The 144,179-nt window shown below is 37.0% G+C and overlaps 2 protein-coding genes and 2 non-coding genes across 4 annotated transcripts; 2 read left to right on the top strand and 2 right to left on the bottom strand.

Moving 5' to 3' along the window:
- Window positions 1–29,554: 29,554 nt before the first annotated feature.
- Window positions 29,555–96,841, bottom strand: dnah2 (dynein, axonemal, heavy chain 2). Its single transcript, XM_030159786.1, is given in 89 exon segments — window positions 29,555–29,958; window positions 31,391–31,541; window positions 32,651–32,725; window positions 33,248–33,424; window positions 37,067–37,181; window positions 37,639–37,790; window positions 38,026–38,260; window positions 39,316–39,500; window positions 39,920–40,111; window positions 40,284–40,474; window positions 41,108–41,291; window positions 41,468–41,616; window positions 41,754–41,940; window positions 43,124–43,250; window positions 44,964–45,163; window positions 45,484–45,628; window positions 45,943–46,076; window positions 47,648–47,796; window positions 47,916–48,066; window positions 48,760–48,826; window positions 49,044–49,192; window positions 49,833–49,955; window positions 50,105–50,269; window positions 50,397–50,513; window positions 51,416–51,585; window positions 51,884–52,025; window positions 53,227–53,328; window positions 53,477–53,702; window positions 53,832–53,971; window positions 54,064–54,196; window positions 55,098–55,216; window positions 55,603–55,623; window positions 55,973–56,133; window positions 56,375–56,530; window positions 57,309–57,458; window positions 58,512–58,642; window positions 60,423–60,508; window positions 60,631–60,819; window positions 61,076–61,180; window positions 61,698–61,922; window positions 62,342–62,540; window positions 62,692–62,783; window positions 63,110–63,262; window positions 64,462–64,620; window positions 64,831–64,982; window positions 65,718–65,825; window positions 65,828–65,854; window positions 66,352–66,469; window positions 68,833–69,051; window positions 69,248–69,373; window positions 69,485–69,640; window positions 70,313–70,440; window positions 70,585–70,764; window positions 71,324–71,393; window positions 71,396–71,522; window positions 73,258–73,361; window positions 74,164–74,336; window positions 74,339–74,351; window positions 74,574–74,684; window positions 74,839–74,964; window positions 75,061–75,138; window positions 75,794–76,044; window positions 76,405–76,543; window positions 76,944–76,975; window positions 76,978–77,108; window positions 77,457–77,548; window positions 77,672–77,819; window positions 78,437–78,540; window positions 80,389–80,550; window positions 81,426–81,589; window positions 81,896–82,070; window positions 83,164–83,320; window positions 84,098–84,298; window positions 84,522–84,714; window positions 84,898–85,042; window positions 85,504–85,692; window positions 85,980–86,109; window positions 86,695–86,804; window positions 86,994–87,150; window positions 88,408–88,554; window positions 88,731–88,945; window positions 89,066–89,242; window positions 90,581–90,710; window positions 90,859–91,061; window positions 92,046–92,237; window positions 92,443–92,681; window positions 92,995–93,105; window positions 94,961–95,189; window positions 96,743–96,841. Coding segments are annotated over 88 exon segments (12,864 nt in total). The 5' UTR covers window positions 96,743–96,841; the 3' UTR covers window positions 29,555–29,812.
- On the top strand, window positions 36,117–36,189 carry trnav-uac (transfer RNA valine (anticodon UAC)). Its single transcript has one exon. It is a non-coding gene; the product is annotated as a tRNA-Val (tRNA).
- trnae-uuc (transfer RNA glutamic acid (anticodon UUC)) lies at window positions 72,714–72,785 on the top strand. The gene has a single exon. It is a non-coding gene; the product is annotated as a tRNA-Glu (tRNA).
- Window positions 96,842–111,927: 15,086 nt separating the features above from the next.
- LOC115437675 (N-acetyllactosaminide alpha-1,3-galactosyltransferase-like) lies at window positions 111,928–119,380 on the bottom strand. Its single transcript, XM_030160990.1, has 6 exons — window positions 118,930–119,380; window positions 116,577–116,630; window positions 116,300–116,392; window positions 116,105–116,197; window positions 113,916–114,053; window positions 111,928–112,750 (listed from the first exon to the last, which is right to left on the bottom strand). Exons 2-6 carry the CDS (start codon window positions 116,579–116,581, stop codon window positions 112,069–112,071), a joined length of 1,011 nt encoding a protein of 336 aa, XP_030016850.1. The 5' UTR covers window positions 116,582–116,630; window positions 118,930–119,380; the 3' UTR covers window positions 111,928–112,068.
- Window positions 119,381–144,179: the final 24,799 nt, after the last annotated feature.

Below are 144,179 nucleotides of genomic sequence, written 5' to 3'. Positions count from 1 at the left end.
GATTCGGATTATTTGGATGGGTGAGCCAATACTTTTGGCAATATAGTGTATCTGTAAATCAACGCGATATAAACGTTTGTTGCCATAGTTATGGAATGACTGCTCATGTCATCTTGTGTTAATAAATAAACAAATCACCGCATTGGTGATTTAATGGAAAAAACAATATTATGCACTTCTGTTTTTTCGAGATTTAGTAAATATCGGTAAAGTTTTGCACAGATGTTCAATGCAAAAGCCACTAATGTTGTTGTTTTCCATTTTGCTCTTGTTTTGCTGTGTTTCAACTGAAACCCATTTGGTGGCCAAAGGTCAAAGGTCAAGCTTTGTACCTCATGTCTGTCCATTCTTATAAACACAATATTTCTGAACTGCCTTGAGGGAAATTAGTATAAATATTGATTTGGACTCAAGCTTGAACTGAAAACATTCTGATGGCCAAAGGTCACAGGTCAAGCAAGGTCACTGTGACCTCATGTCTGAATGCCATAACTCAGTGATGCCTTCAGGTTTTTTCCCCCAATAACTTAACACAAACTTTTACTTGGACAGATGAAATGATTTGGTTGTGGCCATAGTTTCATGAACAGGTAAACAATACAAGAAAAGTGGATGCATCAGAAATGATGATTTGTGTTACCTGTGAACATACTGCACACTAAAATTGCAGCTGTTTTTCTGCTTTAAAAACCAGATCCTTTCTGTACTGTTCTTGCCTTGTGGTTTCCTTCACCATTAAAAAGAGGCACATATAGGTCAAAGTTCCTGTCGGTGTCCCTGACCACAGTGCTGAAGAAGATCTGGAGTGGGTCCCGGAGCACCTTCAATGGCAGCTCACTGCTCCTAACAGTAGCGGTTCGTCAGGGCCAGCAGGGTCTTCTCTGCGAGCTTAAATACCATCAGAAACACCGACCTACATTTACAACCTAAACTGTAATATTTGTTCCACGAAATTATATTAATTTATTCTTAATAGACTATTCTCTTCATTTCTTAGCATTTTTCTTTGCATTTCACTGCTTTCAGTACATACTGTATATGTGGATGTAAGATATTTTGTCCAATCAGATTTCATTGTTGCCAGGGTTAATCTAATCTGGGCCTTCAAAATCAGTTGCGCTAGCACATGTAACTTAAACTGTATAGCATCGGGACTGTTTCTTGAACCAATCAGATTTCAGTTTGACCTAACAGGGCCCCAATGTCATCAGCATTTATCCTTCCTCTGATTGGATGGTAAGAGCAAAACTATTATTTGATAAAGCGTTGGCAATATTCTTTTTGATTCATGCCAATAAAGCTCATTTAATTAATTGAACTGAATTATTAATATATTTGAGGTAGAACTTTTTATGCCAACACTGACTGAAGGAGGAAAGGAAAATTATTTGGTCTCAGACATACTTAATAATCCATTTTCAAGGTGGACTTTTCCAGAAAAGCTGGACAACGTGAGGAGAGGTCGGCTAACCCAGTCACTAGCTAGCTGTTTGAACGAACATTCTCTGCCCTCAAGAGAACAGAAACTTGAACCAGGAATACAACTGGACAGAGGAGACTCTCAGCTTTGGCCTCCATGGACATAAAAAAGGACATAATGATGGAACTGAAACACACAGATCACCTCTATGATAGAGTCATTGAAGTTTTCCTGCGCAAAGAAAGGAGGATGGATTTTGTATAAAAATAATGAGCATCTCCGGTGAGTAGGCCATGATGTTTTTTTTTTTTTTTTATCATGTTATTAGATAAATATTGATTCTGAACTGCTCCAGATAATGTACAGTGGGGCAAAAAAGTATTTAGTCAGTCACTGATTTTGCAAGTTCTCCTACTTAGAAAGATGAGAGGGGTCTGTAATTTTCATCAGTGGTACACTTCAACTATGAGAGACAAAATGAGAAAAAAAATCCTGGAAATCACATTGTAGGATTTTTAAAGAATTTATTTGTAAATTATGGTGGAAAATAAGTATTTGGTCACCCACAAACAAGCAAGATTTGTGTCTCTCACAGACCTGTAACTTCTTCTTTAAGAAGCTCTTCTGTCCTCCACTCGTTACCTGTATTAATGGCACCTGTTTGAACTGGTTCTCTGTATAAAAGACACCTGTCCACAGCCTCAAACAGTCAGACTCCAAACTCAACCATGGCCAAGACCAAAGAGCTGTCAAAGGACACCAGGAAGAAAACTGTAGACCTGCACCAGGCTGGGAAGAGTGAATCTACAGGGTGTCCCATAAGTCTCCATACATAGGAAAAATAAACGTTTCTTGACATAAACCATTTTTATTTATATAATATGCTCTATATGACTGCCATTTTGTCAGGAACACATTTCAATGCGTGTCCTCCACTGCTGAAGAACTATAAAGAAGAAATTTAAAGAAATACATGTTAGAACCATATGTATTATGTCTCCTATGTATGGAGACTTATGGGACACCCTGTCTAATAGGCAAGCAGGTTGGTGTGAATAAATCAACTGTGGGAGCAATTGTAAGAAAATGGAAGACATACAAGACCATTGATAATCTCCCTTGATCTGGGGCCCCACGGAAGATCTCATCCCATGGGGTCAGAATGATCATGAGAACGGTGAGCAAAAACACTACGCGGAGGGACCTGATGAATGACCTGCAGAGAGCTGGGACCAAAGTAACAAAGGCTATCATCAGTAACACACTACGCCCAGAGGGACTCAAATCCTGCAGCGCCAGGCGTGTCCCCCTGCTTAAGCCAATACATGTCCAGTCCCGTCTGAAGTTTGCCAGGGAGCATATGGATGATCCAGAAGAGGACTGACAGAATATCATGTGGTCAGATGAAACCAAAGTAGAACATTTTGGTAAAAACTCAACTCGTCATGTTTGGAGGAAGAAGAATGCTGAGTTGCATCCCAAGAACACCATACCTACTGTGAAGCATGGGGGTGGAAACCTCATGCTTTAGGCTGTTTTTCTGCAAAGGGGACAGGACGACTGATCCGTGTTAAGGGAAGGGCCATGTATCGTGAGATTTTAAGCCAAAACTTCCTTCCATCAGTGAGAACATTGAAGATGGAACGTGGCTGGGTCTTCCAGCGTGACAATGATCCCAAACACACCAATCGGGCAACGAAGGAGTGGCTCCGTAAAAAGCATTTCAAGGTCCTGGAGTGGCCTAGCCAGTCTCCAGACCTCAACCCCATAGAAAATTTGTGGAGGGAGTTGAAAGTCTGTGTTGCCCAGCGACAGCCCCAAAACATCGCTGCTCTAGAGGAGATCTGCATGGAGGAATGGGCCAAAATACCAGCTACAGTGTGTGCAAACCTGCTGAAGACTTACAGGAAACCTTTGACCTCTGTCATTGCCAACAAAGGTTATGTTACAAAGTATTGAGTTGAACTTTTGTTATTGACCAAATACTTATTTTCCACCATAATTTACAAATAAATTCTTTAAAAATCCTACAATGTGATTTCCTGGATTTTTTTTCTCATTTTGTCTCTCATAGTTGAAGTGTACCTCTGATGAAAATTACAGACCTCTCTCATCTTTTTCAGCAGGAGAACTTGCAAAATCAGTGGCTGACTAAATACTTTTTTGCCCCACTGTATTGATGGAACTGAAACACACAGATCACCTCTATGATAGTCATTGAAGTTTTCCTGCGCAAAGAAAGAAGGATGGATTTTGTATAAAAATAATGAGCATCTCCGGTGAGTAGGCCATGATGTTTATTTAATTTTTTTATGTTTTTATCATGTTATTAGATAAATATTGATTCTGAACTGCTCCAGATGATGTACATGGCACAGTTGCGGTTGTAGTGTAGAGGTTTGGAGTTGTCTTAACTGAGTTTCTTGCTTTAGTAATAATAGTATTCACACTCAATACGCAAAATCCCTCTCTCTCTGTAATGCTAAGTTTTGTTATTTTGCGTTTTTTTTGTGTAGTATTAATGGTTTCTATAATTGTGACATCATAGTGGTGCTATAAAGAGGTGGATTAAGTCCAGTAAGTCTCCACTGAAGACCCAGGTAACAAATGCCCCTTAAACAAATGTCCTGCCCCCTCAAATGAAAGTCTGCGAAGTTTCAGGAGGTATGGAAAAGGTAAATGAGCTTCTCAACAGCGGGAGATGTAGTAACGCAGAGAAATTAGTAATGCATGTTAAGTTTGACTTTGCACATGGCACAGACCGCACCACCCCACACTTATTAAATAAATAGGAAGGAAACCGGCCGACTGGCGCATGTACCCCCTGGCCAACCCCACCACCCCCCATCACCCAATACTAGGTGCTGTTTGTGTATTAGGATGGGTAAAATGCAGAGACCAGATTTCCCTACAGGGATGATAAAGTGAGTTAACCTTAACCTTAAATAGAACCAGAAAGACTTGTCTTGTGAAATTGTTTGTAATAATAATAATAATAATAATAATAATAATAATAATAATAATAATAATAATAATAATAATGGATTGGATTTATATAGCGCTTTTCTAGACACCCAAAGCGCTTTACATTATTGACCCATTATTCATTCGCTCTCACATTCACACTCTTGTCACTATCCTTCCACTGCAGCTTAAAAGGGAAAAACTCCGGAGGAAAATGAGAATCTTTTGCTTGAAAAACAAAATACACTGACTTAATTTGTCTAACTCAAACAGTTAATCATCTGCATCTCACCCAGATAAACTCTAAATACACATTATGTTATGCACTGGAAGAGCACTGTTTGTTTTGTCCTTGATCTTGGAGTTTGTTTGTCTTTTAATGTCCAGAATGAACAGGAGGAATGATTACAGCGACTATTTAAGACTGTAGAATCGGTGGAGCTGTCCTTTAATAACAGTGCAATGTCTGTGCCTGTGTGTTTGTATATGTGCATCATGACTGGTGGTTTGTGGACTTTCCAGCTGTGGCCTTCTGAAGCCCAGCTGACTCTATAAATACAGAGCTTTACATAAGTGTGGTTGTCATTAATGTGGCCGGGATGCTAACTCTGCAGCGCTAACACTCACTCAGTGTTCCACACAAATAGCTGCTTCTCCAGTTACAGCCTGTGGACCATCAGCGCTGCTCACCACTCACATTCTACTGTATTTAAAAAGCGAGAGGGCACGAAAATGTTACTCACGATAAAATGCAGGCACGCGTGATTTATTCGAGTGGTTCTGTATAAAGTTTATTAGTTTTCAAGACAAGTTTAGTCTGTAGCTTTATGAATGAGTCACAACTGGAGGGGCTGCCCACAGAAACAGACACAAAAATAATCTGTCCAGACAGGTTTTATGATCAGTTTTTACCTAAGGAGCTTTCTACTACAGGTGTTATAAATTTTAAAAACAGATGATTTAGTAATCGAATATCAGTCCAGACAAAACAGACAGAATACTGCATCAGTTCAATCATTAAAAGAGATAAATGTCATTATAATTGTCATATTAAAAACTGGAAAATCTGAAGTTGAAACCTGGATTTAAGGTGTTTTTTTTTTTTTTTTTTTGTAATTTGTGGTTTTTCTGTCTGATATAACCCTTTGTGAGTATTTGATGGATTAGTTTCCCCTACATGCACCAGAGGAAATTAATGGAGTTTAATTAGCTTCAGTATTTGTGCAACAGGCTTCACCTTCCCTCTGTGGTGGTCTATAAAAACATGGATATTTGCTTTTTACAGCCAATACTTGGTTTGTTCATTTTATACTTTATGGTTACAGAGATGTTAGCCCTAGTCCACAAACATACAACACATGTTTATTATAACAGCATTCAGTCATTTTCACTCGCTCCTAGAACTACACATTATATACACACAAAATCTATGGACACAAATGCAGGTACTATTAGATCATATTCCACCTCTGCTGAGGTTCCATATGAGTCAAAGCAAAACTAAATGACATCCAGATTCATTGACTTGTCACACTGTTTCCCTGTTATTTTCAAGTACTTTCTTTCTGGATCAACCACAGATTTTAGTCTACAGAAATATAATCTCTCTTGATATAATGCTAATCCACTGTTATTTTGGACATTAAATAACATACATTTAGGTTAATTTCAGTCTTCTCCATCGTTATCTTGTTCATAGCCACAGTTACGGTTAAAATGACATTACAATATTTTACTCTGCATTGTCTCGTTGTCAACCAGCAGCATGAAGGGACAACTACACTATATTGCCAAAAGTATTTGCTCACCTGCCTTGACTCGCATATGAATTTCAGTGACATCCCATTCCTAGTCTATGGGGTTCAATATGACGTGGGTCCACCCTTTGCAGCTATAACAGCTTCAACTCTTCTGGGAAGGCTGTCCACAAGGTTTAGGAGTGTGTTCATGGGAATTTTGGACCATTCTTCCAGAAGCGCATTTGTGAGGTCACACACTGATGTTGGACAGAAGGCCTGGCTCTCAGTCTCCGCTCTAATTCATCCCAAAGGTGTTCTATGGGGTTGAGGTCAGGACTCTGTGCAGGCCAGTCCAGTTCATCCACACCAGACTCTGTCATCCATGTCTTTATGGACCTTGCTTTGTGCACTGGTGCACAGTCATGTTGGAAGAGGAAGGGGCCAGCTCCAAACTGTTCCCACAAAGTTGGGAGTATGGAATTGTCCAAAATGTCTTGGTCTGCTGAAGCATTCCCAGTTCCTTTCACTGGAACTAAGGGGCCAAGCCCAGCTCCTGAAAAACAACCCCACACCATAATCCCCCCTCCACCAAACTTTACACTTGGCACAATGCGGTCCCACAAGTATCGTTCTCCTGGCGACCGCCAAACCCAGACCCGTCCATCAGATTGCCAGATGGAGAAGCACGATTGGTCACTCCAGAGAAGGCGCCTCCACTGCTCTAGAGTCCAGTGGCGGCGTGCTTTACACCACTGCATCCGGCGCTTTGCATTGCACTTGGTGATGTATGGCTTGGATGCAGCTGCTCGGCCATGGAAACCCATTCCATGAAGCTCTCTGCGCACTGTTCTGGAGCTAATCTGAAGGCCACATGAAGTTTGGAGGTCTGTAGCGATTGACTCTGCAGAAAGTTGGCGACCTCTTCGCACTATGCGCCTCAGCATCCGCTGACCCAGCTCCGTCAGTTTACATGGCCTACCACTTCGTGGCTGAGTTGCTGTCGTTCCCAAACACTTCCACTTTCTTATAATACAGCTGACAGTTGACTGTGGAATATTTAGGAGCCAGGAAATTTCATGACTGGATTTGTTGCACAGGTGGCATCGTATCACAGTTCCACGCTGGAATTCACTGAGCTCCTGAGAGTGACCCATTCTGTCACAAATGTTTGTAAAAGCAGTCTGCATGCCTAGGTGCTGGATTTTATACGCCTGTGGCCATGGAAGTGATTGGAACACCTGATTCTGATTATTTGGACGGGTGAGTGAATACTTTTGGCAATATAGTGTATGTCTGCAGTGGAAATGCACTGGGCTAGAGTCAAAACTGAGCCAAATGAAGTCACACTGAGCTGAAATCATCCATGGAAAAAGCCAAAAGGTATCAGTCCACACAAAACTGATTAGTGCATTTATTAGTGATAGCTTACTTTGTTTGAGTTGGACTATTGTGCGGTAGTTGCACCAATGTGAATAACTTATGATTAGCTTACTGGAAAAATGATGAGATGGTCTTGCTCCAGAAATAGCATGAATGTTATGAATGAACACAAACACAAAATAGCATATGGCACTGCTACAACCAACAGAGGTTTTTTGAAAAAAATGCAGCCTAGTTTTCCAGTGATGTCTCCAGAAACTTAAAATGAGGAATTGACAGATATATCAGCTAATATCAGTACCAGTATAAAATGCCTTTACACTGATGGCAGCAGCAGATATTTATCTGTCACGTTATATTGAAGGATTTCTTTGTATGTCTGAATCTGTGACCATTCATAGATGGACTACGTCAGTTAAAAAGGAACTATATTTACATGGATATAATGAGGACTTCTTCATTTATGAAGCTCTGGAGTTGGTCCCTGGGCACCTTGTTGAGCCGCATTATGTAAAAAATTCCTATTTTGTAATAAAAGTTCAAAATGTAATAAGAATGTCACGTCATCTTGTAATAAAGCCGCATGATGTAATAAGCTGACGCATTTTGTAATAAACTACGTCAACGCATTACATAGTAAATTTTTTCACATTATGTAGTAAGTTATTACAGTTTGAGAAATGTATTAAAAATGCACTTGACACATTTTTATTAATAAAAAAAAAAATGTAATAACATGGTTCATTATGTAATAACAATCCAAATTAATATAATTTCAGAGCAATTTAGAAGAAATTAGTCACAGGAGCTACAGGTAATGTAATCAGAACTTTAACCACACAGTTTAAAGATTAATTTAGCACATTACATTTTCCTGAAAATAAAAATGTTTCAAGTACATTTTGTAATAAATTTATCAAATTGTAATAACTTACTACATAATGCAAAAAAATTTACTACGTAATGCATTGAGGTAGTTTATTACAAAATGTGTCAGTTTATTACATAATGCGGCTTTATTACAAGATGATGTGACATTCTTATTACATTTTGAACTTTTATTACATAATGGGAATTTATTACATAATGCAGCTCAACACACTTTCAATGGCAGCTCACAACTCCTTATGTGTTATGTGCTAATGATGATGCTAATGCTAGGTGCTGTGTGTGTATTAGTATAGAAAAAATGCAGAGACAGAACTTTACTACAGGAATAATAAAACAAGGTGACTTTCAACTCTCTAACCTTTACTTAAAATACATACTTCATCATTCTAGCGCAGTGTTTTTCAAACTTGGGGTTGGGACCCTACGTGGGCTCGCCTGGAATTCAAATGGGGTCAACTGAAATTTCTAATAAGTGATTAAAAAAAAAAAAAAAGCTTACTAATAAAAAATATATGGTGAGTTGAGAGAGACACTCATAATACATAAAAGACATGACAAACTGTGAAGCTGAAACTGAAGCACTGTGGTTCTGTTTATCTGTCAAATGTTCATTGTGGTCGGTTTCAGATGCTGCAGCTCTTTCATAATCCATAGTTTGAGTTCTTGTTTGTTCAGTATTAATTGTTAGCCTTGTAAATCCAAGCTGGACTGACTGTACATATCCTGACCGAGAAAAAATAATTTCACTTTGTGCAGTAATCTACACCTGGCTTTTCTGCCTCAGTCCATAATACAGTCTACTCTCGTTATACCGCCAACTTCCGTTCACAGCCAAATTGGCGGTATAGCGAAAATGGCGTTACAACGGGTTGCATCCATAATGTGCATGTCTTTACTATATGATGTCTATGCTGCCTCCGTTAACCTGTTCTAATTGCGTTTCTAAATAAATCTTGATTCTGTTATGTTGTAAGGGATCATTTAAAGTGGGGAAACATTTTAAGCATTATTATACCGTGTCGGGAAATGACACCCCATCATCTTGAGGCTTTGGCTTAATCCCACGTCCTCTTCCCGACATCCTGACCTACTGAGTGTTCTGCGATAAATGAACGGTGGCCGTTCCCGTAGACCTACTCGTAGCTTGTCGCGATCAGCGTCTGGCGCGTTTGTTTCAGTGCATTGTTAAAATTTATGTGTACTCGATGGCAATCATGCTGGCGGTATAACGGTCGGGAAATCAATGGTATAAGTGTTGTTTGCGCATGGAACTGGGCTGGCGGATGGCGATAGGCGGAAATGGCGGTAGCTAATGGAATAATGCATTGGGGATTTTTGTGCAATGGTTTTGGTCGGCGGTGAGCGAAAATGGCGGTATAACGGCGGGCGGTTTAACGAGAGTAGACTGTAATATACATTATATAGACTAAATGTCATCTAAAATTAACATTTATTGCAACATAGTATAGCAAACTATTACATGCTCAAAAACAAATTAATTTTAGAAAAAAAAAAAAGTCTCTGTTTTGAATGTCTGGGGTCACCAGAAATTTGTGATGTTAAAATGGGGTCAGGAGACAAAAAAGATTGGGAACCACTGTTCTAGCGCCTCCATGTGGTTTACAGGTTGATTAATATGAAACAGCACCATGCAAAACACATAACAATAAACTATAGCAGGGAATTATGAGGACCAGAACAGAACCATGACTACTAAAAACACAAATTAATGAAAACTACATCAACACAGTATAAGGCTTATTGTTTACACACATATACATTAGAGTAGCATCAGGTTACCTCTTTTTATAAACACTGTAAAAATCACTTTAAATATCTTAAAGTCAAAGTGCTACATATAGTTCCTATAAGCTGTGGAATAGGGTGAGTGAGTAAAAAATCTGCGTATTTCTTCCACCACCTTTCCATGTTGGCTTAGTGTCAGCTCTGACTTGGCGTGCACACACTCACTTTATGATCCATTTAACGGTGGAAAAGACCAAAAAGCAGAGAAGAATAAAAGGACGCTGATCGCAGCAGGCGGTGGAGAGAAAAGAGGACAGAGAGAGAAAAGAGAAAGGGAAACATCAAAAGGAGAAGAGGACATGATGGAGCAGGCCCGGGGGAGAGGCAATCAAACACCTCCTTCACACTCAAACACACACTGCATGTCACTCATATGTCAGGGAGGAGGGCAAACCCCTGCTGGAGATTAATTACTCAGTGCCATTCACAGGGGGAATTTGGGGATTTTTTCTCTCTTGTCCCATTTAGCGGACATACATCTCTGCCCCGCGGACATTCAGCTCTGTGGGTGCAGTGCTCCCAAAAAACCTGCCTACTTTTTTTTTTTTTTTTTTTTTTTTTTTACAGTGACTGTGGGGCAAACGCTCACCGAGGCTGTTTAAGCCTTAATGGGATGGGGAGAAAATAACAGGCTGCATTCTGCTGGCTTTCTCTGGCTCACTTTGAAGTTCAACGGAAAAAAGAAAAACCACTTGTTGTGCTGTTGACTTCAGGACATCAGTGTGTCATCTTATGTGCAAATATATATTCATGTACATTAGGAGCTGCTTTTTCTTGCTGCATGATTTATTTTGTCTTTTACTACTCAACAACAGCTGTGTTTATGGATTCTAATGTTCCCCAAACAATGGAAGCAATCCAGTTAGAATAAAAATAAAATATCTATCTATCTATCTATCTATCTATCTATCTATCTATCTATCTATCTATCTATCTATCTATCTATCTATCTATCTATCTATCTATCTATCTATCTATCTATCTATCTATCTATCTACAGGGTGGGGAAGCAAAATTTACAATATTTTGAGGCAGGGATTGAAAGACAGTGTATGACCAATTAGTTTATTGAAAGTCATGAGAATTTGTTTGCCACAAGAAAATGTACATAATAGAAAATGTTTTTATTCTATGTGTCCTCCTTCTTTCTCAATAACTGCCTTCACACGCTTCCTGAAACTTGCGCAAGTGTTCCTCAAATATTCGGGTGACAACTTCTCCCATTCTTCTTTAATAGTATCTTCCAGACTTTCTCGTAATAGTTTTGAAAGTCATGAGAATTTAAATCTTCAAATCATATTTTACTAACGGTCTTGTTGTCTATCTCAAGTTCAATTGCCATTTTTCTCATGGATTTGGTTGGATCCTTTAGGATTTTGGATTTGAGAGCTTTGATAAAAGCTTTGGTACGTTTTTTGTCGCTTCCTCCACTTCCAGACTTTCTCGTAATAGTTTTGCTCATAGTCATTCTCTTCTTTCCATTATAAACAGTCTTTATGGACACTCCAACTATTTTTGAAATCTCCTTTGGTGTGACGAGTGCATTCAGCAAATCACACACTCTTTGACGTTTGCTTTCCTGATTACTCAAATGGGCAAAAGTTTCTGAAAAGGTATGGATAATAGTGTTAGGTATGATTATGACATCAATATATGTTTGTTTTCAAAACAATTGACGTAGTGCCTGCTGAGAAAAAACAACTAAATAGTCATTGTAAATTTTGCTTCCCCACCCTCTATCTATCTATCTATCTATCTATCTGTCTGTCTGTCTGTCTGTCTGTCTGTCTGTCTATCTATCTGGAACATTTGTTTCTAGTCAGAATCATTTCAATGTAACACAAAACAATGAATTAACTAGTAGCAGAAGCTTCATCCATATATATGATTAGAAAATGGCAAAAGTAAGACAAAATTCATAATAATTGCTTCATAATTTTATTTTCGCTCTTCTTTGTCTCATTCAGTAAATTTTATCAGTAGAGAAAGACTGCTTGTACTGTTGAATCTGTTTAGTGTTAACTTAGTGCTGCAAAGTCTGTTTCATTGGTCGGTTGTTTTATTAAATTATTCATGACATACGCTAGTTTTAGACTGTTAGCTTGGTTTAAATATTGGACCATTTACTTGTTGTTTGAGTTCTGTTGGTTTTGTTGAGCTTTCAGCTGATCTTCTGGTTATGTGGATGTATATAATTTGTATATTGCTACATGTGTTGCGTAGGATTACCATGGCAATACAGACGGAACTGCCGTAACAGCAGTCCAGTCCGTCTCCCAAAGGTATCCGTGCTGACTTCGATCTACTGCAGGTCAAACACTGATTTATAGACCTGGATTTGATGTTTCAGGTGCGTGATTGAGCATGATTTTAATATGTTATACTTAAAAGCAGTCCTTTACTAATAATGGCACTGCATAAATTAGGTCTGTTTTTATGTAACAAAACAACAAACTACAAACAGGTCCAGGCCCGGAAAAAACTGCCAATTTTTCCAGTCAAGGTTTTCTCATTTGATTCTAGTACTTTGAGAGATGCTCTTCAATATAAGCTCTGGGATCATCTTGAATTTTGCTTCAAATTCAATATGGCCACCAAAATTCCAATACCTAAAATGTTATCTGGAAGAAGCTTATTAGGTGACATGCTTTTGACTAATTTGTAATGATAATAGCTAGTAAACATGACCCAATTTGTTGGATGCCTCAGCAGTACACCACTGGTGGTTAAATCCAATATGACCACCGGGCCCACCATGCTTTTTGGAAAATAACTATATCTCCCAGTCTAGTGGAGATATGGCTATAAATTTCATGTCCATCCCTAGGTTTTCAGGAGTGAGATATCCAAATATGCCATCAGATTCAAACTTAGGTCAGTAGCTCATGATGTAAATTCAAGATGGCCATCAGCGGCAATGTCCATGATCTGTTTGTTGGTGTTTCTCATGTTCTACACTGATGCATCCAACAAATTGGGCCACGTTTACTGGCTATTATCATTACTAATTAGTGAAAAGCATTTCACCCAATAGGCTTCTTCCAGATAACATTTTAAGTATATTGGAATTATGACGGCCATATTGAATTTGAGGCAAAATTCAGGCTGGCCCAAGAGCTTATTTTGAAGAGCATGTTTCAAAGTACCAGAATCCAATGAGAAAACCTTGACTGGAAAAATTGGCAGTTTTTTCCTGGCCTGGACCTGTCTAAGACGTTCATAGAGTCCAAATAACTCCAAATGAAGTCATTCTCATTCCGAATCTATTCTAAAGTGAAGTCCTGCTCATAACTAATTAGATAACTTTAGACGAGAGAAACCATGCGGGTTAATAAGTGTCAAACATTGAGTGAATTAATTATGAGCAAGACTTCACTTCAGAATTGGGATGATAGGTAAGAAATATGTCTAGGAGTTGAATTTTCTACCTACATTTGCATATTCAGAGAAACTGGGTTTTAATTGAGAGGTGTGGTTGAGATGCTGCTTTTAACCAGGTCACTGAACATTTATGTTGGGAGAAACCACATCCGACATAAATTATACGAGTATTTATTATTACTTCTCAAGAAATGTCTAGTGGGGTATATCACATCAAGCCTACCATTCATCAACTTTTGTTCTTGTCAGGCGATAGCATGTCTTCTTTGTGGTCTCACACCAGTCTTTGTTGAGGTTAATCAGGACAGAGGGCGTTTATGCAATACTTTTTGGTTTGCTCAGTGATTTGTCCTCGTTGAGGTCTGGTTTTGTACCGAAAAACAATAACTTCTAAAGATTTCCAGAGCAGGAACCTACAGAAGACATTCCTGCGGTTTATCCTTCTGGTATATTCTGCTTGAGTTCTAGTAAAAAGACAAGAATACAAGAGCAGAGCTTTGTTGGGTGAAATGACGGGCACATTTTCGAGGTTTAGGGGTTTAACCCCCCTGACTCTCACACCGATCTCTGACTTTGATGAACGTGGCCTTCACAGAGCCTAAACACAATAGATCCCCCCACCTCTGCATGCCCTTGTGAGAGGATATATGTCAAAGCTGTAACATCATACTCCAGAGTATCACTTTGACTGTGTTCGGGTCACATTCCTTGGTAATGGTGGAGGACGTGTCAACGATAGGCAGAGGGGAGACCAGTTAAAGCAAAAAAAGGAAGAGGAAGATGAAGAGGGGCAGGGAAAAAATAAGAGGCACGAAAGACGAGAAGCGAGTTAATGAGAGCGAAGTCCGTCGACACGAAGCGGCATCTGGCTCGGCTCATCCTTCCCTTCATACACATTCCTGTCTGACACGCTCACAAAGCACCATTGTACTGAACTGGATCTGACTTATATCCTCTCTGCTACCAACCCTATAAGCCAACACACACACACACTGCTGGCCTTGAGTCACCTCCATTGTGCAGAGTTATGAGCTGACAGTTTTAATACCACCTGTAAATGATTCTCTACTGTACAGCGAGGAGGTGTGAACTTCAAAAGATAGGAGGAGAGCAGGAGGAGGAGGATGGATGGAGGAGCCGTGATATAGTGTTGCCCTGTTGTCACATGACCAGTCCTTTGTAGGAGATACAGTGTGAAGCGAGCTTATTGCTATATGTAGATGAGCGCATTATGGACAACAATCTACAGTACGGTCATTTGTGGAGGTTATCTTAAGGTTACAAAGAGATGAAGCCAGTGTGGTAGGACTACTGCAGTTCTTTAAATGCCCACGTGAAGCATCCTCTATAGCGAGCCAATCCCCTGCTAGCTTGGCTGCTAATAAAATCTTGTATTTTCCCTGAGTGACAGCTCTGTTGTAGTTGTAGGAGGGGAGGATTCATGAAGTGTATTCATATTTAATTACAATGCCCAGCCAGATTGTGTTACTTAGCTCCATTAGCTAATGTTAGCATTAATTCATACAAGGTTATGTTCCAACTGTAAGTATTAAAAAACAGTGTTGAGTAACAGCTTCGTTGGTTAGTTTGTGTGGTTGGTGTTTTCAGTAAGTTAGCATTTGTCAGGTTCAGACCACCGAAATTCAAGGAAAGACACAAGAACACACAGGAGTCAAGTATCTCTTGCTCGCGAGGAGAGTAGTTGACAGAACACTGCTCAGTCACAATGTCCCAACTCACTCTGAGGGTCCTGCCCTTGCTCTCCTCATTTATTTCATTTGGGTGTTCCCTAGTTACATGGGTGTGTTTAGTCTGAGGGTTTACGTATTGATCACATTGTTAGTACATGGGTGCATGATTATTTTCCTCTTATTAAATGTCAAAACTGAATCGTCTAGACACATCTGTGTAGCCTTTGTGTGAACTTCTGCTTTCGATCAGACGACATGGGTCAACTGGTCTCCAAGGCATGGTCCCCATCCTTTGAGGTGCTTTCACTTCTGTAAAACCTGTAAAAGAACTCTAAGAGCACTTTGCCCTCATTCTACACAGCATATAATAACATCATAAGACTGGCATGAATGTGATAACTTATGTACAATTATTCTAACAGCATTTGATTCATGAGTTTCAGCCATAGGATCGCCCCTAAAAATGGTGCATGTTTTCTTATTCAGAATGGTGCTACTTGGTACAACAGCCAAAAAAGTTTTGTCTCCACTTTTATATTATGTCACCCATTGTACAGTGTGCAGACCAGGCCCTATGGCTTCTGATTACTTTTACTGCTGCAACATCACAGACTTTAAAATCTATTTTGGGGTGTTTAGATGATCTAAAATCTCTAAAATGTTCATGTGGTAGGGTGGCATGATGATGCAGTGTTGAAATTGCCTTAAAATACCAAATGTCAGACCACTTAGTGGAATAATGACAATTTTACTGAAATCCTATAAATCATACCCAAACAACAAGCTAATATCAAGACTGTACACCGAATTACAAAACATTAGGGCCGAAAATACAGTTTATATCAAAGAAAAGTGGGAAAAGGAGGGCAATTTTGAATTGACTATGGAAGAATGGACTAAAATACAAGAAAATATATAGAAAAGTACATCTTCACTCAGTTGGAGAGAATTTGCATGGAAAAGTGTGATTCGCTTTTTTAGAACACCTGCACAAAAAGGTTTAAATGTAGATACATCATGCTGGAGACAGTGTGGGGTGAAAAAAGCTCATCACCATCATATTTTTTGGAGCTGTCCCAAATTATCTCCCTTTTGGGAAAAAATCAGGAACAGTATTGACAAAGTCATGAAAATAAAAACGCCTTTAAATTTTGAGAATATGTTCTTAGGTAAACGACCAAGTGGTATAAAAGGATTTTGTAAAACATATCTGTGGAATATCTTGTTGATTGGCAGCAAAAAAAGTGATCACTTGGAAATGGTTGACAGACAAGACACCCTCGCTGGATGAATGGAAGGACCTTGTTAAAGAAATCGGTCAAATGGAAGAACTCACCTTTACACTAAGACTGGACCATGACAAATTCAAGGAATGCTGGAGACCGTGGATAGACTTTATAAATACTTAAAAAGAACATACTTGACCCCCATTGTTCAATTGCTACTCAATTGTTCTCTTTGTTTTTTTTTTTTTGTTTGTTTGTTTTTTGTCTTGTTTTATAAAAAAACAAAACTATCAATGTATAAAATATGTAAATCTTGCATTGTAAACCAAATAAAAAATTGAATTAAAAAAAAACAACAACAAATGTCTATGTATAATTCTTAGATAAAATGCCAAACAAAGACATTTGAGACACTTCTATATTTTGCAAACTACACTTGGGGTGAAACGATTCCTGGAGTTATTCGAGTACCTCGATTATGCAAAATGATCGAGGAATTTTGCCTGCCTCGAGGAATTGCTTATTTAATTGTAAAGCTCATAGCATGGCATTTCGCATGGACTACTTTATGAGGCACAACATGCTTACGTTACTCACGCAAAGGAAGACGACAGAGGATGCGGAGGGGTTCGAATGAAGCAGCGGGAAGATGGAAGAGGTGAGTGAATACAACAATGATGACGAAAGACAAAAAAACACAATAAAAAAGACAGAAAATGTCAGAAGTGTGGAAGCATTTCAGACTGAACAGCAAGGTGAACATGGTGACATGTATCCATTGTAACACGACCCTTCCATACCACAACAGCACATCTGCCATGGAGCATCCTCCCATAACACACCCAGAATGGAGCGGAGGACCCGAGATAAAATAAAATTAACGTAGCGCAAATCCATGAGATTAACATTAACGTACGTTACTAACATAACATTAGCCCTGCGGAGGGCTAGGTTTCTGTTAATTATGGCTACTGTTAAATGTGTGGTTAGTTTATTACGATTGTGACAAGCAGAGATTTAGGCAGCGAGCTGTGCACCCATGATTTGGACGGGTAATCTCCCAAAAGCACGGCCAAAATGATGCACAGGTTGGTGAAAGTTTTCTTTTACCTTGTCACGGCCTGATTTTGGCAAAATCCAACTACTTTTTACAAAAATGAAGCAAATCATCAATTACCTGGACATGTGTGAGTGTGTGTGTGTGTGTGTGTGTGTGGGGGGGGGGTTATAAGTTATGAGACAGACAGATAAGGAAGGGGGGGGCTGTTGCCTTGATTCTCCTGAATAAAGCAGAAATGTGTAAAACTGTTCATGCATGGACTCGTTCCAAGTTCCCGGTCAAATGTTCTTGCCACCTATATGCCACAACACATTCCTGTTAGCTCTAAATTGTAAATTCTTAAACTTATAGCTGCCAAAGTTAAGTTGAACAACAAAAAGGCAATGTTTATGCCTTTTTTAAATTTATTAATGCCTTCTTTTTGTGATACTTACAAGAAATACTCAGTTGAAAGTAATTATTATTATTATTATTATTATTATTTTTTATTTGTGTTTTATTTATTTTTATTTGTGTTTGCAGTTGCCTCTCTGGAAATGTTTCTAGTCAAGAAAATACATTTTGTTGCGTATGCAAATTATGAATGTAAGAAATAAAACTGTTAATTATCAAAAAAAAAAAGAAAAGAAAAAAGAAACCAATTGGTCCTTCATTACTAAGTGAAATACCTTAATTCTTCTTGTGTATTTATAATTGCTCTTTAACCAAGCAAAAATAAGTTTTATCCGATTACTCTATTAAGCGAAGGAATTTTCAGTAGAATACTCGAATACTAAAATATTCGATAGAAGCAGCCCTAAAATACACCCCCCTTCTCTTTTATATCTTCAGAAATCTGTGAGAATGTTCAAGTCCACTGCGTGGTGCAGTGGTGTTTTGGTCAGCTGGGGTAACCTCCTCCATCACCACGACCCTCCAGAGGGTTAAGCAGAACCAAAAATAAATAAAAACCTCCGTGTGATAAAAAGAAAACTGAAAACTCAAATTGAGTAATGTTCACTCTGTTTTTGCAGTTAGTTATAGCTGTCCTGGCAGTATTTTTATAAACATCTCATCTATCATTGCAGTGTAGGGATTTTTTCATTGCAGTACCATGAGTGGCCACTGGGGGAATTGGATTCAGTTCTGAGTATAAGTACCACATCCAGTTCTCTAAATCCATAGATGTTTTCACTCCCCGTCCTCCCTCAGATCCATTCTCATACCCAAATATGGGCATTTCTAGCATCAGAAAGCCAAGACAGTAGCGGAGGCTTTGACACAGCAGTCCGCAAACCAACAGGAGACGTCACAGAGGCTTCATCCATGTTTTATACACATTCTATGGTCATTCTGGATTTGGGGACAATCCACCGAGACCTTATGGTTCTTCAGGTTGGAGGACTGGTTAAACTGTTTTCTTTCTTCCTGAAAAAAATTCGACATGGAGCTGGTGTGAAGGTTCTCAGGCCGACGCAGGTGTGTTCTTACGCCAGTGGGTTGTGATTCTAGTTCACCTCCTTATTTTCATAGCTGTGTTTCAACGTTAACGTCACCTCTCATAAAACACGAGCATGAGATGACGTACACGTGAAACTGCTGCCTTGAAAAACACAGCTCGTCCAGACCTGAATGGCCTTTTTTGGGTGAAACACTTGAGGGTATTGATTCAGGGGAGGCTTTGGTAAACAGGTGGCAGGTCTTTCACCTGTAAGTGACCTCTGTAACAGGTAGCTGGTTTTTGTTCTTGGAAGTGTTTTTTCAGCTTTCTAACACCTACCCTGCACCCTACGTGACTGCTGGAGGAGGTTATTCCTCATTTTTCTCCAGTCGATGAGTTGAATGTACATACAGCTCTGGAAAAAATGAGACCGGTCGAACTCTCTGAAACCCACTGAAAACCTCTGGAATGTGATCCAGAGGGAGATGGATGGTCACAAACAATCAATCAGGCTAAGCTGCAGGCATTTTAGTTCCAAGAGTGGCATAAAGCTGCCAACAGCGAAGTAAAAGACTGATAGAGGACACGACAAGACGCGTGAACACTGGAAATCAGGATTATTCTGCCAAAAACTGACCTGCAATCATCAGATCAATGCATTATTTGAGCCCAGACAGTACTGTACTTCTGATATAACTGTAATTTTGACTATTTGTTATGTTCTACAAATTGTCTTAAAGGCTTCTGATGTGGAATTTGGGAGAAATCTTATCAGTAGTTAGGATTTGGTTTAGTGTTTTAGTGTTGGTTTAAGAATGGTTTAATAGTTATTTAATCGTATGAATGATAGTCGACCACAACCAGGCAAAGAATGAATGAAAGGAAAAACTACATTATCACAGATTCAGTATCGGAGATTGTGTGTTTATGTTGAAGTCTTTCTTCATGCTGAGAGTTGGATGTTTCTAAGAACCTACATCGATGAAAACAGCATGTACACAGGTAGTTTTTGGTAAAAATCCTAATACTTGTTCATGATCCTCTGCTCCTTTACGGCCCACACTACACACCATCTTAGAAACTGATTCAACTAATGTGGACAAACAACATAAACTCCAACATAAATATACTGAACCTAAAAATAGGACCACTGGCCCTGTAGCTTACCGGCCAAATTAAAAGCTTTGGGAAATGTATCCAGATGCCATTTATTATCACCCAGTTCTGTGTATTTATTATATTACAGAAATAGCCCATGTTTTGGTCATATTCCAATCAGATCTGTAAAAAATTCAAATTCCAACTTGATATCATTGATACTTACTGACTTATTGGATCGATCCACTTCCTATCTGTTATAATGGGGACATATTTCAAAGTGGCACCAAATCCAGAATCAGATGGAAATAATTTCAATACCTTGTGTTGACATCATTATACGGAAGCTGTATACCAAGTTTGAAGTCGATCAGAACTGGAGTTTGGGAGAAGAAGACGATTGAAATTTTTTCCCCATAAGAGCCCATGTTAAATTTTCCGTAAGTTCCCGGATCCAGAAGAAGATCCTGATCAGCATGTGGACATTATGTTTTGGTCATCTCCCCATCAGGGCTGGACTGTAGAAATTTACACTGGATATCATATATATTTACTGAGTTATTGCATCGATCCACTTCTTATCTCTTATAATGGGGAAATTTTTCAAAGTGGCACCAAATCCAGAATCAGATCCGGATCCAAATAATTTCACAAACTTTTTTTGATGTCACCATAAAGAAGCTGTATACCAAGTTTGAAGTCAATCGGTATTGTAGTTTCGGAGAAGAAGACGATTGAAACTTTTGTAACGGACGACGACAGACACCGCCGGACGCCACATGATGACAATAGCCAGTAAGCTAATAAAAACTAAATAAGAGCGAACTGGTTTTGCACTAATGAAACAATACTGCTTTTTTTCTTGTTAATAAATGCAAAGAACTGAACATCCTGCTGATACGTATTTACATTGTTGTTTTTGATGCAGGATGTTGAACTTTATTTTTTTGTCGATGTAAAACCTACAGTATTTTGATAGTGAATTCTGTTTCCCAAAGACCTGTTGAACTACAGAACACCATTTTAATTGTAGATTACAATTTTTTATTGAGAGCAAATGTTTTCAGCAATGTTTCTGCCCACGTACTGTATATTCTAAGCCTGAAAAAGTGTTGAAAGTGTAAATAAAATAGTGAATGGCATACGTATTGTTCACCCTCTCTTAGTTGGACAGGTTTTCTTGGTTTGGGTAGAAAGGAAATGCTTTCAACGATGGCACGACAAATGGACTAAAGGGCTGATCGAATCAAATTGTCTTAATTATTCGATTTGTAAAAGTAATTTAAAATACCCATCCCTGTTACAAATATTGTTTTTCCATGCTTAACCGTTGTATACGCAGTGTAACCCATTGTTTGTGTACTGCATTTGTGAGGCCAGGAGGTCACATTTCTTGGGTGTTTGGATCCAGATGTGACCATATTTGGACAAGAAGGTGGATGGGTGAGCTAATGCTAATGCTAACTTACTGACACATTGTGAAATACTTATTAATCATATTTAGAGCTGTAAGACAGAAAAAAAAACATCTCCAGAAGTCCAACGAAACAATGGAGTGAGCTGTCAACCACACCTGTCAATCAAAACCTATAGACTTCTATAAGCCCTAACATTGTATTAATACAGTAAGAATTTACAAAAGGCCTGAACACTTATTATAGGGTCCAAATAAATGAATAAATCCTAACTGATATTAGAATTATTATTTTTACTGTGAGATATTACCATGAAAATTGCCTCTGCTTGTAAAAGTTCTAAAAACAACACATTAAATTATTGTACTTACACAGAAAAAACATATCAAGAGTCCAGACTGTTGTCAGGAAGAGGCTAAGCTGTTTCATTTAGATCTGGAATGGAGCTGGACGGCATAAATAGAGGAGGGTCGAGAGGTAGTATCTCCGACTTCAGGCCCAGCTGGAGCGCTCAGACTGGAAATTACACTTTCAGATTCAGCGTAAGGTCAGGAAAGGAAGAGGGAACAGGTTTAAAGAGATGAAGTCAAGGATAATATCCAACTGTGTTCCATTTCGCTTTCCACTTTTTCCGCTTTATAAATGCACTTTGTTATTGAGCTGAGATGATGCAGCATTCCAGAAAAGTACACCCTCTTATGGCATCCATTTTTCATGAGGTTTTCTCATCCTGAATCTGATATTAAACTGGTGCTCTGCCATCACTACCACCAAATACACTTCTTTTAGAAATGTAGTTCAAAAAACATGGGGAAAAAAAAATAGAAAATGGAACTGTTGGAATTGAATACACCAGTAAACCAGAACCATACAGCTCTGCAGTACAACACGTTCTCGTCCCTGACAGATGACATCGGCCGATTTCCACTCACTTCTCAAATAATATATACTTATCATCATTAAAAACGCACGGTCCAAACATGTGGTGTAATTTCCAGAAAATGATTTGCTCAGGGGCCTATTTTGTACATGTTGCTCACGAGATGAGTAACACAGTTAACAGCCGATAATGAATGAGGACACTTTCAATTTCGGAGTACCTGTATTCAGTAACTAAATAAACGTGTTAAGTTAAATTTGTCCACAATTCATTCTCTAATGACCACCAATGCTTCCCTCTTTAATATGAGGGTAACCCCAAACCAATTAATTTAATATATCTCCAAATATACATATTATTCTGACCCGTGCATTTTTAATGGTGCTAAGTACATATGAAAATACCACTGACAGCAGAAACACCACTGTGTAACTGGAGCACATGTGCACATTTTCATTTAGCTGATATTATTTGTTCAATTTGCAAATAAAATATCCATGTGGAAGTGCCAAAGATAAAAAAAAAAAAAAAAGAAAATCAAATATCACAACAGACTTTATGACTTTATACGACTGGGAAAGCAGGAAAAAGTTTGAGGCTAATTAAAGTGCATCTCCAGCATGTGTCTCCATTTGAGGACGAATAGGGATTCACTGATTGCATCTTTTCTGTGTCCTGACTGGTGGAGTTTGGGCAACTTTTTTTTTTTTATATATACTATTTTGTTATGTCTTTACACTTTCTATGAAGTCACATGCTGTACTGTTTTGTTGTTTGGTGAAGTCAACATCTCCATCCATCCATCCATCCATCCATCCATCCATTATCTTCCGGTTCTTCAGGGGCCGGGTCGCGGGGGTAACATTCTAAGCAGGGATGCCCAGACTTCCCTCTCCCCAGACACCTCCTCCAGCTCTTCCGGGGGGACCCCGAGGCGTTCCCAGGCCAGCTGAGAGACATAGTCTCTCCAACGTATCCTGGGTCTTCCCCGAGGTCTCCTCCTGGTGGGACATGCCCGGAACACCTCCCCAGGGAGGCGTCCAGGAGGCATCCGAAACAGATGCCCGAGCCACCTCAGCTAGCCCCTCTCGACGCGGAGGAGCAGCGGTTCTACTCCGAGCTCCTCCCTGGTGACTGAGCTCCTCACCCTATCCCTAAGGGCCAGCCACCCTGTGGAGGAAACTCATTTCGACCGCTTGTATCCGGGATCTTGTTCTTTCGGTCATGACCCAAAGCTCATGACCATAGGTGAGGGTAGGAACGTAGACTGACCGGTAAATCGAGAGCTCCGCCTCTCGGCTCAGCTCCTTCTTCACCACAACCGACCGGTACAGCGACTGCATCACTGCAGACGCTGCACCGATCCGTCTGTCAATCTCACGCGCCATCCTTCCCTCACTCGTGAACAAGACCCCAAGATACTTAAACTCCTCCACTTAGGGCAAAGACTCCCCACCGACCTGGAGAGGGCAGACCACCTTTTTCCAGTCAAGAACCATGGCCTCAGATTTGGAGGTGATGATCTTCATCCCAGTCGCTTCACACTCGGCTGCAAACCGCCCTAGTGCACGCTGAAGGTCCAGGTTCGATGAGGCCAACAGGACAACGTCATCTGCAAAAAGCAGAGATGAAATCCTGTGGTCCCCAAACCGGACCCCCTCTGGCCCCTGGCTGCGCCTAGAAATTCTGTCCATAAAAATAATGAACAGAACCGGTGACAAAGGGCAGCCCTGCCGGAGTCCAACATGCACCTGGAACAGGTCTGACTTACTGCCGGCAATGCGAACCAGGCTCCTGCTTCGGTCATACAAGGACCGGACTGCCCTTAACAAAGGGCACATCTCCATCTTCCTGCAAAAAAAAAAAAATCTGCTTACAAGAAGGAAGTAACTTGACTTGTGTTTGGAGTTCCTAAAAATAAAACAAACACACTATCCATAGGAGATTGGTATCATACCCTATATGTAATCATCATAATGGAAAGAATTACTTTATCCATGTGGCAGACGAATCTGAGAAATTATACGATAAGTGGAAAGCTTATATTTCCCTGAAACGCCCACTGTTTCCTTCTGCTGTAGTAAATGGAAACAGCGCATGTTCCTAGAGTTGTGTTTTGTTGTTTTCTTCTCTTCCTATTTCAAATATATGACTATATATTATGTATATGGTTATATCGTATATGATACACTTGATGTAAAGTCTGTACACATGTGTAACCTAACAGAAGTTAATGAGATCAGATCCAAATAAAGACAGTACAGAATCCACAGGAGAAATTCCTCCAACTCTCCATGCCGTCTTTGATACTGCACACATAATCCAGTTTTTCAGTCATAAAATCCAGTGTGAATCCACCACACAGGATTCAGCAGCCAAGAATCATAATCCAACAGACAATATCAACATGTAAATACATGATTTACAGCCGTGACTACAACAACATCAACACATGAAGGGCTGTGACTCAGATTCTTCTGTAAATCATCAACATACAATGAATACTTCCTTCTGTCCTGTATATGTAAACATATCTGAGCCTGTAATTCACATCATACAGGATCTCCACATCCTGATAGAGAGACACAGTGAAAAAAACAGCCTCATGTTTCCCAAAAATAATCAATATCAAAAGAACTTCACTGTAGAAACACAACAAGCAGGACTATACATAAAGAGTTAAATCTGGAGGAAACGCCTGATCATGGATGAATGGAATTTATATCTGCATTTTTGTACCAGATGAAAACACTCAACACCAGACCGGTTGGTTTTTGTACCGGTCTTTCTGAGGCTGTTTCATGGTTAAATTAATTCACTTTACTTTTTTACTAAATCCTGGTCCTATCGGGTCTCTGGTGGATCTGAGGGTGGGGCAGGTGAACAGGTGTCCTCTAGTGATGTGACATTCACGAACGAATCAAATCTTTTGAACGGCTCTTTGAAATGTACGATGGGAACCGAGTCTTTGTAATTCTTTTTGTTTTTTTTAAGGAGGGAGTGTCTGATTGCCTGTCAATTTAGCATTACTGGGGAGGCATTGGGCAGGAGGAGAATGTTCGAACAGAAAAAAAAGACTGCTTCCGCACTGCGCACGTCTCATGGCAAGAAGTTAGCAAAAAAAACAACAGTTTGAAGTGTGAGGTGAGCGTACTGGAGGAGGCGGAGCTGGAAGACTGGAGGAGGCGGAGCTGGAAGACTGGTTGAAACTGGAGAAAAGTTTGAGAGTGAGTGAGTGACCACCTGTGAGTAATGAGCCAAAGAAAAATGTTATTTCATAAGAAAATGTTTTATTTTCTTCGTCATTTTTAGCCTACAGACTAGTCCACATAATGTACCGTGATGTTTTTGGTCAAATTCCAGAATTTGCCTAATGTCACCTCTCATGTCATGTATTTAGCCCACACATTTGAACTAACTATTCTTTTTTACGGTAAGATAATATTTACTGCTGCACCAATTAAACGCCTTTAAAATGTAATGTCAATCATCACATGTACCCTATTTAGTCATTAAAACACTGGTGTTTCGAAATAATGCAAAAAATGTAAAGGAGCGAGTCTTTTGAACGGCTCTTTTCAGTGAACGGCTCCCTTCAAAAAGCCAAAAGTCCCATCACTAGTGTCCGCAAGTGTTCTGGTCCTCTAGGATGCTGGTCTGGGTCTTCTTCTTTGGTTTTGATTGGCAGTTAGCACTCAACTCAAAATGCACATTACCGCCACCTACTGGACTGGAGTGTGGTACAGAAAATAAGCAAGAAAAAAAAATACTAATAAAATAAGTAAAATAAATAAATTTGCTCATCTGGGTCACAGAGGAAGTAGTTAATACTGTTCACTAGGTTACTACTGTCCTCAGAACAGGTTCTCTGCTAGCTAGACGATTTTTTTTTTTGGGGGGGGGGGGGGGGGGCGGGGGGCAGAATCCAATTGTTCCATGATATTTTTGTTAGTTTGCAGTTCACTATAGTAACTTTATTACCTATTCAGCTTGTTACGTCAAGTTTTTAACATTCCAACAGCTAAGCTAACAGTACTTTTTTTTTTTTTTTTTTTAACTTTATTAACATTTGAGTATACAGTACAAAATTTTAAACAAGATGTCAAAAGGGAAAAACATTTGAACATATAAGTTTAAGAAAATAATGCATAGATTTAAAAACACTAAGCATAATATACAAATAATAGTAAAAAAAAAAAAAAAAACTAGAAGCACTCGGAGAGCGCAGACCTCCGCCAAGGCTGATCAGTGGCCCCCCCCATGGGCCCCCCACCCCCGATCACCACCAAAATTTAATAATTTCTTCCTTATCCCATTTCCAACAAACCCTGAAAATTTCATCCAAATCTGTCCATAACTTTTTGAGTTATGTTGCACACTAACGGACAGACAAACAAACAAACAAACAAACAGACAAACAAACAAACAAACAAACCCTGGCAAAAACATAACCTCCTTGGCGGAGGTAATAAATAAATAAGTAAATAAATAAAAAATAATAAATCTGACAAATATAAATAAATAAATGCAACAGAGAGTTCAGTCAGTATTAAAGAATTGTTTATAAATACCAAAGGTGTTAGTGGTTGTTTTTTTTATTATTATAAATGAATTCTAAAGATTTAATATAGTTTTCAAATTCTAATAGGAAGATTTTAAAATTTGGGTGTGTTTTATTTTATTTGTTTTTATATATATGAAATTTTCCAAATAATATGAACAAATTTACAGTAATTTCTAGATTGTTATTATCATGTTTAAAATAAGTAATTACATTTTGGGATGTTATATTTATTTTATTGTTACTTTTATATATGATATAATTTTCAATTTTGGACCAAAAATTAGAAGAATGTTCACATAAAAAGAATAAGTGTAGTTTCAGATTCAAATTAACAAAAGTTGCATATTTCTTCCTCATCATAAAATTGATACAAAATAGTGTTGGAAGGATATATGTTACATAAAATTTTGAGATGTAAAATTCTAATTTTGTTTGTAATACAGTATTTATACAGTAATGTCCATGCTTTTGACCACTCAATTTTAGAAAAAGTTGAATTCCATACTGCTTTACCTCTGGGGGAAATTTTCCTCTTTTCATTCAATGCATTGCGTATGTCTGTTATTACAGCTTGAACTAAAAATATTAATGCCATTAATCAATAAACAAGGTTTATTTGTCTGTGATGATTAGATAACAAAGATGATTTTTCATAAGTAAGACAATGCCATTAGGGATTGCTTTGAATACGTAGTTATATTCTTTATTTGGAATTGGAAACGAATTTATTGTCATGAACTGTTCTTATCTTAATAAGTTCCCATCTTTGTCAGAGGTAGCTCACAGTACAAATGTCCCTCGTTATGTTACGTGTTTTACGATGTTACATCGGTCATGTGTGACGTATGGACGCAAAATTTAATTTTTTTTTTTTAAATTTTAAAATAAAAACAAAACACATAAAAATAAAACAAAAATAAGTAAAAATTGTAAATTAAAAATAAAAACATTCAAAATTAAATACATGAATAAATATAATCAAATGTATTAAAATCCAAGTAACAACCATTTTTGAAAACGTATGGAGAAGACAGTACTGAGAATAAATTCAATTAAACTGTCTTGACTTGCTCTTATAAATCAATAAAACTCAACTGAACACTTAACAAAACTGAACAATGAGACACTGGAACTTGTTCTCCATGAACAGGCTGATTTACACTGAGAAGAATATTATTCCTGTGCTGCACTGCATTTACTGCATTTAGAAAATAGAACATCCAGAGGTCAGTCATGAACAAAAAGCGACTGAATACTGATTCAGTGTATAGACGTAATCACACAATTACCACTCATGAACACTAGAGGGCAGTCAAAGCCCACGGAGTCTGAACATGACAGAAAACAAATAGGCTCCCACACAAAAATCTAACACAGTAACAGGAAAAACGACAAAAAATAAGCAAAAGAAACTGAATGTTTTACCTACAATGGGTTTTCTCCCTTTTATAAACAAAACTATAATAGAAATTATCAACAAAAAATAGATACAATAGATATATGCATAAAAAGTATAATACAGCATTCCCACATCCCTCTTCAGAATAAAGTGGTTCAGAAAATGAATGAATGCATATTTGTTATTTTAATGTCGTGTATTTCAATGTTATTTTAATTGCTCTATTTAGGTTTTATGCCACTGCACTTTTATTGTAAAGCACTTTGTGATTTTATTTGTGGAAACTGTTATAGAAATAAAGTTCTTCACACATTTTCAGATTATTCATTATCATTCATAGTACTATAACTAGAAAAGCTCACACCATTTGGTTTCACATGACTGTTAAAAACAGTGTGGACTCTCATTTTGTGACAAAACTACAACCATCAGAGGAAATAGCACACTGACAGGGCTGGTTTAATTTTGTGGAGGGAGTAAAAAATCAAATCAAATCAAACCAAATCAAACCCTATTATGAAGTGAAGACCCCTTAAACTAGAAAGAATGTGCATGTGAATGTTCAAGAATGTTCAAGTTTCATTGGTTTGAAGCCTGAAGTTTGGAGATTTTTCCGATAAAAAATAAGTAAATCACAAAAACCACTTAGTTTTTTTTTTTATGTTTTGTTTTCTTTGTTTTGTTTTTTTTTTCCCTCAAACCTAGGAGACCATGAGAATATGTGAAGTGATTCTTGATCCTTCAGCCTTTAAGACCACACTGTAATACCACTGATGACCACTAGATGCTGCTCCAGAGACACTCAGACTGAACTTCCCTCTATAAAAATAACAGTAATAACAATAACAACACATTTTTTTTGGGACTCATTCCTGTTTTACTTGTTTTATTTGGACGTTGTAGTTTGTACCGTAGCCCATTTGTAAATTATTGTTTGCTGATAAGATTTTAGGAAGTTACACTAACAACAACAAATGATTATGCCACACAAGTGAAAAAATGGTAGGTGTTTAACTGGGTTAAAAAAAACAAAAACAAAAAACCCCCCAGAAAATGTAAATAATAAGTAGTACAGAAAAACAAAAGTCAGAAAAAAGTCTGAAACACTCTGATACAAACATAAAAGTCAATTATTACTTAAGTGTCTTTTTTTTGTTTGTTTTATGCCCTAACAAAGACTGTAGTTGAAAGCTGTTCCCACAGGTAATAAATGACAGTGAAGTTAAATTTAGTTAATGTTTTTTGCCCAACTCTAGTCACTTCTTTTGAGCCACAACACTAAACTCCTAGCTCAAGAGAACCCAAATTAAACACGTGGAAATAAGTGATGTAAATCTACAGGAAGAAGTAAATAATCTGTGACTATGAAGAAGAGAATGAAAAGAGACTCCAAGTCTTTATTTGAACAAAAATACACAAATACCAGCAGTAACAACACAAACTGCTGTGTCAAACATCTGAGAGTGTGTCTGCAGGCCTTAACTGTCCAGACTCAGGAGCAGAGCAGTGCCTCTCTTGATCCAGTGCTCTGGAGTTGCAGATCCAGAACTGAGTTTGACACCGATCACAAAAGATGCTCGACCTGAACGCACCGGGAAGTAGTAACACGGACACATGTATGTATCTGTGGACATACAACACACAAACACAGAGTTCAGCCAATGAAACCACATGACTACATCACAGATGACATTCAGGAAGATGAAGAAAACAGAATAAATTTGATTTCTATCTGTGCATCTCACGTGCATATTCAGAGATGCACGAATTCAAGACTGTATGGCCTGTATTTACAGAAAAAAGCGGATTTTACTTACCAATATTTTTGACATTTCTGAGGCGTAGTTGATTATTAAGGCATTAAAATGTTCATATAATAACTGGTTGGTGACTGTCTAACATGCAGGTTTCATTACTGAGGAAAAGGGGCTTTTTCAGCTTTTTTTTTTTTAAGTTGTGAACGTTAGCTCTGGCAAATGGTTCACTCAGTTATATCAAGCTTAATTTCCTTCTGATTTTAGGATCTTAATTTAATAATTAAGTAATTTCACTGGAATTCCACCACTTTCAAAGAAACACCACACTGATGTAAACAGTTCATCGCAGACTCAACCAGAAACAAAGAAGTTTCAGTGTAAAAGGTAAGAACCAAGCAACATCTTCAGGTGTTCCTCTGAGAACCAGACCAATGAAGTCATGTACAGTCTACTCTCGTTAAACCGCCCGCCGTTATACCGCCATTTTCGCTCACCGCTGACCAAAACCATTGCACAAAAATCCCCAATGCATTATTCCATTAGCTACCGCCATTTCCGCCTATCGCCATCCGCCAGCCCAGTTCCATGCACAAACAACACTTATACCATTGATTTCCCGACCGTTATACCGCCAGCGTGATTGCCATCGAGTACACATAAATTTTAACAATGCACTGAAACAAACGCGCCAGACGCTGATCGCAACAAGCTACGAGTAGGTCTACGGAACGGCCACCGTTCATTTATCGCAGAACACTCAGTAGGTCAGGATGTCGGGAAGAGGACGTGGGATTAAGCCAAAGCCTCAAGATGATGGGGTGTCATTTCCCGACACGGTATAATAATACTTAAAATGTTTCCCCACTTTAAATGATCCCTTACAACATAACAGAATCAAGATTTATTTAGAAACGCAATTAGAACAGGTTAACGGAGGCAGCATAGACATCATATAGTAAAGACATGCACATTATGGACGCAACCCGTTGTAACGCCATTTTCGCTATACCGCCAATTTGGCCGTGAACGGAAGTTGGCGGTATAATGAGAGTAGACTGTATATCCCTACACATACTATGGTTCTGATTCTCTCTGGGAGAAGAATCTCCCATCAGCCTCATTTCCCCAAGTCCAGGGAAGTGTGTAATGTTCTGTATCACACTGTACCACATCCTTGCACTATATTCTAAAAAAAAAAATTAAACAATTACCCTGCAAAAAAACAATAATGTTAGATAAACAAGGATGTAGACATGAGTCAGTAGGATCCATTTGGAGAAAACGTTCTAAATGACTCACTTTTTGCCATCTTTTTACGGGTGGTCACAGGTTTGAAGTGGATGACAGGCATAGGACAAACCATGTGCATGGGTTCAGCCTCCACCAGACAGGAGTTCTTCTTGTCCCAACTGGCCCCCTCCAGGTACAGACCTCGGATAAACACTCCATCCTCAAGAATGCAATGGAACAGAAAAAGGATGGAAAGAGAGAAAGAAGCCAGGAGAGTTAAACAGTTGTTTGGAGGTGACATTTTCCATACTGATAAAAACAGTCTTTATGACCTTCAGACCATTTATAAACAGTGAGGAGGAAGCTGGACAGGAACAGATGTAGGGAGGAAGATGAAGATATAAAGAAGGAGGAAGGAAAGACAACAGCTGGAAGGAAAAGGCTCCTCCATCTATTTTGAGGGATGGATGGAGGTTCCTTTTCTACCAAATAACTTCTGGTTCTTAAACTGGCTCTGTTTTAGTGATTCTTGGAGCCAGCCCATGTTTCTCACAGGTTTTGAAAGGAACTGTTCTATGGAGGGTGGTGACTTTGCACAATACAGGAACATCTTAGTATATTTTTAACATTTTTCTAGGTAATGGATTTTTAGTTTGTTTCTTATTTGTTACGACGTTTAACTGAAACCAGTCTGATTATTTTCCTCATCTCCTCATTTCTAGCTTTTCTTGAAATTAAAATAGATGATTTAATCACCACTAAACACCGACTTTAATCAGTAGTTCCTGTATACTGTCTCCACATTAGTCCATTCAGTTCACTGTACTCAGGTGATCTGCAGTTTACTAGAAGCAAATGAACCTCTGTGAAATCAGCTCAGTCACTGGAAAGGAGGTGAATATTTATCTAGTCTGTTTTTATACTCTATATTTTTACTTAATTGACAATACTTTATAGGAATGCTAAATTATAAATTATTCCATTTATGAAAGCAATAAAAAGAGGAAAAGTTTGAAGGGGGTGAATGGGGATACTGTATATTGTTGTCATCTCATTTTCTCTTTCAAACTTGTAGAATATGACATGATCTCATCTGACAAGGAAAACCCAATATTTTTCAATTATGAATTTATGGTTCCAAATTATATTCACTAACCAGAATGACGGAAAGGAAAGGAAAGGAAAGGAAGTAGACAGAAGCTTTTAATAAGAGGGTATGTTGAATTAAGAATTAGTCCATCTTTTATCAGAAGTGAAAATGTGCAGCAAGTCATGACTACTAAAAGTTAATGGTTAGCTAATAGGAACACAAAACACGAAGGAGGTCACCTTGGCTGGGGAAAGGATGCTGCCCTCATCTGCAAATGATACTAGAAATTCCCAAGACAGTGTGTCCACTGAGACCTACAATAACAGTAAACAGGGTTAATGGGGACAGCACTGATGAGTGATTAAATGAGAACCACAAATCAGTAAGTGCAAATTTACCATTTAATCTGTTCTTTCACACTAGGGATGACAAACATAACAAAATAAAAATGTGTAGTGAGATGAAAATGACGCAACGAGACAAAAAATCATACAAAAACAAAACACGATGAAAAGTTCAAGCTCAAGATAAGAGACATAACATAAAATAAGATGAAAATGTCATAAAAGATAAATGATGTAAGATGAAAATAGATGATGTTAAAAAGACAAAAGTAACATGACAGACCAATATGTACAAAGACGTAACGTAAAGGTAGAAGATAAGGTAAAACATGCAGCAATATAAAACAGACATGAAAAAGACAAATTTTAAGTTGACACTGAAAACTGACGTGCACATTGGAGTTAATACTCATTTCAATGTCAAAATGCTTTGAATGTGAGGTTCAGTTTGGTAAAGGTGGTGTTCACTTTGTACTGTCTGTGTGAACACACATTGTGTTGCCGAGCAAAGGACTGCAGTACGGTGGTGAGAAAGCTGTTTGGGAAGGTGAAGGCGGAGAGCCAGAACACGTTGGGCGGTTGAGTCGTCTTTGCCCACTGGGTGAACTCATCCACTCGCTGACAAAGATCCCGGGTCCACAAGGCCAAAGGCTTCACAGAGGGATACACCTAGTGGACACAGAGACACACAGAGGGACGGACTGAGTGAGACACGAAGACACACATGACTAATCTAGATTTTTTTGTTTTTTCAGCTTTTAGCAGCTACTCTTAACAGGCCTAATGCACAGTTGAATGAATGAATGAATGAATGAATAAATAAATGTATTTTTGGTTTTACATCAGTCATTGTACTCAGTACATCAATTGTAATAAACATAAAAACCAAAAACAGAAGAGGCTAGAAGCAAAAGCTTATTTTTTGCCTATCCTTTTCAACTAATACACTGCTTACGTCAACTTAAAGCTATACCGTATGATGTGGCATTTTTACACTTTTCTTTTGTCATCTTAAAATGCTCCTAATAAGTGTGTGTCAAACTAAAATGTAAAAGAAATCCACCAGGTATTGAAACTCAAAAATGTTTAATTCTCATATATTTCTGATAAAAGTCTGACCAATCATTTTAGTCGGTCCGAATGAAATAATTGGCCGAACCTGACTGAGCCTCCTGTCAATCATCCATTACGGCCGTCCAGCATCCGATCCATTATCACCGTCTCACATCTGATATGTGTACCACTGAATCTGACGCTTCACTCACGCTGCTCCTCCTGTTACTGACCACAGTCTACTGTCTAGGATGTGTTTGGATAGAACTGACATGCACATGTGGAAGGGAAAAAACGGATTTATGAACAGAAACGACAACTGAGGGGCACAAACGGGAGTCTGATGAATGAAGGATGGAGATAAAAGTCCGGAAGTCAGCTGTACTGGACTGAACAGGTCTGCATAAAGCTCAGCTTTTCTGACGGTGGGACTCATACAGGTACATGTACATGGTGTCACACATGTAAGATGATGTAGGATGATAATTGTATGGACTATGAAACTTCAAATGTCCACGGAAAATTCGCGGAGGCCGCGCGTTCACAGTTCGCGCGCCCATCCCCTGGGCACTGCAGTGAAAACACTGACCCAGTACTGCACAGACCAGGTCTACTGATGGAACAGGAGCCGCGGGCCCGCGGCAGGTGGATGATGCATCTGATTACTGAGGGAGGGGTCCGCGGACACGCCAAAACGGACCGGACCTTCGCCTCTGCTTCCTCTGTTTTCATCGCGCATCAGATGAGAGGAGGAGAGAGGAGGAGGAGCCTCAGAACTCAGGCAGAGGGAAGTGGGCGGGGCTTTGGAGGGAGGCGGGTTGTTCATGTTCAAACTTTTACTAAGTGCTGTGAGAAATGCCACATCGGTAGGTATAGCTTTAAATGTGTACAGCATCGAGCATTTACACCATAATAATAAATAAAAAAAAAGTCAACAACAAAAACACATCTACCATGTCAATTCAATATTTCTAAATAATTTAAACTTAAAGTACTTTTTTTTTTTTTTTAAACTTTGCCAAAGGAGTGAATAACTTAAATGCATCATAAGGTCCATTCCATAATTTCACACCCACAATCCCCATTCATGTAGACTTCACATGTGCCCCTACTCTAATCCACTCACACATATCAGAAACTCTGAAATTTGAATTACTCGCTCTTAATTCCAAGAAACCACACCTGACCTTTGCAACAATACTATTTTCATCCTTCATGTTCCCTGTACCTATTTAGAAACAATTCTTTATACCTCTTTTTAAATGCATTTATGTTTGTACTTTCCTTTATCTTCTGTTCTAGATTGTTCCACACAGTCACTCCACAGCTTGTTATGCACATACTTTTCATTGTAGTTCTTACTTTATGCTTTTTAAAATTTAGCTCCCCCTTAGATTGTAGCCTCCTTCTCTTTCAGTGAGCATTCCCCAAATATTTTTTGGCAGTAAATTATTTCTTGCTCTGTACATTATCTGCGCTGTTTTAAATTTAACCAAATCCATGAATTTCAATGTGTGTGATTTTATCAATAGTGGGTTTGTGTGTTCTCTGTATCCTGCTTTGTTTATTATCCTTATTGCTCTTTTCTGTAGTCTGCATATGGGCTGTAGAGTGCTTTTGTAGATGTTTCCCCAAACCTCCACACAATATGACAGATACGGTAAGAATAATGAAGAATATAGAATGTGCAATGATTTATGATCCAGTATGTGACTTATTTTACTCAGAATTGCAGTGCATTTTGCCATCTTTGTTCTTATATGACCAATATGAGGTTTCCAGCAGATTTTTTGATCCAAGATTACACCAAGAAATTTTATTTATTTATTTTATTCCATTTACTCTTTCTATTTGTGTGTCATCAATTATTAGTTCTAGTGTGGTGGATGATGAGGTTAAGTGTATTTTAACTGATGACTCACTCTTCTTCACTCCTCATACTGAGCACTTGGTAAAATTATGGATTAAGAATGGATTAAGATTAAGAAATATTAACTGCAAAAGTGCTTTGTGATAAAGCCCCTGATCTAACATGCAAACATTACAAGTGCAAGTATGTTCCTTAAAATTCACTTGATGGCAAATAAGTTATCCTTAAAAAACACAAAAGAATGTGCAGGTTCTGTGCTATTGCTGTGATTTAATGGCTTGAATATATGATAATATTTTTCCATACAATGTACATATTGATTTTTAAATTCATAACAATTTTGTACAAATGTGGAGTATATCAATGATAATAGACATTGTTAATTTACCAAATTTATTATGAATGTATTTGCCTGTCTATACACTGTCTCTCTCACATGGTTCCATGGTGTAGTGGTTATCACGTCTGCTTTACACGCAGAAGGTCCTGGGTTCAATCCCCAGTGGAACCATGTCTATACACCTGAGTTTTTGGAATACTATAGAAGTCTCTTGTGACTGAAGAGCTGCTGATTCCCTGATCTGGTAGAGGAAAGATCTGTTCTTGAGCAAGGCACTTAACCCCTAGCTACCAGGGCACCTGACATGGCTCTAAGCTCTGACAGGATCAGTTAGTGACCAGTTAAAAGCAGAGGGTCAGTTTCGGCGTGTGTTGCATGTACAATACACTGATGAATAAAGATTCTTCTTCTCACCACACATTTGAACAGGCTGATAATGACACTCTAAAGGCCCATTTATGCTCAATGTTAATACGTACATCTATACAGACGGAGTGTTCTGTCTGTCCTCTGTGTTCATTACGTTTGTATTTTTGTATGTCCTCTGGGAGTTAGCAGATGCGTACCTAAATGAGGGAAATGAAGCAGTACAGCTGGATATTGCAGGGGCTGTGTTAAGATTTGAAGAGAATCATTTCTAGAAATATTGGAACTTTTTGCAAAGCGACTGTGTGAGCTGGTGAGAAACTATTTACAACCACTAACATTCTCAATATCAACATTAGTAATATCTCCTCTGTCATTACCATGTTTGTAATTAATGATTTCCTTCTTTTTCTTCTTCTCTCAAAGACCCTTCTCCTCCTCTTGGTATTTGGTCAGTATGTTAATTCAGAGTGGTGCCCTCTGGTGGATTGATCGCCAAACGTTCATTTTGATGCAGAGGATGCATAGAAGTATAAAGGCAGTGACGCTTGAATACTTTTGTAACAGATGTACCTATTTATGTACATAAAGTGAGCATAAATGGGCCTTTAGCATCCGTCACTGAAGAAGACTCATGTTGAATAGTGAGTGTGTTACAGTGTTCTGAATATGTATATGTTACCTTCTCCCACAGCGGCGGTACACGGGCATCATAGATACAGCTGAACATTTCCTCCAAGCTGGGTGACATTAACTCTAAGCCCCTGATTCCTTTCTCCAGCTCAGTGAGGGACGAACTAACACAAACACACAGCATATTAATAAGATAAGAACAACATCACTGAAAACTTAACGTCCTTAGTGTTCTGTCCTCATAAGAACTCTAGGATCTCAGATCAAATGAGAACATTTCAATCAGATATATGTGCAAGTTCTCATTCATCCGGGTCATTGTTCATCCTTTGTTGTTTTCAAAGTTCAACAAGGACTGGTTTTGTTCTTGAAAACATTTTGAGAGATGAAATGTTTTCAAGAAAAAAAAAACAGTGCAGTTGAACTTCAAAAACAACTAAGGATTTCAATCAGATCAATACTTAGTCCAGTAAATGTTGGTAATATCTGAATTAGATTGACAAGGTCGGAACTAATGATTAATTTCACACTAAAAACACAGGTATGTAGTTTGTTTCCATGCTAGTAAAAGTAATCGTACGAATTATGTTTCACAGACAGAAATACACAAACAGTTCATACATAATGGTGTCCAGCAGGGCGTTATATCTTTCCATCTCTTGCAGCAGAACCACATTAAGAGGCAAAGGGTTTTCCTGTAGGACGGTCCTGGTCGCCTCATGGTCGATTAGTCCTGGGATATTCCGTCGAACATCTGCCGACATTTCTAATACCTGACAGCACCAAAAACACACGAAAATTAAAAACTAACGCAATTACAACTAAGGCTAAAGATTTATTGTAAAATCTTTGTTGTAACAAATGCAAGTCTTTACATCTGTCCTGAAAAAGGCCAACAGATAATTTATCAATCTACAGACTAAAACATAGTACAAGCATTTCATGGCTTGGCTTAAAAGGGAGGTCATGTGATCAGTCAACTCCCTCGCTTCTGTTATTAACTCTCACCTTTTCCTCTTGACTCAGTCCCGATCCCGGTACTGAGGGGCTGGTGACCTGGGGCTGCAGAGAGAGCAATGAGTCCAACAAAGTCCTGGTCTCAACAATCCGACTGGTGACATCAGCGTTAGGGTGGAGGCCAAACACCTCAGGCTGCTCTGTGGGAGGCAGGGTGGTGATGTGTTCAATGTATGAAGACCAGGAGCCATCAGCAGGGATGTAGTAATAGGTTAAGGACGACAATCTGAAAGAGGGTAAAGAAAAAATATAGGTCTCTGTTACAAACAAAAACAGGAACGAAAAAGGCCATCTGATCATCTGACACCAGATCAGCCAATAGGAACATTCAACTGTAATAACCTGGTTTCAGCCCGTAGAGGGCGGTCGATGTGTGTATTTAGTATTGACAGCCGGATGAGGGTTTCTTGAAGCATTGAAGCTTTTCATCAAATTGGTTCACTATGGACAACACTTAATTTGTTTTACTAAGCCATCTACTGGACAAAAAGTATCCAACAGGCAAACCTTTTACTATTTCATAAACATACAGTCCTATAAAATTGGCAATGGTCATGAGGGAAAATGGAAATAATAAAACTGGGGTGACTGCAGGGAATGTGTTTGTGTTACTTTTATCCATTTTTATTTAGAGATAGCAACTTTTCAACAGTGTGGCTCCATGTCAAAATGAAGATAAGCTCAGATAAATCACAGTAACAATCAACAATCTGAAAACCCTAAATGTGAGGGACATGAACCTCCACTGAGTCTCACTGCTTCATTTAATTCACACTGTGTGTCAAATCTCAAACCAATATATAATATATATAATATATAGTATAACCGGCCAGGATTTGGACATCATCATGTACATCATCAATACAAGCCTCGACACGTGCTTCGCAAAATATATCCTGGATTACACTGCACATGCTCTGAAGCTCCAGTGCAGCAAATCCCATCACTAGCATTTAGAACAGAGCATAAGTGTGTTCCGACATTGCACAAAGCTAACACTACTTCAATCAAAGTTACGGAAATGATTTTGTGTTGTATAACGTAGCAGTGTTAGATAGAGTGAGTGAAGTCAAGTTGATGTTACACTGGAAACTCATGCTCTGTCCTCTTTTCCAAATATGGACAGATTCAAACCGTCAAAATGCATAAACCCAAATCAATGTGTGACTGAGGTTTTGTTCACTTTCTAACGATAGAACCATTCTATATTTACAAAAGGATTGCATTATGTGATGGACTATTAACAACCTGTGGCAGAATAAACATTTTCCAGTGTCTTACTTGAAGCGAGGCTGCTCCACAGCAGCGTCACAGAAGTAGTCATTGATGTACGTGGTCAGAAGACGTCTGTCCCATTCATCTGTCACATGACCTCCATAGTTAACCCCTCCAATGAGATACCTGAGAGCCCCCCAGGGAACCTCCTCAGACTTATTCAGGTACAGACTCAGTAGATTCTCACTCATCTAGAAGGACATGAAGGAGATGTTTTAACTGAATCGACACAACACTGAAAACAATGGGCCAGTGAAAATGTTCTTTCTTTAACAAACTACATTAAAACACTACAATAGTAAGTGTACAGAACTGATTTGAACAAAAGCAACAAGAACAGCTTAATCCCAAGACTGTAAATCAAACTATTTTCTGTTAGTTTAACATCGTCCTGCTATGCAGTCTTTTTATATTTGGGATACAGTGCAGAGTACTGAGAATAAAATCCTCCCCCCCTTGCCCACATACCAGCTAATCATTATCAAACCTTAGTATATTTACCAAAGCATAGGCCAATTTGTTGACAGTACTTTACTAGACTTGTGTTTGTGCCCTGTTAATGCTAATTTCTGGAATGCTAATTTGTTTTCTTTGGTGTCAAAGCTCTGACCTCAAAGTCAGAATCACTGAAGTCGTAGATTTTATTCCAGCCCAGCTGAAGAAATTTCTTCCTTTCCTTCAGGATACAATGAAGAAAACACAGGGAGAAGAGCAGCCTCCTGTAGTTGGCAGGTTTGGAACATTGGTTGAATCGCTCCTCCGTCACCAGCTTATACAAACGCTTCATGTTGGCTTTCACACCCTAAGGGCAACAAAGAGTAGTGTTAAAGCCAGGTAGGGTTGTTTGGGGGAAGTATAGTATTAATATGTGGAGGCAAATAACACTATGAAGACAACAAAAATTGCCAAACCATTAAGTGGACATGAATGTACAATGTGTCTTCATCTTCATGGCTCCATGTGAGTGCACATACCTTGGGGGTTTCAGTGGCTATCTTGATGCCAGCCTGCAGGATGGTTATAGGAAACTCAGGATGTGGTAAAGAACTGAGCCAAAGTCTGAAATTTGAGTGTGGTTTCTCAACTTCCAGCTGCTCCACCAGCTTCTCCAGCTCAGGCATCCAGGACAGAGACAGGTGGCAGTTGGCAAGGAATACCCAGTGACCTGGAGAGAAAGAAGAGAAGCTGGATAAGTTGATGAAATTTAATAAAGCCTACTTTATGTCAGGTTTGTTTGTATTTCTACAGTCAAATGCAGGGTATTCCATAGGTCACTTGGAGAAATTTCAGGTTTTGGCACACAGTTTTAGATGAAAGATTAACCTTTTTCAATAAAAAAAAAAGTACATTATCTTATATCATTTTGGATGAATATTATTGTAAAAGCAGATATCAATGAACATCCAAACAAAATTAAAAAGTAATAGCACTGAAAACCCTGAGTTGCTCAGATTACATACAGCAAACACTGACAAACTTAATTAGCTTTTTTGGTAAGAGAGCAATAACGGCTTCAGTTCCTCATCTTATTCAAATTACATAAATCGGTTAATACGTCAAAATACGTTTTAGTGTTTAGTATTAAAAAATCAACTAGTTAAATAATGTCAGCAGCACATATTGTTTTGATTTGGTGTGACATGGCAGAACATAGTGTTATCACTATTGAAAGCTGCAAAACAGGTCTCCCTCGAAAAAGAGATTTTATCTCAAGGGACTTCATGGTTGAATAAAACTAAAACTAAAACAATATATAACCAGTGGAGCAGCCAGGCAGGCAGAGGAAAGGGTGGAGTACCATTCTTGACACCATTCTTGATCAGGTTTTTGGCAATGGGGGCCTGTCCTTGACCCATAGACAGTGCATGGAAGTCCCTGCTCATGCCAGAGGCTTCAGCCAGCTGCCGTAACGCTGCCGTGGGGTCGACGCCAGGAGACAGAACAAAGATCAGTGGAGTTGTGCAAGTGGACTCCTCAACAACCTGGAGAGAGGGTAAAGGAAGTAAGGTGAGTAAAGGCTAATCCACTGGACACTGACAGAATGGGTCCACATAAGCCAAACTCAAAGTGAATTGGAGCACTAACTCAAGGATGATACATACTGATAAAACCCAGGAAAAAAGTAATCTGAACTGGGTCACAAGCAGGTGAAACTTACAGCTTTCATATCAAGATCAGGTGATTCCACAAATCGAGGGCCCAGGTTTTTAGAAATGAAGGACGTGACGCAGAAGGGGACTCGGTCTTCACGCAAAGACCGCACCACCAGCATCTTCTGGAACTCATTAAGGTGATTCTCCCAGTTTCCTACGATGAAGATCAACAGAGGGAAGTGGAATGCAGGCTTTTATGGCATTAAGTTGGACAACAAAACTGGTAGCAATAAAAAAAAGCCAAAAAGAAAAAGATAGAAACAGCTGAAAGGTTCCATAACAAACACAAACCTGGTAATGTGGCGTTGTCTGGTTCTGCACTGGTAAACCAAAGATTCCAGTCTTTCGGTCGGTTCTCGAAAGACGCCGTGATACCATGAAAGCTCAGCAACTTCTCCAGGGTTAGGATGTTGTCCCAGCTGGATTCAGGGAGCCAACTGGTACACGGATTATCCATCTGTTTCTCTTTATCAAGTACCTATAGAAGGGAACAAATCAAAGGAAACAGCTGATGGGACTGGTGTCTTGAAGGATGGCAAAACTGAGAGAGATCAATGAATATGTAAGACAGAGTTTTCCAAAACCACTACCAAAACACTAAATAGGGGAAAATCTTTTGGAAGGAATATGTTTATCCCTCCAGTACAATCACAGATGTAGAAACTCATTAACAAAGTCGCACAACAGCTCATCTGACAGCACATAAGAATCTAGTGCCTCACAAAAAGACGCCATGTTATATTTTCTTTAAAGGAGTGATATTTTGCTTTTTTAAAAATGGAATTATGCATTTTCAAACATTTCCTTGTAATCTACATAAACTGTAAATGCTCTGCTTGGGTCTGAATTCTTCATTAATTCAACTCCACAGGTCCATCTTCAACTCTATTTCTGAGTAATGACACCAGAAAGGTGGTTTTGAGTGCTGGCCCTTTAAATCCAAATGAGCCACTTCACGCCCCGCCCCCTCCAGGTTGTTGACTGTGCGTTCTGTCCCGTTCAGCCATTTGTGTTTGTTCATACAACCAACAACTGAACATTTTAGGTAATCGGCTCGAAGTTTGGACATACTGTCTTTTCAGAGAAATGTTCGTCGGAAGTCTTGACCTTATATGTGCAAATGTTGTGACGTAACTAGTTGTATATGTAACAAATTAAGCAGGAATTAAAACGGGTTGTAGAAATCCACTCGATTTTTGTCGGAATGAATATAAAGATAGCTTTGCAGCACCTGGAGGGTTCAAATTCCAAATTTTTGAACTATTAGGGTCCAAATACACACATAAAGGTACCAAAGACTAATAAAAGTGTGTTTAACAAAATATGACCCCTTTGATTTGTCACCTATCTGTTGATTCAAACATATGTATTTATCAGTTTACTAGAAATTCATTCATGATCTACCAGAGCAGTCAACTCATCAAGATACAGATTCAGTCCTGATTGAGGGACGTGGAAAAGTAAAATTCATGTAAAGAAAGAGTGTGGAAATCCCAGACTGAATTCATGCTGTTTTTGAGAAGAAATATAGTGTTTCCATAGATTTACATTCACAGTCAAGTGTCTTTTTAAGCATGGTCCCAGACTTAGAAGACAAAAACAGTTACTAAATTATCTTCAATCACCCTAGACGTGTTTGTGTGTGTGTTCTCTTTTCTTACAAGTCCTCCCCGGAGGAAGAAGCCATACTCATCCATGTTCAGTTTGCCAGACTCCTCCAGGATTTTGACACATATCTGAAAGCTGAAAAGCAGTTTGTGTGCCTCAAACAGACTACGGCAAGTGAACCTGTGGAGAAATGAAACGCATGCTGAATTAGTTAATTAACTTACACTGATCCCTGTTTAACTGTTTAACAGATACATGATACATGCCACTGAGGTAAAACATGTTCATCAAAGTGAAGACAGATTCATTCAATAATTCTCTCTGTGATTATGTGTCAGCCTTGACCATGTTCAAAGGCATTTCTACAGACTCTCAGAATGTTTTGATTACATAAATAGGACACCTGACAGATCTGAACATATTGACTTTTTTTGGGTCCAAAACAGGATTTCATTAAGATGTTTGCTCTGTGTACAACAAATATCAGATGAAGTCAGTCCTACTGTTTTTATCCTCTTTTAACTTTAATATTTCCTTAATGAGCAGGATAGGCTTTGTATATTCAAAATAAATCATGAAGCTGTGTACTAAGACTCACCATCAGCATCAGTTTAATCACTAACACCTGACAACGATGCACAAGGAATTTGGATTCTTCTGTGAAGGAACTTGATTGTAATACATTAACAGTGAAATAGGCCTAGTTTGATTTTTGAAAGAAAATGACCTAAATCTTCTTATGATAGTTCTATTAGTTAGTATTTTAATGGCTAATTTCAAAACAAAACAAAACAAAACAAAAATATGAAACCGCTTAAATATGCCAAGTGTTCTCAAAAATTTTGGCCACAACTGTCCAGTTGGACTGTAGTTGATGAGATATTTGCTCTTAAAAATTTTACATCAGACAATATTCTGACATTGTTCCACAATTTGCAGACTGCAGACTGGTGAACCTCTGCCCATCTTTAATCCTTTTACACCTTGTCATGTTGCTGACAAGTTGCCAGTTGGCCTAAGTACTTCCAAAATGTTTCTCCAGATTCTTGTTTCTTTCCAGTTCCACTTACTTTTCTAGCCTTTTGTTGGAGACATGTTGCTGCTATCAAATTCAAAATCACCTTTTTTTCTTGAAATGGTTCATTTTCTGACTTTAAACATTTGAATTCTTTTTTATTTATAGGCAAGGCAAGGCAAGTTTATTTGTATAGCACATTTCAGCAACAAGGCAATTCAAGGTGCTTCACACAGGACATTGAAATAAAAGAAACAAAAAGAAACGCATTTAAAACATTATAAAAGAAACATGTAAAAGGTGATTAAAAACAGCAAGTAAGAAAACAACACATAAAATCAAAAAACATAAAATAAAAATAAAAACACACACATATTAAAGTAAGAGTTGCAGTGCAGAGTTTCAAAGAGAATATAAAATTTAAAAAGTCAAAAGCCTTTTAGTCAAAGGCAGCAGTGAACAGGTGAGTCTTTAACACGGACTTAAAAGAACTCAGACTCTCAGCAGACTTGATATTTTCTGGTAGTTTGTTCCAGATATACGGAGCATAGAAACTGAACGCTGATTCTCCATGTTTAGTTCTGACTTTGGGAACACAGAGCAGACCTGCACCAGATGACCTGAGTGGTCTGGATGGTTCATACTGGACTAGAAGGTCTCTGATGTATTTTGGGCCTAAACCATTCAGTGCTTTATATGCTAGCAAGAGAATTTTAAAGTCTATTCTCTGAGAGACAGGGAGCCAGTGTAGAGACCTCAGAACTGGACTGATGTGGTGCGGTATAGGTGCATATACACACTGTACAAATAGAATATACAAAAATGTAGATTCTTTATTGATTTATGAGTAAACAACTCAGTGGTGGGAACAGGCTTACCTGTAGACAGCATCTGTATGGAAGTCATTGAGGATGGCAATTCTTTTGTTTAGGTTGTTGTTGCGCTTGCTACTTTTGATACTGTGAATATAGAGGTTGATGTAAGCATCCAATGAGAACTGATAGACCGGATCAATGTGGGCCATGTCATTCAGAATGCAGAAGAGGACAGAGGCCCGTTGGGCACATGGGCGATAAGCCTGTGAAGGAGGCATTTGTTATTAAAAACATAAACTGTACACACAAACTTACGAAGGGAAATGTTGGGGAATTAACACAAATGTATTTTCTTTATGTAAATACAGAGGATGGCAATTACACAGTTATTCACTAATTAAACAGTCCAAGCTTAAAAACAAATGAAAACCTTTACTGAACTAATGGTTGTCTAATCATATAAAAATGTACGATTCATCATCATACTGTATGTGATGGCTTACAATTGTGTATTTGTCATAAGGTATTCAATTTACAACCCAACCCTCTCTCCCTAAAATGTCCCTTCTTCCTCACAACTAACCTCTCTAGCTGCGTCAATCTCATTCTCTGTCTGTTCGCTGCTTTCCAGTTGTTGTGAGACCTCGGTAGATGTTTCTTTGGAGGTCTGAAGGGTGTTGACTAACTGCTCATCATCTAGTAGTGAACCAGTGGACTCATTCAGCAGCCTAGTAGAGCAGTATGGATGGAATATACGGAATATTCAACAGAGACAGATAATGAAATGCATAAACAGTCTATATACTGTATATACTGTACATATGTGTGAATTTAGATATTTTTCTATATTCATTCAACTTCATTTTTACTCATTAATGTTGCTGGTAATATTTTTTTCCATATCCTACAGACTGCATTTATACAGTATATTTTCTGTTTGAAACCAAATTACATATATATACATGTATATTGGGGGACAAAAGTGGTTGGTCTAAATGGTGGGAAGTGACATCTCAGTGTTAAATAGTCAAACAGATATAACCTCAAGATTTCATCCTCTAGCTCCTGCAGGCTTCTTTTGCCAGAAGAAATGCTGTTCACCAAAGAGTCCTTCTGTTCTTCCAGTTCTGGACGCTCCTTTCGAACCACAATACCAAGCAGTTGGGCTTCCAGACCCTGCATGTGCACACACAACCACCGGATCGCAGAGTAGTGCTTAAAAACTACTCAAACAGAAGCAGAGAGACTTATAAATTGTGACTTTTAACTGTTGTAAAGGTGGAAGTAATGACAGAAGTTCTTTACTGCAGTAAAAGTGTAAAAGTACAGGCTCTGATCTGTAAAGAAAAAGTCAATGTTTGGAGCAGATCACACTCTCACTAAGGCTTCAGAAAGCCCCTTTACTAACAGATGGGAACCTATGTTACCTTTATTGCTACAATAATAATATTTATTAGTGATGCAAAAGCTCCTGTATATTAAAATGCTGTCATCTTGCTTCTGACTGGGAATTATACCTATAACCTTGTATTCTGGAGTGGATATTATTTATTTATTTGCTGTAATTGTCATTATTTTCTTCAATTTCCATCCTATATCACCTGTGGAGGTTTGCAAAAATATACATACAGCTGAGAAAAAGAAACTTATTGAACTGTATTTAAATGTATACATTGTATTGTACTGATAAAAAAGAAAATCGAATAAAAACTAGTTCAAATAAAAGAGTCAGTGTTTGGTCTTTTAACAACATTCTGGAGCACAGGGGTCAAACTCCGGTCCTCGAGGGCCGGTATCCTGCATGTTTTAGATGTTTCCCTCTTCCAGCACACCTGACGGTCGTTATCAGGCGTCTGCAGAGTTGGATGATAGGCTTATCATTTGAATCAGGTGTGTTGGAAGAGGGAAACATCTAAAACATGCAGGATACTGGCCCTTGAGGATCTGAGTTTGACACCCCTGTTCTAGAGGCTGTTTGTGTCTAAAAGCAAACTAAACCTCATACAACATTAATATAAAGTGAAGATTATTAAACCACTCTAATTTCTTATCAAACTAGAAGCACTCGGAGAGCGCAGACCTCCGCCAAGGCTGATCAGTGGCCCCCCCCGTGGGCCCCCCCACGCCAAGGAGGTTATGTTTTTGCCAGGGTTTGTTTGTCTGTCTGTTTGTTTGTTTGTCTGTCCGTTAGTGTGCAACATAACTCAAAAAGTTATGGACAGATTTTGATGAAATTTTCTGGTCTGCGCCCCCCCCGGGGCCCCCCCACCCCCGATCACCACCAAAATGTAATCATTTCTTCCTTATCCCATTTCCAACAAACCCTGAAAATTTTCATCCAAATCTGTCCATAACTTTTTGAGTTATGTTGCACACTAACGGACAGACAAACAAACAAACAAACAAACAGACAAACAAACAAACCCTGGCAAAAACTTAACCTCCTTGGCGGAGGTAATAAAAGGTTTATTTTTGTTACATCTAGTTCAATAAGACCTCAGACTGCACTCATTAGTATCATTAAATCACAATATATAAAATGAACAAAAAAATAGGTACTAAATTACTGAATCAGATTGTTTTTGTTTTGCTTTTCCATCTTTTGCGTTACATTATTTTCACTTGTTATGCTATGTGATGTGTTGTATTGATGTTGTGAAGGCATACAATGACACAAAATAAAAAATACTGACTCAACACAAGTACAGTAAAAGAGCTTGGACTTTGTTACTTCTGCACACACTGACCTGCTTGTTGACAGCAAAGTTGACTATAGTAGTCTTTGTAGAAATCTCAGCCGTGTAGTGGGGGTTGGATAGTTTTGTGGTGATGTAGAAACGAAACTCTGGCCTGTACTCGATCTCCTTATTACCTAACTTCAACAGCAACGTGCCATCTGGACAATGTAAATACACATAGGGTCATATATTCTACACTCTGACTGTGACAGAGGATATATCAGAAGGTTTAAATGGTTTATGCCGTAGGCCTATAGTGAGGCTGTGTGTATCTCACCTGTCTTTGTCAGTGACTTGTTAAGAACCGGGTTAAGGGAGGGATCCAAATGTTCCTGAACATTTTGCAACAAAACTGGATTCCCCAATTGGATGGCATTTTCCAGAATCTGGAGGTAGTCTGGCATCTGAAAGTCTATTATTTTCAGCCCCTGCTCAACACAGATAGATGTCATCAGAATTAATAACTATATACAAATTGCCAAATATACAGTCTTTGGTGTCTGTTTTTGCTGGTTAATCATGTACAAACTTTCTCAACAAAACTAACTAGAAGCACTCGGAGAGCGCAGACCTCCGCCAAGGCTGATCAGTGGCCCCCCCCGTGGGCCCCCCCACCCCCGATCACCACCAAAATTTAATCCTTTCTTCCTTATCCCATTTCCAACAAACCCTGAAAATTTCATCCAAATCTGTCCATAACTTTTTGAGTTATGTTGCACACTAACGATCAGTGGCCCCCCCCCCTGTGGGCCCCCCCACCCCCGATCACCACCAAAATTTATCATTTCTTCCTCATCCCAGTTCCAACAAACCCTGAAAATTTCATCCAATCGTCCATAACTTTTTGAGTTATGTTGCACAATAACCGATCAGTGGCCCCCCCCGTGGGCCCCCCCACCCCCGATCACCACCAAAATTTAATCATTTCTTCCTTATCCCATTTCCACACAACCCTGAAAATTTCATCCAAATCTGGTCCATAACTTTTGAGTTATGTTGCACACTAACGGACAGACAAACAAACAAACAGACAGACAAACAAACAAACAAACCCTGGCAAAAACATAACCCTCCTTGGCGGAGGTAATAAATGTGTGAGTGTTGACTGTTGATAGACTTACACTTTTTAGTTCAATATTCTTGATCCACTTCAGTGCTTGACCTTGAGGATCAACCATCAGCGGCCATCTGGGAATAATGTGTAGTAACAAAATCAATAAAATTACAAAGTATTTGATGTTTTCAGTGTTCCACTGTGACTAAATATGGATTTGTGAAACCTGCAAATCATTGCATTCTGTTTTTATTTCCATTTTGTACAGCATCCCAACGTTTTTGGAATGGTGTAAAAATATTGACTGTTTACCACCTCTGTTATTAACAAATCATGTCGATGTGTACTGACCGACTTCCACGGGTAACAATGACTCCATTCTCAGTGGAAAAACCATCAGCAGGTAAGCCGTGAACATTCCATTCCCTCACTGCTATGGGCTTGGAGAGAAAATCTGCAAAATTGAACTCTGGTGAACAGGGGATCTCCAAGTCTTGTAGCTGAGGAGAGAACAGACGGATCAGGAAGGAATGAGTGGGATCATTATTATTAAAAATATTATTATTTACATAGAGTTGTATACTATGTATGTTGATTTTGGTTCAGTTTTCCTATCTTATCTCATTATCTCATAATGATGTAGTCTTTCCTTCCTGAATATTTTGTTCCTTCACAGAAGAATCTAAATTCATTAGAAAAAAAGTGGTGCCAGGCACAACAAACCCCAACCCTCACATGCAATGTAGCTTATTTTGGCATTGATCCATCTGAAGTCATCATGCCTAGGCGTGTGCTGATGTCAGCACAGACATAAACAGCACAGACAAATTTCACCCATTATAAGTAAATGGGGGAAAAAAAGATTTTATAAATTCATAAAAAATTTGAACTTTGACCTACTTTTCCCAAAATGTAACCACATCTATTCTGGGTGACTGGCAATCTATAAACCCTATTTGGTATGAATTCAACCAATAGTTTTGCTGCTCAAGTGTTAACAAACGAACAAAGAAACAAACCAAACCAAAACAATACCCCTTGTCTCCCCTTCAGGGGGTGGGGTAATAATAGTAAGTCCAAGTCTTTTACTGCATGAATCGGTGTATAGGTCAATGTCATGTGTGCTTATGTGTGTCCCACCTCCTTCATCCAGATGGTTAGAAGTTCATCTCTATAGTTAGATGGGAACGGACCCATGTAGGACAGAAAAGACGCTGCAAGCAAACAGTCTCCTACGATGCATTTCATGTTTTCCTCAAGGCCCTTTAGAATACACACACAAGGTATACATGTAAGATATGTTTATTTCCACATTAATATATAAACCATGAATGATTGTTGCGTCAACAGGCCAATTTTCAGGCCTGAGCTGTAAAATGATAATTATTTGCGTGTGCGTATGTTTGCCCTACATTCACTCTTTCCTCCCAGCGGACTTTCTCTCCGGCAAGTCCAGACACCAGTTTGTCAGCGAGGTCTAGTTTCACCGCCATCTCTTCGGACTTCTGTTTCAAACTGTCCCTCATTCTGTTCTTCTCGGCGAGTTGCTTTTCCAGCTGCTCCTTCTTCTCTCCTACCTGTTAAAACACACCAGCATCATGAGGTGGATATACCAATACCGGCTAGTGCTTATTATTTCATTCACAGGGACTTGAGAGTAACATCTATGAGCGCTGTTGCTGCTTTAGATGAGGGGATGTTTACTTCTCTTAGTTTGTTCTCATCTTCAGCGAGTGCTGCCTGTTTCTCACTCAGCTGGGTCCTGGCGGCGTTCAGCTGAGCCCGCTTCGGCTCCATGACCCTGTAGACCCGCCCATAAACCTAGAGAAACAGAGTATGCATCCATGTAGAGCTGGGCAGTAGAGTAGCTGTTACTGTTATTGTGACATATTTTTATACTGTGACAGTTACATTTGTTGTGAAATCAGTTTTTCTTTTGTTTTGCATGTTTATTTTGTTCACAATAGCCGCTAAATCCCTTTATGTATCAATGTTTTTGTCTTGTCCTCTTAGGTTTTACTTATTTTATATACAGTCACGGAAAAAATAATTAGACCATCAAAAGTCATCAAAAACAATGGTTATGCAATCAACTACTAACTCCTGTGTGTATCATGTGACTAAAACAGACAGAAAAGAAAACATGGACTGCCTAAAAGCACTGTTTTTGTCAGTACAATGCCATAGCTATTGATGTAAGAACTTAAGTGATTTTGGTTATTATCAAGAAAACTTGGCTTGATATCAGCTCTGAAATTCAACTCTTATGAGATATTTCTGTTGTTATCATTATATTTGTCCAAACAAATGTACCCTTCGTTGTACCAGGCATTAAAATGAACAAGAAATTGAAGAAAATAAGGGGTAGTCTAATAATTTTTTCCGCGACTATAGTTCTCATGCTGGATTTTTTTACCATTAAATCAAATGTTATGTTTTTGTTTCATAACTTTTTAATATATGTTTTAGACCATTTCCATCGTTTTGCCTTGTGTCTTTTAGGTCAGTTTCATCTTCCTCTATGTTGTTTCCATCAATTTGCTGATTCTAAATAAGTTTGAGTCTGTATCTGAATGGTTCATCTCAACTAATTTGTGACTGCCCTTTTGTTTTGCTTTTCTCAAAAGACTGCACTTGCTCAACATACGTTAATAAAACTGTTGTTCTTAATTTATTCAGATATCGGTGAATCTTACCATACCTTACCAGCTGACAATTCTTACCTCCATGGCTCTGACCCACATGCATAGGGATTTGGCAGCGAGCGACACTTTGCCGATGATATCTGGCTGGAAGTCCTCCTGGTTGCAGTATCGACTGATCTTCTTCAGCACACGGTCTGATATACTGTCCTTGTCAAAGTTTACTAGAGTTTTAATGAAGTTGGCCTCACCTGTCAGAAGCATGTAACAATCATCAAAAATTCAGTGTACTCTCCTTTAGATCATAGATTGATTTTCTTCACATCAGTCTTAGAGGAAAAAATTATCTTTCTGTAGAGTATTTCAAAAAAATAGATAGAAAATGTCTGTGACAACTACTGTCATACACTTTCAAAATTTTGCAAATTGAAAACAACAGTATATACTATTTCCATTTCAAAAATTCTAAATGCAGTGATGCATTAGAGGTTGCCTTTGCCATCCACTCCTTGGTCAGACCCTTAATTGTGCACTTTTGTGGTCACTCACCCAGCTGTCTCTTGGCTTCAGTCCATGTCGGCTCCTTGTTCAGAAGAATCATAACAGCGTACATCACAGTCTCCACTGGTCCGGGGGGACGATCATATGTCTTGATCTCTGTCATATCCTTTTTATTCAAAGACTCCAGAGCCTAGATGCAAACGAGTGAAGAAAAAAAAAGTATAGGGCTGGATCCAGAAAGAATGGCTTGCATCCACAACTTGCTCTGTTTCTCATACCTATTCACAAGAGTTTAAGCACTAATTGTAAACTGGTGCAAACACATTCATGAAGTTTTGTACCTGAATGCAAACATAATAACCCCCCACAAACGTAAATAAACACAACGTGATAAAAAATTTGCAGCTTTTTAATGTAATAATCCCAAAAATGTAATAACCTTTCCCACAAATGTAGTAATAGTTGCCTACCACAAATGTAACACCTCATTTCCGACAATGTAATAATTATTACTTTTTGTGGGGATTTATTACGTTTGTGGGATGGTAAAAATGTTCAGTTTCCAAAATTGTAATAACTTCCCACAAATGTAATAAATTAGTACCTGTGACAAACAGCCATTTGTCACTTAAGTATGAATACAGGCATCTTTTTTCACTGAAGCATACCTCACATACATTTAAGTAATGCATGTATGAATATTCATTCATCTTTCTTTTTCTTCCCATTCATTCTTGTCCTTTGGATACTTGCCTTTTTAGAATGATCAAATGTTGCAGTTACACCACATGGTACTAACTGCAGATTAACAGGCGTTTAATTACAAATACAAGTGGAGAAAGAAAACCAAATGGGCAAAAATGTTGTAGAGGTTTTATTATAAAAGCTTCAGTATGAACCGGATAGTATTTATTCTCATTAAGTATAATAGAAGCCTATGTTTGAACCATGTAAAGAAAATGTCTGGATATGATTATAATAACAATGGAGAGGATAGGAGCACACTGTGAGAAAATGAGGTATTACATTTGTGGTAGGCCACTGTTATTACATTTGTGGGATTATTTACATTAAAAGATACAAATTTTTATTATGTTTGTGGTTTATTATGTTTGTGGGAGTTATAACATTTGTGGTGTTAACAGGAGGGTCCATAATGAAAACAGCCAAAACCTTCAGACTGCATGTGTTGCATGAGCAGATACAGACACACAGAGCTCTGCACAATGTTCATGCTTCTGTAGTATTTCACATCTCCTCACACAAACCGACTGAAATGATCATCAAAATAGGCCCCAATTGATGTAATTCATACAGGTCTGAAATGTGTCTGACTGACAATAAGTTGTGTTAGGTGTCACAGATGGGTGTGTTCAGAGCAGAAAATGTACCTTCATAGCAGCTTCCAGGGCAGGAAGGGCCTGATCCAGGTCTCTCTGTGCATTGTCAGCCATTTGCTATAAACTCTATCTCCTCTTTTGCAATTTTTTTCCCTGTTATCACTCACCGCCTCAACACAGACAAGAAATATAATTAATTAACACTTCAATAACCTTTCCTCCCTCAAAACATTTCATCTTAGTGCATATTTATAGTAATAAATAAATGTATGGTGTAAATACCAAATGAATAATGTTCAACTGTTGTGGGACTTACTTTCTTTTGTGCGTCAGCTTCTAGTTTTTGCTGGATAATGTCAGACAAACGTGTATCACACTGCTGCTGGAACTGAGCCACCTGCTTCTTGGCCTCCTCCATTTCTGCTGTCATAGTCTCCACCTTCTCCCGTGTATCATTGATGTTGAAGAGGCCGTTTCGTAGCTTGCTGATCTGCTCTCCCAGCTCGTTGCGTTTCTCCGCCAACAGCCTACATTGACACAGCACATGAAGTACTCAGAGGGGAACTGAAAAAAAGTACCTTTTGATGACTAATAAACATAGTAAGCATGAGTAAGGATATATAAGTAAGGATATATATATTTTTTAAACTGCATACTTCTCGAATCCTGAAACCAGCTCCAGGTAATTGATAGGAGTCACGTAGTTATGTCTTCGTAGCTCTAACTTCATCCTTTGGGAGACTTGCTCAACTGACTGATGTGTAGTAACAAATATATTGGCCACTTTCATCTGGTTCTATCAGTAAAAGAGAATGGAATCATTTAATAACCTTTTTTAAGAACAGACTCATAAGTGAAAGAGTGTTTATGTTTGCATGAGTGCCTCACCCCCTCCGTGGAGCCCAGTTCAAGTCCATTTAAGCAGCTTTCAGCCACCTCCAGCAGGGCATCTCTGGGCCACTCATAGAACCAGTCAATAGTAGTGTAACTGACAAGTGCTGGGTACCGGAGGATGTGTTTTCTGTTGACATTTATGATTACCATTTAGGTGTGATTTGTTAATGTGATGACAGGTATATTTGGTAGATGGTTAATAAAGCAATAAGCCCCACTAGGCTGTGGTTTACAGTGATTTTATCCCAAAATAACTATAAATTATGGTACTGAGTGGCTTATTGCTTTCAGAAAACAATGAATACTCACTTCGAGCAAGGTTTCAGAAAACAAAATCCACAACAACAAAAATTATACCGATGGCAAAGCAGCTGATCAGATCTGACTTCCTATACATGACATGATATAAAATGACAATATGATCGCTTAGCCATTCTATTAGTTTTATTAGTTTTAAGTATTTCAAACATGCTTTCTAATTTCTACTAGATTATGTGATCTGTGGTTTGACAGTTGGATATTTTCCTTATCTTATATTTCCCTTATCTCATTTGATTCACAATAGACAGGAAAAAAACATACAATTTTAAACAAGAGAAAATGCAGCATTTTGAGGTAAAAATAAGATAATTTCTAATTTAACAGCAGCAGGACAAGGCTAGAGAAGGAAGTGGTACAAAAAAATCAACAACCAGAGGAACATTTTATAACTAATTAGAGTTAACTGGCAACAGGTCAATAAAAGGATGGTATTCATATCATCTACAGTACATAATATAATCAAAATATGCTAAGAATCTCGAGTAACGTCTGTCCACAAGGGACAAGGCCATCTCCAGATTGAGGGGTCAGTGTCATAATGTGGAACTTCAAAGGGCAATTGTTACAGAAGTGATGTCCTTTTTCTTTGAATTTGCTCCACGGACATGATTTTGTACATCGCATCAGAACAGCTTTGTAAATGCCAGAGACAAATACATATTATAGGCTTCTGTGTTCTGCCAAAATTAGATGAGCAAACTGTCTACCTGAAGGTTTCTCCCACGGGGCTCATACAGAGAATGATGTGCAGATTGTTCCTGACTCTCTCTGTCAAGTAGCTGAACAAGGACTCATGAGTCTCTGTCACATTGTCTTTCCTGGCAGACTCTGACAGAGCTTTACATACCTAAAGGTAGACGGTCACACGTTAGGTAAAAATAATACTTTTTTCTGTTCTTCATAAACATATCAATAGCTTGTTACAGTTGGTGATTCTGGTAGAAGTTGGCGCTTTGTGGTACACAGCTGCATCCTGTTGAACAATTTTATAGTATCACTGTGAGCAAGAAGCCGCACAATTAGAAACATCTGACATGTGTTGAATGAAACCTGGTATAAAACATCAGAAATTAAACCCCATAAATCTCATATTGTCTGAACAAAAGGGTTAAAGACATGTTAAGGGTAAAGGGAGGTCACACTAAATATGACCACTTTGGCTTATAGGAGCTGTTTTTAACCTGAAACTTTAGTTTTTCCTGCTGTTCATACTTCAAATATATCAGACTGGATCTAAATACAGAGACAAATGCGCATGTGTGGACATTAGAACTTTACTAAACCAGCAAACACAATGTTGGAATGGGACTTTTACACAGTACTTTATATATGAGGATATAAAAGAGAGGATAGACATATTTTGCAAAATGTAAAACAATGTTTCCAATGTCTCCATTTGATAGGCATATAATTTTTTTTTTTTTTTTACTATTATATGATTGAATTCACAGGTATTTAAAGAATGTGCTCCTTAAATCTCATTAAATAAATGTGTATGTACATAAACAAAAACACAAAAGGACCGATAGACAGTCTTACACAGACAAACTGGACAAAGTAAAGATTTTATGATCACACAGACCTCAACAAACTCATCCTGCTTGTAAAGGTTAGGCACCTCCCCCAAGCTCAGAATGTTATTGATGTCCTCTAAGAAGGATTCATCTACGATCTGTGTGTCACTGAGCAGGAAGACTGTGGGCTTGTTGTCCACACCAGTCATGCGGAACAGTTTTTTTATGTCTGAAAGCAAGATAAGAAAAAAGAATCACTTATTTTAATGTAACCAACTGAAAAGGAACTGAAATGAGTGACAACAGCAATATTTCGTGAGTCAAGATAATACTTTGTAACAACATGGAAATAGTGGAGAAATAGTTTGTTAATACACAGTAGTAACACCATGCTATCAGATATAAATATACTCTTCTTCAAAGAACACTTCAATGAATGAGATTGCAGTGTGTGTCTTGTGTGATCTTACCTTCTCTGAAGTCCTGCTTGGTGACTTCCACCTGGAAAACCTCATAGTGACAGATAAACGCAGCCATCTTAGACAGACTCCGCCTACCTGAACCCCCAACGCCAACCAGCAGCATATGACCCCTGAGTTGACTGATAACACGGACCACACGTGTTACTGTAAAACAAACATATGTTTCATCCAAACAATAAATGGAACCTTGAAAGGAGACAGCTGTAATATTTACAGGGTGGGGAAGCAAAATTTACAATGAACATTTAGTTGTTTTTTCTCAGCAGGCACTACGTTAATTGTTTTGAAACCAAACATATATTGATGTCATAATCATACCTAACACTATTATCCATACCTTTTCAGAAACTTTTGCCCGTATGAGTAATCAGGAAAGCAAACGTCAAAGAGTGTGTGATTTGCTGAATGCACTCGTCACACCAAAGGAGATTTCAAAAATAGTTGGAGTGTCCATAAAGACTGTTTATAATGGAAAGAAGAGAATGACTATGTGCAAAACTATTACGAGAAAGTCTGGAAGATACTATTAAAGAAGAATGGGAGAAGTTGTCACCCGAATATTTGAGGAACACTTTCGCAAGTTTCAGGAAGCGTGTGAAGGCAGTTATTGAGAAAGAAGGAGGACACATAGAATAAAAACATTTTCTATTATGTCAATTTTCTTGTGGCCAATAAATTCTCATGACTTTCAATAAACTAATTGGTCATACACTGTCTTTCAATCCCTGCCTCAAAATATTGTAAATTTTGCTTCCCCACCCTGTATATTTTAAATTATGATCAAATTATTATCAACTATCAACTACCAAGTGCCACAAAATTATCAGAACGACCAAAAGACTTGAGACGTGACTTGTACTTTGATTTGTAAAGTCTGCTTCAACACGTTTAGAAAGTGTCTGCATTATATTGTCACACTCACCGTGTTCAATAGCATCACGAAAGAGTACCAGGCTCATGGGTACCACTCTAGGTGTCGAATTGTAGTTTTCCAATTGTGTCTCCATGAAATGTTTTAGACTCTTCATATCCAGTAGGTCTTCGTACACATGAGACTCACTTAGAAAATCCCCTACGGCAAACACAGAAGTTAACACATCCATAAAATGCTGCAGTGAAGAGTACAACCTCAATTTCAGAAAGCTGGGATGCTGTTTAAAAAGTACATAGAACACAATGTAATGATTCTGGGAAACTCAAATACCAGACAAGAATGGGTAAATAGTTCAGGAGCTGGTTGCCTCAGTTCCAGACATTTACAGAGTGTTGTTAAAAGAAGGGAGATGGGAGTGAAACCCCTTTGTGATCGTTGTGGCCAGAGCTTAGCTTTACTGTAACACACATTTTGGACATGCCCCAACATCACTATCAATTGGCCTGAAACTTTAGAGACTTTGTCTAAGATTTTTAAGAGACCGCTCCCTCCAGACCAAATAACAATAATGTTTGGTGTGGAACCAGAAGGAGTGGACCTTAGTACTAAACAATGTTATTTTGATGTTTGTGACACTACTGGCCAGACGTCCTATTTTGTTAAACTGGAGGAACAGAAATCCTCCGACTCATCAGCCTCTGTAGAAAGACATTGCGCAACACTTACATTTGGAGAAAGTCAAATTTTCACTAAAAGATCATGAAGTTATTTTACTCAATTTGGCACCCCTTTATAGATTACTTTAATATTAAGTAAGAAGGAGCAGACCCCCCCCCTCCCCCTTTTTATGTGTGTGTTTGTGTGAGTACATGTGAGTGCAAAAGTAGTGTTCTTGTTCTGACATCACATATACTGGATACTGTATATGACCTTTTTATACTGTCATCCTTGTTCTAATTTCAATTTTAAAAAAAGAAGGGGGATGATAGATACACTGTGGGAAACAGGACCCCGTCCCAACTTTTTCTACCATCAAATTAAAAATGTATTTTGTTCTTAAAATGGAAGATTTTCTCAGTTGAAACCTTTGATCTGTTTTCTACGTTCTACGGTGAATAAATTATGGGTCTGTGAGATTTGTGATGAATTTATTCTGTTTTTATTTACATTTTACTCGGCATCCCAACACATTTTAAATCAGGTTGTATTATTCAGTAATGACGCCTCCGTAGTGTGTTAGTATAAATGTACCAAAGACTGGGGGCTGCTTGTTGGGGCAGATGCTGTGGAACGTGAGGTCAAAGATCGGGCCCAGTTTTTGTGATAGCAAATTGACAAAGGCCTCCCTGTCACTGTGGTCGGTGAGTCGGTCCGAGAAAACCCTGAAATCAACAGCAGAAAAAGAAAATCAAATGCAACACAAGTATAATTATATGTAAAATATTTGCCATTTGTACTGTTGATTGTAAATGTAGCGAAAATAGGTGAAAAATAACATTGTCATGAGGAGAACAGGACTATAGTAAGTAATAGGGACGGAAAGAGCCGTTGTACTAAGTCATTGCTCATTGCACCGACTTAAAACTGTGAATCTGATACAACTTAAGATGAAAGAACGATTTATCACTTCTAATGTATTTGCGTCAGTGAATCATTTTGTAGCAGATGCAATATTCCTTTATGCAAAAATGTGATCACAAATTTGAAACCAATTTTGAACATCTACAATTTTGGCAGATAGAAATAATAACAGTAACATAGCATTTGCTGCCTGATTGGATGTATTAATGCCACTATCACATAAACCATGAAATAAAAATCGTCACTGGTCATTTTGATTTGAAGCGTATTAAAATACAATAGGGGTGAATGGTTCGTCATATATGTCAGCTCTGTGATGAACTGGTGATACATCCGACATACATCGACCATCGGTAGCTGGGATATCACATGCCACTCAAGGACTGAGCAGTCTAGAAAATGAATGTGTTTACATGGTGTGTGTGGAGGATGATACATATTTTGCCTTTTAAATATATGTTTTTATGGAGTGTGGTGCAACGTTTCGAGATATAAACTGCTTCAGCAATTAACATCCCTAGTAGGGTGGTCCAACAATCACAGTAAAAAATAAAGTTTCAGATAACCTCAATTACAACCCTGCATTAGGTTTTAGCATTCAAAAGATGATTTAGGAAAAAAATTGGAAGAAAAAGGAGATGTTTTAGAGATTGCACAAGTTGCTGCAAGTTTCCTGGAAATTGACTAATTTTGCATTTTTTAGCATAGCCAAGCTGACCTGCTAAGAGAGGCAGCAGTACTATCAAAACCAAGGTTTTAGTGCTTCATCTAGCAATATATATATTAAGTAAGGCATATACCAGGTTAATTTACTGGAATTTTTACTAATGCTTATTTTTGACTGTTAACAGATAAATACATATCAGTGTGATACAAGAGCAGAAGCAGCTGATGGTTCACAACATTATGGAAAATGAAGGTTCAGAGGTTCCACTAAAGCGTTGTAATACCCTTAATCAAGCAGATTATGAAGGGAAGCAGATCAGTGATTTTGTCACCACCAGCACGATGCGTTTGTTTGAAACTTTGGATCTGCCACAAACATTCTTAAGAATTCCTCCAGAAAACTGGGCTGATGATGAAGACTTTCAGAAGGCTGCTAAAACTGTGCATTCCAGAAAAGTCAATGATGTTGCTGAAAGAGGGGTGAAGCTTATTCAAGACTTCAACTGTAGCCGAACAAAAAATGAAGATCAGAAACAGTATTTGCTCCAAGTTGTCAAAGAACACAGGAACATTTTTTGTAATTTCAATAAAGCAACAGTGGTTGTTGGACTTTCTAAGGAACATTTTTATGCGAGTTGCAGTTTGATTTTGAGAATAAAATTACAAATTATTCTAGTATGCCTTATTCATTTGGCTAGTTATGTTATAGTATATAGAGCAATCTTCACGTGTCTTGTGCAACCTCTAAATATTAATTAATTTGCATAAAATTTGGACCGAAGTCATTTGACCAGATATGGAACCAAATGCAGGGTTCTAATCCAAAGAATCTTAAAAAAAAAAATTTGGACCACCCTAATCCCTTGTAAATATACTGTGTAACTGGAAGAAAAGTGAAGAAATAGACTTGGTTACCTGAAACACTCATGGATCCACAGTCTAATGAGGCTGTTTTTGGTGTCATGGTAGTCTGGATGAGCTCTAAGCAAACCCTGAAAAACCTAAAAGGGGCAAAGAAAAAAGTGTCATCAAACATTTCACTTTGGATTTTCCTTTCAGTGGTATCTTGTTTCTTGTATTTGAATTCATACATGTACCCATCTGCATATCTTTTTGTGCACACCTTTGATATGTCCCTGAGATTAAAGAGGTAGTGTGTCTTGGCTGGTGTTGGGAGAAAATGAGCAGTAACTGCATGATATATTTCTAAAGTGGCCTCGGTGAGAACCTCCCCGATGGGTTTCACCTCATCCTTAAACTCCTCCAGCTTCTGCTTGATGATGATGCTAAAAATCCGTGTGATCTGGGATTCCTGTGCACAGAGGAAACAACATCTAACCAAATTTGGTACATTTAGTAAATTATATGAGTCATTCCAACTCATATTTCAGTAAGGAACTGGACAGTAATAAAGTCCAAAAATAGAGATCGAAAGGTGTCATCAAGGTCATTTCTGTACAGTGGGAAAAAAAAGAACAAATGACAAACGGATAACATATTGTCAAAGTAGTGATGAGAAGAGTCAGAAGAAGAACAGACTAGAGGAGGAGAGGGGAGGTGCAGCTCACATTAGGGATGGTCATGTTGATGAGGTTGAATCGACTCAGTAAACGGCTGGAGATGTGAGTCCTCCCACCACCAGGAGGCCCCATCGATGCCAACAAAAACATATTCTAACAATTCAGAGAAGCACACACATCACAGAACATTCTGGGGTTATTTAACTGTCAGGTTAATTTTAACAACAATTAAGCTGAAATCATAAGTTTAAATGTCATTTCTGTAATATCTGTCTATATGACTTTATGTAAATCAGACAAAACAAAGCAATTAAGTCCATATTTATTTTACACTACTATTAAAGTTTAACTTCATCTCCGCTGTATCATTCTGAAAAGTACTACAAAGCTGGTTAGAGGCTGAGAAGAGAATGAGGAGAGCCAGAATGATTCATCAAATTTACATCTTATAATTAAATTTTCATCTCAAAAACAAGTTTTGGTTTAGTATGACTTTAATTAAATGACATCCACAATTTCGTCCTACAGCTTAGTTCATATATTCTTCATTTTGTAAATGTGGTTCTGGAAAATAAACTGTAAAATAAACTAAATCTTGGAAAACAGATAGAATGACAGGTGTGATTAGAGAAGACCCAATGAGTCCAATTAAACAGATACTGTCTCTCACCTTGACAAACTTCGGGGTCTGTTTCTGAAGGTCGTACCAGAAGCCGTAGTTGATCCAGTGGCGCAGCAGCTCCAGCGGCGGCTGTGAACCACAGGGGTCATGGGACGGCAGGTTGAAGTCGTCCAGGAAGCACAACATGCGCTTTCCTCCCACTGGCACAAACTCACTTTTTGTTCTCTTCTCTACGTGACTCTCGACAATCGCCTGGATGTTATTGGAGGACATCTGGAGTGGTAACGCAACAGAAACAAAATAAAACAAAGAAAGGTTTATTTGACACTGGGATGCTCTTTGAAAAAGGAAACACTCAGGATATGTACAGTCAGTCCAGCTTGTATTTACCAGGCTGCAAATACTGAAAAAACAATAACTCAAACTATGAATTATGAAAGAGCTGCAGCATCTGAAACCGACCACAATGAACATTTGAGAGATAAACAGCACCACAGTGCTTCAGTTTCAGACTCACAGTTTGTCATGTCTTTCAGTATTGTGATTGTCTCTCTCAACTCACTATATATTTTTTATTAGCAATTATTTTTTACATTTTTTATCAATTTCTAGAAATTTCACGTGACCCCATTTGAATTTCTCTCAACCCCAAGGTTGAAAAACACTGGTATAGACCGTACAGATGCACTGACCTGTGAAAACATGTTGATTGTGAGGGCAGTCCACTTGTCATGATCCAGTCCTTGCAGGATGCTCTGGGCTACTGATGTTTTTCCAGTGCCCACTGACCCAGTGAGCAACACCGGGTACTGAGCCATCACCAGAGCCTTGACAAGAAGGTTGTAGCGAACGGTGTCGACAGTAGGAACCATAATCTTATAAAAAGGAGCACTGCAGAGGGAGAAATAGTCTCACTACTGTTAAGAAATCAAGCTTTCATCATAGATTAACTGTTCAACTTTGAAAATAAAATAAGGAAACCATACTCTTCTTACAGCAGCTGTGTTCAAATACAAAGCAGCTGTGTTCACTGTTTACTTACTTGGTGTTGTAACGCCAGCCCTTTGGCAGCTTTTCTTCAAAAGAAGCCCATGTTCTTTTCTTGGTGTCCACGTAGTACTCATAAACTGTGTCCTGACAAAGTTCACAATAGAGGAGTTCAGTTAGAAGAGAATGTTAATATGAACAGATGAGACAAACCCTATGACGGTGGTGCATTTAACATTCTAGTATTATTTCATCTAATGCTTGCAATTTTCTGGTGGCAACAATTATATCTGTAATTATTTTTGTATTCTGGTACAAAACTGAACCAGGTTGTAAACAACTCTTTTTTTGTCACCCAAGATTTACAGACATAAATACATTTGTCCAGTCCCATTGTATCAACCTAATATATTCAATATAAAGTAAGCAATGCAACAAAGAAATAAATACAGCAAAACAACTGTGTATCAGACCTTGATGGGGAAGGTGCCCCCCATGTCTCTTAGGAAGAAATCCATCTTCTTACGTCCGTCTTCATTGACTGAGGCGCCGATGGACCAGATGAGGCAGAAGATGAACCAAAGTTCAACCATTCGACCCAGGTTTTCTGTGTCAGAAATGTTAATCTGGAAACGGGGACACACAAAGAATGACACTGTCTTTTACTATTGAAGACTCTATGGTGCAGGTCAGGAGTTGCTGACACCTGGACCTTTTAGATGATCAGCATCTGCAAAATCTGGGGCTGATTCTGGCCAACAACTGATAGTAGGCATCTAAACTGGAAATTCAAAGGAAAATGATAGTATAAAGGAAAATAAATGAAAAGGCTCCACCCAGGTTTATTGTGCTTAATTTGATGCAAAGTGAATCAGATAAAGTATATTTATGAGAGTATTTTGTACTTTAACTTAGATCATTTCATTTCATGACTACTTATAGTACAAGCTCATGTCTAAATATTCTGACTGTATTTTTTCAGTTATAAAAAATTAAAAGCATAAAAATATGCCACATATATACAAATGAGAGGCTCATTATCCAATGGGATTATGAGACATACCAACAATGCTAAAAAAAATATAAATGTATGTTTGACATCACAATACCAAGTTTAACCCAATATCATCCCTATATAAAAACACAAAAGTAAAAAATAAATAAATTAAATAAATAAATAAATAAAAATAATAATAATAATATTGATCATTTTATAACCTGGTGAGGGCAAGATGACTTTTTATTATGTCCTAACACATTAAACCATAACACTCAAAGAGGGCGTACTTTCTTTTTCTCATGTACACACTAAAATTAGCATTGTATTGTTGTGTAAATACAATATGACATAAGACTTCTAGACTTAGACTTCATTTGTCATTACAGATTTTACATAAAAAATGAAATTTCAATGCAGGTGGCTCAGTAGGCAGCAGCAATAAATACAAATAGGTATTATATATACACAGGATAATATATACAAGATAGAATACATATGCATATGAAAACTATAGAATATGGAAGATAGAATAAATATGCATATAAAAAACTATGTGTGAGTACAAAAAACTATGGTTCTCTGATAAAAAAGCCAATTTTTAGTACTGAATATTACACAGTTAAATTGCACGTTGGAACAGTCCTGTGTAGGTGAGGCTGGGTGTGTGAAGGAGGAGGGGGGATATTATGTTGAGTTCAATATGTATGGTATTTCTTTATATTTCTCCGATATATCCCTGTTAGTATATTGATGAATACAATGTATGGGTCTGTCTTCAGTCTGGAGAAATACAAGTGGAACAGATGTCACAGGTATATTTCTTACCCCATTTTCTGATGTGGCCAAAGAGTCGTAGAGTTGGCAGAGGGAGACGACTCCACTGAGTTCAGTGACAGGGGTCGGGTCCTTGCAGTTGTTTCTTTTAAAGGTCAATGTGCTCTCTACATATTTCTCAAACAAAAGTTTCAGATGATCCGCTTCAGCCTGTGAACACATTCATTAATTTACTGATGTTCATTTGTATAAATGTGCATTCACTTTGACGTTAAAGATTTTGGGGTGTAAATTTAAAACAGCCAAACTGACTAACAACAGCAACAGATTTTTATTAAACATTTTATATCAGTAGATGCTTTTGGTCAAAGGCAGATGTTTAGGTCATTATGGGTCAAGGAACATGCGAGTGTGTTGCACCTTTTGTCGTTTGTCAAGCCAGGACTGAACGAAAGGTTTCCATCCTAGGTCAGAGTAGTCGCTGTAGACCACCCCACAGCGAGACACTGCAGCTGGAGAGGCCATCGCCAGGTTCTCCACTTCGAAAAGCAGAGACACCTGTGACAAAACAACTTATCATTGGTTTGTTTTATTATACAAGAACAATGATATATGGAAATAGTGCATGTATAAAAATGAGGACAATGGGTTGTTGAACAATTGTAAGCCTCTTTAGTGAGTTACATTTTAGGGTTAGGAGTTAATGTTACTATTGCTGTTTTTTTTTATGCACACAAATGGCTAATATATTTTATGTAATGAGCAATGTAACACTTTCTCATTAGCATATCCACTGTTTTGGTTTTGGAATATACAAACACCATAACACAACAAGTGGTGCCAGGCACAACAAACCCCGCCCCTCGCACGTATTGTATCTTATTTTGACATGGATCCAGCTGATGTCATCATGTCTATGCATGTGCTGCTGTCAGCATATCAACTGCCTCTATATATGTACCAAGTTTGAAGCAAATTGAAACAAATTGGATGATTTTATAGACATTTGAAATTCTGTCCATTATAAGCAAATGGGAAAAAAAATTTTTTTAGAAATTTCTAAAAAAATCTTAACTTTGACCTACTGTTCCCAAAATGTAATCAGAATCTGTTCTGGGTCCTGGCAATCTATAAACCCAGTTTGGTATGAATTCAACTAACAGTTTTGCTGCTGGAAGTGTTAACAAAAACAAAAACAAAAAAAAAAAAAAAAAAAAAGAACAAGAAACAAATCAAACCAAAACAATACCCCTCGCCTCCCCTTTGGGGTAATAACACATAATGTTCATACAACACATCAGGCTCACCTGGTTCAGGCAGGGAGATCTCTTCACCATTGACGAGTGTGAGCACCTTGTTGTCGTCCATAACGGAGTTCATACTCTCTATCCACAACGTGTCAACAGGTCCATCAATACAATCCACTTTTCATCTGGCTTCTCATCTAAAAAAGAGAGTATTAGTTGAAGGAGAGATTATTCATACCACAGAACAAGCAATGATATCAAGATGTACTTTAATCAATCAATTTTATTTATATAGCACTACATTATGACAAAAATTATCTCATGACACTTTACATCTAGAGTGGGTCTAAACCAGACTCTTAATCAGAATCAAAAAACAAACCCCTGATGCAAATTTGTCCTTAACAAACCCCATGTCTTATTTTTGGTGATACTGATTTCAGCATCCTTTACTAAATATTATAATTCTGCTTTTGCCCAATAAACACCAACATATTTATAGTTTCATCCCTGTGGCAAAGTAAACAAAAAAACCTTGACAAGTATCTCAGTGTAGACAGTATGAACACAAGGCATTTCAAGTTTTGTCCAGTCCATTTCATTTCTTCACACATCAATCATATCCACATCTGAAACACCTTTTCAAACACAGTCACATAACAGGGCTTCATGCATTGTGTTTTGGTTTCTGTACCTGCACAGGTTGATCTGATGAGTGAAGAAAGCACTCCATCAGTCCACTCATTGGTGAACAGATCTTTTCCACCATACAGTTCTCCCAGACTCATGGCCTTAGGATTCAGAGGATATACCTGTTGTATCACAAAAAGCAAAGGATGGGAGAGAAGATGACAGATATGAAGAATAAAACAGTGTGCAACAGGAAACAGCGCATTCACACGATTCCCTAGTACTTTTTCTTTATTACTAAAAGTGTGTATATTATATATTCTTTGCTCTGTTTCCAGCTTCATCCACTTGAAATCTTACAGTCATACCTTTATCTCTCATACTTGTACCAAGTGTTCAGTGATAGAACAGTCATTTCCTCCACAACATAATTTATATTGGAGTAATTATCATTTTCATTTCCAATCATCATTATCATATTGGTGTTTACAGCTATTGACAGTAATTAATTTTACACTCATTTCAATAATTAACAAATATTTTAGAACTACAGTTTTCTGAACACTTTACCTCAGAATTTGTGAAATGTCTTTTAACTGGAAACAAACAACAATTTGACAGTAATAATTTGATAAATAGATATCAAGAGATGACAGTTTTCCCCCATTTTACATACAATGAAATACAAGTCAAAGTTAATTTTAATATCACTGTATTGTTTTTTTCATTTGCATTTTTCAACAGTTCCAAATATTTCTTGGGGACAGAAATCAACCACTAAAATATATTCCTAGGATATGGATTCCTAAGCATTGTAGCAGTTGTTTTAAAGTTTTAAGTTACTTGATTTTAGTGTCACTATGATCAGTTCTCTTTTCAGAGTACAGACAGGTTTGATATGGAAAAGAAATGTATGAATGTAAATATTGAATCTAAAATTACTACACTGAACAAAAATATAAACGCACCACTTTTGTTTTTGCTCCCATTTTTCATGAGCTGAACTCAAAGATCTAAAACTTTTTCTATGTACACAGAAGGCCTATTTCTCTCAAATATTGTTCATAAATTTGTCTAAATCTGTGTTAGTGAGCACTTCTCCTTTGTCCTTTGCTGAGATAATCCATCCACCTCACAGGTGTGGCATATCAAGATGCTGATTAGACAGCAGGATTATTGCACAGGTGTGACTTAGGCTGGCCACAATAAAAGGCCACTCTAAAATGTGCACTTTTACTGTATTGGGTGGTCCAGGGGGGTCAGAAAACCAGTCAGTATTTGGTGTGACCACCATTTTCCTCGCACAGTCTTCTTCATGAATTCTCTGAAACAGCTTTGGAGATGGCTTATGGTAGAGAAATGAACATTCATTCACAGGCAAAAGCTCTGGTGGAGATTCCTGAAGTCAGCATGCCAATTGCATATTCCCTCAAAACTTGTGACATCTGTGGTATTGTGCTGTGTGATAAAACTGCACATTTTGGAGTGGCCTTTTATTGTGGCCAGCCTAAGGCACACCTGTGCAAAAATCATGCTGTCTAATCAGCATCTTGATATGCCACACCTGTGAGGTGGATGGATTATCTCAGCAAAGAAGAAGTGTTCACTAACACAAATTTAGACAGATTTATGAACAATATTTGAGAGAAATAAACCTTGTGTGTACACAGAAAAAGTTTTAGATCTTTGAGTTCAGCTCATGAAAAATGGGAGCAAAAACAAAAGTGGTGCGTTTATATTTTTGTTCAGTGTATATTCAAAACAGTGGTCTGGAATGACCATAGAATATGGTAGGTTTAGATATGAAATGATATGAAAATCTGCTCTTAGGTCTGGTCTTCTGGATCAACAAGAAAAAGGTCCTGTTGATAGAAACTGTTAAGCAGCATTTTTTTTTATTTTACCTTTATTTAACCACAAAAAAAGACATATTGAGATTAAAAGTCTCTTTTGCAAGAGTCAAGACATAAAGTAAGAAATTAATTAAATCCTTGAGTTAAAAGTGATGATGGAAGAAATAGAATTATGTCTAACCTTGTCACCTCTTTACTGTAATAAAAGTGAAAGAATACTGGTTGTGAAAAGAATTCAAAATCTGAAACCTGCTGACTCATAATACAGTAAGAAAAATTAACATCAGTCTCACTTCAATATGCAAATCAGTTTTCAAAGCATTTTTTTTTTTATTTTACCCTTATTTAACCAGGAAAAAAGACATATTGAAAAAAAAGACATATTGACATATGAGATTAAAGTCTCTTTTGCAAGAGTCAAGACAGCAGCAGCAGAGTTACTTTGTTGTTGTGAAGTATTATTTCACAACAACTGACTTCACCTCTGAAAAATCACAACATTTGAATGCAGATCTGGAACCATTTCTAGGTGAATCAAGATATGGAACAGACAATACGTTGTGTAAAAATTTTCATGTTGAAATGTGCTGTAGTTTCTGAGGTACAGGTACAGATAGACAGACAGACAGTGGGACTGACGGTATAATTTCACTTTCAATAACAGTTATTACAATTATTCTGTTCTCTTGTACCTGGACCAGTTGGAAGCCAGGCTCATCTTTGTGGTGGAGGGCACTCAGTGCACTCTGCAGGGTCTTCCAGGTAACAGTCTTGCCACTGCCTGTCTTTCCCACCAGAATGGACGAGTGGGCGAGAATTTTTGGTTCATAAAGTTGAATAACCTTTGTCACAGTAAAAGGTGTCACCTGCAAACCACTTTGATGAAGCTCTGCCTCGATGGCCTCTTTAAGCTGCATGAAAATAAAAAGACATGTCCAAAACCAACAGCTTTATTCTACACAGTACACTATTCAGAATTTGCAGGTCACACTTACCTAAGTCTGAACTTAAACTTGAATATTCTCTTGTGTAATCCTGCTGCCAGTATAGATATATGCAGTATATACTTATGAATTAACTCTCCTGTCAATCGTCATGGTACCTTACCTTTCCATAGTCCATTTCAGGACATTCCACAGCAGGAAACAAATCCTGGATGATCCCGGTGAACAGTGACAGGTCTACAGAGGTGAGCTTAGCAATGTTCATGTCTTTCATAGCCAGAACCAGGATCTGAGGACAGAGATGTTTGAGTGTCTCATGATTACATTTCCTACTAGCTTAGTTTATCTCACAGGGCATAACATGAGTGACAATGAAAGGAGGAGTCATATATATACTAACTTCTTCTTCATCAGGAACATTGCGGCAAGAGCGACGTTTCTTTCCAGCATAGCGGACCAAGGAGGTAAGAGCACGCAGCCCAAAGTCATAGTGGTCCTGTTTAGAAAGCTGCTGCTCTGCTAAGGAGTAGAGGGTGACCAACTTCTTTGACAAAGCCTATGAAAAAGAGATGGAGAAAATATATAGAATGGCATAGAAACCGTAAAGACAACTAAAGACAACTTAAAAAGACAACTGTATAAACAAAGGGGAATTATGTCTTTAATTATGTCTTAAATCATGGAATTATGGCTTAAAATCCACAGATACTGTATTATTAGAAATGAGCCAGGGTTACTGGCAGTTCCACCGAAGCTTAGAAAGCAACATAAAATTTAAATAACAGTCCATAAATGGCCATTCGCTGCCTCACTGGATTTCAGAGTGAGATCTAAAATACATTTGTCAAAATACATGGGTAAAGAGGAAATCAGGATGCCAGTTTCAAAAATCAGTTCAATAAACTTTGAGCCTATCCCTGAACTGTTAGTTGGAAAACCATAAGAAAGGACATTTAGGAGTGGCTCAGCTCTAACTGTTGTAATGAAAACTAACCAGTATCTACAACCTCAATTCCTAAAAAAGTTAGGATACTTTGTAAAGTATAAATAAAAACCAGATGTGCTGATTTGCAACAGATAGGTTACAAAAGATGATAGAAAATATGTCAAATATTTACACTGAGACAACATACTATTTTCAGAAAAAATAAGGCATTTTTTCTCAAACAGGAGCTTTATTCCAGTATGCTCCCAGTATACCAGTATACATATCCTTGTCTAGTCGTACCTTGGAGTTGTTGAAACCCTCCCCAAACAGTATAATCTCAGCAATAAGAGCTGAGTCTGGCAGCACCATGGAGACAGGTCTGAACACAGACTTGAGGTTCTCTGGAAGCTCAGTCTGACAAGCATAGTCTGAGGAAAATATAAAAAAAGTTTTTTTGTTTTAATTCAAAAATTTTCATGACAAGACATCAATTAAATCATATATCACAACATAATTTTCTACATGTTTCTTCTGCTAATGCTCAGAGTGTTTATAGTAATAACAACACCCACCGGGGTTCGAAGGGATGAAGATGCCACATGACTGGATCAGACGAATGTTGTGTCCATTAAAGCTGAAGGTGGGTTGCACAGATGAAAGGGCAGACAGGATGGACAGGATCTGCTGAGCCACTACAGACAACACCTCCACGTTGATGTGGTGAAACTCATCAAAGCACCCCACATTCCCGTCTGTTCAGGGTAGTAAAAAAAAGGAACAAGTGACAATGGAAGAAATATAATAATGTTGATCCTAGTCACCTCTTTACTGCAATAAAAGTGAAAGAATACGGGCTATAAAATGAACTCAAAGTCTGAAACCCGCTGACTCCTAATACAGTAAGAAAAATTAACATCAATCTCACTTCAATATGCAAATCAGTTTTCACTGCCAGCAGCAGAAGTCAAAACATTATGACAGTTTTTCTCTGACTTCAACCAGATCTCAGTGTTTCCCTTGCATGACACCTTAATGTTGTAAAACTTTAGCATTTCTGAGAGTAAATTCACCCATAATTCTTTTGGGCATTTTTGCATTTATAAATGACAGTGGCAGAGACAGAGGATGACACTGAGTGAGGGACCAAAGGTGGGAACTGACCCAGGTCACTGTGGTAAAGCCTCAACCTATGGGGCACACGCTCTACCAAGTGGACTACAGGTGCATCCCAAAAATATACATTTCAATATAAATCAATTTTAGTATAATCTAAAACAAATTTTATAATAAGCCTTCATCAAATGATCAGACTCCTCTTAACTGTGCGAGGCCTGAGAACAGTCCGGCCCATGGATTTATAGTCCAGTCCCTCTGAGCAGTTGGAACCACGATCACACACTGGCCCAGGGCTCTGCCCAAGTCCTTCACGGTCTCTGTCTTTCCGATCCACTGGCCTTTAGGAGAGCCCACCCGATGGAGATGGAGACTGGGAGTCAATGTCAGGTAACACCTAGACAAGTGGAAACACAGATATTACTCAGCAGCAAGTACATGAAGAACAAGTAAAGTTTTATGATGAGTCTAGAATTACACTGTGGTATTTAATGCCAACACTGAAAGATGAGACAGTATCTACATGACTTGAATATAAATATGATTTATAAATATGAGGTGTAGCAGTAACAGATTTCACTTTACTTTATATGGACTATTATTATTGCATTAATATGATTTTTTAAATCACTGACAACAGAATAAATTGAATGAAAACAAAACACACAAGATAATGACAGAAACTAACAGTTGCGTGAAAAGTCCCTCTTCTGGAAGTTTAATGTGGTAAAGCATCCTTTTATATCTTATGTAGAACAGCTGACAATGCACTTTGACTCTGGATAATGTGTGCTGTGTACAAAATGACTGGGTACCTACATTGTGGAACCCTCTAACTTTTTTATGTGTTTGTTTTGCTTTGTTTTGTGGTGTCTCATACCTCTGCTATATCTCAGTGTTTGTCTTACTTTTTGTATGTTTGAAAGACTTAAAAATACATTGAGTCTCTCTTCTGACAATAGATAAAAGTAAGAAAACTGTATCATTACTCTTTTACCCGTTGATTAATCTGTTGAATACTATTTTCATTAACTGATTAGTTGTTTGTTTATCGTGAACCAGGTCAGTGTCAAAGCTCAAGATGACATCCTCAAATGTCTGGTTTGGTCCACAGCCAAAGATTTTAATACACTGTCACTGAGGAGGAAATAAACTAAAACATATTCACATTTAAGGACTATGACAATTTTGCCATTTCCTCTTCAAACCAAATTAAATTATTAGTAAATTATCAAAACAGGTACTCATTCATTTTCTATTTGACAAATGTAATTAAGAGAAGAGGAGAATGGCTGAGAATCTGAAAAGGCATTCCTCTTCAGGAATAAATCAGCCCATCTGTAATTATTTTTAAATGTTGAATATAAGTGAAAAAAACTCATGTTATATCAAGTCCATTTACATTGTTTTCAAAACTTTAGATACATGGTTAGATATGTCTCAATAGTGTATATCTCTGCAATATAATCTACAATATTACTTAAGAGTACTAATAGAACCTGTGTTTTCAAAATGTGGATCACTCAGCTCTTTGAGGAATTTCTAGTATAGAAGTATTAAATATTATTAATTGTGTGGTAATTACCAATCCCATATGGTCTAGCGGTCAGGATTCCTGGTTTTCACCCAGGTGGCCTGGGTTCAACTCCCGGTGTGGGAACAAGTACCTTTCTTGATACTGCTGGTCATTCCCTCCCACAGCCATCAGAATATAGAACAGTTCTCAATAACACCCCTCCCCCCCCCCCCTACTGTTAAAGGGTCAGTTCAGAAGTTCTCTGATGCCTGGCAACCTGTCTTAGCTCACTTTGAAACTACAAACGTGGATGAGATTAATTTGTAGAATGTAGTGTACAAGTATATGTGTGTATGTAATATGTATTTGTGTATGTATGTTTCTCTAACTTTTTGGCTGTTTTGGGGGGTTTTTTTGTTCATTTTTCCTCTGGAATTTCTAATGTTTCGGGGGGGGGGGGGGGGCAAAAAAGGAAAAAATGCTTGTACAGTAAATGTAATTGTATTTATACTTTTCAAAATCTTAATAAAAAAGACCTTGATAAAAAACAAAACAAAACAAAACAAAAAAACAAAACTGATAATGTGCTGCTAAATATGCTGAGTCTGACTGTGACCTGTCTGTGAGTGGAGTGATGACGAGACGTCCAGAGATCCCCAGGTACTCATATCCATACCGGAACTGTGTGTTGGTCTGCCGGATTATGCAATCTTTCTGAACCTATTGGTAGGACAACGGTAAAGGAAACAGTTGAGAGACTGATTAGGTAGAAGAAGTCGAGAATGGTGTAATTAATTAGTCTTTAAATTTTTTAAACCTTTTTTACTCACACAAACATATCCACCAGAACCATAACACCAGTCATTTTGTTTTAGTGTCAATCTGCATGACTTGATGATAAAGTAATTTTGGAGTTATTATGTGAATGCTTAAGTTGAATGATGAAAATGAGAGGGAAGGAGGGGGTGGAAGAGGAGAACATTTTGAAACGGGAAGTAAAAAAGATTAATGAGGATGCTGTGAGGAAGGTTTTGAAGAGGATGAAGAGCAGAAAAGTGGATGGCCTTGATTTTAACTAGACTGTTCAATTGGATCTTGGTGCAGGAGAGAATGACTGAGGAATGGAGGAAAAATGTGCCGGTGCTGATTTTTTTAGGGTAATATGAAGAGTTGTAGCAGCTACAGAGGTAAAAAGTTGATGGGACACACAGTGAAGTTATTTGAAAGAGTAGTAGAAGACTAAGACAGGAAGTGAGCATTTGTGAGCAGCGGTATGGATTCATGCCTAGAAAGAACACTACAGATGCAGTATTTGGTCTGAGAACGGTGATGGAGAAATACAAAGAAGGGCAGAGGGAGCTATATTGTGTCTGTGGATTTCGAGAAAAAAAAAAACACCTCAAGTGAAAAAACTTTTGTGAAATTCAGGAAGTGTGTTGAATTTTCCTGTTTCCACTAAACACACATCAAATAGGTTTATGGAAGCACACCTACAGTGTCTTTGGTTGAAAAGAAACGGTACCTTGTCCCAGTACAGTCGCAGCTGACTCTGCCAGTCAAAGGCATTAACATCACTGCAGCCTCCCTTGACCAGCTTATCAATGATGTCCCGAGCATGAACCTCCACCGTGACTAGAGCAACCATTTTCAGGCGCAGGACTTCAGCCTGGTTCCCACGGATGATTTCTGAGTAGAGTTAAGCAGAGACACCTAGGACAAAGACAGAGTCTCAGAAAAGGGCAAGAAGAGAGGCATCCTACAAGCTGTAAATGATAAGCATGATGTATTTCATATGGTACTTTACGGGACTATGTATGAGAACATAAACTGAGAACACAAATTGAACCTATGACCATTGTGGCTATGGCAGAAGCTGCACAGAGTAACAGCCAAGAAAAAAAATGTAAGATTCAAGCCAAGACTTAAATAGACCTGTTTGTTCTTCACTGACTCTAGAGAAGAAGTGTCAGCTCTTTCTTTGCAGGTGATAAGAGCTTTAGTGACATCCTGTGTCCACTGGACCTGGCTGGCTGTGATCAGAATCTGAAAAAAAAAAGAAATAATTCAAGTGAAAGAAAAAAATAACTACCAAGTGTATATGACACATGTGCATTCAAACTGAAAAACAATTGTTCCTGCAGCTTTGTTTATTCAATGAGCGAATATCGAGCAGGTGAACACAAAAGATGGGACGTACTTGTCCTGGCCACGCTTTGACCCATTTGTCTCTCTGTCCTGACACTTTCTTCAGATCCACAACACACTCCTTCAGAGATTCCTTCAGTGTACTACGCATGGCCTCCTCAATGTCACACAGCCCAATCTACCAACAAATACAAAAATAGTGCATTTTTTTACATCCCATACACTCTTCATACTAAGAATAGATGATTTTTTTCCTTTAAATTCCATGCTGTACCTCCACAGGTTATCCATTTAACCGCTGGAGGAATGGAACAGACTCCCCATCAGCAGAGAACATCCCAACAGCTCCCTTCTGCAGAAGAGCATACAGTACATGATACCGTTTAGTAAAAGTGGAATTTTCTCATCATAGTAACAGGTTTGACTAACATTTGTTTTGTCAGTATGGCTACGATGACATAGATAGTAATAATGAACTTGAGCACTATTGTAAGATACTTATATTTTTCATATATAATGAGGATACAAATTTTCAGACCAATGAATACTGATTATTATCACAATAAATGTCAAAATCTTAACATCTAAAAAGCTGATTTTTGGTCTTGACTGAAAGCTCAAGAAGCTAAACATAGGTGGCTTAAAACTATCCACAAAAATGACAAAATAGACACAATATATCAATTCAAAAAGACACAAGACAAAAACTACTTAGTGTCTTAAAAACTAAAACCTCATGAATGTTTATTAGAACCTACATGCTCTTACGTTCTTATCAATAAAATTGTTTCAATTTGAATTGAGTCTTTTATCAAGTCACAAAAATTATATAAAAGATGAAAAAGACAAAAACAACATGAAAGACACAAGATTAAAGTGTAGAAGCTACAAGACAACATGATGACAAAAATTATGTAAAAAAAAACAGATGTAAATGACAAAATGTGTGTTTACACATTATGAATCAAACAACAGTCATGTAAATGTATTCTGTGTAATCTCAATGCTTTTGGCTGTTTGTCTGATACTTTCTGTCTTGCCTTGTCTATTTCCAAGTGTTTGATGTTGTCAAAACACTTCTTCAGATGGGGTTGTATGGCTTGCAGGATTTGGGGCTGTCCAAGGATTTCTAGCAGTTCATCATTGGATAAGAAGTAGAATCTCGGGAAAATCTGCCTCTTGGCTTCGAGGTACATCTCCAGAGCCTTTTGAATTTTCTCAATCTTGGTACACATTTCTGACAACTTCTCAAGCAAGCCTGAAAGAAAAAGTACTGGTCATGAACTGTAGGATGGTATTATTGTTTTCTTACTCCCATTTAGAGAGTAGTCCCTTTGTGTATGTATCATATTTGCACAATTATGAACTAGTGAGTGGATGAAATTTGTCAAGACTATGTAAAAATTCTAAGAATAAGAGAATAGGTGTTCTATTAAACAAAAATAGTTGGAAATACAACAAATTCGTAAAGCCATGGACATTACCAAAGTACACACACTTGTGTAGTTTGCAGGAGTATGTACTTTTAAGGTTCAGGTTACTCACTTTATTATCTCTGTTGGGAAAACCATAAAACGCAAAGTGCATATACTGTCTCATAACAGTGGCAGTGTCATACCGGGGTGGTGTGTTCCTTGTAAAGCATTGTTATTCTTCTGGAGTTGGCTCATAATGGTCTTCCAGCTAGAACTTATGTCTTCAAACTCTCTGCTCTCAGAGTGCAACTGCTCTCTGATGTCCTTGCCTTGGAAGATATTCTGTAACAGTGAAACAGTGGGACAGTGAAAATGCAGGCCTGAATGCCTCAGCATGTACTGGTTTACTAGCATCAAATTAAAATAAACATAATTTGCATATATACAGGTATGACAGTGCATTTATGCCACATCAAGTTGCTTTATTTCATTTTCCTTCCTTGTGAGTGCTTCCTATGGTAGATATTTATCCTGCCCTCCTCTCTAGGATAAATGTGCAGTTGGTGAATATGTGAGCATGACGTGTTTGTTGTCACATGGGTGTTTTTATATATATTGTATGTTTCATTTTGACGGTATTACAATGGCTCATACTGAGGGATAATAAGACATATAACAGAAGACGCTTAACTGTATAAGTGAATCAACAACTGTAAACAGACATTAAAACTTCCCCCTTCACCTCCAGATAAATCCAATGACGCTGGACGGTAGGAGCATCTCTAGAACTTCCAGCACCAGCGACAGTCGCCGTTCCCAGCTGTTCACCTCTTGCTCAAACGCTCTGACAAACCGAGAAGCCTTCATTGTTGACAGAATAACCATGTTGTCCTCCAGGGATTGAAAACTTCCTCGTTTCCTCTAGACAGAAAGAGAAGAATAACACTGTTCGATAAAAACTTGTTTCATGTGGACTGGCCTCCATATAGTCCAGATCTTTGACCAAATTAAAGCATTTGGAACACCATTAAAAAAAAATCATATGACAAGACCCAGGATTGTAGAACAGCTATAATATCTGTATGAAACAACAAAGGTGGAATGGAAACCCAAAATAAGATTCAGTATTTCTAAATAGGAAAAAAATAATCAGGTGTTCTTCAACCACAAGCTAACAAGTTGCTAGCTTTATACATGGAAACTGCTTGCAGGTTTGACTATGACCTACTACATTAAAATAATACCCTATGTTGACCACTCTTCTTACCTCAGTTGGTAGTAGCCTTCTTTGTACGGTATGATGTCCAGGCATATGTCCTCCCATGTCTTAGTCATATCTTCCAAACCCTTTAATGTCAACACCAGAGTTATATAAACAGATTAACACGAATAAAACAAGATGAATCATGTATATTCTCCACAAATACGTCTGAAATATTTACAATAAAATATTCAGAGAAAACATGGGACCTTTTCTATAGTTAGCTCCTTGCTGGCAGCTCCAGATATCCTAGAGATCTTATCAGCAAACCTGTCAAGACCTAGGACTCCAATCTTCTCCAAGGTGAAGTCAGAGCTGGTTGGGGTCAATGAGGTTTGCGCTTCATCACAGAATTGGCTTCCAGTGTCCTAAAAAACCCCAAAAAAAAACCATTGATGTGTGGCAGCCCCAGAGCAAACGTTTATTTATGGTAGTACCTTTACTTCCGGTATCCACACCTGATTAAACTGAAAATAGACTGGCAAGTTAAACAAAGTGTATCCTAATATTTATTAATATCCTTACAAACTGGATTAGGAAAACCTATGCATCTCCTGTTGGTTATATACAGGTTCTACAATACTTGAAGAACATGTTTTCAGGTACTTTCCCTCAATTTCTATCTTTAGTGGCTTTAAGTGATAGGTAATTCCACCTCAAACCAACCTTACTTCAGAAAATGTCCCTGAAAATTTACTTCATATTATAATGTTATTAGTCCCAGTTTAATTAGCTTTTGAGATACTGGGGTTTTGAAAATGGGTGTGACTATAAAATCAAGTTGTTCAAATAAAAGTTCAAGAAGTCATGTAGTGAGACATGTATGAAGTTTCAAGAATTGTTCTAAGGTACAAGTTATCTTAGGTTTTGTATTCCAAACACTAAATCTGCAACAGTTACATGATGTAGTGTATATGAGTGAAACATCTGACAGATATGACAATTAATCATTGATTATCTGTCTAATTTAATACCTGTCTCTCATGGCTGGGTTCCGCAGGTCAGCAATGACAGGGATGAGCTTCTTGAAGTGATCAATTTTGTTCTTTAAGAAAGTCACTATGTTCCAGTCCTTGTCCTGTATTATAAACAGATATTTAATGAAAGCACCTGAAACTGCTGTTATTAATACACAAAAGCCTTTTAGCATATAGTATAGCATATAACCTCTGATGTGTGTCACCAGTACATTTCACTACAAATACAGAAAATCCAGACACAGAAAATCATTATTGTTGAAATTCATTAAATAGATTTGGGAATAGGTTTTAAAAGGAAACTCTGAGTAAGGAAATGGTGCTATCACTTGGTGGACTTCCAGTTGCCAAGGGGAAAAAGGAACTTATTTTGAGAAGACTGTTCAGACTTGATTAGACTAATGCAAGAAACATCAGCCAGCAATGGGCTAAGATCACAAAATGGAAAAGTGTTAGGCTCCCCTGCACTCACCACACATCATTATCCAAGATTTAGACACCATCTCAACTCAATGGTAAGTGAGGTGCATTCTGCAGCTGAAATCAACTGTACACACTCTTGACCTCTATCAACCTTGCCATAGAAAAAGAAACTGGAGACATACCAGAAACTCAGAGATACCTCAAAATATTACAAAGATTTTCACATCTTTTATAACTGTATGAAATGACGTTTCAATCAATCTGGAATTTAAATCAGCGAGATTTTACTGACAAAAAGGTATTTCTTTATGTCTATTCTATGAGGATCTCAGACAAGAATTTAATTGGGCTTTCATGATCTACACAGAAGGATAGTTTATCCTTTCATTTTTTACAAACAGAAATGTAGTCAATATAATTTGAACAATTTACAGAAAAAAACTTTTCAAAGTCAAAGTCAAACATATTCCTACGATGTAAAATCAATGAAATAAGTAATATGTAAGGTAAAAGTGATACCGGTAAAAATTGAGCATGGCTATTTATATTTTTACCTTAAGAGGTTAAATAACATACCATTGTCGTTTGATCAAAACGCCAAATTTACTGTTACTCTTTTACCACTTCCAAATGCTGCAGATTAACCAAAGAATCATATACATGTATACTTGACTCTTTTTGTCCTATACATATTGTTTTTAATAGATTGGTTATATCATTAATAAAATAAGTAGCCTTATTTTGGCCAAGTAGAAGGTCCTGTGATAAAGACTGATTGCTGAGTCCATCTCACTTCGATTGTAAGACTGATTATGATTTAAAAAATGATTAAGTAGATGAATTATCAAACTAATAATCTGTCCCAGACAGCAGATAAACGGGATACATTTAGATAATGACAGGAGGTAATAGATGAGAAAGAGAACAGATAATAGATGGCAGTGCACTGGTGTGAATCAAAATTTGAGATTTCAGATGCATCAAATAATTGTTTTAACTCATGAAATGTGTCAGGTCTAATATGTGTTAATTCTCCACAGCGGCTCTAACACCTGTGGCATCGACCAGTGAAAAAACAAAACAGCTTAGAATTCATTATTTTTACCTCCAGTTGATATTGAAGGATTGAGAGCCCATGCTTTCTTTATAAACCTTTTACTGATTCACAGGCAAGTGTTATTGTAGGGATTAACTATGAACTTTACTTATTCTAAATGAAGAAATAGCAACACAGAGGCTGTATCTGAACTTAGTTGGCCTGTTTTCATACTTCAGATAACTGCAGCTGAATTGCATCACTTCTATTCTTATAAACCTGTAGACGTCAATGCTGTGTGACTGAACGTAAATGAATAACAATGAATAACAGCAACACTCCAGTACTATTTTCATGTACCATCTGGAATTTGCATGTTTATTTCACTAAAGTCATCTTAACCTGAACCATACATTCATCCCAGTATAGCCCCAAGCCTAAATCTCCAGCTGTTTCTTGAACTACTGCGTGTATGTGCAACAGAACTGACCTTAAGTTCTCTCTGGAGTTTGTGGAGTTTTCTGAACACGGCCTGTGCTTTGTTCTCCAAGATGTCGGTCTGAATTGTGGCAAACTGAGTGACTTTCCAGGCGTTCCAGCTGGTATTCCACTCCTGTGTAATTTCCCAGACCTGCTGCAGGTAGTCTACATCCTATACAACACACACAAATACATGGACCCAAACATACACATGGACATACAAAATTATTACATATCTCTTATAGTTCTGTTACAGATCATTTCACATTTTATTTCCAAATCATTTAAAATACATATGCAACTTGTATTCATAATTTACAGAAAGATATGATTTTGTAAAAAGGGTAACCCCTGAAGCTATCCATAACTTATAAACGGGGGTCCAAGACATTACGCAAACAGTACAACTGATTATGAAGACAATCCCTACCTAAGCTAAAACCTAACCCTTGCTCAAAGACAACTTAAGGTAATTCCATAAATACAGACAGTATAGAATTTAGACAGTATCAACACATCAGCACATGAGGCAAAAATACAATGACACAGGCTTAAATTAAACATTTCAAAAGCAGTTTTTGTTTTAATTGCTTTTGTTTTAATTTCTTTTTACATTTGTGACAAAGTCTACAACCCCAAAAATACCAAAAATAAATTAATGCAGTCTGTGTCAGTTTATATCAAGGAAAGGTGGGAAGTAATTGAGTATGAATACTTTGTTACTGGACTTAAGTAGAGTTTTTTGGCATTTCTGCTGTAACTGAGAGTTAATTTTGTAACTACTGGACTTTTACATACATAGCAACACAGATATGTGTACTATTTACTCATTACATTTTCTAAACAGGCCTGTCACTTTAGTTTTAATGCATTTAAGGGTTATTACTGGTTACTTTCCTTTAGCATCATTGCAAGAAAAATTGTGTTTATTGTGCTTCTGACACTTAACGCTGATTTGCATATTGGAGTGATGTTTTACATTGATTTTGCTACCAGTGTCAGGAGGGCATTATGTTAGCATAATAGCTTAATGGTGATCAGTCGGACCTTCTCCAGCGTGATGATACTTTTAGAAGGATTCTGGTCTATGTTGAAGAAGCTCAGGCCTTGAAGAATGGTGCTCTCCTCATTTTTCAGAGCCTCCAGCTGGCTACGGTGCCCTTGTATCTGCTCTAAAGCCAACTCACAGCTCAGTGCACTGTCAAATGGACCTAAATAAGGAAACACAAATGTCGATATGAATGTGAAAATATCATACTGACACACAGGCAAAGGAAAACAGATGGTCTATGAACAATGTATATATACAGTTTGACCGTACAACATTTGTGTGGGAGTCACTTAAGAGGATTTAATGTCAACAAATGACAGACCTCCAGCACAAACCATATTCCAACATATCACAAGCACACTTTAACTCTAGAGACTCTACAAGCAGAAGTGGTGTTATGGTGTATTGTGCTGTGTGGGAAAAAGAGCCAAACTGAGAAGATCAAGAATGGGACAAAGTGTGGGACCTGTGCCACTGAAATCCTGCACAGTGGTCTGGATCTTCTTTCTGAACTCCTCAGATGAGACAATGAGACCGTCCTTAAATTTCTGCTTGTGTTTCTGAAGGGTGACGTCGGAATCGATCAAAACCTGCTGAAACCACACCCACTCTCCATCCAACTTCTCGCGCATGTCCTGAACCTGTGAGTGAAAAAGTATCAGGATTGGATGTTTAGGTGTCAGTGCGGTACACTCAGAAAAATACACTGTTATAATGTTTCTAATATCTGTCTCTCCTGACTGAGTTAGCAAACATTTTATCTCTCCAGATCAGTGTTTTTCAACCTTGGGTCATGACCCCACGTGGGATCGCCTGGAATTCAAATGGGGTTGCCTGAAATTTCTAGTAACTGATAAAAAAAATTACTAATAAAAAATATTTTTTAATGATTCAGTATATATTTAATTCTAATTAAAACACCACACACATCTCTTAATAAAAATCAAGTTCAAACAAGAAAAGCACTCAGAGAGCGCAGACCTCCGCCAAGGCAGATCAGTGCTCCCCCCACCCCACCCCCAATCACCACCAAAATTTAATCATTTCTTCCTTGTGCCAGTATCAACATTTCCTGAAAATTTCATGAAAATCCGTCCAGAACTTTTTGAGTTATCTTGCTAACAAACAAACAAACACGCACGTACGCAAACACACAAAGCAAAGCAATCACAATACCTCCTGGCGGAGGTAATGAAATGCAGGATAATATATCTGAGAGGGCATATCATGATTGGCCCGATCATGTGACCACATACACTTCAGCCTGACCGGACACAGCCACAGTCAGAAAACCGGACTGAACAGAGAATGGAAAGATTTCTTCACCCACCTGGCCCTGCTAAGACATCTGAGAAACTGAGAAGCAGACACCAAAAAGGTGCATTATATACATTATATAGCCTAAATGTCATCTACAATTAATGTTTACTTGCAACATAGTATAGCAAACTATTACATGATCTAAAACAAATTAATTTTAGCAAAAAAATGTCTCCATTTTGAATGTCTGGGGTCTCCAGAAATTTGTGATGTTAAAATGGGGTCATGAGCCAAAAAAGTTTGGGAACCAGTGCTCTAGATACTACATAAATATTAGTGTAACATAAATAAACCGCGGCAGCAATGGTGGCATTATTTCTAATGACACAAAATCAGTTGCACTCAGACAGACCTATGTCGTTATAGCTGCACATGCAGAATGTGTATGTGCATGTTTATGGTTCATGTGCTTACATCCATGTCCAGTGGCACTTCATATTTGTCCAGGATTGCAAACTGTTCATGAATGAGCGGAATCTGAGCTTCTGTTTTGGACAAATCACCCTGCAGACTCTCCAGGATTTTCAGGGCGTCGCCAAGTTCCACCAGTGTCTGGGGGGTTTGTTTTAGCCTAAACACACATAAGCATAAAAATTATACAACCTTTCACATAATAATGTCTATCTAAGGTGTGTTGTATGTTTCACTGTCAAATAATCTTCATAATCACAGTCTCTGTTTGACAAACCAAGAACTGTAAACTGTACCCTAAGTCTGTCTATGTAAATGTAGAATGGGTAGATACAATCCAAAATGATGTCACAATAAAGTTCTTCTTATCAGGTGACATCAATGATTATCATGATATAAGTTGCATCATTATTAATATTATTAGTTTTTCAAGTTTTATTTTTGGTTCTGACTGAAAGTTTTAAAACCCAGACAGTTGTAAAAGACATAATCCAGTGGAGAAAACATAAAAAAGACACAAAACGTAACATAAAAGTTGCAACAAGATGAAAATAGCTTAAAATGCGCAACACAATGTAAAAGGCATAATGTGAGTGTTCCTGAGCCCATGCAGTGATTTTCATCACAGACTCATTCCTGGTTTTATTGCAGTTCCATCTGAGAAATGTTCGTTGGAAGTCTTGGCCTTATGTGTGCAAATGTTGTGACATAACTAATTATAAAACGTAACAAATTAAGAAGTAACTGAAACAGATTGTAGAAATCCACTCAATTTTTGCCGGAATGAATGTGAAGATAGCTTTGCAGCACCTGGAGGGTTCAATTTCAAACTTTATTTATTAGGGTCCTTTATTTATTAGGGTCCAAATACACAAATAAATGTACCAAAGACTAATATAAGTGGGTATAGCAAAATATGACCACTTTAACACTTCACCTGTTTGCGTTGTCTTGGAAGAAAGCGTGCAGATGACTGAGGCGATTGCCTGCCATGGAGCTGAGCAGCTTTGTGTACTCAGTTTGCCAATCACTGCAGTGCTGCACCAGAGACAACTTGAGCATTGAGCAGTCCACCAAGACAAACCCGATGTTCAATACTGTCTCCTCCTGCTGGACACTGGTGGCCTTTTCAGTGTACCTACAGGGGTAGAAATCATATAATCAATAAAGGGAGCATTTTACATTGAGCACTGACAGATTCACAGTTGTCACAAATTATTAATTTGCTCACAAATGTGGCTGTTGCACCACTTGATAGTTTCTCTTGCTTGACAGACAATGTTTTGTCATCTTAGCAAAACTAAAGGAACCCAAATTTCTTACTAATGAAAGTATTTAAAAATAACTATACTGCACCGTACGCATGTATATCAGCATCAAAGGAAGTGGCTGGTGGATTGAGCCTCTTGTAGCGCTGTATGAAAGAGTTCTTGTTTATCTCCCAGATATCCCTGTATTTGTCCCAGGTCTTCATGTAGGACTGAAGGACGGTGGCATTCGCTGTCATTCCTGTTGCAACTGCTGCCTGAATCTTCTTTATTTCTTCATCTTGCTCTGAAGAATTACAAATAAACAGGTTGACGAAAGGAATAAGAGTTAGAGGAAAGGAAAAGAAGACACACAGTCACATAGTTGAATCAGATTTACATTTCCTCATCACCCAACTGAAGTCAGTTAGTTTGAGGAAATAAACAACACATAAACAACAATAAACAACATTTGGAAAAATGCTCGAACCAATGCTGATGTAAATTGGATTCCGGTGTGAACTTTTGTAGGAGAGAAGTTCAGGAAGGCGTTTAAATTCAGATATGAGTTTTATGAGCTGAGGTAGAACATTCACAAGTTCAGCAAGCTTTCCAAGTGTTGGGGACAATTCAACCTGTCAAAAGAAAAACACACATATTATTAAATGGAAACTGTCTATAGTTATTGCTATTATTGTGTAAGTTATTGTGTAAATTTGTTACTACAAGTGGGTGACAATCATGAACAAACATTCAACTTGTCAGCTGTCTTTAAGTCTGATTAATAGTGATACCGGGATTAAGATATAAAGATAAATATACACATATTGTACGTAGATATTTTGAAATAGACACCACAAGTTGCAAGTCTTACTCAAGTGTCAATAAATAACCAGGGCCTGACAGTAAGTGCAAATTCAGAACATGCTTCAGAATATGATCGTTAACCTGTGACATAGAACAGCATGGACAAGGTCCAGTGTGACTCATACAGTAGAGGTGCAAGAAAACTACATCTCTGAATGTCACGTTAACTTGTGTTACAAATGTATGGCAGATCACAAATCACAAAAAAAGATAGAGGGGTTCCTGGTACCTTTGGTGTGTTTTGGGGAGAAGCTTGGCGCAGTGCTACAAGGACTTTGAACAAAGGGTTGGGTGAGGTCTTGTCGTCCCCATTAATGGCCCTGGACAGCTTCTGCATGGACTGCTTGATAATGCTCCTGAAAGCCTTCTCGATCAAGTTATCTACCTTGTCTGCATACTTCCCCCAATGCTGCTGGACCTTAAACACAATGGAAACAAATAATATATGTGACATACTGACTCATTTCAATGTACTTGTTATTATACTGAACATTTAAACTACTCAAAAACTACTAATCTGTGTCTCAAGAAAACAAAGAAACCACATAACATCACACATAAAGTACTGATCACTTAGAAGTTGCTTCTCTGTTCTTTAAACCTCTCATATGGAGGCCTACCTACTTTTATACATCTTGTTAATTTTCTAAATGAAACATTTTGATGAAATGGACAGATTAACTTTCAGAAAAACCCTGGACAGACCTCAGGACCATCACTGGAAAAGATGTTGTGGGTGCCAGTCATGATATCAACAATATCCTTGTGTGCTGAGGTCAGTTTTTCAAGTTGCTTGTTCTGGTGAGCCTTCTGTTCATCCTCAAAGTCTAAGTTCCTGAAAATAACACCAAGAAAAAGAGCCAGAGTGAAACAAGCAAAAAAAAAAAAACAAAAAAAACACCATTAGCCATAATTTTGAAAAGTCCAGAGCTTTTGACCACAAATAAACTGGTACCTCAGTTCCTAGATGGAACAAAATCAGAACAGACAGAAAACATGCACTGACTTCTGAAAGAAAAACAGCTGATGTTGTATCTACTGAGTTAAAGGAAATTTAGGACCAAAGTGTAAACAAACTGGTTTCACTTGTATGTAAGTAGAAATAGCAAACACACTAAAAAAATTAAATAGTGAGACTGAAAAAAAGAGTTGTTGAGAAGTTCCGGATTATGTTACCATTGTGCATTGTGCGCCACTTTAATTAAAAAAAAAACTTGTGCTGATGTCAGGTCTGTCTGTAAGTCTGACCAAGGTGCAACTAAATTTCAGCCCAGGTGTTCAAGTCTACCAATGACACCTTTTCTGTTGACAATGAACTGAGTTAACATTCCAAATCATTTGTTTGCTTGTCAATAACCTGGTCAAAATGACAGCATATAAGAAAGTCACATGTATCTGCTGACTAAATGATCATTGTTACCTGTAAACAGTCTTTCCATCCAATCTAATCAACAGTGTTTCGCTGATCTTGTGACAGAGGTTGGAGATGGACAGATTGGATCCTTTAAATCTATCAACAATAGACTGTACCTGAAAGCAATGAGGAAGATCACAACAGGAAGAGAAAACAGGAATGATGTGAAATATTCACTGCCAAGTGCAACTTGAAAGTCAATATAAGGATTCAACCATCAAATACATTCCTGTACTAATCTCATCTTAACAACAATAAAACAGGAAAAACAACAAAAGATAGAGTGGTAAATATTGTGTTGAAACCTTCTCAATATGTGGAAGACAGTCCCGGATGAAACCAGTAGAAGCTGCTTTAGATAACCATGTGTGTTTATTCAGTCCTGGTTGAATTTTCCTGTCTAGGAAACCGATTCGGTCACGAAACAGGCCCAGTTCGTCAGGGGAGAGCATCCAAATGATTCTGAAAAACACAATCATACACCAGCTGATACTTATGGTGACTACTGACAAAAATAACAGAAACACAATCAAAGCTCCAGGCAGGCCACACACACTGGCACCAACAGGGGGAATTTTATTATTGTTGCAGATGTAATCGTTGCATGTGCTTCCCATTTCAGTTTTTTACTTGCTAGTTCTTCACATATTTGTAATGTAGTTCACAGTCATGAAAGCTCAGTTTGCAGGTTTGGATTGATATGACATGCAGCTACAGGTAAAACCCACTAACCCATGAACCAAATGATGCAGAGTTTAAAAGCACATATTTTCCAAATTAAATAAACTGTGACAATGCATTAGTCCAGTGATGCTAGGATATTGTTTCATAACAATAATCACAGCACATGGACCTTGATTTTCTTAATTTTACCTTGTATATATCCTATACTGCCTGTATATATCCTATTTGTTGTACATATTTCTTATCTGTAGTATAGAGTTAGGTTTTGTATAGTTCAGCAGTTTTTGTAGTACTTCAGTAATATATTTATATTTAATATTTTATCTTGTAACTTTCATACATTGCTTACATTGTCAATATTTTGTGTGATATTTTATACAGTCGTTTTTGCACAAATTGTTTTATCCTGCTAAACCGAACAGAGCTGCTGAACAAATTTTCATTGTTCCTGTGACAGTGACAATAAAGATCTATTCTATTTTATTCAATTCTATTCTATTCTATTCTATTTTTTTTTTGCTCTCCATTCTTTGTTTATTTGGAAAAGCATGTCATACAAAACTTCCCTTTCGGGTACAATTCAACATCCACACATCATATATGAACAAAGATGCTAATCCAAGATTTCTAGTCGAATACAGAACAAATAAAAAAAGAAAGAAAGAAAAGTGGGCGAAAAGAGAGGGCTTACTCCGTTACTTCATCAAAAAGATAAAACACACAAAGGTGTGTATGTTCAAATTAACCTAAACAGAAATGTACATCATATAAATGTTTTCACATAACCAATGTATTCAATTCACATCAATTACAGGTTTTACATGGTTTGTCCATTTTGACTGAACAGTGAAAAAAGATTCCCTTTGACTCTTAAAACAAAATGATATTCTATTCTGTTCTGTTTTGTTCTGTCCTGTTCGATTCGATTCGGTTCTGTTCTATTCTATTCTATTCTATTCTATTCTATTCTATTCTATTCTATTCTATTCTATTCTATTCTATTATGTGCTGCAGGTATTTTTTATGTTGACCCACCTGTTATAGCCCCTGACCACCTGCAGGACTCTCTCCTTCAAGATGTGAAGGTCATCCTTGTCCCGGTAAATGTCGGACACACTCTGGGGTATGTCAAATTTCAGTTGATCCCAGTAGTGGATCTCAGAAAACAGATTCAACAGGTATCTGGATGTGGAAAAAAAACAGAAAAACAAAAAGTGTATTTTGTAATGTATTTCTGTATCAAACACACCTCACTTGTATGCGACCATGCATGGAGATTTAGGGTTTTTGTGCGTCACTAGTTACTCAAACAGCCTAAAACATATGAATGTACACCACAGTATGAAAATTGTATTTACTTGTCAAAGTTTTCATCCAGCATGGCAGGGTTGTCCTTAAAGCGCGTCATGAGTGGTTGCTTCAGACGCTGTAGACACTGTCCATCTAAGCCCTGGAGCCACTCATTATAGTACTGCCCCACTGTCTCATCTAAAACCTGGACCAGCTGGCCATATGTTAAAAAAACCTGCTTGCGGCTGTCTGACTCCGGCATGAAGTAAGCATTCTGAAGCACCTGTAAATGAGGGAAGATACCATGTACAAATCATATTTCAAAACAAGACAGAACCATTGGGGACACTGCTACTGTAATGACAAATCAAAATATGTGTATAGATGTAAACAGTTATCTCACCTCCATGGGTTTCTCTAATCGATGTTTTAGGGCCATCACCCAATGAGCGTGGCCGGCTAGTCTGGGCATATAGTCAGGCAAAGACGGCTGGTTCACTGCCCTGTTCACCAATTTTAACTCTTTGATAGCAAGGTTATACACTGCCTCTGCTTTCTCATCTGTAGTACGCTTAATAGCCTGGATAGAGAAGTATGAATGGGAGATAATGAGCAGATTATTTGTATGAGGATAATGACATTTAAACTTCTGATTTAAATGGTTTAACCCACAAAGACCCAGTGCTACTTTTGTGGTAGTTCCCTAATGATTTTTTTTCTCTATATTTAACATTAACATTAACATAAGTGATTTGTCACCATTTATTATAAAATAATCCTCTGTTTAGCATTTTTCCAGTAAAAATCTGGTATTTTCCAATAATTAATGTACCAATTATATGATGTTCATAAAAGCTTACATTAAAGTTGAGGGTTATTATCAAAAAATAAAGAAAACTGGGGAAAAAAAGATATTTTCATCAAAATATATCATTAAATGAATATAAAACGTGAAAAGTGTTTACATCCACTGTCAGTGATCCAACTCCATGGGTTTTACTGGGGAATCAATGTTGTAAGAGATGACAGTGTTTCTACGTTCACTACGGAGCCTCTGAACATCTAAATGGGTCATATCTGATGACCATGAAAAGATGAATAACTGCATTTTACACCAATTATTTACATCTATTGATAGGATTAGTAGATCATCAGGTATTAAACATTTAAGATCAGTAGATGGCTTTGCTTGCTGGTCGATGTTTGGGTCTTTATGGTTTAAAGACAACACAGGGAATGTTGTGGAGCGGCTGAGTTAAAGCTCGGACCTCAATCCAATAAGGAATTTGTGGCTGGACTCAAAAAAGGCTGTTCATACTCCATCCCGGTTTACACTAACATATTCAGCAGTTTTTTTTAAAGAAGAATTGAGCAAAATCATAGTTTTAATGCTACAATTGTGGCCAAAGGTGCACTACAACCCAGCTTTAAGGGCTAAATATTTATGCAGTCACTTTGTATTATATTTTGTATTTTTCATTAATTCACATTACTTTTGTTGAAATTTGCATTGACATTAACCTCCTGAGACCCAGGAAATGTCAGCAAAGTACAAGATTTTTTGTTTTTTATTAAATAAGTGCCTATATTGGAAACATCATGATGCAACAGTTTTTTCAGTTTCAATTTTTTTCAATTTCAATTTTTATGGAATGTCCTTTGTGGTGGACAGTTTTCTTTTTTTTTTTTGTATAAAGTTGTGAAACTCTTGTCCACAAATGTGGACAGAAAACCCAGGGCTGGGTCTTAGGAGGTTAAACAGTTCTTTTATTAATTCTGGTCAAAAAAGCTAAATTATATTGACCATGACTCCATGTTTTAAAGCTATAAAAGAAGGGAGTAAATACTTTTCATAGGCACTGTACATGTATGCATTTTTATGTTATTATGATAGGGAGATAGAAAAATGGAATGAAACCTCTCGACTGGACATTAGCCTGAAAATGCCCAGCAGCCATACGCCGTCCTCCACCTTGTTCACTGATTTAAACATCGAGTTGATCAGGCTCTGCACTCTTCTTTCTACATCCTTTATCAGCTCCTGAAACCTGTGTAACAACACACACATTAACATATGCAGAGATTAGACAAAGTAATGAAGCCATTTTTATGTATTTCCTGTAAAACAAATGGTTAAAATGTTTGGCTTTTTTATATTTAGTCTTTATTTGAACATGTTAAAGGTGGACAGTCTACCTGTTGAATTCATTGTACCACATGGTGTTCTCCACATCCAGGATGCCCTTGTCCACAGAATGCAGCTTCTGTAGACCACAGTGGAAAATGCGCTCCAAATCCAACAAGGAGCGGGTGTGTTCTTGTCCATGAAAACCCATGCATGGCAGAGGATGCTGCTGACCATCTTCCCAACGGGCAAACTGATGCTGACAGTCACACACCTGATGGAGTCCAGAAGAAAAACAACACAATGAAAAACAAACAACATGTAACATAGGGTCATACTCATTCACAAGCAACGACCATATTCTCAAATAAATGGAATTAGTAAATGCAAATGCAAGTCTAAATGTCTCTATATGTGTGAGTAAGAGAAGACTTCACCTCGAGCAGTTCTCTGAACCTTTGAATGAAAGCATCAACAAGAACAAAAACACTGGTGTGGTCCAGGGCCCAGCCTTTTGGAGCATAACTTCAAACAATTACAATGAAAGAGAAAGTGGATTTAAAAAGCAGTGAATGTACGATAAATGAAAATGTAATGCATTCTGCATTCATATGACTTTTACAGATGTTTATCCTCAAGATTTTTTTAAATTCATTTTAAAGCACAAATGTAAGATTTTACAGCACAAATATTCCCCCCCTCCCCCAAACTCATCCATTCCCCATCCCTTGACAAAACACAGATTAAAAATTACAGATGTTTATTATCCTACAAAAATTCCAACAGTACATGATTCCCTAGATGTAAAAAAAACTTCCTTACTTTTGTTGAAGATGTGCTTTGTGCAGATAAATTTCTTTCCAGGCTTCACAGCATGCAATACAGTTAGTGAGGATTTCTTTGCTGGAGATCACATAGCCCTTGAAGATACGTTCCAGAGAGATGCTTTGACAGCAGAGGTGAAGGATGTCATTACTGGTCTGCAGCACAATGGAAAACAAACAGTAGGTCAGATTGACCAGACTGATTTACAAACCATTCATTTCACAGCTATACAACTCATTTCCCTGCAAAGACATACTCAGATACTGCCTTTTAACTTCATCTAAAAATTAGTTAATGGATAATGGTAATCAATAATTACCTGGTACTATCAAAATTTATGAAAATTACACAACAGATTCCACTGTGCCATTAATTAAGACTTAACTAACACACCCCATGGTACAGTAGTTGATGAACCACATAGCAGTGATACCTTGCGAAACAGACCAATGATCTTCTCCTCAGTGTTGTAATGGACAGAGTTGCGCCAGATGGTGCAGATGCGAACAAAAATGTCTGGCAGTTTAGGAATGGCGTCTCTAGGTTTGAGTTTGGCAAGTTCTTGACATGGCCCCTTTAAAATGGACAAGTACTCCAGGTTTGATTTAGCCTGCGTAGAGCAATCCTGGACAACAACAACACATTCACATTATTTTTAAGATCAGACTCTATGGTAAACTGGTCATAATCCTGAAATGAGATTACATGCTCAGAAGCAGTGGTGTTACAACTGTTCAGGTCATTAACTTCAGTTAAAAAGGTCAAAAAAAAAAAAAACTGAGCTAAAACATCTAAACAAACTGAACTGTAGATATGTAAACTCCCTGTACCTGTATTTCTTTGGCTAGTTTGGAGAAGCGTTGCACATAGAGAGAATTGGAGAGCTGCAGGATTCTTTGGATGTGGCTGACCTCTGGCTTTTGTAGCTGCTGGCTCATGTCCAACAGCTTGGCAGAGCGAGTCTCCCAGAAGGTGATCTCCTGCAGTGGACCCTCATATCTGTCATTTCTTGGCCATTCTAGACTGTTCAGTAGCTCCTTGATCTGATCAGTCCAGTGGATCATAATAGCTAAAAAAAATAGGGGAAAATGGGCAAAACTGGTAAAAAAAAAACAGAGGAGCGGAATATAAAAATCCAGAAGAACTAAGTGAGGGGAAAAGAAGAGTCAGAGTCAAAAGAACAAAAGAAAAAAACAAACAAAAAAGAAACGCATGGCTTAGTAGGAAAAGGGGTTAAGTTGAAGTGAAGACACTGTACAGAAAAACTGAAAGGGATAACAGACCAGATCGGGAATTTGCAAGTCTCACATTTTAGACACAAAACACGCAGAAACAGAGGAAGGGAGAAAGACACCAACACACATAAAGCTCTCAAAGCTTACTTTCCATTCTCTGAACTAGTTTCCTGTCTTTGCAGGCCTCCTCAGGGCTGCGCAGAAGGCCTTCTGCTGGAATGTACAGCACTATTCTATCCACTTTCTTGTACACTTCATCTGTACAAAGATAGAACAAGACACATTAGACATGACAGTGACTATGTTTACATGCAAAAGAATATTCCAGTGTTATTCTGAATATGAATTTGTCAGCTAAACGCTATATTTTGTTCATTCTGACTTAGGTCTTTAATAAATGAAGTGTTTCCCAATTAAGGTGGTAGCCTTTCGAAGTGATCTCCAATCTTAAACTCGAAAAAATCCGATATACATTACCTGGATCTGAGCAGAAGTTTCATAAAGTGTGGAAATCTTTCTTAACCTTTTTTGACAATTCTACAACACATGTACAAGGTCCTTAACAAGTTAAGATGTATGTTTGTATTTCATACTCTATGATATGTAGTTTAACTTATTTCTACAGTGCCGTATTGTATATGCATAATGATATTTGGAGACAGCAAGGGGTTTGGGAGGGTTAAGTGGGTTTTATTTGATTTTCTGTGTTTTCTTTTTATGTGTGTGAATACCTGTGTGTATTTTCATTGTTTTGTATTTTGAAAATTCAATAAACAAATCAAAACACAAGTCAGCAGATGGAAGCATGCAATGTTACATGGCTGTGTTGACTTTGGATTTGATAAAAAACCCAGTGGACTAATACCAGCAGATGACGTAGCACCACAAATCATCCCTGACTGTGGAAATGTCGCATTGGACTTTAAGCATCCTGGATTTTGTGGCTTTACACTCCTCCTCCAGACTCTGGGACACTGATTTTTGTACGAAATACAAAAATTTACTTTCATCTGAAAATAAGACTTTGGACCAGTGAAGCAGCTTTTGTTGACAATCCTCCCACGGTTACAGTCATCCCCGTTGCTTGTGCTCCTTCCTCTACCGTGCTTTTCCTTCCCAGTCATGAATCTGCTTTGATCCAGCACTCGGTGAACAGCCAGGCCTTCCAGCAGTGATCTTCTGGGGCTTACCCTCCTTGTGGAGGATGTCAATGAATGCCCTGTCTTCATGAATCAGGTCGTGTGAATTGAACCAGACTGTGAAATTCATGCTAGATATGTTTTTTTTAGTTTGTTTTTTTAGCTGTAGTCCGTAATGATCGAAATTAAGATAAAAAAATGTTACATGCAGTTTTCACTTCCTGACATATAAAAAAATATTCAACTTTTCTACAATCATCAATTTTTTTTGCGCTGTACCTACATAGAATACCATAATTTATGGTCATCCTGTGCATAAAATGCCTTAGATCAGGAGTTGTTTTGCTTTGTCTGTTGATTTTCATGACAGCAGAGCATACACTGGAAAAATAAAAATCTTACCATGTGTGTTTTTCTCATTTCTAGTCACAATATCTCATCAGACTTAAAATAAGACACAATCACCTAAAGAGTAACTTTTCAGTGAGATATAAGAACTTATTTTTTGACAATAGATCTTGAAAATCTTATTTCAAGAAATCTTACCAAAATAATTTTCACTTGTTCCATTGGCAGATTTTTTTGCTTGAATTAAGCAAAAAAATCTTGAATTAAACAAACAAAAAATAAATCTGTCAATGGAACAAGTGAAAACTATCTTGGTGAGATTTCTTGAAATAAGATTTTCAAGATCTATGGTTTAAAAATAAGTTCTTATGTCTCACAAGTTACTCTTAAAGTGATTATGTCTTATTTGAAGTGTGATGAGATATTTGGACAAGAAATTAGAAAAATAAACTTAGTAAGATTTTGACTTTTTCCAATGTACAGGCTAAATAGCAGGGACATGCATATCTCTTTGCATTAATGCAGACTGACACTTCTGCAAGATGTCTTTTCTGTGATGGTTGTGGTGTAGTCAGAAGTGTGTTTTTGCTGAACCTGTAATCACATTCAGTTGTGATATTCCATACCCGTAAGGTTGAGAAGTTGGCAATGCATGTTGTCAGTGTAAGCGTCTTTCAAGCTCTTTTCCCAGTCAGTGCTGAGGGCAACAACGGGGGCGTGCATCATCAGCATGTCATCGAGCAGACACTTGGTGAGGTCACCTGAGATGTGCCCATACTGTATGACTTGATCAAATGTCTCTGGTGTGACTATAGCTCCTTGCTCACGAATAAAATAGTCCAGCTGTTCCACCATCTGTGCAATAGAAAAAAAGAAAAGAAAGGGTCAGGGGAACAATTATGTGGCCAAAACATGATAAAGGTTCAGCTACAGAAAGAATACTAGCAGATGTAGTATAAAAGAGCTGGCATTCAAATAGGGGTAATCTGATAAATGGTGACACTGAAAATGAGAAGCACATAGACCAGGGGACTTAGAGAAAGGTGATAGAAGTTAACATTGATGTGTTTTAATATATGTGGGTCTCTTTTAATGAGCCCTTCTTGGAAATGAAAAATATTGCAATATTTAAGTAAATCCTTTACACATGTTAGTGAGCAGGGCTGAGGACTGAGCAAAACTTGAGTACATAGGGGAATAAATATTATCAAGTAAGTAAATCCCTGCTATGGTTTAGTATTATTTGATTGAAAATGAATACATTTTATCAGTGTAAGTGCATGCAGCCTAAATGGTAAACAGGTTTACCTTTTTATGTCTTAAAATTGTTCTGAGTGTATAAAAATGTAAATGAGCTGAAAAATAAAGATACACATTTGTACTGTCATGTGTCTTGTAATCTTTTTGTTAAAATGGGAAATTTAGGGGGAAAAAATAAATAAATAAATAAATAAATAAATAAATGTATATATATATATATATTTACAGGGTGGGGAAGCAAAATTTACAATGAACATTTAGTTGTTTTTTCTCAGCAGGCACTACGTCAATTGTTTTGAAACCAAACATATATTGATGTCATAATCATACCTAACACTATTATCCATACCTTTTCAGAAAATTTTGCCCATATGACTAATCAGGAAAGCAAACGTCAAAGAGTGTGTGATTTGCTGAATGCACTCGTCACACCAAAGGAGATTTCAAAAATAGTTGGAGTGTCCATAAAGACTGTTTATAATGTAAAGAAGAGAATGACTATGAGCAAAACTATTACTAGAAAGTCTGGAAGATACTATTAAAGAAGAATGGGAGAAGTTGTCACCCGAATATTTGAGGAACACTTGCACAAGTTTCAGGAAGCGTGTGAAGGCAGTTATTGAGAAAGAAGGAGGACACATAGAACAAAAACATTTTCTATTATGTCAATTTTCTTGTGGCAAATAAATTCTCATGACTTTCAATAAACTAATTGGTCATACACTGTCTTTCAATCCCTGCCTCAAAATATTGTAAATTTTGCTTCCCCACCCTGTATGTATATACAGGGGTTGGACAAAATAATGGAAACACCTAACATTGTGGCATCATAGAAGGTGTTTCCATTATATTGTCCAACCCCTGTACATATATATATATATATATATATATATATATATATATATATATATATATATATATATATATATATAAAATTTAGGAATTGGTACTAAAGCTGCATTATTAGTACTGATACTGAAAATTTCTGAATGATACCCAGCCCTACCACAGTGACTTTTATGTTACAAAAAAATGAAAAATCTCCCAAAAAAACATTCAACATATCTGACTGAACAGTCGCACGTGCGTATCGCTTTCTAAGTGGATGATGATAAAAATTTATAAGTAGTGACAAAAGTGTGCTCTACCTTTGAGGGGACGGAATATCCCACTTGCAGTGTTACACTGGTGTCCAAGTAGACCACTATGCACGGGATAGAGGTGTCATCAATAAAATTATCCAAAACCTTGTCATTTTCCTCTGTCCAGGATTCCTCAGTTACATCAGGAAGACACACACAGTGTTTAAACACCTTCCAGTTGAATGAGAGAAACAGAAGGGGGAGGAATGACAGGTGGTCACTGACAGGGTTAATGTAAACATCCCACAGATATTAACCCATAAAGACCCAAACATCCATGGTCTACCAAAACCATCTATTGATGTAAATGGTTCAATACCTGTTGATTCACTAATCTTATCAATACATGCAAATAACTGGTGTAAAATACAGTTATTCATCTTTTCATGGTCATCAGATATGACCCATTTGGACATTCAGAGGCTCCGTAGTGAACGAGGAAATGCTGTTATTTTCTACAACATTGATTCACCAGAAAAACCCATGGAGTTGGATCAATGACAGTGGATGGAGACACTTGGTTTATGTTCAGATAATGATATATTTTGCTGAAAAAGTCACTTTTCCCTCAGTTTTGTCTGTTTTTTATTTAATAACCCTCAACTTTACTCTGAGCTTTTATGAACATCTACATGATGAGTAAATTAAATGTAGGAAAACACCTGATTTTCACTGAAACCCCCCCCCACAAAATATAGAGGACAATATTACTATAAATGGGGATAAATCACTTAAGGAACGTTAAATACAGAGGAAAAATTCATTTGGGAACTGCCACAAAAGTAACACTGAGTCCTTATGGGTTAAATTAAAAGGCAAAACATTATATAAAGTACATTAATGACATACAGTATAACCAATGCTCAGTTTCACCTGGTGGAGTGTCTTCTTGTAAATTTCATCTTCTTCCATTTTTTCAAGGCTTCTAAACAAAACAAAGAATACAGAGTAAAGATGAAGAACAAAATCATCAAGGTAAACAAAAGGAAAACACGCACTGGTTCATTACTTAGCAGAACTGCCTACATCAGAACTTTCTATGTCCTGTCTCTTCTACTTCTGTCTCTCTGCCTGATACTTTGTCTAATGTGGAATGTATTGCTTAATTGTATTTTAACACTCTTGTAGTGCCCCTCTTTTGTGATACAAAATGAAAGTCACGTCTTTCTAGTTATGTAGCACACATCAAGAGAATGGAAGGCTTTTAAGATACAATTAAGTACTAGTATATGTATATGTGGGCTATTAACCCTTTCGTGCATGAATTATGAGAGTCTTAATCAAGATTCTTTTTTTTTTCCTGAGTGTTTTTCTTCCTCTAGGCATTAAAAAAACAATGCGATTAAAAAGATTTTGTGAATCTATTTTTCATGGAGTTGCAAAAATGTCCACTCAGTTGGAAACCATGTGTTTAATTTTTGATGTAAAGAAACATATTTACTGATATACTGTGTGAAAACTATGAAAGAAAAACATTTTTAATGCAGCTAATCTGATGTTTTCTCACATTTTAACAGATAATATGCAAAAGAAAATCCTTTTTGTCTAAAAAAAAAAAATAACCAAAATTGTTAATTACAGTCTAATAATATTAATAAAAAGCAACTAATTTCCACTCAAACATGTTACTGCAGATCACGTTTATGAAGAACAGCAAAGTTACAATAATGGTATGAACTACAGTGTATGGGAGGATGCATGAGCGTCCACTGTGTCGGCTGATATGGAATTAAAACAACAAAACCCATGAATATACAAGAGAACAGTTGTAGAATAACTGTCCACTGGAGTGACCACTATGCATGAAAGGGTTAAAAACCTGAGCAAATGTAGCTAATATTACAAACGGTGGCAGCATATAATGAGCCTATAACTTCACCGTCAGTTAGCTGATAATAATATTAATTGTGGTTATTGTGGAGTAATTTTAACCACAAAGGTAAAGTAAATGATTTATCAAACTACCCCTTGTATCCCAATTGTAAAATGTTAACCCTTTCATGCATGAATTATGAGAACCTTAATCAAGATTTTTTTTTTTTTTCCTGAGTGTTTTTATTCATCTTTAGGCATGAAAAAAACCCCAATGTGATTGAATTTTTTTTTTTTTTTTTTTTTTTTAAACAACCTGTTTTTCATGGAGTTACAAAAATGTCCACTCAGCTACATCATGAATTGTATTCTTGAAGCAAAGAAACATGTATTTAAAACCCAATATCATAAAGTGATATGAAAACAGTGAAATGAAACCATGTTTAATGTTGCTAATCTGATGTTTTTCTCACATTTTAACATATTCTAATACTAGTTATTACTCACTTCATGGAGATGATATGCAAAAAATAAATATTAACAATTGATTTCCACTCAAGAACCAATCAAGAACAGCAAAGTTACAATAATGGTATGAATTGCAGTTTATGAGATGATGCATAAGTGTCCACTGTGTTGGTTAATATGGAACTAAAACAACAAAACCCATGAATATACAAGAGTAAAGCTGTAGAGTAACTGTCCACTGTAGTGACCACTATGCATGAAAGGGTTAATAATGCAAATTGTAGCATACAGTCTAGTTAGCATAATGCTACCTATGTTAACGCTGTTTTTAGCTAGCTTAGTTAGTTAGCAAACTTTGAGTAAATAGCTACAGAGTACTTCTTGTGTGTAAAGCACAATGTAGGCGATAGTTTATGTGCTTCTTTTGGAGGGCTTTACCACTCACTGTCTAATATTTCACCAACTATTTATCTGTTACATAAGTATTCATATTAAAATTCTTTACCGTAATCGTATTGTTACACTGCCTTGAAGCCTCTGGTGGGGTGTCGCTATGGAAACGTTTGGTTACCTAGGCAACGCAGGACGAGCACAGTGCGTTCACGAGGGCTGGAGGCAGGTCCCTAAACGTAACGTAACGTTGTAATGTAACGTCTAATATAGTTCAAAGCCTCATTCTAATATTTTTCCATAAATAAATATTAACCCTTTCATGCATGAATTGTGAGAACCTGAGTCCAGATTTATTTTTTGAGTGTTTTTATTCCTCCAATGTGATTGAGTTTTTTTTTCCTATGAAGTTACAAAAATATCCATGCATTTAATTTTTGAAGTAAAGAAACGTGTTTAAAACCAAATATTAGAAAGTGATATGAAAACAATGAAATAAAAACATTTTTAATGCTGCTAATCTGATGTCTTTTCACATTTTAACATATTCTAATGCTAGTAATAACTCACTTCATGGAGATAATATGCAAAAAAACAAAAAAAAAAAACAAAACCTTTTTGTCTAACAAATAATTGATTTACACTGAAACATGTCACTGGAGATCAGGTTTATCAAGAACAGCACAGTTACAGTAATGGTATGAATGTCAGTGTATGGGATGATGCATAAGTGTCCACTGTGTTGGCTGATATGGAACTAAAACAACAAAACTCATTAATATACAAGAGAACAGCTGGAGAAGAACTGTCCGCTGTAGTGACCTATGCATGAAAGGGTTAATATAAAATAGAAGGACTTACGTACAATTGGGAAAATATTCACAGATCAATAACTTTTCCAAAGACAAAGGGTTATTGTTTCCGATCGTTATAAAGTGGAGAACGAACCACAAACCAAGTTACACTAAAACACACCATCTACACACCGGTCCCTAAATGAGCAGGGACTGTCTATAAACAGATACTAAAAGAAATATGACATACATTCAGTCTAGGAGGTACTAGAGACACTAACATAACTACATATATAGTTCAACACTTAGTTCGAAAATCAATCAATCAATCAATCAGTCAATCAAAAGTTTAAGTATGAAGGGCTAGGCTTGTGTGGAAGTCTAACTGTATAACCAGATACATGTAAAATATGTTTTATTGGATTTTTATTTATTTTATCCTGTTAGGAGTTTGTGTTTTCAAATTAAAGCTGTGATTTATGTGATTTTTTTAGTAATTTAATATTTTTTTGTTAATAGTTTACTTCTGATTGTTCACTTTTTTTTGTTTAATATTTAGAACTTTTTTTTTTTTTTTTTTTTTTTACTTTCATGGTTATTACTTTCATTCATTTTTATTTAGCACTTTTTATTTAGTTTTTCTTATTGGTTTAGACTGTGGGCACCTGGGCATAAATAGGCAGCACAAGGGAGACCAGCATGCACCTGGGTGGGCCTGTTTTTTTGTTTTTTTGTTTTTTTTTTAACCAGGCAGTCACAGGCAGTAGGACAGGATGACAGGATGAGCAGGAGAGGCAGAAAATAGGCCTTAATTGTTGTTTGCCTGCAAAACCTCAGAATAAAACACCTGAAATACATCTATGGTATGAACATTGTGTTTTCAACTGCATAAACCATAAACCCATGGTGCATCTAGTGTTTATTTGAGTTACGTTAAAGTCTGAAGTTCAGTCACTTTTAAGTTGGTTTAAATTTGATGACAAATAGTCACCACAAAACCCTAATAATATTAATCTCCCATTAATGTGTAAGAACATTTTTTGCTTAGTGACTACAAGCCATTAATTTTGGTGGAAAACAAAAACAATGCTGGTTTGTTTTAATTCATGTTGCATCACTGTAGTTTTTTGGAGTTTAACCTTTTTTTTATTTTTTATTTTTTTCACTGGTGGTCATTGTATTCAGTTTTTGTTTTAGTTTTAATCACAAAAACCCGCTGTAACGGTTACAACAAAATAAGTTTGGTTAATTATCTATGATTATTATTGTTGTTGTTGTTCATTCAAGAGTCTGAAGGCTTCACATCTTTAATTTATCACTGAATTTCATCTGATATGAAGTGACTGAGCATTTCACCACTGTGGCCCTGAGACAAAATTACTTTGCCAATAGCTCTCTCTTGTGGTAGAAAACTGAACTGCAGTTGACATTCTTCTGTCATCTTCGGCTTATTTTCATCTCCATGTTTCTATTAACTTTAACGTTTCTTTTTTGTGAGATCTACTCAAACACTAACAAACACCAGTGTTACCTGAATACAACTGAATGAGCTCTTATCTAAGGGGTCAATCCATATAAAATTATAGCAAACATTTTTAAATGACAAATATTGTTAATTCTAGGGTTTGTAAGTGGCTACACAGGAAATACTTAAACTATCTAACCTCTTCTGGAGGTATTTTTTGTTTTTGTACAATGTATTAATTAAATATTTATCTGTTATTTTACTGAATGTTTGTTTTGTTTAATAAACTGTGTAATAATTTTGTATGAATTGGTTGAATTACTACGTTTTTATCATTACTTCTGTTCTTTAGCGTAATGGCTTATAATTCAAGTTTTTATTTGATTTTGTAATGAAGAATTTACATGTTTTACATTCACATATAACATTTTACAATGTTATTTATATATCTTTTCAGAAAAGAATAAAACAATCTGTCTAATCAGTCTATCCTTTATTTTTAGCCAACTGCAAAGTCTTATATTTAATTCTGGGCCTTTTCCCTTACCAAATAAGTCAAGAAATCAGTTTATCAATTTTTTGAAACATAGTGTTGGTTGGGTCAACTGTTCCAAACCAATCAGTGCTGGAGAGGTCATAGTTTACTATGACTTAAATATGTGGTTTACATTTACAACATGTGACCCCCTTTTGCTACTCAAACAAAACACATCATTTAATAGTTTTAAGAACTGAACTTGGTAAATCACGATAACATCTGTCCATCTTATAGAAATTTCCTTCTCAGCGGTCTCTTTTATGGCCTTACAGATGTTATGGCTGGTGGTGAAAGAGTTTGAAGGAGAATCTCCATGACCTGTTGGTTGTGGAGTAGGGGTGTGTATTGGCAAGAATCTGGCGATACGATACTAGGATCATGATATGATATATCACAATATATCATGGTGCTGTTAAAAAGGCAATTTTTTGTCTGTTTCTTCTTTAAAAATGATTATTTCTTGGAAGAATTTAATTACACCACAAATATGCACAATATGAAACACATTTTTATTTGATCAGAACAGGATCTAATGCTATATCACAAAACGTTCCTGTGTTAAAACTTAAATTATGTTTTACAGACATTACAGTTTAAGATCCTGTTCAAATGTTCATATTCTATTAGTTCAGAACTAACATCATAACATTATTTTTGTGCAGTCCCAACAAAGGAACAAACATCTGCCTCTCAGACAGTAAAAAGTGCTTTTAGGATGCTTCAAATAATCCTTATTTAATAAAACAGTGTTAAATAATTATAAATAAGACATAAACAATAAAGAAAACCAAAAATGAACCTCCGCCATATCTGCATTTGAATAAATACCTAAAAATATCGATACAGTACTTTTTAATATCGATACAGTACTTTTTAATATCGATACAGTATTGTGAAACGAAATATCGCGATATATTGCAGAACCGACATTTTCTTACACCCCTATTGTGGAGGGCCCTCTGATGGCGTTACCTGTTTACTGCCGTTAGTCATCCTTGTGTACCTGTGCTTCCCGACATCACAGACAAAAGGATATGGTCCCTTCTACTCCTTCCTCCTGGCGTGACAGTTACTTGTTAATCTTCTCTGTGTTTCTGTCCTTGTGTTGTCTATTGTTTTGCAGGTTATTCCCTCCAGAAGGCTTCCAGTTTCCTGTTATATCCCGTGTTGGGCCTGTTATCTGTTCTTTGTCTGTCTGCCCTGCTTTATGCCAGAGGCTTTTGTTCTGAGGGTACTGAGCAAAAGGTAGAGTTTACAGATACAGGTAGTCAGGGACAGGACAAGATTAAGACAGACTGGCACTAGAGGGTCCAGTTCAGCCTGTGGGATGAATTTGTGAAATGCAAAATTTTCATCATGTAATTACATTTTTTCCCCCGTTTTTTGTTTATTTGGAAAAGCAAATCATAAAAAACTTCCATTTCAAGTACATTTCAATGTCAACACCTCAAATGTGGACGAGAGAGCGACTGTTGCTATTTCAAGTTTTTAGAATAAAAGAGCAAATTTAACAAATGGGCAGGAGGAGGGCTAGCTCCACTTCATCTTCAACAGGATAAAACACATTAATCCAGTGGTTCCCAACCTTTTTGGTTCCTGACCCCACTGTCACATTACAAATTTCTAGCGACCCCAGACATTCAAAATGGAGACTTTTTTTTTTTTTTTTTTGCAAAAATTAATATGTTTTTGATCATGCAATAGTTTGCTATACTATGTTACAAATAAACATTAATTTTAGACGACATTTAGTCACATAATGTATATTATTCTAGACGGAGGCAGTAAATCCAGGTGTAGATTACTGCACAAAGTGAGAATTTGATTTTCCTTGGTCAGGATATGTACAGTCAGTCCAGCTTGGATTTACAAGGCTGACAATTAATACTGAACAAACAAGAACTCAAACTATGAATTATGAAAGCGCTGCAGCATCTGAAACTGACCACAATGAACATTTGACAGATAAACAGAACCACAGTGCTTCAGTTTCAGACTCACAGTTTATCATGTCTTTTATGTTATGATTGTTTTTCTCAACTCACCATATAATTTTATTAGTAAGTTGTTTTTTTTTTTGTTTTTGTTTTTCTTTTTGTTTATTTTTATCAATTACTAGAAATTTCAGGCGACCCCATTTGAATTCCAGGTGACCCCACGTGGGATCCCGACCCCAAGGTTAAAAAATATTGCATTAAGGTGTGTATATTTACACAACCCTAAACAGGAATGTATATCATGTAAATGTTTCCACATAACAAGTACATTCAACTCACAGCAATTACAGGTTTTACATAGTCTGCCCATTTTGACCAAATAGTGAAAACAGATTCCCTTTGACCCATAAAAGAAAATGTCAACTTCTCCAGAATGTAAATGTCCTGTACAATATCGATCCATTCTTCCATTATGGGTGCTTCAGGCTTTAATCATTTTCTAATGATAGTCTTTTTCCTAACTGCCAAAAGCATTAACAACAGTTTTTTTAATCTTTCAGAGTCCAGTTATCACATGAAATATCTCCTAAGTACAGGGTGTCACACTTACAAGGCCTTTTTCAGTGAAGATGTTATTTAAATGTTCACACAGCTACTCCCAGAATGGTTTGATCACTGGACAACTTCAGAAAATATGATTGTGATTATTTATCCCACAGAGTCTCCAACGGGTGTTTCCACTTCCCTGATCATGGAATTAAATTAAATTAATTAATTAATTAATTTTCATATTGTCAATATTTATACATTGTGTTATTATTTTATTGGTCTGACCTGCTCGAGATCATACTGGGCTATATGTGACCCCTGACATAATAATGAGTTTGACACCCCTACAACAGAACATGATGGATTCTGATAGGTTACACTAGTACATTTTTATACAGTCATTAAAATGAAATCAGCCTTTAACACAGATGGATTTTACTGCAGGGTTTGAATGCAGTTGTTGAGTATATTCATGTGTACCATTAGTAATTTTACTTAAGAGGAGCATCTGAATATATCTCCACCATAAACTGGACTGTGTTATTTGTCCTTTTCATGCTTGTTCAGTCTTTGACAGGCCAACTCTAAAGTGTCAGGGTGTGCTAGTGTTCCAGACTGTGACTATGAATAACGCATTGTTTTAATCAGTCTGAAAGGGCAAAGTTGGTCTGAGGTCAGCTGAAAGACACTGGAGGCTGCGCTGGTTACTTCCTGTATTCTTATTTACAGACTGCAGAGGTGGAAAAAGTATGGAAAAACTGTAATTAAGTAAAAGTATTTATTTATTAAGAACATGCAAAGAAACAAAACAAAAGAAAGCAAAATAAGACGAAAACAAAATAACATTTAAATGAACAGAATCTGTCTCCAAGTACATGTCTGAATTTGCATGGTTCGAAAAGGAGTAGGAAGAAGTAGCTTATAAACGTATTTAATCCTACCCCTCAAGTGCTTTTACGCCTTTATCAGTAACTTAATACATGAATTAAACAATACAGTTTTCCTAATTTAGCATTCAACCCATAATTAATACATAATGCAGTAATTTAATTATGCACAATATTATCATGGCAGTACCATCATACAAACAGACTCAACAATTCAACAATTTTCTTCAATAATTCCTGCATATTTATCAATACAACATTATCCATAAACAAACAGCCCTCACTGTCATTTTTAAAAAGTATTAAAAGTATCTTTACTTAAATTCTGCTAAAGTAAAAGCACTCATCTAAAAATCTACTTGAGTAGAAGAAAAAAGTACTTAATTGAAAATGTACTTTGAGTAAAAGTTACTTAGTTACTTTCAGTTACTTGATGTAAAAACAGGACGACTCATAAATCCAATCCAGCACTAGTTGTTTTTAAATCAAATTTTAGTCCAGATAATAATTAGGACCTTTCAGGCGGTATAATGTGCAAACTTTGTTCAGACCATCCCATAAACCGTTTCCAAGTACAACTGGTGTAAGTTGTGAATTCTAGAATCCATTTTTTCTCTTTACTTACAAACGCTAGCTGTACTGCGAATTAAAGCCACTAAAGCAGACTTACTAAATGACACATATGAAACTTAAACCAACCAAACTCCAAGTGTCTGGGAGACTCACGTTTTAAAAACAACTGAGCTGACTTTGATGGGCTTTCACTGTCCACCCAAAGCTCACACTGGAAAAATCTAAATCTTACCCAGTGTATTTTTCTCATTTCTAGTCCAAATATCTCATCACACTTAAAATAAGACATAATCACCAAAAGAGTAACTTTTCAGTGAGATATAAGAAGTTAGTTTTAGACAATAGATCTGGAAAATCTTATTTCAAGAAATCTTACCAAGACACTTGTTACATTGGCAGGTTTTTCTGCTTAATTCCAGATTTCTTTTTTCTTTTTCTTTTTCTTTGCTTAATTCAAGCAAAAAGTGCATATTCTAGGCTACAGGGAACAACCCGGGAGCAGGTCTATTATACATGAATTAAGGAAGAAAAAAGGTACTCAAAACAAGTGAAATATCTGTCCATGCAGCAAGAGAATTTCACTTGACAAGACTTCTTGAATTCAGATTGTTAAATCTACAAATAAGCATGTCTTACATATGTATGAACAGTTACGATAAGAAATGAACTCTGAAAACAAAATAAGTTATCAAAGACTTCTACATCTAAGTTTGTTTGTTTTTTTTTTATCTTGGTAAGAACCAAATAATGTTCAGTGCATAAGAGACCAGTTGGAGCTAAAATCATTCACACGTATTATTTCTGACTGTCCTCTGATAAAAGCAGTTCATGAACATGAGGTGACTCATTTCATCTGGGCTACTTCAGTTGAAACGTTAGTGATCAGGCTGGTTCTAGATAGTCATATATGAGGTGGCAACCAGGAATGTGAATTGGGCACATGCCACTGCTGGGGGGTGGGTGTGTCTGGGTGGGTTATGTGTGCGTAGGTACCACACAATGAGTACACACACACCATATGACTGTACAAAGTCAAAGTGAAACTTAAGATGCTTTACTGATTCCTCTAAGCCCCCCTGCTGTTGTGCAACTAGTTTACCTTCTTCCAACCGTTGGAAATGTTTATTTGAGGGGGCAGGACATTTGTTTAAGGCTGGGAATTCTGCGAGCACACGTTGGTGCAATTTCCTTTTAGTTCAGACCGATTGTTTTTTCCCACATTTCATTTTTTACTCAGTAACGGAGATGTTTCAATGTAGTGAAGTAAAATACTTGTGTCAAAATGTACTTGAGTAAAAGTAAAATTACCTATTTCAAAAACTGCTTTAAAAAATTACAAATTACTCACAAAAACTACTCAATTACAGTAATGTGAGTAAATGTAATTCGTTACTTTCCACCTCTGACAGACGGTATGTTCTGTACAAACTATAAAGACCACTGTGTGCTTGAAAGCATTAACATGAGGTGAATCTGTGAGAGTACAGAAGGGTAATTAAGGATTTGTGTTACAGTATTTGACAGTATCATTTAGGTTACTGAGACTCAACCAGAACGTCAATGAAACCAAGATAGGGCTCTAAAGACAGTTACATTTACAGTCACAGGGAAGGAACAGGCACCAGTACAGAGAACAGGAACGTCAGCATGAATCCAACAAAGTGATAAGTGTAAGGTCAGCGAAGTTAGAAAGTGATCAACTGTTGAAGTCTTGGTTTAATAGAACACACACTGAAAGAAATTAACACTGCAACACCTACGCTCCTACGCCACAGCAAAACAAAATGGGAGTCAATAGTGAGTTAACAGTCATCAACCCAGAGTAAGCTGGCACAACAGCAGACAATGTTATAACTCTATACATGTCATACTTTGTGTTTGCACCACTTTTTGTGCAGATAAGATGGATGTTGAACTCAGATTAGCTGGTCCGGGTCCAGTCTGAATGGTCTGTTTAGGTTTCAGGTTTATTTTTAATCAGTCATCGTCCATAATAAACAAAAAGGAGCTGGCTTGTTTACAATTTGTCCAGAAGTCTGCTGCGAGGTTTCTGACCCGCACCAACAGGAGAACCCACATCACACCTGTTCTTAAATCTCTCCACTGGCTTCATTTTCTGTATCGTTTTCACTTTAAAATTCTGGTGCTAAAACCGTCTTTACTAGGGTCAAAACACAGTAATGTCCCATCAGAGAGCGAACTTCAGTTGACTGCCATTCCAACATTTATTTCAATATAAAGTAGCTTCTTGTTTTGGATAATCTCTTATGGTTCAATTAAAGCAAAAATGAATTTAAAAGGCAAGGCAAGACAAGGCAGGTTTATTTATATATAACATTTCATGTACAAGACAATTCAAAGTGATTTACATAAAACATTAAAAGCATTACAGCAGGGAAGGAATATAAAGTATAGGCATGAGAAAAGCAAACAAACAAAAAAAAATCAGATAAATAGAACAGATAAACAGATAAAACCTTTTAGCTTAAAAAGAACAGTGCAGATCTGAACTGAAGAATAAAAACTCTATTCAAATGCAGCTGAGAACAGGTGGGTCTTTAACCTGGATTTAAATAAACTGAGTGTTTCAGCTCATCTGTGGTTTTCTGGAAGTTTGTTCCAGACATGTGGAGCATAGAAGCTGAACGCAGCTTCTCCATGTCTGGTTCTGACTCTGGGAACTGACAAAAGACCGGATCCAGATGACCTGAGGGGTCTGGTGGGTTCATACTGGGTCAGGAGGTCACTGATGTATTTTGATCCTAAACCATTCAGAGGTTTATAGACCAGCAACAGAACTTTAAAGTCTATCCTCTGATGGACAGGCAGCCGGGGTAAGGACCTCAGAGTTGGACTAATGCGGTCTAGTAAAAGTAAAATTGTGGGTCATTTAGCAACACTAATCTGTCAAATTGTCTCGAAAATGTCCCATCAGAGAGACTTTGAATACCGTGTTTTGACCCACTAAGACGGGGTGTCAAACATGCGGCCCAGGGGCCAAATGCGGCCTGCCAAAAGGTCCAGTCTGGCCCTTGGGATGTTTTTGCAAAGTCAAAAATTCCAGTCTTGAATTGAATTAAGCAAAAAAAATGTATAAATAAAATTTTTTAAAAATTAGCTTGAATTAAGGAAAAAATGTGGAATTAAGCAAAAAAAAAATACATCTTCAGTTAAGTTAAAAAAAAAAAACCAAAATCTTAAATTTAGCAAAAAAAATCTTGAAATAACAACTTCAAATTTTTGTCTTTGTTTTAGTGCAAAAAATAACATTAAATTATGAAAATATTTACATTTACAAACTATCCTGTAACAATTAAATGTGAATAACCTGAACAAATATGAACAACCTGAAATGTGTAAAGAAAATTAAGCACAGCTTTAACTATTTTCTGCCTGTTACTAAGTGTTTAGTGTCTTCGTAGATCCGATCCATAATGCACATGTAGAAATGATAACTTGAAGCAGAATATTGTTAAAATTGCCCTTAGTTTTCCTCAAGAAATTTCAGTTTTTTCAAGTTATTCACATCTTTTTTGTTTGGATAGTTTCTAAAAGTAAGTATTTTCATAATTTAATTTTTTTTTCTTTACCCTAAAACAAAGACAAAAATTTGGAGTTGTCATTATTTATATATTATGTTATTTTTTTACTGGTCCAGCCCACTGCAGATCAAATTTAGCTGAATTTGCCCCCTGAAAGAAAATGAGTTTGACACCCCTGCACTAAGAGATGGGATCCTATGTGACCTTTGTTGCTGCAATAATACTTATTGGTGATGCAAAACTCCATGCTGTTAATCAAGGTGCTGTCATTCTGCCCCTGACTAAGATTTATATCTAGAGCCTTATTTTTGGAAGTGGTCATTTTTTGATATGATTATTATTGTTTTCTTTGATTTCCATCCTGTGTTACCTGTGGGAATACACTTGCAGCTGTGAAGCAGGAAAAGAAACTAAACTGAACTGTACTTGAATACATACATTGTATTGTACTGAAAAAAAGAAAATCTAATAAAAACTAAGTTAAATAAATAAATAAATAAATAAATTCTGGTGCTCACGTTCTGTGCTTCACATGGCCAGGCCCCTGCATACACTGCTGCCCTGATCCAGCCCTACAGCTCAGCTAATACATGAGGTGACAGGTCTTTTAACCCTTTAAACCCTAAGTCTAAAATGGTCTGCCTGGACTTTTTTTCTTATTTTGACTAGCTTAAAAGTTAGAAAATATGCTGTGAGTGAGTCCATTTGCCCATTTTTGCAGAGCACTTTTTGTTCATCAAATCTAGCAATCATTTACAATTTACTGCATGTTATAATACTGCTAAAACGGTTAATTTCTCCAGGTTCTAGCACAGGCATGAGTGAAATCACCGTAATCACCCAAAAAATCCTGTAAAGCACAACGTCTCAGGTTTCAGAAACCGTTGGAATTTTTCCAATTGCGCAAACACTGACAGTTACAGCCATCCAAACTGCATATGTGCAGGGTGTGTCAGCGATGACACGTCAGGTTTTAAAGAGTTAAAGCTGTGGCGCTGCATCTCTGGAATGATCTCCCTCTGTGCGTACTGTCAGTGGTATCTGCTGAGACTTTTAAAAAACATCTTAAGACACTCTTGATCAAAAGGGCATTTTAATTCCTAACTGACTCAGGGCTGCTATAACTGATTGCACTTTATGTATTTATTACATTTATTTGTATTTTAACTGTATTTTATTCTATTTTTAAATGGTATTTTAATTGTATTTTGCACTGTAAAGTACTTTGTGACTGACTGTCTGTGAAAAGTGCTTTATAAATAAAATGTACTTCCTTAAAATTTACGTAATAGAGAAAACACAAACAATGAGGCTGATTTTAAGTCAGCCGAATGTGGATTATGTCGAGACTGAATAGGTTTAGGCAGAAAGTAATTACTTATATACACCTCACCTACATTCGCATCTAAATCAGTTTTAGGCATCAGTCACAAGACCAAAAATCATTCCTGCTTGTATCCCTCAAAAATATCTTTCCAAACCAATGTTTTGAAAACCATTAATGAAGTGCACATCTTTAAATTCATGTTAATGTCATTCCATAATTTAACCCCAATTACAGAAACACATCTTTTTATACATTTAAGGGTGTTTTGAAATCATACCTGCTTTCCCGTATTGAACATGTAGGAGTAGATCCACTTTAATCACATTATCTGAGTGTGTTAGTCTGACTAATAACACATCGATTTCGGTCTAGCGAACATGTTTACATGCACTTTTAAAGTCGGGTTTTAGTCAGACTAATGCAATAATTTTTTTAAGTGTCATGTCAGCTGAGTGACTGACACTGTGACTGAAAGTTTGTGTGCATATTTGTCATAGTTTTTCAGGTGGAAGATGCACTGTTTGCTTTTTGTATAGTCATTGTTTCAAGGAAAAGGAAGTGCTATTGTCAAGTATTTAACTAGAAGCACTCGGAGAGCGCAGACCTCAGCCAAGGCTGATCAGTGGGCCCCCCCGTGGGCCCCCCCACCCCCAATCACCCCCAAAAGTTAATAATTTCTTCCTTATCCCATTTCCAACAAACCCTGAAAATTTCATCAAAATCTGTCCATAACTTTTTGAGTTATGTTGCACACTAACGGACAGACAAACAGACAGACAAACAAACCCTGGCAAAAATATAACCTCCTTGGTGGAGGTAATAAAAGCCTGAATCAAATCAGGCCTGAATCAAATATCACTCATCCCAGACTATTTTAGGAAAAAAAAGCAATGAGTGGACAACTTTGTGAAACATTTTTACATTAAAATTTAATGAAAATATATTATAAAATTTATAGTTCATTAAAGTCTGTTTTTATTCACATTTTCCACCACATACCACCTTTTCTGGAAGTCCAATATATAATGGAAGAACAAAACTTTACAAGCACTAGGTGCGCAGTGTATCATAATGTTTTTCTGCCCAAATCAGCCGCATTATTTTTATCTCCGACCTCCCTCCAATTTTCTCATCCCAGCAGTACTCAGGGGAGAGCAGCCGGGTTGGTTTATTAACCCAGAAGAACTTGTTCAGGTGACTCTCATCATGCCACAGAGCCTCAACGCCATTTAATTTGTCCTCCATGATGCCCAGGTAGCACTCATCAACCAAAGCCTTCACATTTTGCCATGAGCCTCCAAAGACAGCTGCGTGATAGTAGAAATCCCCTGTTGTCATGTAGGCTTTGGACTTTGGATTCTTGTCATAGGTGAATGCGCTTTCTGGACGATCGTAGAAGTAGGAGTGTAGCATAGCAACAGATTCACCCAGAGCTTCTGAGCCAAATCGTGCCTTAAATACCTGATCAACATCTAAGCAATAGACATAAGGGAAATGGTAACTGATCTCTGTGTCTATGAGCTCAGAGATGAACTTCATACGCATCATAGAGATGTCCTGCCACCTGGAGTACTTTTCCACTTTGATTACCTTCAGGTTTCGCCGTGGACCCAGCTTCATTTTTGGTACACTTTCTGGTAAATCTGTAAATATGTAGTACGTCACCGGTAAACCCGACATGAAGTGAACTTCTGCAGAGACAAGAAAGTTGTGGAGGTAGGCATCCAGGTATCTACAACAGAGGGAAAGATGGAAACAATTCAGTCAGTGGTCTTAAAGGAGTGATATTTTGCTTTTTTAAAATGGAATTCTTCATTTTCAAACATTTCCCTGTGGTCTACATAAACGGTAAATGTGCTGCTTGGGCTTGAATTCTTCATTAATTCAACTCTACAGGTCCATCTTTAACCCTATTTCTGAGTAATGACATCAGAAAGGTGGTTTTGAGCGCTGGCCCTTTAAATGCAAATGAGCCACCTCTAGCCCTGCCCCCTCCAGGTTGTTGACTGAGCTTTCTGTCCCATTCAGCCACTTGTGTTCATTAATACAACCAACAACTGAACATTTTAGGTAATCGGCTCCAATTTAGGACATATTTTCAGTTTTTACTACAACCGCTGCTGCTGACAAACAATTATGTCGTAGTCGGAGAAATGTTCATTGGAAGTCTTGACTTTATATGTGCAAATGTCATGATGTAACTAGTTATTAAACATAACAAATTAAGCAGGGATTGAAACAGGCTGTAGAAATCCACTTGACTTTTGTTGGAATGAATACAAAGATAGTTTTGCAGCACCTGGAGGATTCAAATTCAAACTTTAGGAACTATTAGGGTCCAAATACACAAATAAATGAACCAAAGACTAATAAAAGTGGGTTTAGCAAAATATGAGCCCTTTAAAAAAAACACCCCAATTTGACTTTTTATACATAATTGTCAAAAATAACAGTTAGATTGGTTTCAATGCAGAGGTGAAACGAACCCGAAAATGAGTTGTTTTTCCTTTTTCTTCATATTCAAGTGAACAATGGGAATGTAATGGAAAACCGGTTGTGTTGTGTAACGTACAATAGAGGGTGGGGCAATAAAATGATAAGTATTGTTTTTGTGAGCTTCTTACACTGCGATAACTGTTTTTTGCACTATTTAGACTTTTTCATGGGTTTGTTTGTTGACAGTGTCAGCTAAAACACTCATAGTTGTTTCAGTGTTTTGTGGTTATATATAACTTTACACAAGTGTATTTTGATGTTTAACAGAAGTCAGGATTTGTCTGCTTGCCTCCCAATTTGTAAAAAGAGTAAAACCATGATTCTGACTTTTTCAACATTCCCAGATATCGGCCTTTAAACTGTACAAACTCTATTCCCTGGTAATGTCGTTGTCTTCTTACTTGCCCACAGCAAACACAGTCAGAGCCACAGATGACATGTGTTTCTTGTGTTCCTCATCATAAAGTTCGGGGTTAAACATTCCTTCCCAGATGATCGGTGCCTTCCAAGGTGTAGACGTCTTGACATCGGATCGGGCCCTGATATTAGAGTTGAAATCAGTCAGGATCTTTGCTCTATAACAAACCACCACCAAACTCATCTATATTTGATTGATTTTTTTTTATTTGTTAATATAGTAAAATAATTTTAATGTCTGAATACAAATTGTCAGACATCCATCCATCCATCCATCATATATATTATTATACCCCTGGCCACCCATATAATTAATATGTACATGTGCAGCCATGATGATGATGTAAATATGTAAATAATATTTATTTTAACTCAAATTCTATATAAATATTTATGTAAATACCTTTTTTTTTTCTCTCTTTATGTTTTTCAGTTTCATTCATGTGGTTTTTCTACCCGTCTTTTTTCTCTGCACTTGCTTGTTGTATGTTGTTGCTGTTTACTGTGAAACTTCCCCATGGTGGGATAAATAAGGTCTTATCTTTTCTTATCTTGAAATATACCAGGAATTCCAACCGTCTGTTTGAGATTTTTGTCCAGTTGATTTTTCCAAGACTAATTTCACACACATTTTCTTTACTACCGGGAGAGGTGGAGTGCCAAGTTAAATGGCTGAATTTTAATTTTTGGATTATTGATTGATTGATTATTTATTTTACAAATTTTAGAAAAGTTTTTTTTTTTTTTGTTTTTTTTTTAAAGACTGAAAGTTAACACTTGACAAGAGTAATGTTTGTCTTGATTTGACTGAACTACCCGAAAAGGACAGTCATTTAGTTTAATCTTTTTTTTTTTTTTTTTTTTAATTATCTTTAATTTGAAACGCAAAACTAATCCCTGACTGGGCAGGGTATCGGTGAACAGGAGGGGCAGAGCGTTGTGCGGCGGAGTAGGACTATTATCAAGCTCCACTAACTTTTTCACTTGTTACTCTGGTGTTTCTATTTGTTGTGAAATCATGTCAGAATAAACACTGGCTGATTTTGGGAGGGACTTGGCCAAGGATAGTATATTCAGTACAGAAATTGTTCAAAGAGAGAGATGAGGGAAACTGAATTTAAAAGTGCATTGTGTCAGAACAACTGTAAGAAGGATGTGTGTTCCAATCACAAGAGTTTAATTACACTGGTCTACAATTTTTTTTTAATAGAAATTATTTGCTTCAGATATTAAATGTGCTAAATGTTACATATTTTAATAAGATTAATTGGAAAACAAATGACCAAAGTGCTGGTTTGCTGATGTTTTCAAGGTATATGACAAAGTGTTATTACACATATATACACATATATATTGGTTTATGTACATTTATACAATAGATTTATAAATGTTCCACTGATAGAACCTGTGAAGTGAATGTATTGTCATGTGCAGACAATGTTTTGAAGTAGATCTGGCAGCTCTGACACTAATATTTCATTGGTGTTAAACCAGTTCTCTTGTTAATTCTCAAATTTCACATTTTGACTCAAGACTGTATCTTTGAAACTTCAGCCAACCAGTGTCTTTGACTTGATTTTTCTTTATCAGTGACTCACACAAGGTAAAATTTCACTACTTTTATACTGGAAGTATTTGACATGTAGACCAGCGTTATGAAACAGTTGAACAGATGAATTAAAGCAAAGTAATAACATAAATCAGTTTAAAGGAATACATAAAATACCATTTTTTAAATAAATACAAGGATGAGGAAAAACAGTTTAATTCAGGACGGTAGTGTTATTGTTTAAAGAAAAAAATAGAGCTGGAGTGGATGACCCTAATGTGGGACATTTTTTGTATGTCAGACTTCTGCAGTATATTATAATGTTAAGCCAACATGATAACGTAAAAATAACAATAATATATAATGTAAAGTTTAAGTGTTCCACATTAGGATAGTTCACCCTATTATGTTGAGCTGTTATGTTCTTTATTTAAACAAATTAATTTGAGTTACATGTGATGGGACAGGGGTAAGAACATATATTATACTTCTGTCTACCTCTTTTTCAAACATGAGAAGAAAAGGAAATGTAAAAGTTCTATGTAAGTACTGTGAATGTTAAACATGTTTGAAATAAAAAAAAATATATATATATCTCACTATCTGTATTGTCAGAATTCTTACCCATATTTAAGAGTACCATCTGTGCTGATGTTTGGTGTGAACACTCTTCTGCCGAAAGAACGCTGATTTACAGGTGCAAAGGTCTTTATTTGGCTGAGATGTGTTAAAAAAAAACAAAAGAAAACAAAAAAACAAAACGTTAATGATGTAATCCAGTGATAAAATGTAGTTTGGTGATATACTTTTTATACTCACTAAAGATATAAAGAAACAAAGGAGGTGAAGACCAAGGCAAAAGCGAAAAAGCCAAATTGCCCAAAGCCTTTTGCATTGAACATCAATTGTGCCCTATGAGAAAACAAACCAAAATGTCTATAAGAGTCATGTACATATAAACAGATTTCCACAACCACGAACAAATCAGAGAGTGCTCATGAGGAGAAGGGCTTTGTTGATCAGTAATTCAGAACATTTCTAAGGTTACATCGGCCCATCCATCACCAAACATGATATTTTTTAGGAGGCGGACTACCTCATAGCTAGAATAACTCCTCACTGGCGTCCTGTCAGGTGCCCAACCCGAGAACTGTAAGACAGCGAGAAAGATGATAAGGAAATTGGCAGTCACAGTGGTGCAACAAGTTTCAGTAAGATACTGGTACAGATACCACAAAACATCTAAAACTCGTTGGCAGAAAACACGAAGAGCATGATCCAGCTGGTGGACCCACATGATATGACTTGAAATACTTCCTTGCTGAACAAGTTTTCCTAGTATTTTACAAACTGTCATGGTTTCAATACATTTGACCAAATCTAAAAAAAAAAAAAAAAAAAAAAAAAAAAAAAAAAAAAAAAAATTAGCCTTTATGCATTTTCTGTACTTCTCATATGAAAACAAAATGTTTTTAGACCAGCATCAGTTGATGTAAAATGTTTAATAACTGTTGATCCACTAATTCTATTAATACATGTAAATAATTGCAGTAAAATACAATTTGTCATCTTTTCATGGTCATCAGATATGATTCATTTGGACGTTCAGAGGCTCCGTAGTGAACGTGGAAATACCATCATCTTCTACAACATTGATTCATCAGTAAAACCCATGGAGTTCTATCAATGACAGTAGTTGGACACACTTGTTTTAATGTTCAGTTAATTACATATTTTATTGAAAAAGTCACTTTTAAAATTTTTTTTCTGTTCTGATATAATAACCTTTGAATTCATTCTGAGCTTTTATGAAAATCTACATCAGTGTTTCTCAACGGGGGCAGTACCACCCTTCAGGGGGCATTGGAATATCTTTTGGGGGCGGCGGGGGGGTTTGGAACGAGAAAGCTGAGAGGGTGAGAGGGGGGTGCTCAGGCACAAATGGGGTATGTTAGTCACTGTTGTACATTACAACATTATAAATCACTCGCCCCCCTCCCAATGTAAAGAGTTTGTATCCAACTTATAACAAAGGCACCTACTCACATACTCCCCCCAGTCTCACCAACCCCCTCCCCATCACAAGTTTGTTTTCGGGGGGCACCAGGTGGCCAATGATGAGGTGAGGTGAGGGGGGGGCTTTACCTACTGAGCTATATAACCCACCGTGTCCTCCGCAAACAGTCCGTCACAGTTGGAATTTTTTTCAGGGATGGGGGGGGTGGCAGGAGGCTCCTCATGACATTAGTGGGTGTTTGTTCAAAAAAGGTTGAGAAACACTGATCTGCACAATCAGTTAATTAAATATCGGAAAACACCTGATTTTCACTGAAAAATGCAGAAGATAATTGTATAAAATAAATGGTGATAGAACACTTAGAGTAGGTTAAATGTAGAAAAATCCCAACAATACTCATGGGTCTTTAAAGGTTAATACAGTAAATATTTAGCCTTATTTCTCGGTTGTTTTATTCATAAGGAATTGAACTCATTTTATAATATCATACCATTATGTAATCCTGTTAGACCTTTTTTTGTTTGTTGATATTTCGCTTTGTTTCATTATAATCCTCTTAACTGTAGCAAGGCTGGTGTCTGACACAGATGTAACATAACACAGCATGTTGCAGCAGAAAACAATAAAAATAAACAACAAATGTATCGATAAAGAAAATTTAAAAATACTCTAAAATTTAAAAAACAAAAACAAAAAAAAAACATTACAAGCAGTGCTGCTGTTAGCATTTTTAGCTGAGAGGTCAAGACTATTAAAGTCATCTAGAGGATTGTTTGTTTTTATGTAGGTATTGTTGCTCCTGCACACAATGACTGTACAAATAGGGGAACAACACACATTTGTTCTATTCCTTCTATTGTACAATATTCGCTGAAGGTAGCATTCAGCAGACACCTGCTTCCAGGAAGATTTTAATACATTTTATCCAATCACTTTTTTTTTTTTTCCTTTTAACCATTGGGAAATTTAGTGTTTTATGGCAGCTTATCTGAAAATGTCCACTAATAACTCTACCTCATATAAAAACATCACACATTTAACATTCACCTACTGTAAAACACTAATGCATACCATAAAAGGTTAAATCTATAGGTGATGATTTGCATTATCCACGATTTTAAATTGATTAATTACTGGGAAAACAAGATTTTGTAGTTTACCACCAGTGTGTGAATGTGAGATTGAATGAATAATGGTTCAAATAATGTAAAGTGCTTTAGGCGCCTTGAAAAGTGCTATAAAAATCCAATCCATTATTATTATTATTATCATTATGAGTAAAAAACTGAATTAGCCTTAAGTGTTTTAATGATGCATTTTATTTGCTGTGAAAATTAATTTGTTTTTAATTGTTCCTGTGTCATGAAAATCCCAAATTCAGCAAGCTTTTTTTTTTCCCTCTCTAAATCTTCTGAAATTCAAGATGACTTACCTGTTGTCAGAGTGAAATCCACAACAAAATGATAAATGTTACAATCCAGTGTATATCAAAAGTCAGGGAGGAGTCAAAGTGGTTGTGCAGGTTTGAATTTTCCTCTTCTTATTTAAAGCAGTTTCCTCTACTTGATGGCTTCCCCCCCCGACATTGCAGCAGAGCCTCTACATCCCGAATGCCAGAGCCACACCTCACTTGGCACAGGTAAATCGAGAGCTCTGGAAACAGCTCAGATAATCCAGGCCGTCATTCACTTCAAAGCGGTTTGGCTTTTATCACCTTCACCATGACTTAATTGGTTACTGCTAGAACACAGACGATGTGACACTGATATCAACCTGCACAAGAAAATATGGCTGTAAACTGCAGGTGTCATCTGCAGGAAGAGGCGTAGCTAATGGAAATGAGGAATAGGACTGCAGAGGGGTGTGTGGATCATGTCAGCAGATGTTATTTAAAGAGCAAATTATTTAAAAAAAAACCCAAAACAAAACAGTTTCAGCACATTGCATATTTCAGCACGGAGATATACTCTGTTGTTTCTTCTTAAATAGTCCGAGGCACAAATGATCCATCAAATTTACCTTTTTGTCAGTCCGAGGCATCCTGTAGTGGTACTTAGAAAAGATAAAGTCCCCTTCAGAATGGATGAAAAAAGGACCAGGCTGCAGAACACAGGTCACAGCCAGCAGTTACAGCAGTTTTACAAGTAGTGCATCTTTGTTGAAAGTGTAACCCAATACATCTGCCGTCCCAGCACCATAATCTGTCCATGCAGTTCTCCTAATCCTGTGGTTAAGACTGACATCATCGAGCTGCAAACCTCACTTCCTGGTTCAACATCAGTCAATATTTGATTACAGCAATGTCTTTACTTAATGAGGCTCCACTGAGACGTGAACTTATTTAACTCAGAAGCAAACACTAGTTTCTATAGTCTGTGTTTTACCTGCAGTGGATCATATGTTTATGGGCCTTAAATACAGTTTGCAGCAGCATCCATTCACTTCATACTCAGCTCTGTGTCGACATATATCGTCATTTTATTTATCTTATAGTGAACTGTACAGAACAGTTCACCCCCCACCCCGATCACCACCAAAATTTAATCATTTGTTCCTTGTGCCAGTATCAACATTTCCTGAAAATTTCATTAAAATCCATCCATAACTTTTTGAGTTATCTTGCTAACAGAAAGACAGACAGACAGACGCTGATGAAAACATTACCTCTGCCGTTCCTTGGCAGAGGTAAAAATGCCAGTGGTTTCTGAAACCTGAGACAATGTGCAAACATGTTTGCTAGACTGAAATTGATGTGTTATTAGTCAGACTAACACACTCAGATAATGTGATTAAAGTGGATCTACTCCTACATGTTCAATACGGGAAAGCAGGTATGATTTCAGAGGTGTTTGTGTGTTTACAAAACACCCTTAAATGTATAAAAAGATGTGTTTCTGTAATTGGGGTTAAATTATGGAATGACAACATGAATTAAACATGTGCACTTCATTAATGGTTTTCAAAACATTGGTTTGGAAAGATATTTTTGAGGGATACAAGCAGGAATGATTTTTGGTCTTGTGACTGATGCCTAAAACTGATTTAGATGTGAATGTAGGTGAGGTGTATATAAGCAATTACTTTCTGCTTAAACCTATTCAGTCTTGACATAATCCACATTCGGCTGACTTAAAATCAGCCTCATTGTTCGTATTTTCTCTATTACGTAAATTTTAAGTAAGTACATTTTATTTATAAAGCACTTTCCACAGTCAGTCACAAAGTACTTTACAGTGCAAAGTACAATTAAAACACCATTTAAAAATACAATAAAATACGATTAAAATACAAATAAATGTAATAAATAAATAAAGTGCAATCAGTTGTAGCAGCCCTTAGTCAGTTAGGAATTAAAATGCCCTTTTGATCAACAGTGTCGTAAGATGTTTTTTAAAAGTCTCAGCAGATACCACTGACAGCAAGTACAGAAGGAGATCATTCCAGAGAAGCAGCGCCACAGCTTTCACTCTTTAAAACCTGACGTGTCATTGCTGACACACTCTGCACATATGCAGTTTGGATGGCTGTAACTGTCACTGTTTGTGCAATTGGAAAAATTCCAACAGTTTCTGAAACCTGAGACGTTGTGCTTTACAGGATTTTTTGGGTGATTACGGTGATTTCACTCATGCCTGTGCTAGAACCTGGAGAAATTAGCCATTTTAGCAGTATTATAACATGCAGTAAATCGTAAATGATTGCTACATTTGATGAAAAAAAAAGTGCTTTGGAAAAATGGGCAAACGGACTCACTCACAGCATATTATCTAACTTTTAAGCTAGTCCAAAAAAGAAAACCAGAAAAGCACTCGGAGAGCGCAGACCTCTGCCAAGGCAGATAAGTGCGCCCCCGCGATCACCACCAAAATGTAATCATTTGTTCCTTGTGCCAGTATCAACATTTCCTGAAAATTTCCTCAAAATCCATCCATAACTTTTTGAGTTATCCTACTAACAGACAGACAGACAGACAAGCAAACACACAAACACACAAACAAACAAACCCCGATGAAAACAAACCTCTGCCATTCCTTGGTGGAAGTAAAAAGGGCTGGCAAACCAAAAACCACAAGTGAAGTCATCCAACAACTCATAAGAGCCTTATTCTATATCAGGAGATTCCATTAGTTACTGCTATTACTATTATTAGGTGTGAGGAGATGACGTAATGACCAGTGTCCCCGCCCCATTTCGACATTTTGAACTTCCAGGTGCCAACAGTCCTATAGCGATGTGTTCATTGTTTTTGTAAATTGCCTGTAAAATCCGTCCGATCGAAGACGCCTGGGAAACACTGCTGTTTTAAAAACAGTTCCAGTTACTCCTGTGATTGACACAGCAAACATAGAGACCTGGAGGTATGTTATTTTGGGTTTCCGACCAGTTTAATGCATGTACAATTCCCACACACTAAGCCACCAACACACTAACCAGACCAACACTAAACTAGAATCCAACCCCAGTCACTTCACAGATACATGGAGCAAGAATGTAGGAGGAAACATTAAAAACCTGAAACGATTCCCACATTTGTGAAAGAAAAGCATAACAGTTTTTGTGGGTAGGGGAAACTCTGTGACTAAACCATCAAATCTGATAAAAGTTATTTAAATACTGAGCCGCAGTAAAAGAGGAATGGATTGGAATCTTAACAGAAATATACCCTGACCCTATATTCTGGAGGAACACAATCCTCCATTTTGGTACAGCAGCTACTCAACGTATACATATACGAGAGAATGGGTTTAACTCCAAAGGAATATTAGCGTCAGATCTACCAGATCTACTTCAAAACACTGACAAATGACACACACATGACAATACATTCACTTGACAGGTTCTATCAGTGGAACATTTATAAATCTGTTGTATAAATGTACATAAACCAATATATATGTGGAGTAAAACTTCATCACATACCTTCAAAACATCATCATACCTGCACTTTTGTCATTTGTTTTCCAATTGATCTGATTAAAATACATAACATTTAGCACATTTAATCTCTGAGGCAGATCATTTCTAAAAAAAAAAAATGTAGACCAGTGTATATGTTAAATGTCTCTCTGCTCCCCTCTCTCTCTTTGTGCTTTAACTAAAAGGCAAATAACCAAACAATGTGTTTTATATCTAATAAGAGATATAAACTGGTACATTCATCCAACTTACAACATCACTGTAATAGAATATTTGGTTACTGTGGAAAATGAGGTTACATGAGTTGATCTTATAATCTTACCTGAATCCTTAGAAAAAAACTGTTGTCTATTGTTATATGTCCATGATGAGGCTGTCTGTCTGCACGCACACACACACACACACACACACACGCACACACACACACACACACACACACACACACACACACACTAAGAGTTAATGGGCACCCAGTCAGTTATCTAGTCAACTAAAAGACAGCAGCACCTTGTTTTTAATATAAACACATGCACATGACACACCAGCAGTTTCTCTCAGTCCAGTTCAAACAGAGGACAGAGGTCGACTGAACGACGTGGAACATTTCCTAGCTAGAAAAACATCAGCTAACTCCCACCTAACAAAGTAAACAGTGATGTACATTTCAATGCAGCAAAAATAGGGACTAGTGATGATGATAATGTGTTGGTATTAAGTGGTGGAAGTAAAGAAACGTGTCACATGCCCTGGTTTAAAACAGGTTCTAACACCAACTGTTACATAATTACGACAGTGTTTATTATACTGTTCTAGACATGTTCTAGTTCAGTTATCTGTACATGTGTCTCCACCTACCTCCCCCCTCTCCACCCTCTCCCCCAGTCTCTCTCTATCTCTATCGCTCTCTCTTTTCTCCTCCTTTACTTTCTCACTCTAACCCCAACTGGCCAAGGCAGACGGCCATCCTTCAGGAGCCTGGGTCTGCTCGAGGTTTCTGCCTGTTAAAGGGAAGTTTTTCCTCGCCATTGTCACCAGTCATAGGTGTTTGCTCCTGGAGGATTCTGTTGGGTTTCTGTGAATTGGCTTAAAATTTGATTTGATTTGATTTATCTCCCCTTTATGTGAAGCACTTTGTAACATGTTTTAAAAAGTGCTATATAAATAAAGCTCTACTTACTTACTTACTTACTTCAAGGCATCGCCACCTCACACCACACTAGACAGGTGGAGCACTCATCAGAGTCTGAGTTAGGGAAGGGGGGGGTTGAGATAAGGTGGGGGGTGCTGTGTTTTTGTTATTAAAATATTACATTACAACCATGTACTGTATATAGTGTTGACGTTTTTCTGGCACATTAATGGAAATAAAGTTAGCAAGAAAAAAGAAAAATTTCAGTACCCCCAAAAACGGGCTAAAAATGCCCATGGTATTGACTATGAAACAATGTTGATTGCATTTCACCAGTACTACCCCCTTGATTACAACACGTAAACATTGCACTATCCAGCACCACAGTGTTTTCAGTCATTGGGCTTGTAGATCCAATCAAACTTTATTTATAAAGAACTTTAAAACACCCACAGTGGACCAAAGTGCTGTACAGAAAAATAAAAGCACAATACAAATTAATAAAAGCATTAAAAACATTAAGATCAAGTCAAATCAAATAAAACAAGTTAAAATTTAAAACCAGAAACAAAATGTCAACATTGCACGAGTGTTAAAAGGCCAAGGAGAACAGGTGGGTTTTAAGAAGAGATTTAAAAATGGGCAAGGAGGAAGCCTGTCTGATATACAGAGGCAGGTTGTTCCACAGTCTGGGATCAGCAACAGCAAAGACCCCATCTCCTCGTAGCTTGCACGTTGTTCTGGGTACCATCAAAAGCAGCTGATCAGCTGATCTGAAAGGGCGAGTGGGAGTGTATATGTGAAGGAGATCAGAGAGGTAGGGCGGTGCAAGACCATGGAGGGATTTAAAAACAAATAAAGCCAAAACTTGAACCCAGACACAGCAAAACTGTTCATAGCTGTGAACGGACTTGAGGCTTTTAGAATTTTGCATTGTGTAGTAACTTATGCCGAAAACGAGATAGTTAACTAACTGCATGTAGGTCCAGGGTGGCAGAGAGTCCAGATCCCTGCACCAGTCAGACGCTGGTGAACACCGGTAGCTCACAGGGGTCTATGACCTTCATATCTCTGATCTTCTCCAAATACCTTTGCTTAGTAGTTGCGTTGAGCTTCTCTCGATTGGGACCCCTTGCTTTCGTGACTATGCTGTTGCCCATAGCAACCGATAGCTTGTAAGTTCAAAATGACGCAGCCTTCCAGATATGTCACGTGATATGACGTTTGTCCTCATATCTAATTACTACTTTCCACTCACTCTCCTGCATCTTCTACATGCATGTCCTCCTCCATCCTATCTATGAATCTCCTCGTTGGTCCTTCATTCCTGCCTCTTCTCAGACACATCCACCTCCTCTCTGTCTTTGACCAACGGACCGAATTGAACAACCCCATTTTGGCCGTATGTTTGATACCCCTGGATTAGACTACTAGAACGATCCTGCATTTTCAATGAAATCTCCTGTAGATGTAGATGTGCAGACAGTGTGATGAAAGGATGTTCACTCACTCCCATTTTGTCACAGATGAATGTTTGTTCCATCTGATGTGTTGAGCATTCATGTGTATCTTTTTTTTTTTAAACATAGACGGTTGTCTGGGATTTCTTCCTGGGGAAATGGGCACAGTTTGACAAGGAAATTAGTAGTGCTTTAGTCAGATGCTTAAAAACTGCACTTTAATATTTGGCAGACTGCAGCAAACAGACTCTGGATGTGCAGTCTTGTCTATTTTTGCATATTATCGCTGCTGGGCGGCAACCTCGTAAGTCCATTTTGTTTTTGGTTTTTTTGGTCATAAAACAATTCTATTGGTCAGTCTTCACGGTTTTAGAAAGACTTAACCGATGAAAGGTGTTGAAAATGGCTCCATTCATTTATTTAGAATATACATAATTTGTCCAGTTTCCTGAAAAATAAGATGTTTCTTCCCAACAGCGACAATATGTAAAAATATATTTGCATTGACCCTGATTCGGTGATTTCCGTGTTTTCATGCAAACTGTGTCCAGAGAGCTAGAAATCCACACTGCTGTCAACTTCTGATTGCTCTCCTGAGAGCTGGTATTTAAAACCTCAGAGGAGAACGAAGCAATATTTGCAGTCTAACTAATTTCTTAATAAATTAATAAAGGCTTGTCACCTGTTATTTATTTCTTGATTTGGAAGGAAAACAGACGAATGCATCGAATTCCCCTGATCTCCTACTATGCCTCATAATAACTACACTAGTACAGGCTGCTTGGATCTGAATGGTGGACCAGCTGGAACCCTTCAGTGGACTTTACTTATACTCGTAGTAGAGTATTTTCACAGTGTGGAGTGAACTTAGCCCATAAAGACCCAAACAACCACTGGAGTTCAAAACCATTTACTGATCTAAAATGCTTAATAACTTCTGAACCACTAAACCTATCAATACAATGAAATAATTGGTGTAAAATGCAGTTTGTCATCTTTCCATGGTCATCAGATATGACCCATTTGGACGTTCAGAGGCTCCATAGTGAATGTAGAAACACCGTCATCTTCTACAACATAAAACCCATGGAGTTGGATCAATGACAGTGGATGGACACACTGGGTTTATGTTCAGTTAATGATAGATTTTGCAGAAAAAGTCGCTTTTTCTTCAGTTTCCTCAACTTTAATCTGAGCTTTAATGAACATCTACATGACTGCAAATTAAATACAGGAAAATACATGATTTCCAAAGACAAAATGCAAAATACAGAGGATAATATGATAACAAATGGGGATAAAACATAAATATAGAGGAAAAAAAATATTTTGGAACTGCCACAAAAGCAAAACTGGGTCTTTATAGGTTAAGTAAATACCACAGAGTCAGTCATCCCCAGCCTTTGTGGCAATATCTTAAATATTTTGAATCATTGTGATACTGCATGAGCCAACTTTCAAGATGCGATGTCGCAACTTTGCATCAGTGACAACAGTTTCTAAGAAATGACATCGCTATCCTATAATCAGAGCTCAAGTGTCAACATAATTAATAGCTGGCAGAAAACAACCTCACCTTGGGGTTTACGAAAGTCTTGACAATCAAGATCTGGCAAAGGGAGTGGGACCAAACAGGAAATGAAGCAAAAATAATTCAGCTGGAGCTACTGGTATGGATGAATCTTTTTTTTTTTCCTGTAGCTGATCAGGTGGTATTTTTCTATGCCATCAGTTCTTCAACCTGTGTGTGAAAAAAAACACAAACTAATCAACTGAGTATCTGAATCCACAGTTTTTCTGATGTGGAAACTTTTCCGATGGGCCTGTAAATCTATCCTGTTAATACAGATAGTATTTCCTGCGATTCCTTTCAGATCAAATCTAGCATTTCAGTGGACAGAGGTTTCTCATTTCTAACAAAGGATCAAAGCTTCACTGTGTTCGACAGAGAACCAACAGTGGAAGTTTCCACACACTCCCCTCAAACAGCTGTCATGAATATTTTCACGTTGTGGTTATCTGTCCGGTCCGTGCCTGAAGGTGTGCATTTGTGGTTAACATGGCCTTTTAAAGTCTAACATGATTAACCTCACAACCTCATTAGCTCAATCTTTACGACCCTTCCCTGGTAATATTGACTAATGGAGACCAGGCTGAAGCCACTGTTTGACAGATGATTGTATCACGTGTTGACACAATGGGCCTCATGTAAGAAACCATATATGTGCAAATGTCCTTATGTTTGTTTGAATCCTACTTATGGCATTTACTTATTTTGTTAGTATGGATAAATTTGTGGAATTCACCAACACATTATAATTTTTACTTTTACTCCCGGTAGGAGAAAATTTTACGAGTGGTTGACAAAAACAGACATGCATAATACAGTCTAATTCAGATTATTTTATGTTTTAGAGGAATTTCTACGATTCATTATTCAATTTTTGGTAGAAAAATATCTCAAGATTCAACATTTTTACTTGTGACATGTGGATGTACAGGTACACTCACAGTGAAATGAAGTTGTAACCAGCACCCCTGTGCAAACTGTGCTTAGCATAGAAGATAAAATATACATAAAATAAAATAAAATACATAGAATATAATTTGAAATATAAAATGTGCATATGGACATGTAAACATTCAGTATAAACAGCAGCAATATGTTGCAATATGTTGGACAAGAAAGCAGTTTTTTTTCTTTCTTTCATCGTTCCTTGTGTGTGTGTGTGGGTGTGTGTGTGTGTGTGTGTGTGTGTGTGTGTGTGTGTGTGTGTGTGTGTATGGAGGAATGAGAGGAATGGGGGTGGCTGAGTGTTATGTTGGCAGTTCAGAGTTCCGCAGCCTGATGCCCTGGGGGAAAAAGCTCTTCCTCTTATTAGCTCCACCACAGAGGTTATGTTTTTGCCAGCATTGGTTTGTCTCTGTCTGTCTGTCTGTCTGTCTGTCTGTCTGTGTGCAAGATAACTCAAAAAGTTATGGACGGGTTTGGATGAAAATTTCAGGAAATATTGATACTGGCACAAGGAACAAATGATTCAATTTTTGTGGTGATTGGGGGGGGGCACTGATCTGCCTTGGCGGAGGTCTGCACTCTCTGAGTGCTTTTCTAGTCTTATTCTTCTAACCACAGCGTCTTTGTATCTTAAATAATGATAAAAATAATAATAATAATTAAACAAAAACATCTTTTTCACTTTAACTTGTTATCCCTCAGATTCGTTTACCAGTCCCTCCAGAAAATTGTATCTGACCCGACTCACATCCTACAATATGAGTTCCAGCTCCTACCCTCTGGCAGGAGATTCAGGGTCTCCAGCAAAGTTATAAAAGTTTTGGATTTTTCATTATAGTTCAGTTTTATTTAGTTTTGACTTTTTTTTCTCCTCTAATTCAATTAGTTTTAATTAGTTTTTACAAAAGGTTTGCTAGTTTTTATTAGTTTTCATTTTTTTTTAAATGCTTAGTTTTAGTTTAGTTTTTTTTATATCTTTTATCTTCTTTGTCGTCGTACTCACATAAATCCCAGACAGGACTCTGCTGCTTTCTCCCAACTTTAGTCTCCATGTTTCCAGGTAGAGTGGGAACCAGAAGACGACTCTAAATGACAAGTGACGACAAGTGACAGACTGTTAACTATCAAATGGTGCCAGCAGCTAAAATTGCTTGAGGGAAATAAATCGATTTTGTATCAATCCGACGTTGACAAAGACGAAAACGAAGGGAATTGTATTCATAAGTTTTATCCGTTTTAGTTAGTTTTGTAAGCACACAATACAGTTTCAGTTAGTTATCGTTTTTTTCTTTTAATCATAGTTTTTATTTATTTCAGTAAATGAAAAGGTTTTTACAATTCTAGTTTTCGTCATTTCGTTAGTTTTCGTTAACAATAATAACCTTAGTCCCCAGAACCAGGTGGAACCGCTACAAAAACTCATTCATCCCAACATCCATCAGACTGCTAAACAGTCAGTAACATCTGTCAGAGTAAGGAGCTACATGGTGCAATAATTTCATACCCGTATGTGCAATACATATCTGTACAAATCTGTGCAATAACTTATTTATGAATATGCATATATGCATATGTCACATGCACATTTATTTATTTGGTTCTTCTTTATTCTCTCTTTTATTCTGCTGGCTCTTCTTTATTCTGTCCACCTGTAAACTGCAGCTGAATCCAGGAAAAATTTCCCCACGGGGACAATAAAGTATATGTTATCTTTTCTTATCTAATTTTACACCCCGTGCCACTGTATGTTGGAACATAAGAAAAAATCAGTGCTGGAGCCGCTTTCCAGGACAAAACGTTTGAAAATGGTTTCTGCTGCAGTGATAAAAATGTTATATGAACACAAAAATAATAGCCTTGAAACAGACGGCCTGTTCTACCTCACTTTTGTGAAGCAGGAAGCAAGTATTTTATTTCTGATAGTTATGACTCAGAAATGTTAAAGTCGCTTGGTAAGATTTAGATTTTTGCAGTGTGTGGAGGCAGTATCCGACAAAACTGTGTAAAATGATTAAACAAACTGGTGGAAAACGCTTATCCCTCATCTCCAACGCCATCAGAGTCTACAACACCTCATCTGATCATTAATGGACCGATGATTAGTTGTTCATTATCTCTGTTTGTCTGGCTATCTTTTTTTTTTTTTTTTTTTTTTTTTTTTCTTCAGATTTTTATTTAGAAATATTGAGAAGATTTCAGCATACATTGAAATTACATTGTGGTCACATAACAAGTATGTGACCAATGACCAATCTTCAGTTTTTCTTTTTTTTTTTTGTTAGTAATAAACAAAACAATTGAACAGTGAACAATGGATGCATTGTTACATAAAGAAAACACACACAAAAGACCAAGAGACTTTGACCTCCTCTCTCGAAAGAAAAACAAAAATCAAGACAATTCCAGATACATTGTCATTATATTGTCATTTCTTGTACATTTAGGGTTCCAACAGATTGTGTTTGGTAAGTGCAAACAAAAAATATCCACTTTGACCATAGATTTGAAAATTTGTTCATTTGTAACAGAAGGGAGAAGGTTAGTCTTTCCATCTGGTAAATTTCATTCACAATATCTACCCATTTTTCCAGATTAGGTGGTTCAGGTTGGAACCAGTGCCTGGTCACAGCCTTTTTGCCAGCAGTTATTAAAATTCTATATAAGTAGGCATTGCTCACTAAAATTTCAGTTTTTCCCATAATTAAGGTGGCAAATTCAAAAGGTAAAGTGACATTAGGTATATATTCTATATATTGGTGTATATCCTTCCAAAATTGTTTTATTTTTGGGCAGTCCCAGAATATGTGCCAGTGATTGGCATCTTGGCTTCCACACTGTCTCCAGCACTTAAGCTCCTCCCCGCTACAGTGGCCTTTTTGTTTAGGAGTAATGAAAAACCTAATCAAGCATTTCCAATTGAATTCCCTCCAAGAATATGAGTTTGTGCATTTCCGCACAGATGTACAGTAACCTCGCCATTCTTTATCTGGCTATCTTTATTTTTATTGAACTGATTAAAATAACACAGGAATCAGCTCCTCGTCTGATTCTACTGTACAATACAAGACCACGAAAACAGTAATGTGTTGTAATTTTATCTAATGTTTCTGTGGCTGGTTCAAAGCTGTGAGAACAACAGCTGACAAACCTTACATTGTAAGCCTTGAGTACATAGGCAGGTACTACTCAGACCTGTTATGTAGGACTGGTAACAGATGCCACAGAACAGAGTTACCTTTTCATGTCTCCAACAGACAACATCTTCAAAGAGGAGGAAGCGGAGGTGGTTTAGGACTGATGACCTGAGGTGAAAAGGACACACATTAATCCAGTACAAGTACACATAGCTGGGTAAATATTTATACTGGTACAGGTAGAAGCGCTGACTCACCTCCATTACTGCTGGAAATGTGAAAAAGTCCATGTTTTGACATGTCCTCGAAGTGCAATACTTATCAGTCAGCCTTTGAAGGACATTTCGAGTGGTGGTTTATGTGCAAAGTGAGGTGGAGCTCATGTTAATATAATCTAATAATAATATTACATAGTCTGTTCCTCTTTTTTTCTTTTTTTCTTTCTTTCTTTCTTTCTTTCTTTCTTTCTTTCTTTCTTTCTTTCTTTCTTTCTTTCTTTCTTTCTTTCTTTCTTACTTTCTTTCTTTCTTTCTTTCTTTCTTTCTTTCTTTAGCTCATATTGATTGAACCTCTGGAACTCCCCACACCTTCACATCCGGAACTCTGACACACTCACTTCATTCAAAAGCCAACTCAAATGTCACCTTTTCAGATCATCATATGAAAAATGACCACCTGTTCCACCCCATCCACCCTCATCCACCTTCTCTCATGTGTTTTCTTTTCCGTATCTGTCTCTACCTTTTTGCTTGAGCATATGTTCTTTGTTTGCCCGTTTGTATTAACTCTGTACTTGTTTTTACCCTGTTTGTTGTGTGTTCGTCCCTTGGCTGCTTATTGTAAAGCGTCTTTGAGTACTTAGAAAAGCGCTATATAAAACCAATGTATTATTATTATTATTATTATTATTATTATTATTATTATTATTATTATACATCTTATAGCATCTTTTGCATCATTTCATGCTCTTTTGTCATTTTCTTTTATTTTTTTAGATCTGTTAGCTCATTTTCATTTCGTTACACGAAGGAAGGAAGACAAGATACAATACACAATGGAGAAATAAATACTGCCTCTCCACACTGTTGGTGTTTAGCTCTGATTATCGCTTTTTTTTTTTTTTTTTTTACTTTATTTATAGAACTTTTCAACGTTTATACAACTTTGCATTTAACAAAGGTAACATTTATCATTTCAAGTAATGTGTTCATAATACAAAGATTGACACCGGACATGATAAACATACAGAACCCCTGGAGAAAAAAAAAGGCAATATAAACAAAACACACATAACAAGACAGTCAAGCCAGTGAACTACTTCTAGTACTACTACTACTACTACTACTTAGACTGCTATCTACTTCTACTTCTACTGCTACTACTACTACTGATGGCAGATTTATAATCGACAAAACACGGACTAACCTATTCAAGCATGTGTTGACACGGTGACATGCTTTTCCACAATAAATAATAAAAAAAGCAGTGCATGAGCAGTATTAGGGCAGAGTCCACATCCTGAAGTGAATTAGTTTACCCCAAGTTTGCCTAAAACCAAACAAGCATTTGCAAATGAAAAAAATGTCAAATGAACTCTTTCAAGTTGTTTATTTAAGTTGCAGCCTGCGGTTCAAAGAGTAACGTCTTTATACTCATTCATAGACAAACCACATGTTTACCAGAAAAAACAATGCAAGTCCAGTTTCACACCTGAAGCTTGTCTACTGTCAGATGATACTGTGAAGTACTAACGTCAACCTTTAGGAATGGTGTTGTGTGATGTAGAGCTTATATTTCAGTGTGTTGATCGATGGGCACTGATATCTGACACTTTTCCATTAACAGGACATTATTCCCCATCAGTAGTCACTTTTCCATTGACCCTGAAATTGCGCAAATATAACTTGTGCAAAAAAATTTACCTAGTGGAAAAATGACAATTTCGCCAAAAGTCTCATTTTTTAATTAAAAGTTTTTGCGCTGGCAAGAGGGGGTTTTTCGGGCGTAAGGCAAATGGGAAATCACGCAAAACTGCAATGGAAAGACCTTTTTCCCAACCAGAGTCAGGTGAATTAAAAAAAACGGATGTTGACGGACGTTACAACAAGCGAAGAAGGAGAAGAAACATGTCGTGGTATGTGTGGACACACCAGGAAACCCAATCATTTTTTAATTTAGTATGAGATAGAGGGGTAATATATAATAATAATGAATATATCTGCAAATCAACACCACATTTACGTTCGTCGCCATGTTTATGGAGTGGCTTCTCATATCATCTCGCAATAAAAACTAAACAAATCATCATATTTGTGATTTAATGGAAAAACGGACATTACGCACTTCTGTTTTTTTTGACATTTAGTAAATATTGGTAAAGTTTGGCGCAGATGTCCAATAGAAAAGCAACTACTGTCACCAAGTGCTCACTCACAGCTTTTTCTATAATACCCTAAAGATCTTAACCCAAAGCCAGATCCAGAAGTATTTGGACAGTGGCACAACCCATTTTAATGGTTCCTCTGTTCACCATCACAGCGGATCTGAAATGAACCGATCCTGATGTGATTGAAGCGTGGACTTTCAGCTTTAATTCAAGGGATTCAAACAAACCTGTATGTAAAAGTAGAAAAGAAACCCTGAAATCAGCCCCCATTCTTCTCATTTCCACTGAAGGACAGAGCAGGTCTTTCAGATTCATAAGGACCTTTCACCTTGTCACTAATGGCTCTTTGTCACATCACTCATTGTCCATGTTTGCTTGTTGCTGTTACAAATTAAACGACTTCCCTGGTGGAGAATAATAACGCTGTCAACTCCAATCTAATCTAATCTTGTTAGACATATACAGGATGTGTGGATTTGAACTGTAGAGCTTGGATCATTTACCTTGGTCTTAAATGTGTTAAGAGTAAGTATAATAAACGTCCACACCTTTTCAGTCAATAATATGTCTGGTTTCTTATGCCTCAAGTCTTCAGGTGTATGTAAAAGTGTGTTGAAATGAAACCACATGTTTACAAATGGTTTTTTTTCTTTAAGACAGAAAGAAAGGATTTACTCACATGCATATATCACACTATTATTATCACTCTGACAGTTATCACATGTTGTAAACAACATATTCATCATTTTCCAACCAAAACATTGTGGGATATGTCAATATTATTCTGGCCTCATAGGGATTCAAAGGAAACTCATAAAGATCATGATCCTCTCTAGGAGATACAGACACAGATGCACTCTATTAACCCCTGGAGTAAAATGCAAATGTTTATGAGCTCAAAACAGAAGGCAAAGCTGAATCAAACAAGTTATCAGCCAGTGACCTTATTTACTGTTTTATCCACAAACAGGTTAAAGCGTCATCATGTAAAGAAGCAGCACCAGGTGAACATAATCCAGAAGAACCACCATCTTCTCTAGTCACTAAAGGAGATCATGACTGATAGAAAAATTCTGTGATATACTCTGAGACAAAAGACGGAGTCACTAGATTCTGGAATCAGAAGATTTTACTTGCAAGGAGTCAAGTACATACAGTGAGATGCAGCAGTTGACTGACTAACGACAGGAAGTTCAAGATCTTATGAAAGAACATGAATATTACAATCATTGGACTAAGTGTACAAATATTTTGACGTTGATCAGGTTCACCATTGGCTTAGGTATTCAAAACACAGTGATGCATGGGTTCAGTGACCGCGTTTGTACTCTTCCTTCACCTGCCCCATGGCCTGATCTCCTCAAGGGCAGCAGCCCGCTCTGGATCCAAACTGGATGAACAACAAGTATGCTTTGGTCCTAAACTAGAACAAGACAGACAGATAGCAAAGAACTGGTAGACATATCCTGAGTGGATATGTCCGGGCATTCTTGCAAAATGTCATTATAACCCATCCGTGACTCGTGCTCTGGACACCTGGTATTTACAGGATATAGTCTAATAGCCTAATTTTTCTAACAGTGACCCTGTCCCAGGTTTTCTGGGGACCCCCCCCCCCCCACACACACACACACACACACACACACACATACACAAAAAATTACCTTATTTTTAGGTTAAACTCATGCGTATATTTTCTATGTTCTATTGTGACTATAATATGGGTTTATGAGTTTGCAAATCATTAGTTTCCACAGTGTCTCCTATTTTTTTGTGGCTTTTATTGTAATGTATGTTCCAGCATTGTGGATGTGTGATTATAATGAACCCCTTTGGTACATTTCCACAATAATATGTTTGTTTAACTGATCATTGTTAAGGCAAAAGGTTCATTTGTTTGTACAAATGACATCTCCAAACATGGTCAAATTATTCAACAGTTAATGGTTAACTTTGGTCTCTGCAATTCCATATAAGGACACACACAGAGCCTTGCAGTGTTTCCTGTGGAACTGATCTGTTGGAGCTTGGCTGGTTTCAGTCCCACTTATAATACTAAGGGGGTACGGATCGGTGCAGACATAAAAATGAAACTTAACGCTCACTTATCTTTTCCCAACCTCCTGAAGATTTACAGACTTTCATTTGAGGGCGCAGGATGTTTGTCCTGGACTATTATATATTATACATATGTATAATAAGTCTAATATGACGGTAATATTTTTTTTGTATGAAATGTATGATGAAGTGGGAATGATTTTGCTCCTTCGGGAAAAACACTGGAGCCTAGCATTAGCATTAGAATTAGCATTAGCATGGGTCTGACAAAACACAGGTGAACATCAAAACACTAATAAATATTAATATGTAAATATGAATTCCTGGTGTATTTCTATTACAGATAAGGTAACTAAGGTTAAAGATTAATTGTTACTCACTTTATTATCACTGTAGGGATATCTGGTCTCTGCATTTTCACAAAAAATACATACACTTTACCTAGCATTAGTATTAGCATTAGCAATTAGCATTAGAATTGGTCTGACAAAACAAAGATGAAAAAAAAAAAGATTAAAAAAAAAAAAAGACTAATTAATATTAAAGCATTCCATATCTGGTTTGCCTATAAAATACCCAGGAACTATAGTAGTAATAGTCAGTTTCATTTATTGTATTAGACGTAACAGATTCTAGAATCCAGTAAACTGTTGTGATTTGATTTGATTTGTTTTGTTGCTCAACTTACAGTTTAGTCTCTATTCTTGATGATCAGCAAAAAAAAAAAAACATGACAGGTCTAATTTCCTTCATCTGTTTTCTGATTGGTGGAGGTCTGTCAGCATCTGTACTTAACAGGTATGTCTCTTTTACTGATTCATACTATTTAACCTAACCTCCAGTGGTCATTTTATCACCAGTTTTTACAATTTGTCAATTTAGGCATGTTGTACCGTATTAGAAAGCTTACATTCTCTACAGTTGAGTCACTAAGTTTGTTTTACAGTACTCCTGAGCACACAAACATAGTGAAAAGATGTGAGGAAAACAAAAAAAACTTTTTCAGCTGAAGTTAACGTGATGATGTTTAGCGTGTATTTTAGCGTGCATTAAAAGAAAAAAAGGACATTTTGTGAAAGTGTAGGTTATTACCTTTCAAATGATGGTTAATTTTGTCATTGTTCTTCACTTATAACCTTTGGAACTCGGTAAATAAGAGAAAATTAAAATAAATGAAGTCGGCAGGAACAGGTTAATCTCTATGAACCGTTTTAAGTCACAAAAGCAGAGATATTTTCATAGTATCTACAAAAGTCAAGATTGTAAAAAAAAAAAGAAAAAACAAAAAACAAAAAACAAAACAGAAACACAAAAAGTAGGCTAAGCTGCTGTTTTCAGTTGCAGTTACAGAAGAAATACAGGCCTGGTTTCATTTGGTCATGGTTGGTTGGATTTTTAACTTCTAGGATATGATGTTTAGCCATTTACCCGGAACATATAACACTGTTCAACACTTCTCATGTGTGATTAAACGTTCACTTTCATGTCATTTTGCTCTGAAGAAAAGAAGAATCCTTATCTGTAGATCAGGGGTGTCAAACATATGGTCTGGAGGCCAAAACTGGTCCATAATAAAGTATCTATCTGTCTAAAAAAACAAAACAAAACAAAACTTGAATTTCCTTTGGGATTAATAAAGTATCTATGTCTATCTATATCTGAATTCTACTTTTCTTTTTCATCTAACTTCTTTTTAGGTATTTACACTCTGTATTTATTGTTGCTGTGGTTGTGACTGTTTCTGTAGAGCAGTGACCATATTTTGAATTTCCCCTTGGGAATAATAAAGTCAATCAATCAATCTATCTATCTATCTATCTATCTATCTATCTATCTGAAATGGAAAAATTACACTCAAGATATTAACAATAAAGGTGTTCAACTTATTTTAGTCCAAGTTCCACGTGCAGACCAGTAAAATACTATCATAATAACCTATAAATACTAACTCCAAATTTTTCTCTTTGTTTTCGTGTAAAAAAAAAAAAAAAAAAAAGTTAAACTACATGAAAATGTTTAGTTACAAACTATTCTTTCATAAAAAAAACGTGAATAATTTGAAGAAATATGAACACAATTAAATGCCTTAAGAGAAGTAAGTGCAATTTTATCAATGTTCTGCTTGTTACTAAATGTTTTGTGTATTTGTACCGTATGTCCCAAAAAAAAAAAACATTACAATCGGATTTTTCGCATCGACAACTTTCAAAATAAGTAAACAATCTAAATGCTATGTCAGGGTATGAAACTATAACTTATTACCTACATGCTCCAGAAAACCCCATTTTATTTGGTTCAGTGGTCACAGAGAAATGTGGATCTTTGTAAAGCGTGTCATGGGTCCGTGTCTTCCAAGTTTGGCATTTGGATGCTCTTGGCATCCATATGAAGGTAAATTTTTGCTCACAACTGACAGGGCAATAAACAAATTAATTCAAATTTTGTGCAGGAAGGAGGAAGGAAGAAGAGCTCAATCCAGTCTTTTGTGAGCACATTACACCGGTTTTAGAGTCGCTGCATTGGCTCCCCGTACGCTTCAGGATCGATTTTAAGATTCTCTTGCTGGTTTTTAAATGTCTTAACGGCCTTGCGCCCTCCTATTTATCTGATCTGCTTTTACCATATCAACCCTCGCGGACCCTGAGGTCCTCCGGCACTGGCCTTTTAACCATACCAAAACCCAGAACAAAAACCCACGGTGAGGCAGCATTTAGCCACTATGGCCCCCACCTGTGGAACAGCCTGCCGGAGAGCCTCAGGACTGCAGAGACCGTTGTTATTTTTAAAAGAAGATTAAAGACACACCTTTTTAATCAGGCTTTTAACTAATTTTTTAAACTCTTCTTGTTCTTATTTTGTTTTATTTATCACTGATACTTTATCTATTCTATTTTATTTATAATCTTACGTATTTTACTCTTGGTACTGTATTTATTTTATTTTATTTATTCTTAGTCCTATGTTATGCTTTTAGTCTTTAGCTTTTAACACCAGTGTTTCCTCAGGGGGGTCCTCCACACTGGGAGCTGTGTCTGGTCTGCTAGTGGGGGTACTGTCCTTGGGTCCCTTTGGCCCGACTGGCTGGGGGTCCTCCCTTCGATGTGGGGGGTCCACCTGTCTGTCGGAGTCGGGGGGCCTGGGTGCCGGTCCCCCCGATGGCACGGCCTGTGGCTCCTCCCAGTGTGGACGGCCCCAAAGGTGGCGTTTCCTTGATCCACAGTGCCATGCCATGTCTCCCTGTTGTGTGCGTGTGCATGTGTGTAAGTGTGTAAGTGTGTGGGCGTGTGTGTGTGTGTGTGTGTGTGTGTGTGTGTGTGTGTGTGTGCGTGTCTAGTATGGAGGGTGGGAGGGAGGGGTTTTCTTTGTAACTGTTATTCTGTTTTTATTGTGTAATTGTTTTTAATTCTGTAAAGCACTTTGTGTTGCATCTGTGCATGAAAAGCGCTTTATAAATAAAGGTTGATTGATTGATTGATGAGTAAATAATTGAATATCTTTCTTTAATCATTCATTTTCACACCTAACCAACATTTACAAAACTCAGAAATCTGCTTCCTTTTTGATGTAATTCATTCTTCATTTCGTTAGTTAAACATGAGAAGAAACAAGCAGTCACTTTTTCAAAAGAAATATTTTTGTGCGGACAATTTCATATTTGTAAGGTGTGAACACAATGGACAACATGTCCCCTTACAAAACTTGGAGGGAAGGGACTTCTGACATGTTTTACAAAGATCCCCATTTCTCTGTGACCACTGAAGCAAATCGAATGAGGTTTAACGCAAGATGTAGGTAATAAGTTATAGTTTCATGCCCTGAAATTGCATTTTGACTGATTCACTATTTTTAAAGTTATCATTGCAGAAAGTTCGATTGTAATTTTTTTTGGGACATACGGTAGATCCACTGTGACCTGTAAGTTGTAATGTACATGTGTAAATAATAAACCACGGCATACAATTGTTAAAATTACACTTATTTTTCTTTAAAAAATTCAGGTTATTCATGTTTGTGTATGTTATTCACATTTCTTTTTTTATTGTTTAAAAAAGGACAGTTTGTAGATGTCAACATTTTCATAACGTAACATAAAAACATAAAAAAGAGTTTGAAGTTGACATTATTTATAGATTATTATGTTATTATTTTACTAGTCCGACCCACCTGAGATCATATTGGACTGAACATGGCCCCTGAACTGAGATGAGTTTGACACCTTGTTGTAGGTACTGAGGACTGACCTTTGTACCTCTAAGTGCTCGGCTGCAAATAAAAAGAATGCTTCAGTACACACTCGACAGAACAAAAGAAACCAAATCCCCTGGACGAAAACTTCTACAACGGACCTCAACTGGTTGCTGTTGACAACAGTGTGACTTGTCTGTTTTTGGGATTGTTGCTTTTGTTTGTCAAAAGTGAACAGGTTTATATAACGTTATTACCTCTCTGAAGGACACAGTTTATAGTATAACCTCATTTTCTTTTGTGTCACCTATGTTTTTTTTTTGTTTTTTGACACTTCACAGTTTTTATTAGTTATTTATCATTTTTTCATACAGAACATAACAAACAACAAATATCAATCAGCAATAGATAATAGTCACAATCTAATAGTAAAGATAATTTAGGTTACAGTTATGAAATAGCAATCAAATTACACAATTAAATTTTTAGAGCAGCAATTTATATAACATTTCACAGGACTATGAGACGAACCACACATTAATTGTTTTTAAAGAAACTAATCCATTTGCCCTTATCTTATCATGTAAAGTTCATCTTTCAGCCTCAGCATCAATTTTAATCTGTCCATTTTGTTAATTTCACCAACAGTTTTCAACCAGTCCTCCAGCACTGGTGAATCAAGTTGAAGCCATTTACAAATGATTGTTTTTTTTTTTTTTGTTTGTTTTTTTTTGCTGCAGCACCAAAGATTTTTAGAAGGTATTTGTTATTTATTGTCAAATCATCAGGGAGATCTCCTAACAAAAGTGGTAAAGTAGGTTGCTGTAATTTAAACCAAAAATCGGTTCTATTTTTATTGTGTTGCCTATGTTTTATTGAGAAAAAACAAAACAAAAACTAAACATAAAAATATCACACTATATTGTGACATAAAAGGAAATACAACTTGTAGAATTGCATGACTAAAAAGAGACTAAAATACAATTTTCATTGACTAAAACAAGACTAAAATGTCATCAGTTTTCATTGACTAAAACTAGACAAAAAAAGTCTCTGACTAAAATGCTCAGAGTTTTAGTCGACTAAAACTTGACTGTACGAAAAAACTATGAACATGACTAAAACTAATAAAGACTGAAATGAGAGTTTGGTATAAAGACTAGACTAAAACTAAAATTAAAACAGGCTGACAAAAGCAACACTAAATACAAATGATACGTGTAATTTACATACAGTTCATACACCCATGAAGGTGTTGTTACCACACTCATCCTCCCTCCCATTCTACACATAATGAAGTATTAAACAAAGGTTGTGATGGATTTTTTCATTAATTACATTTCGGTGTTCAGGAATACTGTAAAAACAACATAGAGACTCAATTCCAATCTTTTTTAGTATGTGGCTAAAATACGACCTGTATTACATCAGGTTAAATTCTGCAGAAAATGTCTTTTTTCTGTTTTCTTTGTGTTTTTTTTTTTTTTTTGCCCCATTTTTCAATAGGAATCTCAGCTTTCTAACAAGGTATATCATGTGTGTATTGTGAAAGGTTTTACAGTATAAGGTTTTTTGTTTTTTTTTTTCTTTTTCACACATTCCTGAACCTAAAATACAATAAACAGTACAGCAAGGCCAGTTGAGGATTACAGTATTCAACAAAAGATATCCATAAATAATACAATAAAAGGAAAAAAAAAAGGGCATTACATTACCATTTCAGCTACAGTAGAAGTTTTAATGTATTTAATACATAATGGCAAATGGACCAAAGGTGATCCAGTGTGAATGGAGATGTTAACCCTTTAGCCCCTAACCCAGTGGTTTCCAACCTTTTTTGGCTCATGACCCCATTTTAATTTCACAAATTTCTGGCAACCCCAGACATTCAAAATGGAGACATTTTTTTGCTAACATTAGTTTGTTTTTGATCATGTAATAGTTTGCTATACTATGTTGCAAATAAACATCAATTTTAGATGGCATTTAGTCTATATAATGTATATTATTATGGACGGAGGCAGAAAAGCCAGGTGTAGATTACTGCATAAAGTGAGAATTTTATTTTCCTTGGTCAGGATATGTACAGTCAGTCCAGCTTGGATTTCCAAGGCTGACAATTAATACTGAACAAACAAGAACTCAAACTATGAATTATGAAAGAGCTGCAGCATCTGAAACCGACCACAATGAACATTTGAAAGATAAACAGTACCACAGTACTTCAGTTTCAGCTTCAGTTTGTCATGTCTTTTATGTATTGGATTTTCTCTCAACTCACCGTATATTTTTTATTATTTTTATTAAATACTAGAAATTTCAGGTGACCCCTAGGTTGAAAAACACTGCCCTAACATGTTTGTGGTGCTCATTCTGAATGTATGATTTTATTTACATACTAAATAAAACTTCAACCATTTGCTCAATCAGAAACATTTTCAAATGTGCTCATAGAATAGACCTTGTTCTTTCCATAGACATCTGAGCATGCTCAGTGCACCCCCACCACCTGTGTAATGGAGGCAAAACAGAGCAGTGAGTGAGACTGACTCGCTATAAAAACAGACAGTTTGGGCGTTTTTTTTTTTTATTTTTTTTTTTACATTAGTTTCCTTGTGTTTTTTTGTTTTTACTGTTTGCAATGTTGTGATTTTCCTTGATTTTTTTTTTTTTTTTTTTTTTTTACTGACTTTTGTTCATTTAACTGCTTTTTGGAGTTCAACCAGGTCTCAAAAAGCAGCTGGACTGATTTAGAAAAAAAAAAAAAGAGCCCGAAACAAAAACTACTGGGCCCAAATTCAAATCCTTGCTGTTGTTCAGTGTGTTCCAGTTCACAGTTCATGTTCAACATCCTAAATCTCTTATTGATGTACATTCTGAGTGCCTTATTAAGTAAAAACCTGTCAAACTTCAATTCCTCTCTTTGTCTTTTTCAGTTATTCCACCTGTTTTAACCCTAAAACACAGTAAAACAAAACCACTGAAGAAAAGGAACACAAGCACATACTCACAACAGCTTTAATGAAGCTGAAACAGACGCTGGAATAATGTGTAAGGGGTTAAAGGGTTAACTGACTGAACAAGGCAAAAACATTCCCTATTAGGCTAATCGATAATCTGAATACAAAGGTCTCTACATTGTAAAATTCCATTATCCAGCTGAGATGGAAGGAACGATGGAAGTGGAGGATAAAAAGGACAAAGAAGTTACTTATTCAGCTGTAACTCTTACAGCGTGGTCCACAGGAATAATCAGGTGTATATCAAACAACTTACTGTTATCTCTATGACTTAATCTGGGCAAAAGCACAAGTGGAGTGTGGGAAAAAGCATATTTACATTTACATAACCAAGTACTAACATTTAATGCAAACAAAGGCACTTGAATTTGTAGTTATCTGTGAAATAAAAAGCGTGTAGCAGGCATGCAACGTAAACTACACCCAGAAACGTGCCTGTAAGACGACGTGCAGGTAAATTTAACCCCTTGTGTTGACTAAATCTGCAGCTACAGCAGGACTTCACAACTTTTACACCTGGATGTTAATGTCTGAATTTACATCATAATAGTTACAAAACAATACTCACAAACTATCAAATAAATCTGTTTTTTTTTTTTTCATGTATTTAGGTGCACCATATCCTGTTGACTTTTTTCCACTAAAATTTTGGTTAATATTTTCCAATCCACATTAACCCTGTAAAGCCTGAACCATTAAATAATTGACAGAAAATTCCAGTTCTTTGAAACTGGAGCCTTTACTGGTCCTTCTGAACAATCAATTTTTTTTCAAGTATCAATTTCCATGTATGAGTTTCAATTTTGTATCATATTTGATACATCAGGTCTCAGTGCTCAAATATTATTATTTTTTAACAAACAAAATCATAACACAAACATGTCTAACAAATTGTTAATTCCTTTTCAAAATTGTCAAAGTTCTGCGTCCTTCCTCATTAATGACAGTCTTGTAGTGTCACGGGAAAGGCCTCTGGTGACTGAATTCCTCCCCCCTGGTGGATTATCTGTGTGGGTCAATTTCAAGGGCCAGTTTTAGATCTATGTATACTTACTGTACCTTTTGTCTTGTTTGCGATTATATTTTCCAGTAAAATGTAATTATTATGAGCAGAAAGAGAGGGAGGAGCGTAAGTGTTTTATAAAGCATGTGGCTGATTGTGCATGTGAGCCTTATTTTTCAGCCTCTGTATTTTCATGTTTTTGCCTAAAATGAAAAAGAAAAAAAGAAAAGTTATGTTGATTTTTTTTTTATCCTACATTTCCTAATATGCTTCAATAAAAGTCCTTCTAACCTAATCTGTTGCAGAGATCAAGAAACAGCAGAACTGAAGCTGCTCTTTGACCCCGTCCTCATCAAAGACCACGTCGGCCTTACAGATGGTGAGACGTCATTCAGACTTTTTTTTTTTTTACAGTGCTTTAACTTTTCTTGGCCTAGAACTATTTTTGCAGTGACTTCCAAAGGATGGATTTCTCTTTACATTTATCTTTTCCTAAGCAATTTATGAATGAATGAACGAAGGAATGAATTTATTTCGAACAAGCGTGTCTAAAATTGAGAAAAAAAATAAAAAATTAAAAAAATAACATAAGCATCATCAAATCATAATATGAACAAGTTTGAAAAAGGGCAGAAGGATGCACTTTTGAAAAATTCCCACCCCTTTCTCCTCACCATGGTTTATATATCTATTTACTACATAAATATCAATATACTACATAATTATCCATATCAATATATATACTACATAAATATCCACATCATATATTCATATCATACATTTATCATCATTTATTGTAACATGCTCTGTATTTTGCATGTTTCATTATAAATCATGTATTTTCCTGTATTTAATTCACTGATCATATAAATGTT

The sequence above is a fragment of the Sphaeramia orbicularis genome, chromosome 3 (genome assembly GCF_902148855.1).
Source record: "Sphaeramia orbicularis chromosome 3, fSphaOr1.1, whole genome shotgun sequence".
NCBI lineage: Eukaryota > Metazoa > Chordata > Actinopteri > Kurtiformes > Apogonidae > Sphaeramia > Sphaeramia orbicularis.
The sequence above is the reverse complement of the archived record's forward strand: the minus strand, read 5'-3'. Positions and strand labels throughout refer to the sequence as shown.

Bases quoted from the DNA above. Each gene is read 5' to 3' on its own strand.
- LOC115437675 (XM_030160990.1), bottom strand. The intron at 116,198-116,299 runs GTGAGTATAAAA...AACACATCTCAG, and splicing joins TTTGTTTCTTTATATCTTTA to CCAAATAAAGACCTTTGCAC. The intron at 112,751-113,915 runs GTAAGAAGACAA...CCTCTGTTGTAG, and splicing joins ACTGTGTTTGCTGTGGGCAA to ATACCTGGATGCCTACCTCC.